Source organism: Ictidomys tridecemlineatus, chromosome 6 (assembly GCF_052094955.1).
Source record: "Ictidomys tridecemlineatus isolate mIctTri1 chromosome 6, mIctTri1.hap1, whole genome shotgun sequence".
Taxonomy (NCBI): Eukaryota; Metazoa; Chordata; class Mammalia; order Rodentia; family Sciuridae; genus Ictidomys; species Ictidomys tridecemlineatus.
In genome coordinates this window covers 9,138,631-9,252,671 of record NC_135482.1, presented here as the reverse complement: position 1 = coordinate 9,252,671, position 114,041 = coordinate 9,138,631, and the positions used below count along the sequence as shown (strand labels likewise).

The following is a 114,041-nucleotide window of genomic DNA, read 5'->3' as shown; positions in this document are numbered from 1 at the left end:
GGCGGCGGCGGGTCGCCCCGGGGCTCCGGGAGCGGGAGCGGGGCTCGCGGGCCGGGGCGATGGGGCGAGGCCGGGCCGAGGAGGGGGCCGCGGCGGGGGCGGGGCCGCGGCGGGGTGGGGCGCCGGCCGCCTCCCGCTCCCCGGCGGCGCGGGCGGGGACGCAGGCGACGGGCGCCGCGGCCGGCCCACAATGAGGGCAGCGGGCCGCGGTGAGTAAGCCGCGGCCGGCCGGGCCGGGCCACGCGGGCGGCGGCTCTCGGGCAGGTCGGGGCAGGCCGGCGGGCGGGGCGGCGGGGAGCCGAGCCGGGGCCGCGCCGCAGCCAGGAGGACGCCGAGGCCGCCCGCCCGCCCGCCCGCCCGCCCGTCGCGCCCGAGCCCGAGCCGCAGCCGGAGCCGGAGCCGCAGCCGGAGCCGGAGCCCGAGCCGCAGCCCGAGCCGGAGCCCGAGCCGCAGCCCGCCGGCCATGGCGGGGCCGCGGGGCGCGCTGCTGGCCTGGTGCCGCCGCCAGTGCGAGGGCTACGGCGGCGTGGAGATCCGCGACCTGAGCAGCTCCTTCCGGGACGGCCTGGCCTTCTGCGCCATCCTGCACCGGCACCGGCCCGATCTGCTGTGAGTGGCGGGGCGCGCGGGGCGGCGGGCGGGGCGGGGACCGTCACCCCCTTCAGTGACGCGGTGGCAGGCGCCGCCCTGGGACGCAGACCCCGGCCGGGCCAACGGCTCTGGACGCCGGAGACCCCCGACCCGGCACCCCTCCCCCACCGAGCCGCGACCCCGCCCGCTGGGACGCCAGCCCCGGCCAGCCCCGGCCAGCCCAGGGACGCTGACCCGCGCCACCCGGGGAGGTTTCCGCGAAAGGACGCCGAGCCTCGCAGGCCCTGACCCTGCGAAGGAGCGCTGAGCCCCACCTTGGGGACCTGGGCGTCTTTTACGCTAAACTCCTTTCTGGGGACACACAGAGTCCGCCTTTTCCCTACTGGTGCCCAGGACGCACCACCCCAGAGTCTGACTGTAGGAGATCAGACTCTGTCACCCCAAGATAGACTTCTTCCCCAGGTTTGAGCTGATCTGAGAAATGGCAGACTCTGGGGTCGCCCGGTCGGTCCTTTTGTAAAAGAAATTCACACATTAGGGAAATCTACGTCTCTAAGGGGATCCGCCAGAGTAAAGTGTCTCCCTGGGAGGAAGGCTGCTGGGGACTGCTGGCTGCTGGAGAGACCTTCCCTGCTCGACCTTCGCTCGCCACACAATTCGTCCCCTCCCCCAGCCCCAGAAACCCCAGCCCTAGTTCCTTGCTGTCTCTGGATGCTATAGAAGCTTCAATCCCACTCTTAAGTTCTTAGAGCCCCATATTTTATGGGACTCAAGGCTGACATATGTCACTAAGTATAGTTTCTCTTTTGTTTTGTTCAACTATTTTATGTCAATTTAATTTGTAGGCCAGCCAAGAATCTAGAAGGGTGGAGGGAAGCCATCCTCTTCCCCCACACTTCCATAAGGCACTGAGGGCTGATCACCCTGTGGGGCCACTTGCTCTGGAAAGACCAGTGAACTCTCACTTCTGACGCCCCAATGCACCCTTCAGGCACAGAGGAGCCCCTAGATTAATGAATGATTGCTGGATAACAGGAGGCACACCATGCCCCCAAACACCTCCCCAGTTAGGGATCAGGCCTGCCTTCCCAGTGTGTGCCCTGCACCCCTATTGTCCTCAGCAGGGCATGAGGTGGGCTAGAGAAGAGTCAGGCATGTGCCTTGGGAAGACTCAGGTGCACAAGTTCCCATTGAGAACCGTCAATCAGCTTTTCGAGGTTTTGAAGTGACCCCTTCCTGCCTGGAGCTGCCCAGTGAGGTTCTAGTTGGAAAATGTATTCAGTCCCCCTGAGCAATTGGCTTGGGCTGCTGCCTCAACCCTCTCTGCTGGCCCGAACCCTGGAATCTCTTCCTTCCTTTCACTTATTCATTCATAAAACAATAAGTGAAAGTTTATCTGGTGCTCACCATTTCTTTTGCTTTTGGTCTCAATTGCAAATTTTGAATTGAAGTCCTGGTTCTTAGTTCTCTGTGCTTACTGCCTGCTGGCAGGACCCCCTCCTGCTCCAGCCTGGCAGGGCCTGGAGTCTTTCTGTGCTCTTTCACCCCACATCTGCCCTGGCAGGGCTCTGAAAGGATCACCCCGAGAATCGGATGGTACATGCACCCAGTTTACTCTGTGCCTTGTGGCACCGTGTCTGTGGAGATGGGCTGGGCCCAGGAGGAGAGGGTTTTGGGGGTATCAGTATAGAAGGGAACAGATGAGGTGGTGACACAGGTGGCCTGCTGTCCTCCGTGGAGCATGTGACACTATACTTGTGGAGTTCAGGAGCAGGGGCTTGAGGTGGAGGAGAAGGGGCTGGGACTGGACCCTGTGTTGGAGCAGAGGCTGGTGGGGGTCATCTCTTTTGGCTGGGGACCAGTGGCATAGGACAGGGACCAAGCCTAGAGCAAGAATGGACTTGGGTGTCAAACTAACCTGTTTGGTGGCCCTGAGCCTGTTGGCATCCAAGTGAAGGCTCCCTGGTTCTTAGGTTTAGGAAGTCTTTGGGTTCCCCCAGGCATCTGTAAGGTGGGATTGATTCATAAGAATAATGGGGATTGTTTTGAGGATTAAATGAGATAATAAGCATGCAATTAACATTAGTTATTATAAGTGGTGTTATTAGGCAGCAGGGGAGGATGACGGTGTTTTTACTCCTTCATCCAACAAGTACTTCTAGAGTTGTCTTTGCTGGACACTGTACAGGTAGTAGAGACACCAAGCAACAAACCTCAAAACAACTGGATGTGGCAGCACACACATGTAATCCCAGCGGCTTGGGAGGCTGAGACAGGAGGATGGCAAGTTTGAGGCCAGCCTCAGCAACCTAATGAGGCCTTGTCTCAAAAGAAAAGTAAAAAGGCTGAGGATGTGGCTAAATAGTTAAGCACCCCTGGGTTCAATCCCCAGTAGCGGGGGGGGGGGGGGGGGGGAGAGATTGTGTGGAGGAGAGAGGGACTTCTCTCCCAAGAAGAAATCCAGAACCAAACCCAGCCATTAGTTTGCTAGGGAAGCCAGGCCTTAGTGAACAGCCAGTTGCACAGGAGAAGAACTGAGGCCCAGGTCCCACGGGGGGGGGGGGGGGGGGGAGAATGATGGGTAGGGATGGGTCTCTGTGAGCCCAAGGTGTGGGGCTGGGCGTGAGGCCAGAACCGCCTTGTCCAGTGGCTCAGGGCAAGGCCGGTATTGTCCAGTGGTTTCAGCTCCTGGCACTGTGAGCCCTGCCAGGGTGGACCAGTGCTGGCCCAGGCTTCTGTGGGGGAGAAGGTGCTGGCCCTCCCCTCCCCATGCACACATTGCTGAGCTCCCTTGAAGCCAGGGACCATGTGGATTTCATTTTTGTTTCTTTGTCTCCCCTAGAGTCTAGAACTTTCCAGGTGTCACAGATAAGGAGACTGAGTGAAGGGCGTTAAATGACTTGCCTAAAGTCACCCACAGGAGACTTAGTGAAGCAGCTGAGGGTCGAGGCCAGAGTTGGCCAAGGGGATCAGAGCTGGTGCCTGGCCCCCGCCCATGAGCCCCGCCAGGGTTCGCCCGCAGCCTTTCCTTGCCTCCCTCCCCCCACCCGTCCGTGGTCCCTGGACACTGCCTCGGAAAGTGTGGGGTGAGGAGCCGTGGGCTGCTTGCCTGCTCCCTTGTGTCTGGGGGGCCTGCCCCTCACCAAGCCCAGGCTCTGCCAGCCCTCGTACCAGCCTGGGAGCTGGGTGTAGGCTTCCCCAGTTGGGGAAATGAAGGCCGGAAGGACGACAGGCCTGCCCACGGTCACACGGCCTGGCCTGCAGGAGCAGGGACTGAGGTCCAGGACATGGGCCACTTATCTCAGCAGCAGCTTCCAGCCATAGAAGGAAGCAGAAGGCCCCCGTGGGTGGACCCAGGAGAGCTCCCGCAGCCGGAGCAGGGGGGTGGGGTAGGCAAAGGCAGCAGGGGCCTCTCACCTGGCCCACTGAGAAAACCTGGGACCCCCTCACTGTTCCACATCAAAGGAAGTTGTCCCCTGGAGTGACGAGCCAGCTGATGAGGGCCAGGAGCCCTGGAGTGTGTCCCACTTCCACTCTTGTCCAAACTTGTTCTATTTCTGGCCCAGTTAATAAAAGCATTCATCCCTGGGCTGGGCAGGGTTCAGATTCAGTGAGTTGGTGGGACTTGTGTGACTCTGTGACATGACAAGCAGAAGGCCAGAGATCCGTACCAGGGCTGGGTGGTGTCCTCTCTCGAGGCCGCAGTGCCCTCGTTTGTGGAATGGGACAAGTGCCTGCCATAGGGCTGCCTCTCGGATCATGTAAATGAGATGAAGGAGCTCAGCACGGCTCGCACCGAGGCCCTGTCATTGAGGGTGCTTGCCCTGACTCCAGATGGCTTCTAGGAAGAGTCTGGACCTGAAAGCTAGGTCTTGTGTTTTTTTTTTTTTTTTTTTTTTGTAATAGGGATTGAACTCAGGGGTACTGGACCACTGAGCCACATCCCCAGCCCTATTTTATATTTTATTTAGACAACAGGTCTCACTGAGTTGCTTAGCACCTGGCTGGCTGAATTGCTGGGGCTGACTTTGAACTCTCGATCCTCCACCTCCACTTCCACCTCCCTGGGATTATAGGGAAAGCCGGGTCTTAAACCCTCCTTTCCCAGCCATTCCCCAGCCTCTGCCTGCAGGGCGCCGTGGGATGCCCTGGCTCCCTCCTGGCAGGTGCTGGCTGCCTCGGTTTCCTCCTCAGGAGCCCCAGCACACTCCCGAGCTGTCCCCTCCTCTCTGACCAGTGCTCTTCCTTCCTTTGCCTCTTGCAGAGATTTTGATTCACTTTCCAAGGACAATGTCTTTGAGAATAACCGTTTGGTGAGTCCCCGGATGGACGGAAGCCTGGGGGGCGGGCTGGGGGTGAGGGCAGGGGTCTTGCCGGGCGGCTGCCTTAGCATGTGGGGCACAGGTCCTAGAAAAGGCCATGCCTGGCATCAGCCCCCCAGGCCATCCCGTGGGGTTGGGGTGGTCCTAGAGCCACATTGCCCTATCCTACTGCGAGGAGTTAGGCCTGGGTGAGGCATGTCCACTAACTGCCTCTTCGTTGCCTCCTCTGCCGTGACTCGACCTGCCCCCACCCCAGGCCTTCGAAGTGGCTGAAAAGGAGCTGGGCATCCCTGCTCTCCTGGACCCGAATGACATGGTCTCCATGAGTGTCCCTGATTGTCTCAGCATCATGACCTATGTGTCTCAGTACTACAACTACTTTGCCAGTCCTGGCCAAGGTGAGAGGGGACCTGCCTTTGGGAGGCTGGCCCTGCGAGGGCCTGTTCCTGTTTCCTGGTGTAAGCAGGCGACTGGGAGATGGCCACGGCTGTTCACTTAGTCATCAGTTCACACATTTGAATACTTATTGGGGGAAACATCGCTGTGCCAGGCCCGCTGCAGCTGTTGGGCGATTCCTGCTTCTAGTTTGCACAGCCCCACGGGGAGGTGATAACAAGCACAGAAACCAAAACCTGAACCTTTTGTCAGGAGTGCGAGCTCATCCGCTCTGAGAGTTCACCTCCCAGCCCTGACTTCCTGTCTGCAGATGCTTCCCGGTCTTTCTCCTCTAGCAAGACAGTGGCCCTGTCCTGTCGGGCTGTGTGCCATGTCCTCCACGGAGATGACTTCTAAGGCCTGAGAACTGAGAACCTGGGAACTGGGCTGGGGGTGATGAGGCTGCCTCTCTGCTCCAAGCCAGGTGGCTGGGTGTCCTGTGCAGAAACCCCTCCTGGGACAGCTGGGCCTCCCCATCTGCAGAGAGGAAGTGGCCCAGAGAGGGGGAGCAGTGCTCAGGAACACAGCAGAAAAGCTGATCAGCTGGGAGGAGAATCCAGGAGCCCCAAATCCTACTTGGGGTCACTGCTGCCCATGGGTCCTCAGGGCCCCCACTTGGGTCCTGCCTCCTGCCTCTGTTCTCCATTATGGACAGACCCAGCCCATCTGTTAAAAAAGAAAAAAAAAAAAAAGGAGTCAGTGGTTTTATTTTTTTACTAAAAGTAAACATGTTTACTACAGAAAATTTAGAACAAAGAAAAAGCATAAAAATTAAAAGAATTTGTTATTTGCTTCCCCCATGAACAGTAGGGTTGATGTCATAGTGCACAAACTGCATTGTGCATTTTAATAGAAGTCAGAGTGAAAAGACATAGTTCTGGGCGTCCTTAGGTTCTGCACCTGCAGGGTCAACAAACCTCCCGCCAAAATTATTCAAGGGGCTGGGGATGCACTCAGTGGTAGACCATTTGCCTAGCATGCTGGAGGCCCTGGGTTCCATCCCTAGCACTGTAAAGAAAAACAGAACAAAACAAAAAGTTTCGTCTGTATTGAGCAACTACAGACTTTTTTCAGATCATCTTTCCTAAAAAATACTATAGGCCAAGCAGGTGAGGTGGTGCAGTCCTGTAGTCCCATTTACTTTGGGAGCTGAGGCGGAAGGATAGCAAGTTCAAGGCCAGCCTCAGCAATTTAGCAAGGCCCTAAGCAATTTAAGGAGACTATCGGGGATAGAGTGCCCTTGAGTTCAATCCTAGTACCACAAACAAACAGAGGGAAAAAAAAACACAAAAAACAGTAGGACAGCTTTTTACATGACATTTACATTGTGTTACATATTAAAAATAATCTGTAGATGATTTAAAGTCTGCAGTATGATATTTAAAAAATGTACATGCATGGGCTGGGGTTGTGACTCACTAGTAGAGCACTTGCCTAGCACGTGTGGGGCACTGGGTTCGATCCTCAGCACCACATAAAAATAAAATGAAGATATTATGTCCATGTACAACTAAAAAATAAATATTAAAAAATGTACACAGGAGGATGTGCATAGGTTATATGTAAATCATCATTTTATTTAATTTGTTTATTTAAAAAATACTTGTTGGTATCGGGGATTGAACCCAGGGGTGCCTTACCACTGAGCTACATCCCTAGTAGCCAGGGTCTCCCTCAGTTAATTGCTTAGGGCCTCGATAAGTTGTTGAGGCTGATCTTGAACTTGAGATCCTCCTGCTTGGATTACAGGTGTGAGAACCCCTGCACCCACTCCGTCACCATTTTAGATAAGGGGCTTGTGCCGGTGGGAATTTTGGCATCTGCACCCAAAACTACTGCACTTCTAGGCACCGCCGTCTTGGTGAGGCAGTCTAGCTGGAGTGGAGATTCAGAGCGTGGACTCAGGAGTTCCCCTCTGGGTGACAGCGATTTCACCTCCCTTTCTCAGCCTCTCCTCTTTTTTAATGCTACAGGGATTGAACCTGGGGTGCTCAACCACTGAGCCACGTCCCCAGTCCTTTTTTAGTTTTTTTATTTAGAGACAGGGTCCTGCTAAGTTGCTTAGGAACTCACTAAATTGCTGAGGCTGGTTTTGAACTTGTTCTCTTCCTGTCCCAGCCCCCCTGAGTTGCTGGGATTACCGGTGTGTGCCACTGTGCCCCGTATCAGTTTCCCCTTGGCAATGGGATAATAGTGCCCATCTAGCCAGGCACAGTGGTGCTCATCTGTGATCCCAGTTACTCCGGAAGCTGAGGCAGGAGAATGGTGAGATTAAGGTCAGCCTCAGCAACTTGTTGAGACCCTGTCTCAAAATATAAAATAAAAAGGGCTGAGGATGCAGCTTAGTGGTTGGCTATTTAGCCCTGGGTTCAACCCCCCAATACTACCAAAAACAAAACAAAACAAAACAAAACAAAAAACCCTAAAAACTAGATTATTGATGGTCCTTGATTTAGGATGATTCAACTTGATTTTTCAATTTTTCTGTGGTATGAAAGCAATATGCATTCTGTAGAAACTGTTTTCCTAGTTTTGAATTTTGCCCTTTTTCTGAGCCAGGAACAGCTGGTACTCTACAGTGTGTTGTGTTGCTAAGCTGTGATGTCCCGGAGGTTGGGGTAATAAATGAATTTCTGACTTAGGAAATTTCCAAGGTGTGATGTGTTTATCGGGGCACAAGCCCCATTTTAAGCGTGGGAGAACTTGTGTCCCTTTATTCTGCTGATCCCTGTTTCTCTTGCTTAATGATCAGGATTTATGAATGGACTGTGACCTGAATCTCAACTTACCTCCCAGTTTCCTTGTACCAAGTCCTTCCTGCAGACCCCTCCTGGGGGACCTGCAGGGTGGGTGTGCCCTGGTGGGCTCTCTGCTTCCCTGCGGGGGTTCTCATTGAGAAGGGTACAACTGGTACCTCTAAGTAAGACCATTTTTCTCCCATCTGTTGCTCCAGCAGAGGAAACAGCGATGCGTTCCAACCCCGGAGGCAAAGCTGGCTGGTGGCTCCCCAGCTCCTGTACTGAGCTTTCTGGGCCAGGGAAGGGGTTTCAGGGGTGATTTTTGACCAGACTGACTTTCAGTGAACTTGGTAACTTTGGATCCCACTGTGTTTAGCTTGTGTGGGGGGCTTGAGGGTGCCAGTGACCGTGGGCACATCAGGTGACCCCTGCCTGGCCAGGGAGTCGGGGCTTGAGTGTAGGAAGCCCCGCAGTCATGGGAATCCGCAGGGGGGCACCTGTCCACAGGGTGCAGGGCAAGTGTCCTCAGGAGGAGGCCCAGAAGCCCCGTGTGGCTTCCTGGGCCTCTGTCCGTGGGCTTGACTGCTCCCTGCCCCAGCTGCAGTCCTGTTGGGTTTCTTGCGCGTCTTTGAGCGTCACGTCCCGTCCCTGCTGAGCGGCTCCTTGCTGGTCTGCCCCTGCCTCCCTCCTGGTGGGCTCCCTCCTGCCCAAGCTCCTGTCTCCAGTTTTGCCTTCTCCAGGTGGACATTCCTGCTGCCCACCTCATGCTAGTGTACAGATTCTTCAGAGCTGGAGTGGGGCCAGGGCCTCGTGCACACTAAGTGCAGGCTCCACCACTGAGCCCCGCCCCGGTCCCCAAGAGCTGCCTTACCCGCTTCTTTCTCCTGTGGACCATCTTTGTCTTGTTCATGGCTGTGCAGCCCCAGCACCTGGCACTTTCCCACACATTTAAGCAAATATTTGTTGAGTCCCTACTATGTGCCAGGCCTGTGACAGCTGCTGGGGAGACCACTAAGAGGGTTCAGGCTCAGGACTTACATTATAATGAGGAGGGCGAAAGGGAGAATAGATCAGTAAGTCGTATCATTTCAAGGATTAAATAAGGAGCAGGATGAAGAGCAATGGGGGAAACGGGGTGCAGGGGCGCATGCTTGTAATTCCAGATACTGGAGAGGCTGAGGCTGGAGGATCAAAATTTAAGGCCAGCCTGGACAAGTAAGCGAGTCCCTATCTCAAAACAACAACAAAACAAAACAGAATAAAAAAAAGTGGGGGACTGGGGCTGTAGCTCAGTGGTCAAGCACTTGCCTAGCATCTGTGAGGCACTGGGTTTGATCCTCAGCACCACATGAAAGTAAAATAAAGGTATTGTGTCCATGTACAATTAAAAAAAGTATTTTAAAAAAGGGGGTGGCTGAGGATGTGGCTCAGTGGCTCAGTGACCCCTGGATTCAGTCCCTAGTACTGAAAAACAAGCAAACTAACCAAAAAACAGTTTTGGGAGGCTGAGGCAGGAGGATTAATTGGAGCCTGGGAGAAGGCCAGCTGGGTAATACAGCAAGACCTCATCTCAAAAGAAGGAAAGAAAAAAAAAAGCTGCGTGTGGTGGCTCATGTCTGTGATCCCAGTGGCTCCGGAGGCTGAGGCAGGAGGATCACAAGTTCAAAGTCAGCCTCAGTAACTAAGAAGGTCCTAAGCACCTTAATGAGACCCTGTCTCAAAATAGAAAATAAAAAGGGCTAGGGATGTGGCTCGGTGGTTAAAACCCCCTGGGTTCAATCCCAAAAGTAATAAGGGGAGGGAGTGGCATCTCAGATGGGCGGTCAGGGAGGGCCTGATCTCTTAAAGGAGGAGGAGGCCCAGGTGGCCCTGTGAAAATCCTGGTGGGGGGAATGTTGCTGGCCGGGGTAGCAGGGGGCATGTGCTGCTGTGAGTGATGCGGAGGAGGCGGGCAGGATGCAGAGCAGGTCTTGGAGGGACTGGCTGAGGCTGCTGGGCTTCCAAACCTTTGAGGGTGACTCACAGTAAGGACGTTTCCTGGCACGCTCCCAGGCCACGCACACGTATGTAACTGAAACGAGTTTTAGGAAACAGTTCTTCCCCTTAGAACATGTGATGCACTTTACAACATGCAGATATTTTCTGTTCTGTTCCGTCTTGTGAACGTGCTGGTGGACATCTCCTTAGTGCTTTGAGATGTGTTCAGGGGCCTGACGTTTGGTCAGTGCATTGTAGATGATAAGGCCGTTGTGGTTAGATTTTTAAAATATCATCAGTGGCCTTTTCTTGGGTACACAGTTCTGTGGACTTGGGGTTTGTTTTAATCCTGGGGTCCAGAGCAGGTGTTCATTTAACATGTGCTGTAGCAGGAAGGAGCTGGGTCCCAGGGAGCCTTGGGTGGGGGTTGTCCTCTCTGAGGGGCAGTGGGCAGGGTTCTGAGCTGCATCTGCTCACCTGTGAGGTGAGCAGTGGCCACAGGAGAGGCAGCATCCCCAGCCACCAGGCTGGCACCAGAGGCATTTTGCTTTCCCCTCTCCAACCCCTCGCTGGCCTGGGAAGGAAACTGCCCTCCTGCCGGCAGCGTCCCTCGATGATTCTCTGATCGTCCTGTTGTCCTATGGGCTGTGCGCAGTAGTCACTACTGTCCCCCTTTTACGGGGCTCAGTGAGGTTAGGTGGCCTGTCCTTAGCACATGACTTGCAAGTGAAGGTGCTCCTGGCCTGTGATGGGGGAGCCTCCTTTGGTCCTGTGGTGCCTCAGGGTTGAAGGCTTCGAGCTGACCTCTTTGGGCAGGGCGGGGCCTCCAGCGGCTGCAGGATCCCCACCTGCCTCAGGCACCTTTCCTGTCTCTTGGCAGGTGGCATCTCACCCCCCAGGAAGGACCTGGCACCCTCCCCCCCACCCTCTGCAACACCCACTGTGGCGGAACCAGGAGACAAGGGCCAGGTATGCAGATGCCTGGGTGCAGAGTGGGGACAACTGGGGGACAACTGCAGTGACACATGCTCCAGAGAGAGCCAGGCCCAAGTGGGTCCCCAGGGAGGCTACGTGGGACTGAGACTAGCAAGGGTCATTCTATAGGTGGACCCAAGTCTCAGGCATGCTCAAGGTCACAGTGCTGGGCAGGAGAGACGTTGGGACTTAAACCTGCAGCTCTAGGAGGGAAGACGGGCAGATGAGGCGAATTAAGAGACAGCCTTCAAGGAGGGCCTCCGAGGGAAGGGGAGGCCTTCACAGGGCACTGCTTTTCCTGGGGGCAGGAATCCTCAGAAACCAGAAGTCAGGTTTTCTGTTTCACCCTAGCTCCATGACCTTGACAAATCTTCCCCCTTTCCGGGCTTTGGCTTCCTCATCTGGGGCACAGTGACAGGATCCCCTCACTGCCCTCTTGGGTTCTGATCCTTCCCTGTTACCACCATGAAGCTCGGTGCACACTTTAGGGACAGTGGCCATGACAGGGAAGGAGAAGGGGCGTGTTCTGTTCTGAACGGCATGGCTGGTGACTGTACCCATTCCCTGCAGGGCAAGGAGCTCCCCCCAGGCAGCCTGTCGGAGCAGGCCCCCCAGCGGGCCCCCAGCAGCACCTGTGCGGCCTGCCAGCAGCACGTGCATCTGGTGCAGCGGTACCTGGCAGAGGGCAGGCTGTACCATCGGCATTGCTTTCGGTGAGTGTAGGGGTCATGCACGTCCCTTGTCACCCTGGATTTATTTTGAGTTAGGTCTCACTAAGTTGCCCAGGCTGGCCTTGAACTTGGGTCCTTCTGCCTCAGCTTCCTGAATCACTGGGATTACAGGTGCACGTCACTGTGTCCGGCTGTGCCAGGCATCTTGATGGGCTCTGGGCTAGAGCGTCTGACTTATTCCCATTTTACTGAGGAGCAAACTAAGGCTTAGTAATGGGAAAGACCTGCTCAGTCACATAATTAGATCAAAATCTCGTGACCAACATGGTTGGAGCTCAGGGTTTCTGCTGCAGTGCCCTAGCTCTTGAGGACAACCACTTGACTAACGAAAAGCATAGACTTGAAAGCCATTGGGAAAAGAAAAAAGTTTTATTTTATTTTTTAATATTTATTTTTTTAGTTCTTGGTGGACACAACATCTTTGTTTGTATGTGGTGCTGAGGATCGAACCCGGGCCGCACGCATGCCAGGCGAGCGCGCTACCGCTTGAGCCACATCCCCAGACCCAGAAAAAAGTTTTTAAAAAAACCCCAATAACAACTTGCTTTAAGTTGGCTCTCTGGTGCAAGCCAGTTTTAAGGAAGTAGAATATAACAAGCAAGGAAAATGCAAAAACTTAGTGAAAACCTTTTTTTTTTTTTAGTGCTGTCTTGGGGATGTACCCCAGGGCTTTGTACATGCTAGGCAAATGCTCCACCACTGAGCTGCACCCCCAGCCCCCAAACATTTTATGTTAGAAAAAAGAAACCGGAGGGGCTGGGGATATGGCTCAAGCGGTAGCGTGCTCGCCTAACGTGCAGCCCGGGTTCCATCCCCAGCACCACATACAAACAAAGATGTTGTGTCCGCCGAAAACAAAACAAAAAAATATTAAAAAAAGAAAAAAAAGAACGGAAAGGAAAATTGAAAATATGTAGTCAAGGGCAGCCATGCTTGGAATTCCAGCACGTACTGGATCTGGTTTGGTGCCTGTACATATGAGTACAGCCCCAGGCCCAGGGAAACAGGCTACATCAATACAGTCACATCTGGTCACCTAGGCAGCATTTGAGAAACTCTTTACAGTGACTCTTAGTAAAACATGCTTTTGACATTGGTGACTTGGTGTAAATACCTGAAATGAAACTCTTGTCAATAGTCGCACACACAGAATAAGAGGCTCATAAAGCAGTGTTTATCCTTGCTTGCATTATTTACTGATATATTTTATTCTGATTTATTAAAAACAAATAAACCTGAGACTGGGGGGTATAGCTTGGTGGCTGCACAATTATGAGGCCTTGGCTTTGATCCCCAGTACTGTGAGGGAAAAAGAAGGGAAAAAACCAACCAACCCACAATAAACAAACCTGGCTGGTTTCGAACCACCCAGTTGATTCCCTGGGCCTAGTGGGTGGCAGCCCCCGGAGGTACTTCTGGGGCAAACCTTTGCTTCTTCCTCTTGCAGCACAAACTGAAAGTGTGTTTCACAAGTGCTTTGCTGATTGTGTTGTTCCCATGTGTCTCCGACAGTTACCGTTTTCTTTTTGATCTGGGAACACCCAAGTCCTGGGCTGGATGCACGGGGCAGTTGGTGAAGGGAGGAGGGAGCAGCCTGGGCCTCTGCAGTGCCTGGCGAAACCTGTCCTGTCCCCCTTGCAGGTGTCGGCGGTGCTCCAGCACCCTGCTGCCCGGGGCTTACCAGAGCGGACCTGAGGAGGGCACCTTTGTGTGTGCAGAGCGCTGTACCAGGCTAGGCCCAGGGGGGTGGCCAGGGACCAGGCCTGGACCCCCCTCACAGCCAAAGCAGCAGCAGCTCCCAGAAGAAGCCAAGCATGGCGGCGAGGGAGGCTGCCCCAGCCCGAGTGTGGCTGCAGGGCCTGAGGCCGAGGGACCCAAGGCCAGCCCTGAGGCCCGGCCGCAGATCCCCACCAAGCCCCCAGTTCCCGGCAAACCCCAGGAACTGGCCAGCCCCCCAGCCAGCCGGCCCACGCCTGCGCCCAGGAAGTCCTCTGAGAGCACAGCCTTGACGCCCCCGACGCCCCGGCCCCGGTCCAGCCTGCAGCAGGACAGCCCGGTGGAGCAGGGCGACAGCGGCCTCGTGAATGGTGAGCGGGGTGCAGCGGGCAGGGTGGCCCTGTGTCTGGGCCTTGAGTGTCTGTGTGCACCTGGGCGCATCCGGGAGCCACTTTCTCCACTTGGGCCTGCATACACTGTGAGTGTGTCCTGAGCTTGGTATTCCCACAGCCAGCAGCCACCGCAAGCCCCTGAGCCAAGCTGTTCCCGGAGCCAGTGCAGCTCTCACGGGCAGAGTGAGGCCCGCCTCTCCCCTGCCCCGTCCTGCGTGTTGGTTGTGTCAGTCTTGTGTTCCAGGGTGTGTAGGAGTGTTTGCTGTGTGCGCCTGTGTGTCCTGAGTGTCCTGGGGACTTTGAGCTGGCGTCATTCCCGTGCCCTGGGTAGTCCCGAGGCACGCTCCCCGGTGACCTCACGTGCCCAGCCTCTGCGTGTGGCCAAGCCTGGCCTGGGAGAACTGAGGGACTGGGAGAAGGTGGGGGTCAGGCAGCTCTGAGTTAGTCTGAACTGCAGTGGAAACCCCTGCCCACCCTCCGGGTCCTCCCCTCACCCCGTGTTGCACACATTCCCAAAGGATCTCCCGGGGTTTCCAGGAGCACATGGAAAGAAAGGAGGCTCCTATAACCCGGATGCACTGGCCTCCCTGGGACTCACCAGAAGTTCTGCTTGTTCATTCCGCTTGTTCGTTCCGCTCTGTGCTCCCGAGGGCTGGCTTAGGGGCTGGGCACTAGGGACAGATACTGTTCAGACCTCCTTGTGCCCTCCAGTGTTGAGGAGGAGAGAGGCAGACTCAGGTGCCTAGGAGAGTGCAGGATCTTGTTGAGAGGGGTGACCCTGGGAGTCAGGGGAGGCTTCCAGGAGGAGGTGGCACCTGGGCTAAAGTGACATGCTGTTTCTGGCCCACACTGGGAATCGATCTGAAGGGACTTGGGTTCTCTTCTCAACTGAAATATAGACGGAGTCTCGGGAGGCCTGGCCTTGTCCACCGGACCATTCTCCTGGTCACCTTCAGTGCTTATCTAATCTCTCTGAGGGCTGGGCAGGGGAGGTACCTGGGTGCAGGGGAGGTTGTCATGGCCACCTGGGGTCTATGACCTCCCAGGTGGGAAGGAAGGGCACTCCTCAGCAAGGCCAGCTCTCTGGCTGGCTCTGGGGGCCCCTCTCTGCTGCCCATGAAGGTCTGGCTCACGGTCCTTTCCCATCTAGGAAGACTGCAGGACCCTCCTGTCCCCAAGCCGAGAGGGACACCCAAACTGATAGACAGGTAAGCTGGCCCACGAGAGGCTTTCTGCCATGGAGGTCTTGGTGGGAACGGGGCCCCTGGGGCCTGGGTGGGGCTGGGTTCCTGGGGTGGGCAGGTGGGCTTGTCTGGTGGGCAGGAGAGCTGGGCCCCCTGCCCCTTCCCCCATGGCTGCCTGGGGATTCCCACTGCCACTGCCTGACCTGCTCCCGTGGGGACAGCTGCCTCTGGAATCCCTTCCCCTTCCCCAACCTCCAGATCCTCCCTAATACGGAGACCAGGCCTTGGAGACCGAGGCCTTGTTCATAGAGTAGAAAGGCCTGGAGCAGTCAGCTTGGTGCTCGGCTCTCCGTTCCCCGACCCTGCAGGGGGGACCTGTTTCCGACTCTTCTTCAGGAGCCGGGCTTTGGTGGTGGGTTGGGAGGGAGGTGGCCCAGCTGTCCTAGTGGTCAATGTTTATGGAGCTCCTGGGCATGAGCCTCATTGGATTCTTACAACAGCCCAAGAGGTGTCATCGCCCCATTTAGCAAATGAGGAGATTGACACCTAGAGGGGCCAGGTGACTGTGTTCCCGTGTTCCCCAGACCCCTGGTTTCTTCTTTTCCTGGCTGTGTGACTTGAGGGTCGGCTCTTTCTGCGCCTCAGGGTGCCTAGCTGGGATGTGACTGTAAGAGTTCCTTTCATCCTTGGGCCCAGACTGGCCCCTGGGCTGGGAAGCTCCTCATTGCTCTCCTTTAACATGGACTTGAAACTGTGCCAGGAAGACAGAAGACTGACCACTGCCTTCACCTCTGCTTCCTGGCCTCTCTCCAGGACGCCAGCCCCCAGGAAGGACCCCCCATGGATCACACTGGTTCAGGCAGAGACAAAGAAGAAGCCAGCCCCGCTGCCTCCCAGCAGCAGCCCTGGGCCACCAAGCCTGGCTCTGGCCAGCAGGCAGGCGGAGAATGGGGCCATGGTGGAGGGCCCCGAGCCCAGGCCCTACAACCCCTTTGAGGAGGATGAAGAAGAGGAGGAGTCACTCCCTGCAGCGCCCAGCCCGGTGCCCGGCCCTGCCCTGGCCCACCCAGAGTCCACACCCAAGTCCCTGCACCCTTGGTATGGCATCACCCCCACCAGCAGCCCCAAGACGAAGAAGCGCCCCGCCCCCCGAGTGCCCAGCTCATCTCCACTCAGTGAGTACCCCCCTGCCCCGCAGCTGCCTGACCCTTGCATAGGCCCGGGCTGGGCGGTGTGGTCAGGGCGGCTCTCCAGGCCAGGGACCCTGTGTGGTTCGCAGTCTCCTTCTGTTGAACCCTAGAGGAGCCTGTGAGGCCGTGTCACGATTGCCTCTTTGCAGGTGAGGACACGGGCACAGAGAGGATTAGTGATTTTCCCCGGGCCTCGCAGTATTGAAGCGAGGAAGGCAGGATTTGAAGATGTGAGGGCAGCTGGCTCTAGGGGTCTTTTTTTGTGTGTGTGGTACAGGGGATGACGCCCAAGGCCTTGCCCATGATGGGCAAGTGTTCTACCACTGAGCTACAGCCGCAGCCCTTTTTGACTTTGAGACAACACCTTGAGTTGCCCAGGCTGGCCTTGAAGGTGCCCTTGGTGCCTTGGTCTCTTGGATTCCAGGTGTACACCGCCGCTCCAGATCCTGAGTCCATACTCTTGATGAGGGCCCAAGGGAGTACCTGGCGCAGGCCAGGCCAGGCCCCTCAGGGCACATGGTAGGGGTCGGCTCTCACCCCAACTTGCTCAGACACTGTCACTGTGTCGTTGAGACTGGGAGCTGTTCCTTCCCTACATCTGTCTTCAGTCTTCCCCTCTGGGACGTGGGCAGGGCTGGCTCCAGGGTGCTGGGCCTCTGCCCTCCCTGAGCCTCCTTCCTGGGCACGCTGCATCCTGGGCTCTCCGGTCTCCCAGGTTTCCTGTGCTCTTGGCCACCTGCTTTCTCTGCTGGCGTCTGGGCCTCTGAGAACTCAGGGGACCACTCAGATGGTGGGGCTAAGAGCGTTAGAGATGCTCACAGGCAGGTGCCCAGGGGTCTCAACCCTGGGAGGCACCAGTGGTGCTTGGGCTGCCCAGGGGGAGACGGTGGGCAGGCTCTGGGTGAGCTGAGGGGCATGAACTTGGATTGGCCACAGCTGTGTTCAAGGCCAGCCCTTATGGGGACAAGTGCCCTCTCCTCTGAGTCTGTTGCTTCTTTTGGAAAGTGGGGATGAGGGACTTGGAGACTTGGTCTCTGTCGTCGGTAGGAGGATGCCCAGCAGTGGTGCCTACCAGTGCTTGGGCCAGAGCTGGCCATAGCCAGGGCTGCTGCCCCTGCCTCTCTGCTGTGTCCCTCCCACAGAGCAGGTTGGAGACGGGGAGGCTAGCCTCACTTTTCTGGCCTTCCCCTGCAGCAGTCTCCCCTCCCCTTCCCAGTAGCTTGCCTGGGGGTGGCTCGGGCATGCTGGGAGGCGGTGGGGGGTGGCGGCGGCAGTGCTACTGCAGGAGAGGAAGGGTCTCAGATGTGTCACGAGGCAGTGCACCCCAGCACAAGGTCTGACGATGGGAAACCTGTGACTTGGTCCTGCCGTAGGTTTGTGTCTTGTGGGCCCGCGCCCATGCGTTTGGGGAGGGGCTGGGTGTCCTGGGTTGCTGGCAGCTCTGGGGCAGGGATCCTGTCGGGTGAGGCTGAAGGCCTGCCCAGCGGGTCACACGAGGTCACGTGGCATTCATTCACAGCTCTCCACGCCTCCCGCCTCTCCCGCTCGGAGCCCCCCTCGGCCACGCCGTCGCCGGCCCTCAGTGTGGAGAGCCTGTCCTCCCAGAGCTCAGGCCAGGCTGCCAGCGCCGAGCTCCTGGAGCCGCCCGCCGTGCCCAAGAGCTCCTCGGAGCCTGCTGTCCACGCCCCCGACACCCCCGGCACCCCTGGGAGCTCTGCCAGCCTCTCCGCCGACTCCTCCCTGTCTTCTTCTGGGGAGACGGTGCAGCCCAGCACGGAGCGGACACCACAGGCCAGGACCAGGGGCAGCCCAAGTCCCCTGCCAGCCAAGCCCTGCAGTGGGGCCACCCCCACCCCTCTCTTGCTGGTTGGAGACAGGAGCCCTGCACCTTCCCCGGGAAGCGCGTCCCCACAGCTGCAGGTGAAGGTGAGTGTCCACCCCCACTCTCCCTCCACCAGCTGCGTCCTCTCTCATGGACATGGGTCTGGTCTCCAGGCAAGAATGTCCAGGGCCTGCCGTTTATGCTGGCTCCTGACTTCTCGAGTGGCCTTGGCTATGTCCAGCAAGCCACTCCCACCCTATGCAGTGAGGCACGAATCCCTCTGTCCATCCCCTGTCCATTTGTTCATCTGTCCACTCATTTGGCCATCTGTGTACTGAATGTCCAGCGCCCGTGTACCTGTGTCCTAGGCCTGGGTGCTGAACCCCTGGGACCATCCACCCCAGACTTCGTGCACACGGCCCGTCCACCCCTCCTCCGCTCCCGCTTGGCGGCTGTCGGGCTGGGGTCGAAATGGCGTTCAGACCCTGACTTGCCCTGGGGGGCTCATGGGCTGCTCAGGGAGACATGACTCGGATTGTTCTAGAAGGTGATCTGGGGTAGAACAGAGGGAAGGGACCCACCTGCCGGCCGCGGAGGTGATGTGGGCGAGGGCGGTCCCCAGCCAGGTTGGGGAGGCGCTCAGATGACCGCGGTGCTGTGGGTAGGGTTGGCAGTGGCAGGGTCAGCCCCTGACAGGCTGCAGGGCTCAGGACCCAGTTCCTGAGTGCCTTGGCTGTGTGGCCTGGAAGAGTTTGGAGAGGGCAGAGAGGTGTGTTTTCGGGCCCCCGTAGGCCTGCTGGGTGGAGTCTTCCCTCAGGCGCGGTGCCAAGGAGGATTGGTTTCCAGAAGCTTGGTCAGCCATAGGCGCACCAACTTCCCGCCCTGTGCCAACAACCTGGGGTGGCGGGGATCGGGACATGCTCCAGGCACCTAGCTCATGCCCTCCTGTGTCCACAGTGCATGCTCCGCGGCCTCTCGGCACCCAGGGCTTGTCCAGGCCCCAGGAGGGGAAGGCAGGGATGCTTACGGGGGCAGCTGTTGTCATGGCCTGACTGCGGTCGGTCTTTCAGACACCATTGGACCTTGCTTGGCTTGGGCCACAGTCTCAGGTGCAGTGATCCTAGCTGTGCCACCTGCAATGACCTTGAGAAGACCCTGTCCTTCCCTGGGCTCGGGCTCCCCTTGAGAGAGAGGGGCTGGGCGTGCCAGGCTCCAGACTGGTGGTCAGAGGTGGGTGGCTGGGTCAGGATCTCGGCTCCAGGCATCTGCCCCCATCCATCGCTGTGGAGGGTGGGTGTGAGGGTGGCCTGTGGCTGACAAGGGCTGAAGCCCCTGAGGGGTCGAGGCTTCAGGCTCCTGGACTCTGGGTCTTCTGGGTGTTTATGGAGGCAGGAGGCAGAAGCCCAAGTGATCCTCCTTCTGGAGAGCCCACCCACACTCCTTCCAGGATTGGGAGACAGTGGGGACAGGAGACCAGGTCTTGGGTGGCCGAGCTGACCCTGGTCTGGGCTCACTGGTGAGGACCTCCCTGTGTGGCTGCACTCTGGCCCTGGCGCATTTTCCTGCCTCAGTGTCCCAGAGAGACTCCTGGCCTCAGAGGTGGCTCCCTGAGCTGGCATAGGGGACGGGCAGGGCCCTCCCTTCCCAGCTGTGGGAGAAGGCTGCAGGCCTCAGTGTGCCTCAGGAAGGCCTGCGAGGGCTCCTGTGTTTCCTCCCGGGAGCTGCAGGGAGCCGTGACAGTGTGCATGGGGCGGGCGGGGCCTGCCGGGCCTGGTGTGGCTGCCTGGCTGGGCGGCCTCTGAGGGGACAGCGGTCTCCCCAGAGGGGCAGAAAGAGAGCCTGAACTCTGGGTGTGGCTGGCTGGGCAGCAGAGGGTGGGCCTTTCCCAGTCCAGAAGGGAGCTGTCCTTCACCATCTGCTGCAGGAGAGAGGGTCAGGGTCCTCTTTTTGGACTTGCTGGCTGGGCGACCCTGTGTGAGAGGCTGCATTTCTCTTGGGAAGGGCATCTGTCTGCAAGGCCTGGGTGAGCTCTCCACGGTCTGCCCACAGCTCCTCAGTGCTGAGGGCTGCTGGGCCTAGACTTCCTTGCTTGGCTGTAAAATGTACTTTATAATACCTGCTTCGTAGGTGTTGGGAGACGAAACTTTTTGTGTGGGGGTGAGGGTGGGGGTCGTGCTGGGAATGGAGCCCAGGGCTTGAGTATGCTGGGCAGGTCTCTTCCCCTGAGCCACGCCCAGCCCTGATCTGAGATCCGAGCAGGAATGCATGTATCCAGAGCATCGGGTGCCGTAGTAACTGGCACACTGCAGGTTCTCTGGGAATGGAAGTGCCTGGTGGGGGCAGCCCTGTGGTAGGGCATTGCCTTGCATGTACGAGGCCCCAGACTCTTCCCAGCACTTAAAAAAATAAGTAAGAGCTTTAAGAAAAAAGACAAGAAAAAAATGCGTGCTGGGGGTGGCGGTGCACACTGTAATCCCAGACGTTTGGGAGGCTGAGGCAGGAGGACCTAAAGTTTGAGACCAGCCTCAGCAAAGAGGAAGACCCTGTCTCATAATAAAAATCGTAAAAGGCTGCGATGTAGCTCAGTGGTAAAGTGCCTGGGTTCGATCTCTAGGAAAGAAAGAAAGGGAGAGAAGGAAGATGGGAGGGAGGGAAAGATGAAAGAAAGGAAAAGGAAAAGAAGAGAAGAAAGGAAGGAAGGAAGGAGAGAGAGAACTGGAATGCTGTCGGGTGAGTGGCATTTGCCGCAGCCTCCCGAGTAGCTGGGATTGCAGGAGTGTGCCACCAAGCTGGTCCACTTTCTGTGCCCCTCATGTGACCATGCTGCCCATTGTCATGTCCCTGCCTTTAGTCTTCCTGCAAGGAGAATCCTTTTAATCGGAAGCCGTCACCAGCAGCATCTCCAACAGCAAGGAAGGCCACCAAGGGATCCAAGCCAGTGAGGCCACCTGCGCCCGGACATGGCTTCCCGCTCATCAAACGCAAGGTGCCAGCTGGGAGCCCCGGGACGCAGGCAGCGGGACCACCGCCTCCCTGTCACCTCGGGCCGAGTGTCTGGGTCGCTGCCCTGATGTTCAGGGGGTTATTAGGTGACCTCTGGAAGCCCGGGCTTCAGCCAGGGGGACACAGCAGGGGCCCTGGCAGCCCAGAGCCCCCTCTGCATTTCTTGGTGGCTAACGATAGTGCAGCGTCAGGCGCTCCTGTGAGAGGCTTGTTCTCCAGGTCATCTCGACATCGGCTGCTGTCACTCCTGCCGTGAGGTCCTTCGGAGTGGCAGGGGGAGGAGTTTCCACAAAGCTGGAAATGGGGGTGTCTTGGTGCCAGGACTCACAGCGCGTAGGGGTCAGGGTGACCCCACACCAGCCTCTTCCCTCGCCCATCCTGCTTCCTGCTGCGCTGGCATGTGCCGCAGGACCTGGGTCCCTGGAGCCTATGGTGGCCAGGAAAAGGGGTGGAGCTCCTGGCATCAGCCTGAGCAGGGGAGGGCACGCGGGAGAGCGTTGCTGGCCTTTAGGTGACCAGGGTGTTTGGGGGCAGGTCCAGGCTGACCAGTACATCCCGGAGGAGGACATCTATGGAGAGATGGACACCATTGAGCGCCAGCTGGATGCTCTGGAACACCGCGGGGTCCTGCTAGAGGAGAAGCTTCGTGGCGGAGTGAATGGTGCGGGAGCCGGGAGGGTCTGGGTGGTGCCCCTCTTCCTGGGCCAGCGAGCAGGGGAGCCGGGTGGCCCGCCCTGGCCTCAGGGGGTGTCTGGCTTTAGAGGGCCGAGAGGACGACATGCTGGTGGACTGGTTCAAGCTCATCCACGAGAAGCACCTGCTGGTGCGGCGGGAGTCGGAGCTCATCTACGTGTGAGTCCTGCACGGCCGCCCGCCCTCCTGTCCTGGGGCTGGTGGCAGCACAGGGTGGGGCAGCCAGGTAGGGGGCAGAGTCGCCCATTGTCCCCCGGTTCTCACCCTCTAGCTTCAAGCAGCAGAACCTGGAGCAGCGCCAGGCGGACGTGGAGTACGAGCTCCGATGCCTTCTCAACAAGCCGGGTGAGGGGGCCACACGTCTTCCACCCTGAGCCGCCACGGGCAGTGCGTGGGTGGGCTGGACATGGGCCACAGGAAGGGCCACAGGCGCCCTGGGTCATCTGAGGCCGGGAGCAGTTAGGGTGGGCATAAATGGTGAGTGCCATGGGGGAGACGGACCACGCGACAGGTGAGGGGGGATGTCCATGGTGTCAGGTGACCAGCTCTCGGTGAACAACAGGACCAGGACAGCATGGGATCAGACTTGCTGTGTGATATTAGGCGAGTTGCTTAGCCTCTCTGGGCCTCAGTGGCTTCATGTGTGAGGTGAGAATGAAGGAACACATCCCATGGGGCGTTCTCAGGACAGAAGACAGTGACGCGGAAGCTCCCTGGGCTCCGCGGACTGAGTGCCAAGCTGGAGTCTGGTGAGGGAGGCTCTTCAAGGGCCCTTTGGCCACAGTATGAAGTGAACTGTAGCCGGGGGCAGAGACCTCGGGACTGTGGAAGCCACAGCTCTGACCTCTCCTCATGGCTGGGCATGGTGCCAGCCCTGCGTGGCAGGCCACCGTCACCCTTTAACACACAGGGGAACGGAGGGCCAGAAGGGCCAAGGGGCTTGCCCCGGGGTGTTGCAGGTGCCCTTCCCTCCACATCTCCCACCTGCACCTGTCCCTGCACCCCGGCTCTCCTGTCGCTGTGACTGGTCCTGCCTCTCCATTGGCTGGGAACCTGGGAGGCAGGTGGCCCTGGGAAAGTCACAGGATGGCCCAGGTCCACTACCAGCTGTGAGTCATTCCCACCCAGACCTCCAGGAGGCTGGGGTGTGGCCACTCAGGGGGCCACAGCGACACCCTGTGGCCGAGTGAGCTCAGGACCTCCGTCTCCCCGGCCAGCCTGGCCCTGGGTCTCCCGTGGTCGCTCCAGCCTCTCTTCTGTGGGCAGCACCTTCTGGGCTTGACCCCGATGTTGTTTAGGAGGATGAGCCCCAGGTGGACTGGAGAGCCTCAGGGCACTGCGACAGCCGTCTTCCGCCCCACTTCAAATCCTGGGCCACCTTTGCTGGGTGGTGCTGGCCAAGGACTTAGCTTCCCTAAGCCTGCTCCCTACATGTAGACTAGGGACATAAGTCACCCAGGTTCCAGATTTGGGAAGTCATAGAGTGGGCTATGAACTTGGATGGTGACACTGAGCCCATATTCTGTCTCTAGAAGTAGGTTGGGCACCTGCCCCTGAACTTTGGCAAGGTGAGGCAGTAGGCCAGCGGGGCAGTGGCTCAGGGGCCCAGCTGTCATTCCAGATAGGTGGGGAAATGCTGGGGAGGTAATGCCAAGGGCACAGGTGGGGAGATGCTGGGGAGGTAATGCCAAGGGCACAGGTGGGGAGATGCTGGGGAGGTAATGCCAAGGGCACAGGTGGGGAGATGCTGGGGAGGTAATGCCAAGGGCACAGGTGGGCCCTGAGGGTGGAGCTGTGGGAAGCTCTGTGCCTGGAGGGGAGAGGAGCTCAAAGGGCAGCAGGTAGACGCAGCAGCAGGGGAACCTCCCAGCTGGGTTCCTGCCCCAGTTCTCCTTCATCTTCCCTCCTGCTTGGTGACTGCCCCAGTGTGCCCCTTGGTCATAGTGCGTCTGCAGGAGGAGCCCCGGGAGTCCCTGCTGTCTCCCCGCAGGGTCCTGCCTGCTGCAAGAGGCCATCTTGCCCATCTACTGCCACATGCGTGAGCTGAGCGGGGGCCCATAAGTGTGCCTGCCTCTGTTCTTAGAGGGTCTCACGCTGGCCTCCCGGGGCCCCTTGAAGGGTGCTTTTTTTAAGCATCCTTGATCTCTTCCAGAACAACCTTCGTTTCCCCTCTGGGCCTCCTTCCTGTGCATGCTGTAGTGGCTCCTGGTGTGCTGGGGAGGAGGAGGCTCTACCACCACTCATACCTTGGCCCTTCTCCCCTGGCAGAGAAGGACTGGACCGAGGAAGATCGGGGCCGGGAGAAGGTGCTGATGCAGGAGCTCGTGACCCTCATCGAGCAGCGCAATGCCATTGTCAACTGCTTGGACGAGGACCGGCAGAGGTGACACGGCTAGGGGAGGGGCCCAGAGTGGGCTATACCTTTGGCCCCATGGGTGAGACAACTCCCTGGCAGAGCCCAAGACAGGCCACACCCCAGGGCCAGGCCAGCCCTGCCCTGACCACCAGTGATCCAGGCACACTCTTGCTCAGCCAGGGGGGACTCGGAGGCTGGAAAGGACTTGAAGAGATACCGTGATAGTCAGTTTTTTGTCACTGTGACCAAAAAACCTGATAAGAACAATCTAGAGGAGGGAAGGTTTACTTTGGTTCATGGCTTCAGAGAATTCAGTTCAGCAGATTCCACTGCCCCAGCCTCGGATGAGGCAGAACATCCTGGCAGAAGGGCTGGCGTTGGGGAGCAGGGAGGGCAAGAGGTGGGAAGAGGATGAGTCCTGCCCGACGCCCTATGCCCCAGGGCCTGCTTCCTCCAACCACTTCCTCCTGCCTCCGAGCATCCGTGGATTAATCCATGATGGTGAGGTCAGAGCCTTTGTGACCCAGTCACTGCCTAAGAGGCCCAGCCTGAACCTTGCTGCCAGGGACCATGCTTCCAACTCAAGGCTTTGGGGACACACTGTGGACCCAAACCATGACATGGTCCTTCCTCCTGTGGGTGCTCAGCTTCCTTTACTCATTTCAGAGAAGAAGAGGAAGACAAGATGTTGGAAGCCATGATCAAGAAGAAAGGTGAGGCTGGGCCTGTTGGGCACACCTGTAGCCCTCAGCTCCTTGGGAAGCTGAAACAGGAGGATCTCAAGTTCAAGGCCAGCCTGGGCAACTTAGACCCCATCTCAAAATAAAATTAAGCCATGCATGGGGGTGCACACCTGTAATCCCAGGTGCTTGGGAGGTTTGAGGCCAGCCTTAGCAACTTCACAAGGCCCTAAGCAACTTAGCGAGACCCTGTCTCAAAATAAAAAATAGAAGGCTGTGGGTGTGGCTCAGTGGTTAAGCGCCTCTGGGTTCAATCCCTGGTACCAAACATTTTTTAAAAACTTAAATGAAAAGGGGTGGGGTGTAGCCGTGGTAGAGCTGCTTGCCTCGCATGCACAGGCCCCGGATTTGACCCCAGTGCTGCAAGAATGAGTCAAATAGTAAAGGAGTAAGGTGAAGCCTGTCCCCAGGGGAGGACAGTTCTGGTTCTGGGCCTCTTCCCTCTTCAACTCCTGCTTTCAGCCTGTGGGTGGAAGGAGAGGGGCGGGGGGGAGCTGGTGCAGTCCAGCAGGAGTGGGTGTGCAGACTCAGTCTCTGTTGAGAGGCCGCTGGAGCAAGGTAGGCCAGCCGACAGCCAGAAGCCACGTGGAGGGCTGGTGTGTGGGGGACAGTTCCAGCCCCAGGATGGGTTGCCCTTGGGTGTCTCCTTCCTGGTCTGCAAGCTGGTGTGTGTGGGGTGTGTGGGCCCAAACAGCATCAGACAGTGCCTGGAACGGCAGGAAGCCTGGGCCTGCAAGCTGGTCTGGTTTGGTCTTAGCTCCACCAGCCGCTCACTGTCCCCACTTGGGCTGGAGTCAGGCTGCTTGGATGCAGTCCAAGCTCTGACATTCTGAATCTGCAGAACGGGGTACCAAGCGCTGCCTCCCTGGCACTGCTGAGGATCACAGGGGGAGCAGGTGGGGAGCCCTTAGCCTGGGGCCTGGCACCCACAAAAGCTCAGCTGGGATTGGCTCATCTCAGAGACTAAAACTCTTGAGCTGGGAGAGATCATTTCCGGAGTTTCCTCTTGCTCTGAGGGTTGGTGCTGGTGTTACAGCTCACAGAGTCGTGAGCCCGTGTAGCTGAAGTGACAGGGCACCCAGATTGTCCTCGTGGTCCTTGCCAAGACACCGGGCAAGGAGGATCCCTAACCTCTAGGGAATGAGGGAGGCCTGGGATGGTGAAGTGACTGCCCGGTTTCACACAGGCTGGTGTGGGGCCGTCCTGCTGGCCACACACCTGGTCAGTGACACAAGTCACTCACCCCAGCCTGCCCCTGCCCCGGATGGACTCCCCCGAGTCAAATCTTTCCCTTTCTCTGCTCAGAGTTCCAGAGGGAGGCTGAACCCGAGGGCAAGAAAAAGGGGAAGTTCAAGACCATGAAGATGCTGAAGCTGCTGGGAAATAAGCGTGACACAAAGAGCAAGTCCCCTGGGGACAAGAGCTGACAGTGAGGGAAGCTGCTGGGACTGTCTCCTCCTGGATCCTCATGGGCTGGAGGGAGCCCCCTGCTGCCGTGGATCAGTCAAGGGGGAAGGTGACTCAAGGGGAGGGTGTCTCTGGGTGAGCCTCCCTCACTGAGGTCTCCGTCTGTCTGGGCCAAAGAGTTTCCCTCCCTCTTCTCTGCACTCCAGACAGCTGTGACCCAGCCCTGCCCAGTCAGATCTGAGGATTCCAGATGCTGAGACAGACCCAAAGGCAAGCAGGGCCTCCAGGTGCAGGGAGGGGCAGTGGCCACGCACACCCACCCGCTCGCTCCATGGTCCCTGCCATGGCGGGGCAGCTCCTCGGCCTCCCCTCCCTTCTCTGTAGGCGCTGGCCTAGCTCTGCCCCACTAACGGGCCGGAGCGGGACGGGCTGTGCTGGCCGCCTCCTGCCCAGCCTGAGTCTGTCTTTCTGTCCAGTGCAGGTGCCCAGAATCTCATGTCACCTTGCTCAGGAGCTCTATTTATCAAGTCTGCAGTTAAGTTCAAATGAGTTCCTGAGTGGTCTGTGCTGGGCAGATCCCAGCTCCCCTGCCTCCGAGCTGGAGGAGGTTCTCCCTCCCCTCCCCTGTTCTGTGGGAAGACTTACTTCCCAGACGCCACAGTGCCCTGGTGGCCATGCTGGGGCAGGTGGGTGCTCCTGTTAGCTGCCCCAGTGCCGAGTCCCCTGGGCATGGCCTCTGGAGGCCACCCAGTCAGAGCTCTGTCCCCGTGCATCAGCCTAGGGAGGGTGCTCAGGTAGGTGCTGACCTGACCGAGGCTTCCTCCCCACCCAGGGCCTGGGGCCTGCTCCCCTCTGTGGTCATCACCCATCCGTCTCCTTTGTTGTCTGTCCTCTCCCCAACTCATTTCCACTTGAGGACTGATGGCCACCGGTCCCCTGTGGGTGGGGACAAGTGATGGGGATGTCACTTTTGCCCAGGGAATGTGCCTGGCAGCTCTTGGTCAAAACACTGTGTCATAAGCTCTGGGGGCCTCCAGGCCCCCTCCTCCATGCACTTGGGGGACAAGATCGCACTGTATTAACTTGGGGACATTCCTCAACAACATTCAATGGGGACAGCCTCAGGCCATGGCCACATTTGCCTTCTTGTCTGCCTCTGCCCCACTTCCATGGCCAGGTATCTCTGCCTGCCTTGGAGGGTCTGGGACCATGCTGAGGTTGTCCACTGAGTGGGACCTTGGCCCTCATCGCCTGTCCCTGGGCAGGATTCCCTTCCTCTCCACACCTGGGCAGCCTCTGGCAGTCTCTTGCTGAATGTGCCTGTTGACCTTGGGCCGAGGTCACCACCTTAAGGCCTTTCAGGAACCAGGCAGGTAACACACTTGACCTGGGTCGGGTGTAGACTAGGAGACTCTGCCAGCGTTAGGGCCCCCCACTGTAGTCCACTGTAGCCTGTGGGAATGAACGTGGACCCAGGGTTGCCAAGTCTTTTCCATTTTTCAAAAGAAACTGGGGATACAGATTTCGTATGTGTGTGATTTGTGAACGCCCGGTCTGAACTTGTTGGGCTGGCCTGAATTTGCCCTGGTTCTCTGTTTTGCTGCCTCTGGGTCATGTGACGGTGGCCTGTGAGTGGAGGTACTGTCCTACTGCAGCTTCTGCTCTGGGCTCTTGTGGGTGTGGACACAGGCTTCCCAGGAGGGTTCCTGAGCCTGCTCTTGTTGGTTGCTGCACAGCCAAGGTTTATTGTGCACACAAAACATGGGTTGTGTGACCTGATAGGATTATGATTCCTTCGAGGTGTGGGGGACAGCAGGCAGGGTTTTTTTGCGGGGGGGTTAGGAAAAGACAGAACACTAGAGGAGGAGACCTGTGAGTGTCAGGAGCCCAAGGTGTGGGACTAATATGCTGTGTTGCCAGGCCAGGGTGTGCTTTCCTGTCAAGTGACTGTTCAGCCACCCTTCAGCCCAGGACCAGCCACATACAGGAACAGAGCTGAGGCCGTGGGCGCACAAGGAGACATGGCGTGTGCCAGAGCTGGAACTCCAAAGCCAGGTGCACTGTCAGCGTGGGTCCCTCTCACCCCTGTGTGCTGCTGCTCTGGTCTGTATTTAGACCTAAAGTAACTTTTAATCCTGAGAAGGCTGTTCACTAGTTAAAAACGCCCTTGAACCTTAGTTTTCCCAAGGGGTGATGAAGCCTCACGCCGTCTGTTGAGATCATTTACTGAAGTTCACCTGCCATGGCTACTGGCCATGGGGTACTCAAGAGTGTCAGTCCCATTTCCTCTTGAAATGTGCAAACAGGCAACTAGAAACCGTCCATGTTGGACAAAGTCTAACTCTGTGCAAATAAGCGTTATCCCTGTGAAAACAAGGTGGTACGTGTAATGACCCACGTTAAATGTGTTTTATTGGCCAATTAATCACTGTTGTTAAATATTTGCCAAGGCTTTAAGTCATCAAATAAGTAGATCCTAAGACAGGCGGGAGGGAAGGCTCGTCTTCATCCCCAAGTCTAGAAACCACCTGAGCAGGAACAGGAGCTGGAGGTGGTGGGAAGAGAGCCACAGATGCCCTCAGACGCACTTCCAAGGTGGTGAGACTTGGGCCTTCACTGTTGCTGTGTCTGTCCCCAGAAGACTTGAAGCCCTGTCATTGGGTGGCTCTGAGACCCCACCCGTGGTCCCCAGCATCCCTGAGCAGCATCTGCAGTCTATGACAGTGCCATGCTGGGCAGCCATCTGACATGAGTGGCTGGCCTGGATGACATGGTTGGCACAGGGGCGGGCTGCGGCGTTAGTGAGCTGCACTGCCGCTCTGACTAAGTGGTGGCAAGAGCCTTCCTAAGTTCCTCACTCCTTCTGCGGTCGATGTCTTCCATTTCCCGTAGTTTCTGCAAAGGGCAGCAGGGGAAGTTGGTATCAGGTTAAGAACTTGAGGAGCATCAGGATGAGTTGTGGCTCAACTCCTGAGACTGGGGTTTCTCCTCACTCTGACTCCGCCCTCTGGGCCCGCCCCTGCCCGCTTTCCTGGCTCCTCCTACCTGGGAGATTTCAGCCAGGATGATCCCTTGGTACTTCTTGCCCTGCCCCAGGGCCTCCATGGCATCCAGGAATTCCTTCCTCTCCTGGATTTCCTTCACAACTAGACAGAGGAGAAGGGGTGTCAGGGCAGGGGGCTCTATGAAGGGGGTGTAGTGGCAGAGGAGTGGTTCTGCCCCTGCCCCAGTGGCTCACGTTCTTCAAAGCGGTCAGGCTCAGGAGCTGGGTCCTGCTGCGGCACAGGGGCTGCCTTTCTTTTCCATTCTGCCAGGTCCTTCCCGGTGGCAAAGATAGTTTGGAGTCTTTGCTTCTCCTTTTCCAGATCTCCTGTAGGGCCCCCAAATGGCCAAGTTGAGGCGTAAAGCTCTCTCCGGTTGCATGTTCAGGTGGGCACGCATCGAGCTGCAGCCTGTCTGGCAAGGGACAGGTGTGCAGACCCAGCAGCCTCCCTCCTGGGTGCTCCTGAGCTTGTCAAGTTGAGATAGTCTCCAGATACGCCCCCACCCCGTCCCCAGAGGAAAGTCCCCAACCAAGGTGGGTGGCTTCAACTCACTGGTGGCTCGAGGCTTGAACTGCTCACGGCTGTAGGCCCCGTTGGCTTGGCACATGCTGGCAGGCCGGAGGCGAGACCGGGCTGCCAGGGCAGGAGGCAGGTGGGTGGCTGGTGGCAGCTGTTTGGAAGGTGAGCCTTGCTGGCTGGATGTCGGACTGCACTGTAGGGGCAAAGGGTCTCCTCCTGGGGGTGGAAGGGTCTTGTGGCTTTTTTTTTTCCTTCGTCTTACTAGTCAAATGGTGCAGCAGAATCTTCTTATCCCCACTAAGCCCACCCCTCTACAGTGAGCGGTGGGAACAATTTGGTGGTCTCTTTGCTTTTTGACGCTTATGTAAACATGCTCAAAGATGTGTGCATATATTTTTCATGTGCACATAAGATTCTTTTTTCAAACACTGGATCATATTGTATAATAGTCAATAACAGTCCCTTTTCACATAACCATTTATTGTGGACATCTTTCCAGAAAAATCTGTTTATATATAACTTATTTTTTATAGCTATATACTAGTCGTTAGAATGGTTACCTTATTTATTCAGTTAGTCTCCTACTTTTGGAAGTTCAACTTGTTTCCAGGTTTTCTGTTGGTTGGTTTTTTACTACTACAAACGATGCTGCAATAAACACTCTGTACACTGCGTCTTTGTCCTGGTGTTTTTATTTCTGTTTTCTCTTTGCTTGGTCCACGTACTAGTGGGAACAGTTTGGATGGTAATAGACACAAATGCCACCTGCTATACATCCCCCCTGTTGCCCCATGCCTGGGCTCCTCCCCCAGGCCATCCAAGTGTCTCTCCTATCTGGTCACTGGGCCCCTTCTCTCCTCCACCCCATTTTTTTTTTTTAGTTGTAGATGGACAGCATGCCTTTATTTATTTTCCTGTGGTGCTGAGGATTGAACCCAGTGCCTCACACGTGCTAGACAAGTGCTCTACTGCTGAGCCCCAGCCCCAGCCCAGTGGAGGGTTCTGAGAAAAAGACATGCCCTCTGTGGCTGCTGTTGAAAATCTGAAGCCCAGGGCTGAGGGCGGGGAGGAAGGGCAGCTGGGAGCCACTCAGGTAGTGTGCAGCCATGGCGGCCAGCGAGGAGGTGGGAGGGGTGGTCAGGACATGGTTTGAAGGTCCTGTAGAAAGGGCGGATGTGGGGTTTGGGAGAAAGGGGAGTCGAGGATAACTCCCAAAAGTGCAAGGACAGACCTTCCCTTCCCAGGCCCTCTACCCAGGGCTCTAGCCTCTACACGTCTTTTTCTTTTTCCTGAAGAAACGCTGATTCCCAGTGTGTCCTTCACACCTCCCACTCTCCAGTTCAACCTCTTCCTTTGGCCCCTTCTCAACAAAAATTTATGGCCTAAGGAATTCTGGCCTTCCAGTGAGGGGAGGGATTTGTGGCTTGCAGCAGTATTTGAACTAAGGCCCAAAGCAACTGGTAGGATTTGGTTAGGAGAAGAAAAGTCGGGGAGGAACTCTAAGAGAAGCCAGGCTCAACACCCAGACTTGAAGGCAAATTTTTAAAAATAAAACATCTAAGGAGAACGAGGCTGCTAGGCAAAGCAGTCACTTGTGTTGGCCAACCACTGATGTAACCAGCAGTTCAGTACGAATCATGCTCCTGCCCTAGGTGCTGGGTTACCGTGCTGAACAAAGGAGACAGTCTTTGGTCTGCCAGTATTGACTTTCAGTGGGACTTCTAGCACATTCTCTATGGTTATGCTAACAGGAGACACCATACTATCAGACTGCTGCATGTGGAGGTTATGTGACTGAAACATGTGATGGCACTAGCCTTTGGCAGTCTCAGTTGTCCTTGTCCACAGTGAGGAAGGAGATCTTACCCCTGACTTGGTGAACAGAGCTTCCCTGTCCATATTTGCCTCTGAAATTCCTCTTTGCTTGTGAGGGGGATTGGGTGCCCTCGTCATCTTTAGAGAAGGCGACAATTTTGGTAGATCAAGCAAAATTCTGCAAGCTTGGACCTTCTGGCATGTCCCCCCACCTCTCTCTCCCCAGGAGAGCTGTACCCATCAGCTATATCCCCAGCCCTTTTTATTTTGAGAGGGTCTTGCTAAATTGTTCAGGCTGGCCTTGAATTTGATCCTCCTGCCTCAGACATGCAGACTGCAGACACCCCAGGGCTGAGGCTGTTGTGGATGGGAAGGGAGTCTTGCTTAGGCCACAGTTTCTTAGGAAGGTCAGTGACAGCCTGCCTGTAAGGGGCTTAGTGTGCCTGACTCATGTCAAAAGTAGCAAAGGCCACACAAAAGGTCAATTCCCAAGGACTAGGGGTCAGGAATACTATGTATTCATTTTTTTTTTCCTTTTAAAATGAGATTCTGTCCCCCTTAACATGGAGGAGCTTTAAAAATGTGGCCCCAAGCCAGGTGTGGTGGTGCATGGAATCCCAGCAACTCAGGAGGCTGAGGCAGGAGAATCACAAATCTGAAGCCAGCCTCAGTAACTTTGTGAGACTCTGGTTTCAGTCCCCAATACTGGGGGTGAGGAGGAAGGGGGAGTGTCCCCAATCCCTCCACCCAGGAAGCTTCTGTGGACTGAACACCTCTTACTTCTCATAGTGTCCGTGAGGTAGCGCTGCTGGAAGCTGGTTAGTTTGGATTCCTTCATCATCTCTGCAAAATAAAGCACTTGCATGAGGCTGAGCTGCAGCAGATGATTTCACTGTATACTGCAACTGTATCTTCTCCTACTCCATTCTGCACTGCACTCTCCCTCTTTTTATGTTCATTTAATTTTTCTTTTAGTTGTAGCTGGACACAACACCATTATTTTATTTATCTTTATGTGGTGCTGGGGATCGAACCCAGGGCCTGGCATGTGCTAGGCAGATGCTCTACTGCTGAGCCCCAGCCCCAGCCCCTGCCCCCCTCCCTTTCTTGCTCCATTTTCTTCTCTTGTGGTACTGGGGATTGAACCCTGGGCTCTTCTACCACTGAGCTGCATCCCTGTTTTTACTTTTATTTTTTTTCACATTTATTTTTTAGTTACAGGTGGACACGATGTCTTTATTTTACTTTTTGTGGTGCTGAGAATTGAACCCAGTGCCTCACACATGCTAGGTAAGCACTCCACCTCTGAGCCACAACCCCAGCCCCTGTTTTTATTTTTGAGACAGGGTCTTATTAAGTTGTCCAAGGCTGCCTCAACCTACAATCCTCCTGCCTCAGCCACTTGAGGGCTGGGATTACAGGTGTGTGGTACCATGCTTGGCTCTGGCTGTTTTTTTTTTTAATTTGTTTCAGTACTGGAGATTGAACCCAGGGCTTGTGTATTCCAGACAAGGGCTCTACTACTGAGCTACATCTCCAGGCAATGGCTAGGTTTTGTGTGTGTGGTATGCACACCTGTGTGTACATGCTAGGGATCAAAACCAGGGCCTTGTACATACTAAGCACATGCCCTACCACTGAACTACACCCTAGTCCTAAATTTTATTATTTATTATGCTACTAAACTCTTAGCTCTATAAGAGCAAGAATTTTTTTACAGCTTTTTTTTTTTTTTTTTTTTTTTTTTTACTGCTATATCCCCATCTAGAACAGTGCCCAAAGTACAGAGTAGGCTTAAACATTTTGTTGTTGTGGAGTGAATGAATACTTGTTCGATCATGTGTCAGGGGCTAGAGCTACAACTGTGAGCAGAAACTGACACACTCCCTGCCTGATGGAATCCACTATCTAGAGGTATACATGGGACACTAAATATCTAGCTATAGGTTGTGTAGGGAGATTGGGTTCTTTGAGGGCACTTAACCACTGGTCCCACTGTGGTGCTATGGGGAGGAGATAAGGATTCCTGGGGAACACTGAGAGTGGGAGGTAAAGAATGCATAGAAATAAACTACTCCAAAATTCTTATTTCTTTGACTTTTAGCTCCTGGTCAGCAATAGCACACTGAACCTTTCTGAACCCCAGGATCCTTGTTCGTAAGAGAATAGCCACTGTGTCCCCCAGCCACAGGTCATGTAGAGTAGAGGAGAACAGAGTTACACAGGGTAACTGCTACTGCTGCTCCCCGACCTGTGTCCTCTTAACACACTCACCTTTGAGCAGCTTGCAGGTCTCTGGGGTATAAGCAGCCGACTTGGGGCAGCGCCGGAACGCTGGTTCTTTGGTCACTGCCTCCATTCTGTTCTGTGAGGCCACGGCAGGGCCTAGAAGAGAAAGACACACGCGCACACCCCCTGTTTCCCAGTCCCAATCTCTGCTCCTTCACCCCCACCCACTGGGAGTGGGGTCAACTGGGACACCCAAGTTAATACTGCGACAGGGCCAATCCCCTAACCTCCACCCAAGCTAGATAACAGAGCCCTTATCCTGACCGCCGGTGCCTGCGGCAGGTGAATCCCCTCGGGAGGACACATCTTTAAGATAGCCGAGGTCCCCATTGGGTGACAGGATAAAACTGAAACCTCACCCTACTGTTAGGCCCCCGCTGGTGTCCCCTCCTCAGGCAGAGCGGCTGGCGGGCTCCGAGTGACCACTGCGGGCGCCGGGCACAAAAGCTGCGGAATTCCAGGCACGAGTGCCGCAGCCAGCGGCTCTGGTTACTATGGTAACCAGCAGCCCACGCGGCGCGTGCGCATTTCTGCCGCGCCTCCGGCTTCCCGGAAGTGGTTTCCTCGGGGTCACGGCGCAGGCGCAGGCGCAGGCGCAGGCGCAGGATACGCGGGTAACACGCTGGGCGGAGGGTCGCCACTTGTGGCTCTGCGCGCGGGTCAGGACAGGGGCCTGGGTCACTGAACAAAGGGCGTCATGTCAGACAACGAGGACAAGTGAGTGCGGGAGTGGAACGGCCTTCGCTGGAACCTCGGGAGGGACGGGTGAGGCGGGGCCTGGACGAAGGCGGGTGGGGAACCTGGCGTCGCGCGGTGTGTCCAGGGGCCGGCACTGGAGCGTGCACCGGCCCGAAGCTGGGCAGCGACAGAGTGGAGCAGCGGGAAAGCTGAGTTCCAGCAGACTGCACCGAGCAGTGCACCACTGTGTCGAGGGTGGGATTAATATATTGAGATGAATTAAGTGGACCCCCGCTCTCCAGGCGCTCCTTTTCTGGAAGAGGGACAGACCCATAGGCAGACCCTGCGGGGGTCGTAGCAGTGGAAATAGCAAGTGAGAGGCCTCCAGAGGATGGTGTGTGCGCCGGGACCGGGTGATGTAGCAGAGGTAGTGAGAAGTGGGTTTAAATTCTGGATTTTTTCTTTTTTTGTACCGGGGATTGAACTCAGGGGCACTTGACCACCGACCCACATCCCCAGCCCTATTTTGTATTTTATTTAGAGACAGGGTCTCATCGAGTTGCTTATAGCACCTCGCCGTTGCTGAGGCTGGCTTTGAACTCACGATCCTCCTGCCCCAGCCTCCCAAGCCCCTGGGATGATAGGCGTGCGCCACCGCACCCTGCGGGTGGGGGCGGGGGAGGAATTGATACTGAGGATGGAACCCAGGGGCTCTACTGCTAAGCCACATCCCCACTCCTTTTTTTTTTTTTTAAATATTTTTTAGTTATAGGTGGACGCAATATATTTATTTTATGTGGTGCTGAGGATTTGAACCCACTGCCTCCCGCATGCTAAGCGAGCACTCTACCTCTGAGCCACAACCCCAGCCCCCAACTCCTTTTTAAATTTGAGACAGAACCTCACTAAATTACCAAGGTTCTTCTGAGTTGTTGAGCCTGGCCTCAAGTCTGTGATCCTCCTGTTTCAGTCTCTAGGATCATAGGCATGTACCACTACACCCAGCTTGTAGTAAGATTATGATAGAAGGGAGAGAGAGAGAAATTGGGGACAGTGAAGTTGAACAGCTTTGTCACAGATTTTGCACCAAGAGAGCACTTGGGATTAGGATTATGGAAGGGAGGAAAAAGAAAAGAAAGGTGGGTTTTATTGTTGGGTTTGTTGTGGGGTTTGGGGGGTTTTGTTTGTTTGTTTGTTTTTGGTATTGGGGGTGGAACCCCAGGGCTTCATGCATGCTGTACACACTACCACTGAACTGTATTCCCCAGTTTCAAATAAGTTTTTTGTTTTGTTTTGTTTTTTTAAGATGGGGATATAGCTGGCTGCAGTGGTGCATACCTATAATCCCAGTGACTTGGGAGGCTGTAACAGGAGGATCACAAAATCAAAAACAGCCTCAGCAACTTAGCAAGACCCTGTCTCTAAATAAGATATTTTTTAAAAACGGCTGGGAATGTGGCCCAGGGGTTGCACCTAGGTTCATTTCCCAGTTAAAAAAAAAAAAAAAAAAAAAAAAAGATGAGGAAATAACTATGTTTAAATGTAATTCAGTAGAGGGGCTGGGGATGTGGCTCAAGCGGTAGCGGTGCTCGCCTGGCATGCGTGCGGCCCGGGTTCGATCCTCAGCACCACATACAAACAAAGATGTTGTGTCCGCCGAGAACTATTAAAAATTCTCTCTTAAAAAAAAAATGTAATTCAGTAGAGAAGGAAACAGTGACGATGAATGAGTCTTAGCAAAATTTGGGGGACCGATGGGGTAAGATTGAAGGAGTAAAATGAGACAAAAGTTTGATTTGATCATCAAGTAGATAGTTATCAAGTGCCACCTACAGATCAGCTGAGATATTCAGATCTCTGACTCTGACTTTTTTTTTTTTATGGTACCAGGGATTGAACACAGTGGTGCTTAACCACTGAGCCCCATCCCCATCATCCCCAGCCGCCTTCTTCTTCTTCTTTTTTTTTTTTTTTTTTTTTTTTTTTGAGACAGGGTCTTACTAGGTTGCTTGCAGTCTTAAGTTGCTGAGGTTTGCTTCAAACCTGTGATTCTCCTGCCTCAGCTTCCCAAGCCACTGGGATTACAGATGTGCACCTCAGTCCCTGGCTCTACTTCTTTGATTCTGATAAGGTTCTAAGTGACTGATCTCTTTTCCTGAACAGTTTTGATGGTGATGACTTTGATGATGTGGAGGAGGATGAAGGGCTAGATGACTTGGAGAATGCTGAGGAGGTGAGTATTCAGCCTTAGGCTCCTACCTCTCTACAGCTCAGCTGCCAGATGGCAAGGCAGGTGATAATTGTCTAATTGTTCTGACTCTTCTTTGTGGTCCAGGATACTGCCATAGTCATTCCCAGTTGAAGCGTTTCAGTCCTGGGTAGCAGAGCGATCCTGTGGGGCCCATTTGGTCTATAGCCCCAAACTAATAGTTGAAACATCGCTGTCATTTATTCAGCAAATGTGCTGAATATTTATTATCTGACAGGTGCTCTGCAAGTTGGGGCTCTATAGGGAGCATGAGGGCAAGTGGCCTGGGATAAGGCTGCATAGGTAAGCAGGGCCAAGATCAGGCAGGATTTTGGAGCCTAATGCCAGTAGGAAGCCAAGTTTTGAGCTAGGACTGGCACAATCCAGTTTTCATTTTAGAATGCAACATTCTGGGCTGGGTGTGGTAGCTCACACATGTAATCCCAGCTGCTCAGAAGGTTGAGGCAGGAGGATCATGAATTCAAAAGCGAGGTGCTAAGTAACTCAGTGAGACCCTGTCTCTAAATATTTAAAAATACAAAATAGGGCTGGGGATGTGGCTCAGTGGTCAAATGCCTCTGAGTTCAATCCCTAGTACCAAAAAAAAAAAAAAAAAGGAATGCAACATTCTGACTTCAAGAAGAGTGAGAAGTGGGGCTGGGGATGTGGCTCAATGGTAGAGTGCTTGCCTGGCACACATAAGGCCCTGGGTTCAATCCCTACACCCAGATAAATAAACAAAAAACAAAACAAAAATTCCAAGAGTAAGGAGTGGGTTAAGGACAAGAGAGAAAGACCAATCAGGGACTTCCAGGTGAGTGGCCCAGGGATTAGATGTGGGTGCTGGTAGAGTAAGTGATGAGAAGACAGAAGAGAGATTTTAGTGGGTTGGATATGAAGCTGAGAAAGTCAGATGCCTCCCAGTTGTTTTCCGACTGGAGCAGCTAGATGGATGGATTGCCAGTTTTGAGGATAAAAAATTTCTTTCCTGTAAGATTGAGGGAGAGAGAAGAGCTGCATGTCTCCTGGAGAGAGATCCCTCAATTTTTTTCAGGCTGGAAGCTGAAGCTCTTCTGTTTTTATTTTCTTTCTCTGCCCGACACTCTTAGGTACCCATCTGTTCACTTGAGTCAGAAGCTTTCTCTACCCTTTGGTCCCCTTTCTGTCCCTGTTCTTTTGATTGTGTCTCCTAGATGTGCTCTGTCCTGCCTGTCTCTCCACTCCTGGTGCCTTAGCCTGGCTGAAATGTCACTCTTCATTTGCTTCCTGGCAGGAGACTGTGGCCAGCCACCCTGCCCGTGTCTCGCCTAGTGCTGCTCTGCTTGCTGTCCTGTTACCATCATGTTTTTATCTCCCTGTGGGATTGATCACTACTGGGCCCCTCAGTGGTCTCTCTGCTTCTGCTCTTGGCCCTATATCATGTTCTCAACAGAGTACACAGAGCTTTCCTTTTATCTATTCATTTCCCCAACCAACTCGAACTCTCCAGGAATCTCTTGGCCCTATATCATGTTCTCAACAGAGTACCAGAAATCCTTCCTCCCGCACTTCCAGCACTTCCCCAACCAACTCTCCAGGAATCCCCCGGAGAACTCCAAAGTAGTGGGTGCCCAGGCGGACAGCAGGGGTCTAATATACAATTGAATACACCGCCTGACATAACCATCATCATCTCAATGGCTTGCTGGCATCACCTCTCAACCACTGAGTCACCTCTCAACCACTCCATTCTGGCAAAAATGCCATGCGTCACTTGACTGTGGCTCTCAGCACTGGGGATTGAACCCAGGGGTGCTTTGCCACTCACTACATCCCCAGCCATTTTTCTCTTATTTTGGTATAGGGTCTCACTGAGTTGCTTAGGGCTTCACTAAATGGATGAGGCTGGCCTCAGATCCTGTTGTCTCCGCCTCCCGAGTTGCTGGGATTATGGGCAAGCACCACCTTGCCCAATCATCAGTAGCTCTTCAGTGTGTGAATATGTATGACTCTTCCTGCGCCACCCTGACTTGACCCACTGGCTCAGTGTCCCTATCTGAAAGAGGGGTGTTTTTGCCTTGCTTTCTGCTTAGGGTGTGCTTATGGACTTCTTATAGGGCAACCAATCTGGGACCAGCCCATCTGGTCCTAGAAGTTTTTGTTTCACTCCCTTTTGGTTGAGGAACTGGGCTTTGGAATACCACTTATAATTCCTCTTCTGTATTATTGGGTCTGAGATTTTGGCAATGTTAGCTGACTCTCCAGACCTCTGGAATGGGGACTGTAATTCCTACCTCATAAGGTTGGTATGGAGATTAACGAGGTACTAGCAGTAGCATGGCTCTTGGCATCCAGTAAGCATTAATGGTGTTGGTCATCGTTCACCCTCCCTCCACTCAAGGAAGGTACCCTGAAGTTTTCCTTTTTTGTCTTGGTGTCCAGGAGGGCCAGGAGAACGTTGAGATCCTTCCTTCTGGGGAGCGACCGCAGGCCAACCAGAAGCGAATCACCACCCCATACATGACCAAGTATGAGCGAGCCCGAGTGCTGGGCACCCGAGCTCTTCAGATTGCGTAAGTGTGGCCCCTTCACTATCTTCTCCATCCGGTGGGCCACAGTGAGTGCTCTGCTATCGATCCTGCTCAGCCTGGCACTCGGAAACAAACCCTCCCTGCTCTCAGATCTGAACACAGTGCATGCCAGGCATCGTGCTGGACTCATCCCTCAGAAGCCTGTAATCCAATAGGAGAGCATGAGAAGTAACTGAGAAGTCAAATAACATTGTAGGAGGAAAATAATGAACAACAGCTAGAGGATGTCTGTTAGGTTGTGAAGCAAAACAAGAGTGTGAATTCAGAGCCCTAGACGATTGATTGTGTGCCAGTAGTCAGGAGGGCTGCCCCAGCACCCTTGGGACTTAGCAGGTCCTTTTTTTTCCCTGCCTGGTGTTGGGGTTCAAACCCAGGGCCTGTGCATTTAACTGGTTCTTTATTCAAGGGAGATCACAGCCCAGAATAGTGACGGGCTTTAGGGACTTGACAGTTAGCCGCCTTTCCTTCTTTGCCAAGTTTAGAAGAACAAGATCCAAGGAGAGTCAGTAGCTGGGTGGAGAGCAGGTTGTGACCTAATGAGCACAGCGGTGCAGGCCTCCCTGTGCCTCTGATGTCTCAGCCACATGGAGAACAGACCAGTGGCATCTTCTGCTGGCAGGCGTCTTTGAGCAAGCTGGCCTCTGGAAGAGGCTGGGCACAGGCCTTTTTCCCCAGGCTTACCTGGGCATGAGTAAGGGAGGGGACAGTGTGAGCTCAGTGGTGTTAGTGGTACTCTAATGTCATGCACTGGGATATGTGAGACAAGGAAAGGAATCCCTACGCCAAGCTTGTGACAGGCTAGTGCAGGGGGCTGTGAGAGTCTGGAGGAGAGGGGCTCAAGGAAGGAATCAGGCCAGGAGGCAAAGCAGGGCCTGTGTGCTGAGGAGTGGCGATGCTGTCTAGCACTAGACATTTTTTTTTAAGCAATATCTTTATCTTTATGTGGTGCTGAGGATTGAACCCTGTGCCTCATGCATGCTAGACGAGCACTCTACCACTGAGCCACAACCCCAGCCCCTAGCACTGGACTTTTCTTTCCTCCAGTCCAGTGACCACCTGTGATCTCCCTGTCTACCTTGATAAAGGTTTTTAGGAGAAGGCAATATTCTTACCTGTTTCTCAGCAAAATCCCCCCTACCATGCTGGTCGCACTGCTTGATTTTCTAAGTGAGATGAGAAACGTACATTCAGTGCAATATCTTTTGGTTCCATTGGGATCAGATCCTCCAGGCCTGCACTATCAATTATGGTAGCCTCTAGTTCCATGTGGCCATTTAAGTTTAGTAAAATCAAATAAGATAAGAAGTTTGGTTTCTGTCTCACTGGCCACATCACCAGGTAGTTAGCAGCCCTGGGTGGCTGGTGGCCACCCCAAGGGAAGCACGGATCTATTTCCCTTGTGGAAGCTGCTCTGCAGGGCATACTCCTCCAGGCTAAAATGAACTAGCAGGAAGAATATTTCCTAAATCATTTTTCAAACAAATAGACTATAGATGTGCAGTCAGTCAGCTCTTTGACACTGAGAAACTGCCGGTGCCTGTCAGGGAGATGAAGGTAGTAAGGATGTGACTTCCAGCCTGCTGGGTGTTTCTGCAGGAGAGCTGGACCTGTGCGAGGACCTAGGCAGAACCCAGGGAAGAAATGGGTGGTACTTTTGAAGGGGTACAGAAAAGGGGGGGGCCCTTGAAGGGTTTAGGGTGCATGCCCATTTCTGCAGGGATGGGTAAAGGGAGGTGGGTTTGTGGGTACCCCAGGTGCAGGAAGTGGCACAAGTAAAGGTCTAGTTAGAGGCAGATGCTATGGGTTGTGGCGGTGGGTAGCCTGGGCACAACACTGTAAAAGATGCCCTAGAGCCCAAGTGACACTGGCATTCATCCATTCATCTGGTGGGCAGTGTGGAGCACTTCAAAGTGTTGAAGCCAACGTCTAGATCACTCCCAAGTCCAAGTGTCTTGGTTTTCTTCGGGAGCAAGGCATGGTCCAGCATGGAGCATTCTGTGTTGCTCCTTGCAGTTAAGGGATAAGACACCATCTGGTGCCCTTGGACAGACAGGCTTGTGACCTTGCACTCAAGTGCTGAAGTTTCCATTTGGTTCATTAGCACCACCTGGTGGCTGGTGAAGTTGCTCATACTCTCTTCCTAAACAGGGGACGTGTGTATGCGGAGGCTACAGTGAGATATAGATTACTTATGGGTCCACCCTAGTTTGCAAATTGTGGGCTTGTGGTGGGCGCTGGATGATGAATGGCCTTGAGTTATTCATATCTTGAAAGGGAGACGGTACAGGAAGGTCAGGACAAGCATTTTGCTACATTCTTTAAAGCTTTATGTTTTGGGGACATTTGTTGAATTTTTTTTCTTGGTATTAGGGATTGAACCCAGAGCCTCACTCATGCTAAGCACATGCTCCTACTGAGCCACATATTTTATTTTTTATTTTGAAGAGTGTCTTGGTAAGTTTCCCAGGGTGTCCTGGAACTTGCGATCTTCCTGCTTTGGCCTCTCCAGTAGCTGGGGTTTTAGGCTCGCTTCCTGCCCCTGGCTAAATACTTATTGAGAGAGGATATAGGGAAAGTTAAGCTTGGTTTCTGTCCTTGAGAAATATTCAAGCTTTTGAAAGTAACAGAAATGAGAATGCTTAATGATAAAATTAGTAATTGGTGGGCTGATTATCAGAGTAATTTGGGTATCTTTGTGAATGCAGATTTTCAGACCCCTTTATGAGAGATTCTGTTCAGAGGGTCTGGAGAAGGACCCTGGAGCCTGTGTTTTTAGCATGCTCTCCTAGTAATTCTGGATCCATTAGTGTCAATTCAAGCTGGAATAATTAAGATGGACTTCCTGGAAGAGGCAGTAGCCTAGACTCAGTTTTCCCCTGTTGTTTGGAGCCTGTGCGCTGGGCCAGGCAGTAACTGGGGCCTGCCCCGTCCCCCCTTGGGGAATCACGAGTCCTGGGCCACCAGCCGCTCATGGTCTGTTGTGGACAGTGCTCCAGCGAGAAGAGAGAAGCACGTGTGCACTGAGTGGGGTGCTGGAGGTGCAGTGGGCATTTCCAGGAGGTGTTCTGGCTCCCATGTTGGCATGCAGAGAAGGGGCTTGAGGAGGACTCAGAACAGAAACAGTGTGAATGTCCAGGGGCCTTAACTGTAGTCTACTGGTCATTTGGCTCGCAGCTGTGGCGGCAGGGAGGTCCCAGAGCATGGCTCCACGGGCGGGCCTTGTGCTGCATCCTCATCTGGCGGAGGGCGTCCTGTGGTGGGACAGCTAGTGTGCTGGCTACCTCGGGGCTCTTCCTCTTACTTATTTCATCTTTTTTGGTGCTTGGGGACTGAACCCAGGGCCTTGTGCATGCGAGTCAAGCACTATAACAGCTGAGCCAGAGCCCCAGCCCTCTTTTCTCTTGTAAAGTCACTAATGCCATCCATCATGGGGCCCACCCTTATGACTTCATCTAATACTAACTACCTTCCAAAGGTTCCACCTCTAGATACCATTGACATGAATTTGGGGGACACTTTCAAGCCATAGCACCAGGGAACTGTAGTAGTTGGTATGGCTTGAACGTGGGGTAAACTTGGGGAAGTGGCCTAAGAAGGGCTTGAAAGGTTAACAGGGAGCAGACTGACTTCTGGCCTAGTGGCCATGGGGAGTCCAGACAGGCTGGGAGCCGATGAGTGTCTGTGGAGGCTGGGAGGAGCCAGGCTGAAGAGCGGGGAATGCTAGAGCGGGAAAACGGGGCTAGGCACAGAGGCAGGGCCGTGGTGCTGGCTGGGTGGTCAGGGTAGAGTGCACTTGTGGGTGGCATTTCTGCCATGGCCGCAGAACTGGGGTCTGCAGTAGGAGCAGGCACGTTTCTTGGTGGGGGAGCTGACATGATGATTGTCATGTGGCCTAGTAATAAAGGCTTACACTTGTCATATTTATAACACCTTAAGTTTATAGGTCTTGAGCTTATTACATGGAGAGCATGTGGGGCTCAAATGTTGGCTCTACCACTTCCTGGCTGTGTGAACTTGGGCAAGTTACTGACCTCTCTGTGCCTCGGTTTTATTGTCAGTAAAATGAAAATCAAAATAGTGCTCACCTCCCATAGATAGTATGTGAAAGGAGCGGGCAGCAGCAGCTGGTGCGTAGTGAGCCCTCACCCCGGCGGAGGTCGTTTCCTTCATCTTGCAGTGGGGATGCTGAGATCTGGAGGGAAGTTAAGTGACTTGTCTGGACCATTTACATGTGCACGTTGGAGTCCATCTGCTGAGTCCGTTCTCTTCCCTCAGTGGCCACTCCCCACTGCACCTGCCTACCTAGAAGGTGACCTTGCTAGGTGAGGGCTGGGATGCTGGTCCCGCCCTTGCTGCCCGCTGGGCCCTTCCCCCTGTGCCTGCCATCTCTCCTGACACCTGTCCTGTGCCTGCAGGATGTGTGCCCCCGTGATGGTGGAGCTGGAGGGGGAGACAGACCCCTTGCTCATCGCCATGAAGGAGCTCAAGTAAGTCGCCCAGGCAGGCCCCTCTCGGCTTCCCTGGCGGGGCAGCTGGTGCTTGTTCCCAGGATCCGGGGTCCATTCAAGAGTCAGCCTACCAGGAGGGAGGAGGGAGAGGAACGAGGGGACCAGCTGAGAGGAGGGCGTCACTGAGACATGGACCTCGACACTGTTCCTTCTGATGCAGCGCTGGAGTCACCATCTCTCATGTACTGTGACTTCTCCCCTGCCACAGGGCCCGAAAGATCCCCATCATCATTCGCCGCTACCTGCCCGATGGGAGCTATGAAGACTGGGGGGTGGACGAGCTCATCATCACCGACTGAGCTGGAGCCTCCTGACCTGGCCACACCCAGTTTCTGTCCCCATTTTATACCTGTAAATAATAAACTATTCCACCTTCCGCCCCGCTCCTCTAGCTGTGTGATGCCACCTCGTGCTTCTTCCCCATTCCCACCCTGCTACCCGGAGCGCACAGTCAGCACTTACCAGTGGCCCTGGGGCTGTCAGCCCTTGGCCCCTGTGGCTCCCCCACATCCCTCCCTCCATCTCCCCGTTCACCAGAGCAAAGGCGGCTGCAGGGGAGATACCTCAGCTGCCTTCCCAGAGACAGACGAGTCTTTGTGCCCAGGGAGCTGGTTGCCAGGGAAACCCCCAATTTCCTTTCCAGTGGGGACTGGCTGCAGGGGCTTCTCCCTTCTCAGGAGTATCACAGAGCAGGTCTCATCAAGCCACCCATTGTTTCCTAAGGACCTGCCTGGAGCTCTTATCGAGGTTGGATCCCCTTTCAGGAGAGCGCCCCAGCAGGAAGCTTGGGGTTGCGTGGCTCTCCACCCGCCCCGCGCAGCCCCGCTGGGCAAGTCAGCAGCTGGAGCAAGGGCCGAGCACCTGCTCATCCTCCCCACTCTGTCCTACTTCTCAGGCCACTGCCTCACACTGCCCTTCATGGTGCATCTCTGACCTGCCACACCTGTGCCCTGCCCTTCCCGCTGCTGTAAGATACCCTTTCCCTCTCGGGGGCTCCTGGTCCTCGGGCCTTCCCAGGGATGGCTTCAGCTGGAGCTGGGGCATCCCTTCCTTGGCCTAGTACCAGTGGGGCTGCTGCTCTTCTCCACAGTGCTCACCCTGGCCCGGAGGCCCTGTTACACGGCTCCCCGCTTCTGAGAGTAAGGAGAAAGGGTACAGCACACCCACATAGACAGGAGTAGGCAGGAGGGGAGATCGGTCCCTTCTACTGCCAGCTGCCTTCCAGGAAGAGGAGGAGCCCGGCTCTCCCACCTCTGTAAAGAGGCAGGGCTCCCACTGTTGCGCCCAGGTTGGAAGGATGAGTGACCGCAAGTGTGGGCGGGGTGTTTTCTGCTCTGGAGAAGGGTTAACTCAGGGAGGGTGGACTTCGCACCCCTGCCACCCTCCTCCAAGCCCATGGAATCCTTTAATCAAGTTGGGTGCTGAAATTTCAGCTCTGAAATGCCGCCTTTGTGCCGGCATCCAGGCGGCCGCCCCAGAGTGCGGGGGTCACTTTCTTGGCCCCATTTCTCTAAATGGTCTCTTTGTTCCCTGCTGGGCTGCTCAGTATCAGATGTGATTAAAGGGAGATGAGGTTTGGGCCGGAGAGGAGGAGAGTTAACCCTTCAGGGAAAGGGCTAAAGGAAGTGGGAGGAAAGGGTGTTTTCTCTTTCCTCCCCCTCCCCCTTCCCATTCTCTTCTTTGAGGAGACCCTTGTTATTCCGCTGGCCGGGCCAAGGTTTGACTTCTGGAGTATGAAGTCACCTGCCGCCACTATTGGCTCTATACTTTCTTGCCTGAAACACCTGGATCCTGCTCTCCTTACAGAGAGCTCCTGCCATTCCAAGGCCCAAACATGCCCAGAGCCTTTGGTCTATGGGCTGTGTACAGTCAGGTCTTCTGGCTTTTGTGGGTCATTACCCTCCCACAACTGGTCATTTCCCAGCCAGCCTCCCAAGCCTCTCCATGTGCTCCTCCAGCTCCATATCCACAACCCCCCACCAAGAGCAGGAGCCGTGAAGACTGGAAATGGACAAGTGTCCTATCTTTGAATAAAGGGGAAGGGTTGAGTTTTAAAATGAGCACCTAAGGTTAGTCCTGAAGGGTACCTGACAGAATTCTAGAATGGATGGTTACACACCTGAGCCCTCAGATCACGCTGCAGGAATCCGGGGGCTGGCATAGGGTTCTTTTCCTTTTTTTTTTTTTTTTTTTCCCAGAACCAGGATGGACCCGGGGCCTTGCGTACGTAGGCAAGTGTTCTACCACTGAACTACAGGATAGTATCTAAGGTCAATCCTGTCACATCAGTTTCTTTTTTCCAGTGGTTTCTGGTCTCACGGGTCTAGGGAATGCTACCCATCAGTGAATCTTGATTTTAGCGCATCGCTGGGCAGTCTCCAGGCCCTGTGGTGGATGAAGGCCGGGCACCATGGGAGCAGAGATGTGAGGAGGTATTTCAGAGCTGACTAGACAGTCCTTCCCTGAGAGTGTGGAGAGCAGAAGGAATGGGCAGCGGTACTTAGTGCTGTACGCAGGGCCCTGTCTCTTCATTTTGACCTTTATTAGTGACTTAAAGGAGGATATTCAAGTTTGCAGATACATAATGCTCTGAAGGAGAGCCGCATTCCAAGACTTAACATAGGGGGGAAAGGGTCAGATCCAACAGGATGAAGTCTGTTAAAGATCAGCATAAAATCCTGCATTTATCTACGACAAAATGAAATGCCAAAAACAACTTTATATCCAATTTGGGTGGTGTGACTTTGCAACAGATACTGTTGGAGAGAGCAGGGGTTTCAGTTACCAAACTTCATGAGGCCAACATTTTGGGGAAGGTGGCCTGAAGAGCCTGGTGCAGCTTCCAGATGGGGTCTGCCCACCTGGGAAGACTGGGTTAGTTCCTGGAGCCCACCTTCCCCCAGGTCCTGACCAAGAGAAGGGTGCAGGGGTGCAGAGACCACAAATGGAAGGGAGGGTCAGTCTGGAGCAGTGGAAGAAGACTTAAAGTGCCACTTAAAGTGGAAGCAGAGCCTGCTAGCCCTGGGCAGGTGGAGGGGATGATGGGGAAGAGCACAAGCTTTGGAGTCAGCGCTGGGTTCAGATTCTGGCGCCAGCTCTCCTGAGCTTCAACCTCCCAAAGCTTCAGTCTCATCTAGAAATCAGGGATGAGGACAGGACTCACTGTCATCTAGGTCCAAATGACGTAAGCACTCAGCACAGGGAGCACGCAGTAGGTGGTAGAGAACTTACAAGCCTCAGAGCTGCCATCAGTAGAGCAGGAAGGTGAAGAGAGTCCCCCTCCCTGGGGTCTCGGACCAGAGTGGTTCCTGGCCTGCAGAGGACAGGGCTCCGAGGGAGTGAGCATGGGAGGAGACTGCACATCTGATGCCCTTGGTTTAGACTTGGGCACAGGTTGCTGCTCTGAAGGCTCAGCTGGACCTGGCATGGTCCCTGGGGCTTGCATGATCTCTGCCAGAGGTGACAGGTATAGGGGTGTGGCAACAGAAGGCCATCCAGGCATCCTAAGGGACAGGCCTGACTGCAGTCAGACTCAACCCACCTCTTTCCAAACAGCTGTCCCTGGAATTTTTTGCAAACTCTTCCCTGCTGAGTGGGCAGTGAGGCTGCTGCTGCCCTCGTGAGCTCTAGCTGGGCCTGGTCAGTGAGTGGCCCCTGCAGGGTGGGGTCGAGCTGACCTGGGGAAAGGCTTCTCTCGGAAGTCTTAGCCCCTGTGCCCAGTCCCATCCATTGGGGGCCAGCTGTCCTCACCCACTCCACCTACTCAGGGGAGAGCCAGACTCTTGGGTTATCTCCCCCTCACACCCTCCTCCTAGCTACTTTCAGAGTCTTTGAGGAAGCCCAGGTAAAGGGACAAGAGACCAAGAAACAGGCCAGGTCAGACCCACTAAGCAGGTAACCGGAACCTTTAATTTTATTACTTGGAATGCTTAATGCAGAGTTAATAGGGGCTGGAGTAGCTAGGAGAGGGGAGCAGACAGGGGACTATGAGATAAATAAGGGGGTAGCAAACGTGTTACATGTGGACTGGGGGCTGCGGAACAAACGGGGCAGGCATAGCTACGTACTTTATTCAGATACCACTGGAGGCCAGGGGCAAAAGGCAAGGGCAAAATGTATAGGGCAGGATTTTGGGGTCTTAGACCTGCTGCCGGCCTCCTGGTGCTGGCCCCACGGCTCCTTCTGGAGCCAGGGTTTGAGCCTGTGCAGCTCTAACCCCAGACACCAGGGAAGCCATGGACAGCTGAGAGGACCAGGGGCTGGCCAGGAGCCAGGGAGGAGGACTGGGGGACTGTCTGAACCCTTCCCCGCCCTGCCTCCTCACCTGGGGTGGGCGTCAAGGCCTGGGAGCTCATGGCAGGGAGACCAGGGGCTGTCCCCAGTTAGACAAAGACCAGGTTATTGGCACAGAATTGGATCTGGGGGGCCTCTGTGCCGGTTCCTTCCTGTTTTCAGGAGGGAAGGGGTGTTGAAGGGATAAGAATTTCCACTGAGCTCCACCCCACCCCACAAAGCGGTTCAAAGCTGTCCTCGGCCCCTGAGTGACACAGCCAGGGTCTCTAAGCCCTGATGCAGTCCCTGGTGGCCTAGCTTAGGCACCATGGCACAGGGGCCTGTAGGCCCTCGCTGTCCATGAGAAGGAAACCGGAGTGGCCCAGCCTCCCGCGCTGTCCCACCCTGCATGCTTCCTCCCTTCCCAGGGGGTGGTGGCCCTCCTCAGGTCCTGGGATAGAGGGTTTCTGGGGGAGGTGCAGCCTCATCCTTCAGTCTAGGGGCATCGGCCAGCCTCCTCCTCCTCTGCCCAGGCTGTCAGCCAGGGCCATGCCTCTGGGGCCTGGATGGGGCGGCAGGTCATCAGGGCGGGAGCAGGCAGACAGCCTTCCCTCCACTGTCAGCCCCTGAGCACCCTCCGCCGCCACCACCAGGCCCGAGACTGGTGAGGAACAGGACGCACAGCGGAAGGAAGGGGCTCGGGGCCCAGCAGGGACTGGGCAGGGGCTGGTGGTGACAGGGCCCTCTTCAAGGCCGGGACAGCGTCGTATATACTGGCTGCTCCCAGTGTGTGGGGCTGTGGGACTGGGGCCCTGAGGGGCTGGGGTCAGAGATGGCCGTGTAGAGGGGCCGCTGAGAGGGCCCCATGTAGGAGAAGGCCGAATAGAGGCCCGAGGCCTGGCCCGAATGGCCATAATAGGGTCCTGAGGGCTGATGGTCAGAGTAGTCAAACTGGGGGCGGGAAATGGAGGGGAAGGCGGAGCCGTAGTGTGGCAGGCTGAGGGAGGTGTAGGCGATCTGCGAGGTGGACGGCTGGTCGGCGTAGTGGGGGGGCCCCTGAGGGCCTGCGGTCTCTGTCTTCACCTGGGCTTTGGCATCCACACCAGGTGGTGAGACCGTGGGCAGGGCCACACCCGGTGGCTTGGAGATCCAGGCGGAGTGTCCACTGGCCACGGCCAGGGCGCTGCCCAACCCGTAGCCAGCTGCTGAGTAGCTACCCACGTGGCCTGGGTGCCCATTGGGTGGCAGATATTGGTCCAACTCAGCCACGTCAAAGGTCTCCATGTTGGACATTACCTCGTGGCTGATCTCGCCGATGTCCACATTGCCGAAGTCGATGTGAGGTTTCCCGCCCTCCCCCATCGAGCGCCCATCCCGCTTGGGGTCTGCCTTGCCGGACTGCAGCTCTGTCTTTGGGGTGGTTGGCGGGGTTGGTGGGCCGTGGCTCTGGCCTGGGATGAAGGGAGACACAGAAGGGCAAGGAGAAAATATGTCAGAGGCAGGTGGTGCAGTGGCTGGACGGCCCACTCTCAGGCAGCTGAACCTCCTGGAAGCTCAGGCCTGCCCTCCACGACCCAGTGGGCTTACATGTTTCATCAGCAAGTTGGCCTCCGTTTACCTCCTGGTCTTAACTGTTGATTACATCCTCAAGTCTTCTGCTGGGTCCTGCCTCCACCCTCCTACCCACCTGGTAGGAAGCCCTCTCTGTCGGCAAGTTCTTCCCACGTGGCTGAAGACGGCTCCCTTCCTGCTCCTGTTGCTCCTTGGTGGTGACCGGTGCTTCCCTTTGCTCTGTACCATCTCGCTATCAGACTCACCTGTGCCTCTCGCCACCCAGGACCCCAAATGGCACTGTGTCCCCTCCAACTCCACTTCTCGCCCAGAACCTGCCTGCTGACCATGCCCAGCTCCATCACACACAGGTCTGTACTGCCCCCCTGGCTCCGGAGCTGCCTTCCCTCCTGTGCAGAAGGGGACCAAGATCACTGGTCCCTGTTCCTGGTTCACTTCCTCGTCCACCAGGCTCTTGCCAGGTGTGGGGGTACCAACAGAACTGAGACAGGGCCCGCTCTCCAAGGGCTTATAATTTGGGGGAGATCAGAGACCTGCGTGTGCCTAGAGCAGGAAGTGCTTTGATGAGGGGGTGTCCCAAGGACTTGGGAGACCAGAGGAGGAAGCCGCTCACCCCCCTGGCAACTGGGGGAGGTCTCACTGAGGAAGTGTCTGGATGGGGCCTTGAAGGGTGAGAAAAAGTCCACAGCAAGCTTCATTCTGGGAGGTGGTTCTGTATGTTCTTGTGCGTGTGTGTGTGCGCGCGCACATGCGCGCGCACGTGTGTCCCTGAATCTCAGAAGGTGAGGAGTAGGGTACTCGTGAGAGATGGTGGCGCTGGGCTTCCATCACAGAGATGTGTTTGTGGTCTTATGAGAGCAGGACCTCCCCCATCAGACCACAGGCAGTGCCGAGTGCTGCCAAGGGTTCTGGCCTTCAAGACGCCTGCCTGGGTTTGGGTCCTGGCTGTCCTCCTGTGGGATGGGGGAAGACCCACTGTTTCTCTTAAGCAGCCTCCTTATCCTTACACAGTGGTAAGAGCAAGCGGCTCCTGCCTCCTCTGCCTCTGCCTCCTCTGCTGCAGTCCAGTGGGTAGTTGGATATTTTTGGAGACCTGGCTACGTGGATGGATGCTGCCACCCTGGTCTCAGGGGGCTTCTTGTGTACCTGTTTCATCCTGAGCATAATTCACTTGCTTTCACCCCTGCTCCTCCCTCTAAACTGTGGGCTCCTTAAGCCAGGGACTGTGGCCTTCTCTTGGTGGTACCTCTGGAGTCCCCTTCAGTGCCTGACACAAAGTAGGACTCAGCAGGCAGAGCTTTGCTTACTGAGTACTTCCTGTGGGCCAGACTCAAGTGTGGCACTTTCTGGACATCCTGAAGGAAGTGAGGTAGCCGTAGTGCCAAGCAGAGCCCAGGGCGCTCCACTGCTGGGTGCAGATCTCAGCTGTGCGGCAAGTGCCTCCTCTGTTTCCTCATGTGTCTGTTGACAGTAACCTGCCGCACAGCTGAGCCCGAGCCCCGGCAGGTAGTGCTCATCTTGCTGTTCAGGGCCAACCTGATCATTGAATGAGTTAGGCAATTAGCATGGTGCCTGGCACACAGTAGGTGCTCAATTAATGTCCCTCTTATGATCACTGAGAAGAACTGAACAAGGTATCATATGTGTGGCCTGTGCTCAAATCACGTGCACGTCCCTCCGTCAGAGCAGGAGGGCCAGAGGCTGCGACTCCTCCATCTCGCATCTCCCCACATGACCCTGTGCGCCCTTCTCCTTTGGTCACTGCTGCAGCCCTTCTCGCCCGCGGCTTTCAGGTTCTCCCTGACTGGCTCTGTGCCCAGCAGTGAGGTTCTCCTATCAGCCCCGGCCAGCGCCATCTTGCTCCCCCTGCCCCAGACGCCCCTGAGCTCCCTCTGGCCCCTACATCCAGAGCCCAGGGCTGCTGGGGAGTTTCAGGGTCTCATGCCCCCGACTCTGCCCTGCCCGCCTCCCTGAGCCAGCCCAGCCCTGCCATCAGCACCTGGTTCCCAGCCCTGCGCTCACCTGAGGGGTGCTCAGGGTTCCCGTCAGACATGGGAGAGCCCTCTTCCGGGTGCCGGTGGTCCAGGTGGGCGCTCTTGTAGTGGGCCTGGATGGCCGTGGCCCCTCCTTGCTCGGCCTCCCCGCCCGGGCACTCGGCCTCCCCTTGGGCCGCCTTGCCGTTCTTCCGCCGCCGGGGCTGGTACTTGTAGTCGGGGTGGTCCTTCTTGTGCTGCATGCGCAGCCGCTCAGCCTCCTCAATGAAGGGGCGCTTGTCACTCTCGTTCAGCAGCCTGGGTGGGGCAGTGAGGGGGACAGCAGAGCCACACTGAATGTCAGCGCCCGGCTGCCTTCCCTCGGAGGCCCGAAGCCCAGGGCCCTGAGGGGAGGCCCAGGGGCAAGACCCTTGTGGGGACTAGAAGATGAGAGGCCCAGGAACTAAGAGAGCTGTCATCTCTGTCCCCAGAGCTCTGAGGAGCTGAAGGAGAGGGGCCAGCCCCGAGGGCCGGTTAGAGGTAGGCCCAGAGCCAGCGCAGATGTCAGCTCAAGGAGGGGAAAACATTGTCGTCACCAAAGCCGTCCGCAGGTGGAACGGGCTCCCTGGGACTGGAGGTGCTGAACACAGAGCCCCGTCCCTGCTGCTCACTAGTTGGGTGTGACCTCGGGCAGCTGAGCCTGAGTTTCCGCACCTATGAAACTAGGATGCAGTGACTGCTTTGCTGGGGTGTGTGGTCACCAGAGTAACAGATGTGAAGGGCCTTGTCCCAGGGCTGGGCAGGGAGGCACTTGAGAAACAGGCGCTGTTCTAACGCTGCCTGGGGGAGCCAGGGATGGGCCCCTCAATTCTGGAATACTGATTTGGTGGATTCCAGGATGGTGGGACTGAGGGGGACTGGGTGAGTCCTCTTCATTATGGGGCATGGTCTCCTTGGGGAGATCCAGGGGTGACAAAGTGTAGAGGAAGCTCAGGTTTCTCCGGACCCTACTACAGCTCCCAGGATCTGCCAATGGAGGGAAGGAGCCCTGGAGGCGGTGCCCAGCCTCAAGCCAGGAGTGGAAGGGCTTAGCTGCCCCAGGGTGAGAAGGGCACAATGGGGTACCTGCAGAGGGGGTTGAGGTGAAGGTACGGGATTTATAGAACCCAGACATAGGGGACTGACCATCTAGCAGTCTTTGTGGGAGGCAGCCTGTGTCTGAGGGCCCTTCTCTCCAGCCGCCCCGCCCCCTTGCCCAGTAGGTGCCCCCCCTTAGCGCCCACCCCCCTGCCTCAGCCCCAGGCAGCAGAAGGCTGAGCCGCTCCTGAGGCTGGGAGGGGGTGGTCATACCAGGCACCTCCTAGCTGGCCGCAGCATTCCTCGGCAGCTTAGCCCGTTGTTGGCCCCCGCCCCTGCCCCAACTGTCTCCAAGGGACCCTCTAGCCAAGCAGGACTATCAGGGTCAGAGACACCTTCAGGATGGGAGGAGGAGAGCCCGGGAACCAGAGGGTGGATGCAGGCACCTGCCCGGGAAGAACGATTCTGCCGGCGAGCAGCTTGGCCAGCAGGGGCCATAGCAGTGGCCCCGGGGGGCTGGCAACACTGAGCTCACTCTGACACCCCAAACTTTACCTGGGCTCCTGCCCAGCTGGCAAGCAGCAATCAGCAGAAAAATGGCAAGGGGCGTAGCGGGGGCCGCACAAGCCAGAAAGGAGAAAGATTCCAACCCTGGAGCCTGCTGTCGCCAGTTCTCAGCAGCACCATATGTAACCCTGACAGAAACTAACCCGGGGCCACAGCCAGCCCTGACCCCAGCCCTGAGCCCAGCCCACCTCCACCAGTTGCTACTTCCAACCCCAGCCAGGCTCTGCCCAGGCTGCGGCCCAAGCCCACCTGCCAGGTAGAGCCAGCCTCCCAGCTAATCACCACGCCAGCACCAGCCCTCACTGGCATTGCCACCCGTGTCGCCCTCAGCCCAATGCTCATTTGCACCTTCACCAGCCCTTTTCCTCCTGGTTACCAAGATCTGGAATGAAGCCGAGGGAGAAGGAAGGCTGGTTTCCCAATCAAACTAGAAACCCCAAGTCGGGGCACTGGCTGCTGCTGCATCTGTTTCCCCGTCAGCCAGGGGACGGGGCCTGTGGAACCGGGGACAGGACAGGCTCCAGCCTGCGACTGCTTCCCCAGGTTCTTGGTGCTGGTTGTTCTTTCCAGACAGGTCAAGCAGTGCACAGCCACCCAGGGATCTGGCTGGTCCTCCCCCAGTGGTCCCCAACGGTAGCGAGCCTGGTGGGGCTCACACAGCCACTAGGACCTGTCCTCCTGTGCATCTGACCCAAAACCCAAGGACAGTACCCCCAGTCTCTGTTCAGTTTTAGGACCCCAACTGTCCCCTTTTCTGATGTCCTGGGAGTGGCGAGCTTGGGAGGGAGTGTTCAGAAGCCCCTAGAATGACTGGCCAACCCAGCCCACATCCCAGCGTCTCTCAGGACCCCTTCCTGGGACCTAGGTAGCCACCACCTGTTAGCACAGACTCAGGTCCTTGCCATTGTCATGACATCTCCCACCCCTGGGACTGAGCTCTTAGCCAGCGGGCCTGCTGTCCTGACTGCCCTGCCCCAGGTTGGCCCCTGTCGGCGCAGCCTGAGTGGTGGACAGGAGGAAGTCCTGCTGAAGGGGGCCCAGCTCCTGGGTTCTGGGTGGGGGAACTACGACAAAGAAAATGGAGGGCCCTCTTAACCCTTGGCAACGGGGTGGGGAAGCAGCAGTCCATTCTGGCTTTGCTTCTCAGTGGTCTCCTCACATGCCCAGGTCCCCGGGGCCTGCTCTGTCTGCCTGTCCACCTCCCTCCTGGCCGTCGTCTCACTTCCTCTTCTTTGTCCCATAGCCCCAAAGGCGCTAGCTTAGTCTGAGCCCCACTGGGGTCTAGAGGAACCTTGGGTGGGGGAGCTGGCTGTGACCTCTGCTCTTGGCAGAGCTGGACTCTCTAGGTCCACATAGTAGCCAGCCGCCCGGCCAGGGCCTGCCCAGGGTAGGCCTGGGCTGAAGGCTGAGAGGCTGGAGGAGGGACCAGGCCATCAGCAAGCACATGGCAAGGACAGGCCAGGGTGATGGAGGCAGATCTCCTGGACTCTAGGGGAGCTTCCTGCATAGGCAACCATTCTATGCCTTTGGCCTCATAGACCCAATCTCCACTGACCAATCTAGTGTTCTGAGCCAGCAAAGGGGAGGGAGCAGACTCCTCTGACAGACCCCAGACTTCCTCAAATCCAGATATGCCTCGCTCCTGCTGTCCTTTCCCTGCCCCCACCCCCTGACCACTCTTTAGAGCGAAGGGTGACCCACTACTGTCATCAGGGACTAAAAGGGAAGATCCCTGATGAAGAGTTGGGAGACCTGAAGTCTGGCCCTGACTTTGCCACCAACTGCTCTGTGACCTTTGCAGTCCCTTTCCGGGCCTGTCTCTTGGGCATCAGGTGGGGATCAGGTAACTTCTGCAAATTGGCATCCCCTGGAGCCTCTGTTCTCTTTGGGATCTGCCCTGAGACTCCTGGGTGGGATGGAGGCTGCCCTGCTCCACACACGCCCAAGGGGCTAGGCTGGGCCCCAGAGCCAAGGGTTGGAGACTTCCCGCTGGGGGAATGTTTCCCTAGAAGTCAGAGCTGGTCCCTGAGGGACCCTCAGCAGGGAGGGGGCCAAGGTTTCCTCCTGGCTAGGGCACTCAGCTCTAGCTCCCAAAGCTGCGGTGAAGAGTTGCTCAACCTTGGGTGGGGCCCTGAGAGGAAAGATGGCGCCGACTCAGAGGGGCAGGAAAGGAGCCAGAGACTAGCTCTGGTTCTGGGACGGGGTGGGAGGGGGAGCCCCCTTTCTGTGTACCCCTCCCCCTGGGGAATAAAGAGGCCGCTAGCCCAAAGGAGAGGGGGTCCTGAAGGCCCAGGAAGACAGCTGGGGCAGGAGGAGGCTCTGGGTGGCAGGGAGCATAGTTCGTAGCCCTCACTTTTCAAGACTTTCCTCTGAATTCCTTCTTTCCCTTGATCCTCCCCCATTCTGACCCGGCTGCCTCAGTTTCCCGGCTCATCAGCCATGCCTTCAGTTCTTTCCCAAGCATTTCCGTGATATCCGCCGGACTAGTGGTACTGGTGACAGTGGCACCCTCGAGTGTGGGGACGTAGGAAGAGCCAGTGGAGCCTCCACTGGCCCTCCTTCCCTGCTCAGGAGGCAGCCCCAGAGGCCCTGCGCTCCGCCATAGACAGAATTCCAGCCGCGAGGGGGCGCCTTCCCACCCGCCACCCCAGGGGGCGAGACCCGGCCTGGCCCCTGGAGTTCGGAGTTCCAGGGTGCGCAGTGGCCGAACCCTGGACGTGTACCTGTGGCAGACGGGCTGGCATGGTCCCCACACCAGGTCTTCCAAAGAGTTGGGTTCCCTCTGGAGGGCCCAGGCGGTGCCCACCGAGTGGGGCAGGAGGCTGGGGCGCCCCCGTCTAGCCGAGTCCTCCCGCAGCTGGGGGCCGGCAGAGCTCCCGGGGGGGTTCGGGGGTGCTCACCTCCAGAGCTTGCCCAGCGTCTTGCTGAGCTCGGCGTTGTGCAGGTGCGGGTACTGGTCGGCGAGTTTCCTGCGCGCCGCCTGCGCCCACACCATGAAGGCGTTCATGGGCCGCTTGACGTGCGGCTTGCTCTTGCTGGCACCGTTGACGCGCACCGGCATGGGCACCAGCGTCCAGTCGTAGCCGCTGAGCACCTGGCTGACGGCCTCGCGGATGCAGACGGGAAACTTGTCGTCGTCCGCCTCGCCATCCTGCTGCTCCTTCTTGACCTTTCCCAGCTCGCCCGGCCCGGGGCTGGCTCTCAGGCCGGAGCCGCCGCCGCCGCCGCCGCCGCCGTCGGGCCCCAGCGAAGGCGCGCTCCCCGGGGACAGGCAGCGGGGCTCCTCCGAGCCCACGGGGCTCAGCTCCACCTCTGACAGGTCCTGCTCCTCGGCCATGTCGGCCCCGGTCGCCGCCGCCTCGGCCGCCTCCCCCGGGCCCGCCGCCGGGGTCCTCGCGAAGAGCCCAACGCCCACCTGGACGGGAACAAGGGCGCGATGGAGAGGCGGCGGGCGCAGCCCCGAGGGCGGCCCAGGGCGGAACACGGTGCAGCCCAGAGGTGGCGCAGCCCCCGAGGTGGCGGCCCTCCTGCTCGCGCTATGCCCGTTTGGGCCTCTGGGCCCCAGCACATGCCAGACCCCAGGTGGGTGCGTCCCACCTCCGCGTTTTCCCACCACCTGGTCCCAACCGTCTCTGGCTGTGGGTGAGGTTTTTCTTTTTAACCTCCTTTCGGGTGGAGGTTTGTTGATGGAAAGGAAGAAAAACGGACCCTTTATTCTACTCTAATCCCGGCCCCTGGAATTTCCCACCTTTTCTCTCACCTCTCCGCCTTCCCCTCCGCCCACTCCGGCGGATCTTGAGGAGTTGGGGGGAGCTGCTGCGAGTGTCAGCCTCTCCCCCCACGGGGGGCCTGGCGGCCTGGGAGGAGCAGGCTTGCACTCACCTCCTCCGACCTCTCCTCCAGTCTGGGGCTCGTCCTTAGGAAGTGGAAAACCGTGTCCCAAGGTGTGCGGTCCAGCTCGGGGCTGGGGGGTGACGCTGATGGACTGGGAGGGAGGGGCTGGGGGGCCCTGAGCCTCAGGCCACCTCCTGGTTAGGACGGAGCCTGAATCCTCACCACCAACCACCCTGGCCGGACAGCCTGAGACTGACTGAGCGACTGAGCTGCTGCGGAGGGCTGGGGAAGGAAGGAGGGGGAGGGGGAGAGGAGGGAGGGAAGGGCAGAAGGTGGAGCCTCCAGCTCGGGGCCTTCATCCCCAGCACCCAGGGCTCCACCCCGCCCAGACCCCCCCAGCCCGGCTCCTGCCCTGCTGCCCAGGCCCGACTCCTTAGGCTTAGCCTGGGTTTGGGCAGGCAGGCGTGCGAGGGAGGTGTTAGGCCAGGGAAGGGACAAGTGCTGGTGGCAGGGTCAGAACCTGTTGCTTGGAGGAAAATCAGACCCAACCAGGACCCCGGACCTCTGCCTCAGGTGGTGGGATGCAAACTTGGCAAAGGACTGGGGAGAGAAGTGGAAGAGGCCGGGCAGGCCCCACAGACCTGTGAGGGGGCAGGCCTGGTTGCTTCACTTGATAAATCATATTGGGTGCCCACTTCGTGCCAGGCACTGTGGCCAGCCAGTTTTGCTCTGTCCCCCTCCCCTGCTCTTGCTGCCTCAACTTAGGGAACATTTAGGTCCCAGCCTGGCAAGGCACTGGGCAGCCGGACACCTCTGTCCAGCACAGAACCCACCCAGCCCCCGGCCCTTCTCTTCCATCACCCCCCCCCCCCGCGCGCCCCCCCCCACAGGCTAATGGGGCTGCCTGGCCCAAGGTAAAGACCCGGGAGGCTGAGGTGGGGTGCAGTGAGTCCTCTTCAAGTAGGTCTCAGAGACCTTCTAGGTGCCACTTCCTGAGACCCAACCCCTACACACTGGGCTCAGCCTGTCTTGGGAGAGGGTGGGGAAGTCCTAGTCCTGGATGTCACAAAGTCCCCCAATCTGAGGAGGGGTGGCACTGCCCTGTTCTGCTTCCCTCCTCTCTGCCCCCTCCCCTTGCTTGTTCTTCCTTCCCACCACTCCCATGACTCGATTCCTTTTCTTCTCCTCTCTCCTAGGTGTCCCCTCCATAGGTCACAGGCAGCCCCACTCTGGTGGCTAGGCAGAGGTGGGGGTGTGAGTAGGGACAGATGGAAGAGCCTGGCTGCGCTGGTGACCATGTGTGGTTCCCAGTTCCTTTACAGGTGGGCGAGGCCCCAGGCCCACCCCAAGAGGGCCCTGTTTGGAGTGGGCTGGAACAGGGGTCTGGGGAGGCAAGGCCTCATGCTTCAGAAGGCCCAGGGGGCGGAGGGGGGTGGGTAACAGGACACAATGAGGTAGTCACACGAGGCAAAGGCATGTTGGGGGGGTGGCGGACATTGGAACACACACACACACATGCTCGCGCACACACAACCAGCCAGACAATCGGGCCAGTGTGTCTGGGGCCGCGGAGCCCAGTGAATTAGGAGTTTGATAAGGGTTTTCTCTTTCTCTCGCTTGCTGGCCTTGGACAATCTCCCCCCAGTTTTCCTCGACGCCACCCCCGGCGCTGCCAACCCTCCTCCCCCCGCCTCCCTTCTCTTCCCTGTGCCCAGACTCTTGTTCGGGGCCTTGAAACAGTGAGCTGTCTTTGTTCGAAATACAGGTGAACGGCAATCATGTGATTAACACACACACACATAAAAAGCTTTTTAACAGCGCCCGCCCGGCCTCAGAACTGCCCGGAGAGGAGCCGCCCTGGATGGACAGAGGGACGGAGGGACGAGCATCCAGCCAGTCGTGTCCCAGCTGCCCTGCAGCGGTCTCCAACGCCCGCTGCTGCCCGCCCGCCTGCCCGCCTGCCCGCCTGCCTGGCATCTCACTCCCGGTGGGTCCCTGCTCATCCTCCCACCCCTTGGTCCCTCCTCTTGTAGGGAAGGACCTCCCTGCTCCCTGCTGTGTCTGTGACTGGGCCTGAGACCCTGGGGCAGGGAGGGGTGCTGTGGAGGGAGAGGGCCGAGGGCTAGTGAGCGGGACATGGGGTCTCACAGCCGCTCCCCTCTCTAACTCCCTGCCCCCTTCACTCTCCTTGGCCCTGCTGCCAGGAAGGGGTGGGGAGAGCAGTGGGCACATTGGTCCCCAGAGAAGTCCTGCCAGGCCAGGGCCAGCTCCCTCTTTCTCTCTTTCCTCCTCTGTTCTCCGAGCGTGGAGTCTGGGCTCCCGGTGGAGAGGTACCGGGGAGGCAGGTGGGCCTGCAGAGGAGCCCAGAGGCTCCCAGACAACCAGGGCAGTGCCTGCGGGGTCCCCACTGGAGCACACCCCTGCCCACCAGGCTGGGGACTGGGTCCCTTCTTCCCACCCCAGGCCCTGGGAACCCAGTTTTCTCTGGCAGAGGAAGGCAGAGCTCCCTCCCACCATTCATCCCTGCAGAACAGGGAGTTTGAAGAGTGGGGAGGGGTCCTGGGCAAAGACTTTGGGCCTTGTCCCTGGAAAGATGGCCAGGAAAGCCAATGCCACCTTCTGCTCCTTTCCCTGCTGGGGGTGTGGGGAGTCTCTTTACCCCTCATTCCTGACCCTCCCCCAGGAATGGCTGTGACCTCACCCCCCACCAAATCTGCCCTGAAAGGAGGGCTTGTCCTCATCAAGGCGAGGCCCTGGTGGGCTCGAAGGCCACCTGACTCCTGGTGTGCAGGGAGCAGAGAGGGGCTGAGGCCTCCTTCCTCCCACCCACCGGAGGCCTCTCGGGGCCACAGGTTCCCCGGAACCCAGTCTGGGTTCTGTTCAGCCTGCTCCCAGATTTCCCCAGAAGATGGCCCTGAGAGGAGGCAAGAAATGAGGTGCTGTCAGTCAGGGCGGAGCCGCCCAGGTCAGCAGTGGCCCTTAACCCTGCACTCCCAGCCCTCTCTCTCACCGGTGCTGCCTTGTGGAAGGCCCTGGGCCCCAAGTCCTCATCTGTCACGTGGGTGAGGATCCCTCCTTCCCATCCAGCCCCCGCCCTGCCTTGCACACATGGAGGTGAAGGTCAGGAAATCTGCTCTATAGCCAAACCAGGGGCCAAGACGTGGTGAGGGCGGAGAGCCTCTGCCCGGCCTCCGTTTCCCTGCGTGATCTGCCCTGGGCCCCTCGCAGGACAAGGGAGATCAGAGGAGGGGCGCAGGGAAGCCTTCACCACCTCTAGGCACGTGTGGATGTGACCTGGGGTCCCGCTGCCCTCTTGCTTGGCGCCTCAGGCCTGCGGCCCTGCCTACCTCCCTGGGCACAGGGCTGGCTCAGTGCTTCCCACCAGGCCCAGGCTCCGCCCGGAGGGATTCCATCCCTGCCGCCCTGCCCTTTAGAATCATTCCCTTTCTTCCTCCTCCCTTCTCCTTCCCCCTTTCCTTCTTTCCTTTCTTCTTCTTTTCTTTCTTTTTTTTAGACAGGCTCTCACTAAGTCACCCAGGCCAGCCTCAAACTCTCAATCCTCCTGCTTCAGCTTCCCAAGTCGCTGGGATTTCAGATGAACCACCATGGCCCACGCTTGTGGCGTTAGACCCCCTAAAGTCTGGATCCCTCCTCAGACTGGTTAATTCTGAATTTCTGGGGACAAGGGCAGATGTGGGTTTTTGAGACTCCCCAGTAGGACTTGCTCTCCCTCAGAGGTGGGTCTCTGAACCTGGAGGCTGGGAGGGGCCCCCTGCTGGAGCCAGAATCCCAGGGAGAGGGGAGGGCTGAGGCTATGGGCCCAGGACTGAAGGCCAGACCTACAGGGCACCCTGAAGCATCCAGGGGGTTGGGGGCATGGCCGGGAAGGGCTGTGCATTGTGGAGGTGGAGGACTGAGGGGCAGGTTAGGGGTCAAGGGTGGAGTGTGACAGAGACAGAAGCCACCCAGGAGAGCCTCAGCCTGGCCCGCGGGAGATCCTGGAGGCGAGGCCCTCCCCTGAACACTTCCTAGGCCACCTCCCTCTCTGGGCAGGGCTGTATCTGCCTGGGTCTGGGAGGTAATGGAAAGGAGATTCCACCACTAGTATCCAAGTGGCCCTGGGCAAATTGTGGTATGAACCTCAGGACTTGGCTTAGTACGTGTAAAGTGTATTCACTGTCTCCCCAAGTGGGCGAGAGAAATAAGGACACACACACACACACACACACACACCCAGCACCTAGCTTACGAACTGCTCGATAGATGTTAATTAGAGAAAGTAACTAGTGTTAGGCCTGTCAGGGGGCGTGGAGGGTGCCACTTGGTCCAGTGCTCAGATCCTGTGAGCAGCCCCCGTGCACCTCCGTCAGCAGCTCAGACCAGATGTGCTACGCTCCTCCCTCACAGGTGGGCCTCCCTGCCTGCACCTGCGCAGTAGCAGAGGTGTCACTTCCAGGGCTTCCTGTGGGCCAGAGGGTTCCTGCCATTTCTCTCCATCTTCTACCATCCCATGAGCAGGTGACCCCATTATTTTCGTTTGGGAAGGAAGCTGAGGCGTGAGGAGGTTCCATGTGGCCCTGCGCTCACCTGGATAATGATGGAAGGACACAGACTGGGGCCTGGCATCAGCCCCTGGCCACTCTGTCTGCTGCCTCTTGACCTGTCCCCTCCTCCTCCTCTCCTGCTGGCCCTGGCACATGCTCTCTTTCCTTGGGGTCAGGAGTCTTGAGCCTCTTGTGCCTGCCGGAGGCCTGAATTGCTGGCCTAGATCACGCTGCTCTTTGGAGTGGTTCCTGGGCACCTCGGTTGGAATTCTTCCCTGCAGCCTTGCCCAGCATGGTGCCTAGGCCAGATTCTACTTCCTGTTGGAGCCCCCGAGGACAGGGCCATTCTCTCTCCTCAGGTCTTGGCCTCTCCAGGGCCGAGCATGACCTTGGGGTCATCTTCCCTGAGTGGACGTCCAACGAGGAAAGGGCAAGGGAGGTCAGAGTAGGTAGAAGTGGCTTCCTGGAGGCCGAGAGGGCCTGAAGGAGGTGTTCTGGGGCCTGGCCCAGAGGGCTCTCCGCCCCTCCTGTTGCTGGTCTCCACTGGAGGCCACTCCAGGGGCCTGGATCTTCCTTCTCTCTCAGCCCCACCCTCTCCGGGAAGAAGGAAGCTGGGGCCAGTGCCCGAGGCTGCCTGGGGCAGCCTGGCCTCTCTCTTCTTAGAAGCCTTCAGAGGAGGCTACTGGTTCCTGTCATCCAAACCCAGCTGCAGGAAGCCCTTCCTGTGCTCTGAGCCTCTCCCGCTGCTGTGGACGTTTGTGACTGCCCTGCAGGGCACCGGGCCAGGTGATGCAGACCAGGCCCTGTGGTGACAACCTCAGGGTTCCACGGGTAAGACTGGCGTGGAGACCCAGAGGCGCGATCAGCCGCGTGGGAGGCTGGGGCTGGGCCCCTGGAGCCCAAGGGATGGGGTCAGGTCCTGATGGCTGCAGACGCCCTGGGTTGCCTGGCCTCAGTTTCTCCATCTGTAAAGTGAGGAGCGGTTGGATGTTCTCTCAGGGTGTTCTCAGAGTTGATAGCCCATGACTTAGATTTCAAAACAGGAGGCCATGCCTGACCCGGCCTTGCCGCAGGGGACACTCAGACCCTTGGTGTTCCTCAGGACATCGAGCGGCCTCTCTTGGGAGGCGTTTCCGGGGCGGCTTTGCTTGGGAAGGCTGCTTTGTACTAGGGATGCAGGGCTTATTAATGTGGCCAAAGTCTCAAGTTTTGCAGTTAAGAAATTGCCCTTTGTTTAACTATGAATCCCAACTTATTACTATTTTTTAACACTTACTAATATCTGGTAGCTTTATGGCGAACAGGGACACCCTATTCCAGACAGGAAGAGTCATGGAAGTGACCTCAGAAGCACCTTGGTGCCTGAGTAAGGTGTGGCTGTCCCTCATCTGGGGGTCACCTTGCCCTGGCTTCTCATTCTCTTCCACTGGGTTGGACATTTGCTGGGTGACTGCTTGGTGCCAGGCCTGGGCAGGGGTGGGCGAGGGAGAATGGGCTCTTGTTCCACAGGGCCCCACGTCCATGCCACCCGAGACCTCACCTCCCTGCCTGGGATTTTCCATCTCTTCCCTCAAGCCCCTGTCCTCCGACTTGGGGGTCCTCCTGCTTCCTGTCCTCTCCTGTGTCCTCCCTCCCTAGGGCACTGTCCTCCCTCTCTCAGCACCTCTAATTCCAGCTCAGCTCACAACTCCACGTGGCCCCAACCTGCCCCGGCCTTGACCTTAGCTGCAGCCCTGTGGCTCCCTGTCATGGCCCTAAACCCTCGCAGGTCCAGTGCTGAGGCCCCTGCCTGCTGCCAAGGCCTGCCTCGCTTACCTTCTCTGTAGGCCCTCCTCCCTGCCCGCTTCTCCCGAGGCCTGGCACCGGGAAGGCCCAAGTGAGGAACAATGAACGTCTGGGTAGGGAGGGGGAGGCTGCATGTGGGGCGTGAAAGGCGCTCAGGTCACACAGCTTTGAGTCCTTGGCAAATGGCTGCAGGTCTCTGGGTCTCAGTTTCCTTCCAGGCTGTGGCGAGGATTACACCAGAGTGTCTGTAAACACCAGGACGCACCTGGCACTGATGGAGCCCAGGAAATGGCAGTGATTGTCACGAGCCTCCCAGGGCTCTGTCTGCCAAGGGGGGTTGTCAGCCGACCTTGAGTTTTGTAGCAGTCATGGGTTCTTGTCCTGCCGAGGTGCTGCCATCGAGTGTTGCCCCCAGCTAGTCCTGCTAACCCTGGAGGCTGGCAGGGCAAGGGCAAGGTCACCAGTTCACTGAACCAAACGAAAGGGAAGCAGGTGACAGAGGCCCAGTGACATTTGGTCCTGGACCTGTTGCAAGACTCTTGCCTCCAGCAGTCTGGTCACACCCTGGGCCATCCTGGGGCCGCATGGTGGAGGGGGAAAGGGCCACCGTCAGGCGGGGCCCTTGGTGTCACCCCTCAGAGGTAGGTAGCCTGGGGCAGGGGCTGGTCAAGGTCGCCCAGCTTGCAGGAGACCACTGGACATTTGAGTTCCCACTCCAGGTTTTTTGTCACACTGTATTCTGCTGTCCTTGGCATTACACAGGACTGGCCGGCCAGGCAGATCCCGGGATGCTGTCTCCTTGCTCGGGCTGGGCCTACCTCTGTCCCCTAGGACTGAAACCGGGACGGTCTGGCAGGGTTTCTCTGTCCGCGTGAGCTTGCAGGCCCTTACTCTTGCTGAGAGTTGAGTGACGTGGAGCCTGGAGTCTGAAGCCAGAGGCCAGAGTTCAAGGCTGGCCCTGGCCCCACTTACTGCCAGGGATGGGCCACGTTATCTAATCTTCCTGCTCCTCTGTCTCCTTGTGGGTAAAATGAAGGTGACAATAGCTGCCTCGTGGGGTGTCCCAAAGAGGATCAAGGCATGGCCAGTGCTCAGCTCAATGCGGGGGACAAAGCAGTGTGAGGCGGTCACCTTCCCAGCTCGTGAGCTGTGGCTCAGTGCTCAGCGTCCACCTGGCAGGGGGCTGGGATTCGCAGCCCAGGGCGGTCCTCCCTTCCCGGGGTGAAGAGCTGAGCTTCCTGAGATGAGAGCAGGGGCCCTGGCGACTCCAGCTCCACCAGGAACAGGGGCAGGGTCCTGGGGCCTTGCGCAAGCCAGGGAGCTGTGGTTCACAGAGTGGCACTGGGCTGCCGGCTAGGCCTCCACATACCCGCCGGCCACCTTCAGGCCCGTCTGCCTCGTGATGTCTGGTATTTTGTCCCACCTTCCTCCCAAGCGGCAGGTTGAGAAATCAGAGTTTGGATGCTGCTGTTCCAGACTTAGACTCTGGAGTTAAAATCTTGGAGACTAAGCTTTGGCAGGTGCTTGTCCTTGCTGCGTGTCCTTGGGAAAATCAGCTGCCCTCTCTGGATGCATGCCTTCATCTGTCAGTGAGGGAACTGGCCCCTGACATTTCCAGGGACTCTGTCAGATCTACTCTCAAGGGGCTTAGGGTTCCGCAGGGAAAGACCCACGGCTGGTTTGCTCTCCCGCCCAACCTTCTGCTGAGGGTTGAACACAGAGCAAACTGCAGGTGCTCAGTAAGTGCTTACTGAACTCATGGACGGTGGAGTAACACACGGAAACCTCTGCTCCCTTCTCTCCCCACCAGGCCTGGGTCAGGTCGCCCCTGCCAGTGTGGGTCCACACCCCTCCCTGCCGGCTCCTCCTTTGGGCTCAGCCTCTAGGTCACATGTGCAGAGGAGACACCTCCTCTGTCCTCCAGAACCCGTAATCCTCTCTGCCGGCCTGGGGACTTTCCCTTGATAGCATTCTGTGCACTTTATGAAGCATACATGCTGCCCCAGGGTTCATGGTCTCCCCACAAGGATGTCAGGGGTCACCTGAGTGCGGTGGGGTGTGTGGGAGGGGCCCAGTGATGAATGAGTGAACAGATTAATGAAGCCTCCTGGGGAGGCTGGCGGGAGGGGCAGTGGGAGGCCAGAGAGGCACAGAGAGCCCAGAGGAGGCTGAGGGCGAGGGGAGGCTTGTCCAGGCCCCGTGCAAGGGAGGGAGGCGTGTGATTCCCTGTCCATTTCCTAGTCCAATGTGCTTCCTGCCTCTGGAGCTGGGCCCCTGGGGGTCTGGCTGGGTTTAGTGGGGAGCCCAGCCCCTGAGAACCTAGAGAAGGGGAGGAGGGGGTGGGGATCCAAGCCCTCTCCACCCCTTTCCCCAGCAGGCAGGAAGGACAGGGCAGATCTGTCAGCTTCAGACACACTGCCCCAGGGGACCCGGCCCGAGCCTGGGAGCCTGGGGAGGCAGGGCAAAGTGGGGACAGGAAGCATGGTGTCCTCCCTCCTCCCTCTGCCCCACCCTCCACCCCCTTCTCTGGCGAGAGCTTGCAGCCCCAGGCCTTGGCACTCAGCACTCAGGGGAGCGGGCGGGACAGAAAATCCACCCTGGCCCAGTGCCTTCCTCTCTCCCATTTGATCTCTGGGTCTTAGGAGGGTAACTGCCCTGGCAGCCCTGGAGAGCTGGACCTGGGCCTTGAGGTTAGAGGGACGGAGGGAAGCAGAGAGGACACTACCTCTTAAGCCCTTCCTGTGCACTGTGCGACGCCCACTGGGCAGCCTGCCTGGCAGGAGGAAGAGCCCCAGGCTGGGCGGCCAGCTCTTCTGGGAACTGCTGTTGACCTCAAGTGGGGCATGGTCCTCTCTGGCCACCGTTGTTCTCTTTAGCTGCCAAAGTGGCCCAAACCTGGCGTCATAGGCGGATCGCTGGGGAACTTATAAATACTGACTCCTAGACCCCATTCAGGCTGCAGCTTAGGGTGGGACTCGGAGTTTTCAGGGCTCAGCAGTGATTCTGTCGCACCTGGTAGGGCACTATGGGAAGAGATTTTCTTTTTAATATTTAGGTTTTAGATGTAGTTGGACACAAGACCTTTATTTATTTATGTTTACGTGGTGCTGAGGATCGAAGTCAGGGCCTCGCGCGTGCTAGGCGAGCGCCCTACCGCTGAGCCCCAGCCCAGCCCCAGGAGATGGTTTTTAAGGTCCCCAGCCTGAAAACTGCCCGACTTGGGCAGGCCACCGAGGGATCTCCCTTGGTGACTCCTCACTTGAAGGCCTGGTGGGAAGGTGAGGGCTGGGGGCACGGAGCCTAGGTGCAGGCTGCTGTGCCCAGGGACTCCACAGAGCCCAGGGGCCGCGCCTTCCACCCGTCCCCACTCCCCTCAGGGGCCCCTGCTCCTGCCTTTCTTTCTGCCTCTCTCCCACCCCTGTCTGTCCACATTCCTTCTCTCTCCTCCTCCTCTTTCTGTCTCTCCCCTCGCTCTGGGCGCTTCTCAACTCTGACCCCAGGTGGTTACTTCTGTGTTCTTCCCCTTGGGGCCCTCACTAGCCCTGGCCGGAAATGATCTCTCTGTCCTTGCTCCTCTCCTTCTCCATTCCTGTCCCTGCCCTTGAGGTCCCCATCCATCTGTCTCTCCCGGCCACATTCTCTCTGTCTCTCTCTCTCCTTGCATTTCTCTGTCCATGGAGATGGAGGGAGCCTGCCTGGGGGTCAGAAGTCCTGGGTAGAAGGGAGATGGAGAGTGAAGACGAGGTAGAACCCCACGCTTTGTGCAAATGCCTGGCTGCTCTGGGCCGCGAGCGGTCCTCCTGGCCTGACTTCAGGACCTTCCCTCCCCAGGCTACCAGCCCAGTCCACCTGCATAACCTGGGTCACCCTGCCCTTTCCTTGGGCCTGCGCCCAGAACCCTGGGCCCCTCTTTGCCTTCCCAGCTCTGCTGCCCCTGCCTCTGGGCCCTGACCACTGGCAGCCCTGCTCCCCAACCCCCGTGCTCCCACAGCTCCGTCTGCAGGCAGGATGCAGGCGGGGAGGGGGCGGTGGAGGGGCTGCGCCTTCAGGGACATGACCCTCAGGACCCTCACGGAGTCTCAGCTTCACCCTCACAACAGGGTGGGAGGCAGGGATGACAGGGCAGGTGCCCTCAGGCACAGCCCAAGATGGTTTGCTGGGGTCTCCCAGCCAGGCCTGCAGAATGGGCTGAGGCAGGAGAAGGTCAGGTTCAGGGGCCTGGGAACTGGGCTGTGCCTCAGGCCTGTGGGGGAGGGCGGCTGTGTTCTGCCCCTTCCTGGGCCTTAGTTTCCCCATGGCACAGTGACAGGCACTCGGCCTCTGGCGGCCTCCCCGCTCTCACTGTCGCAGCTGGCTTTTCCTTTCCGGCCTCTGGTGGGAGCAAGGGCGGGGCGGGGCCCAAGGGCCATTGGGCCTCCACTCAACCTTCTCCATCCTCCTGGCTCAGAGGATCAAAGGAGGCCAGGGGCACCCATCTCTTCTCAGCTGCAGGCCCTGACAGGGCCTGTCCTGCCTCCAGTTCTTGTTAACCCCCTCGGGGCTGGTGCAAGGAGGGCTTGCGTCCCACCTGCCCCCCAGAAGGCCTCCCTGGGCCTCCCGTGACTGGCGGCAGAGGCCTGGCTGGCAGGGCCTGCCCAGAACCAAGGCACAGCGTGGGGTCAGGCTCTGTTCCCTCCCTGGGACTTTGTTCCAGGGTCTCCCGGAGGAGCCCCTGTCCTCCCAGACTCCCGTCTGTGCCCCACCCCCTGCTGGCCCGGTGGCCGGGAGAAGGGTTAAGTGAGGAGCTCTGGGATGGCTTTGGCCATTCCTCTGGGAGAGAACAAGGGGCCCATTCTCTGTGTGGGAATTAATAGCAAGAGTCATCTGGGGTGTCATTCAAGCCCTGATCGACTCCCAGAGGAATGCGAGTGACAGAGAGGGAGAGCGGGAGAGAGAGAGAGGAGAGGTGTGTGGGAGGCCTCAGGCTGATGTCAAAGGAAGGGCACTGAGGCCCGGCTGGTAGCACAGCCGCCCTGGCAGGGGGCACACCTACCACCCTCCACCCCGAGGTGGGGCCTGCTCTTCTTCCAGATGTGCAGGAGGGGACCCCCTCTCATTGCTCCCACACCAAGTCTCTTCTCTCCGTCCTTGTTCCCAAATGGCTGCACCCTCCACCCCCATGTTGCCGTCGCCCCTGGGGCCTGGAGCCCAGCCCAGGCTGTGGGCCTGTCAGGGCTGGCCACCAGGCCTGCCTTCCTGGGCATCCCAGATGTCCCGCATCTTTGCTTAGGGGTCCTTGGTGCACCCTGGGGGGAGTGGCTGTGGGGTGCTGTGGAGTGCCACCTGGTCCCTGAGCTGTGCCCTCGTCTCAGACCTGCTGGCCTGGCTCCAGGTCCAGCTTAGACACATCCCGCGGTGGCTGCGGACACCTTGAGCTGCTGTGTGTGGGGGCGTGGGGCACTCGGCCACCAGGGACTCAGCCTCCCAGCTTCTCAGCCGAGACCCCTGTGTCAACCACCGCCTCTGGAGACATCTGGAATGTCACAGCTCCAGGTCACACTCCTGGCTTTGTGGACCTGCAGGCAGAGGCCCAGAAGGCTCCTGGCCTGCCCTAGGTTGGGGTGCTGAGTCGGGTCAGCCCGGGTCATCTGCCTGTCAGCATGGTGTCCTGACTGCCCGCTCCCAGGGCCTCAGCCTGGGACCAGGTGGCAACATGCCTCTACCGCGTGGGGCACAGAGAACGGAGCCTTCAGAGGGGTGCAGAGGGCAAGGGCTCGGGACAGTCAGAGGAGGCACCCCACTCCCCGACCTGTGGCCTGGGCCTCCTGTCCTCATGGGTCCTCAGCAGGCAGCGTGGCTCCGGAGTGGAAGCCGTAACAGGTGGAGAGCGCAGGACACAGATGCGAGGGCCTGCTGTCCTTGTTGTTATTGTGACTATTATTGTCACTGGAGGGCTGGGTGGCTTCCATTGCCCTGGGCTGGAGGGCCTGCCATGACACCGTTGGGCTCCTGAGCCCTGCTGCGGCACTCACAGGGATCCTTCTGGGGCCTCCTCAGCGGAGGTTTTGGGGGGTGGATCCTGGCTCCCAGAGCTCCCTCCTGCCAGCTTCATTTCCATACCTGGTGACATCCTGTTGGTCCTGTTGGCGTGCACTGCCTCCCCAGGGGCCTGTGCGGGGACAGGGGCGCAGCCACAGTGGCAACTCTGGAGAGCTGGTAAGATGACCAGCCTCCCGGTCGTGGTAGCCCCTGGGCACGCTGTGGCTGGCAGGCCTTAGAGGCTGTCCCTCCAGATGTCTTACTGGGCAGACTGGGGAGTGGGTGAGGGGGTGTTGGAAAAGGGAGCGCCCCTTCTCAGGCCCTGGGGCAGAGCTGAGTGTCAGTCTTTCTGCACTGAGCTGGGAGGCTGGACTCCAGGTCCTGGCCCAATGCTCCCTCTTGAAGCCTGTGGATCTAGATAGTTCCTTATCCACAGTGGGAGAGGGGGAGGATGCGGAAAGGCGGTCGGGCCCGTTGCAGACTGTGAACTACAAATATGGGGGGTTGTGGGAGGTTCTCTTTGGGACCCTTTGAGAAGGTGCCGATCCTGTGGCCTAGAAGGGTGTCTGAAGGTGGACAGCAGGTGTCCCGGCCTGCCCGAGCTCTTCTACCAACCCTGGGCGGGGGCCCGGGGGAGACCCAGGCGGAGGCCTTTACAGAGGGACATGTCCAACAGGAGTGAGGGCCAGGGTATCCCGGGGTCCCCCTCAGCTAGGGGAGTGGTAGGTGTTTGAAGGTGACGTTATCCGGCGTCAGGTTGGGGACTCTTGAGGACATACAGTCGATGGGGTACCCTTGGTGGGCCAATGGGGTCCCGCCACCCGCTGCTCTGATAGGTCCCTGCCTCTGAGGGGCCCATACCCTGAGCCCTCGCGTTCATTGATTCAGCTTCAGCTCCCAGCGCAGGGCTTGGCGTGTGGTGGCAGCGCAACCTCCCTCGTTGCCCGTTGGTTCCCTCCACTGAGCCTCGGTTCCTTTATCTGGATAACAGAGTCTGTCATGAGGCTCCAGAGAGGGGACACACGGGGCCTGGCAGGCTCTCATCTGTACACCTGCTGGACACAGTGTTTCTAACACAGAGCTTCAGAGAGAACTGACGAAGACCTCAAGGGGACTTTATAGAGACACGGTTGACAGATACAGAAATAAATGAGTTGCAAGGAGATTAGGTCCAGAGAGACAGAAGGCAGATTTCTAGGGGAGTTTGTGAATTCATTCATTCCAAGGGCACAGGGAGGAGTTAGGTGCCGCCTTGCCCTTGAGGCCCCCAGTCCCATGGGGGAGGCAGGGGGTCAGACCACTCACCAGTGGTCAGCGCTGGGATGCAGAATGTGCCTGGGACCTTCTAAACGCTTCACGCTCGAACCTTGGGGGTCGGGTCTGGAGGCTTTTTATTGGCCCATAGAAATGTTTGCCATCAAAAGAAAACAAACAATAACAACAAAAACAGCCAGCTGCAAAGTGCACAAAGGGAACGGCAAAGGTTGGGGATGTGGCTCAGGGGGGAACGTTTGCCTGGCCTGTGTGAGGCCTTGGGCTCCGTCCCCTGTGCGCGCGTGCATACACACACACACACACACACACACACACACACACACACACATACACACACACACACACACCAAAATAGAAACATTCAAACTTTACAATTTAACCTGCAAAAGTTTGTTTGTAGCCTAACAATTCCATTCATTATGCGAGGCAGGCACATTCTAGTGTATCGAGGTGTCGGGCAAGAGAGGGCCCCCAAGAATCTACAAGATGCAGTCCCTGTGCACCAGAGCCCGGTGCTCAGCGAACACAGCTGCATTTGGGGCCAATCAAGAAGGGGTCCCAGTGGAGGTGGTATTTGGGTCAAACCTTGAAGAGGGAGAAGGGCTGGACAGAAGGAAAACTGGCCTAGTGATGGTTGAGGTAGGGGACGCATAAACAGAGGCACAGAGAAAGAAGCACGCAGGGAAGGGTAGGTGACAACAGGAAGAGTGGCAGGGGCTTGTGCACCAGGCCTGGGTTCCATCCTCAGGACAATGGGGAGCCAAGGAGGCGTTTTAAGAACCAGAGGGTGGCAACGTGGTCGGCTTCTCCTTTCCCTTTCCTTCCTTCCTTCCTTCCTTCCTTGGGATGGAACCCAGGACCCTACACATGCTGGGCACGCTCAAGTGCTCTACCACTGAACTACAGCCCAGCACCAGCTGTAAAAAAATAATTCTCAAAGTATCACTAGAGCTTCACCGTTGGAAGGGAGGAGGGGGAGGGAGGTGCTGGAACACCTGGAGGCCAGCAGCCTGTTAGGAGGCTGGAGTGTCAACCCTGTGACAAATGATGGAGCCTATGGGAGGGAGCCAAGGCAGGGAGAGAAGAGGAGAGATTGGAGAATTGACCAAGCAATGGCTGAAGTGAAAGACTTTGGTAATCATGGCACCTGCCACTCGCCGAGTGCTCACTGTGGGCCTGGCACTTTCTATGTACCTACGTATGTATGGCAAGTGTGTCCCCTCACTGGACCCCCATAACTCCTACGTGGAGGGAGAGGTGGGGGCAGGCCTGATATAACTGGAATCTGCCTCACGTGAACCTTCAACTAACCAGGATTCTCATGTGCTTTCATTTAAAAACAATGTAAAAACATGCGATGGACATTCCCATGGACAAACTAGAAAATATAGAGAAACAAAAAGTAAAACTCACCTCCAATTGCAATGTCCAGAGAATATGACTGTTTGATTTAAACATTTCCAAACTTTTATCCCCGTGTGTGTGGCTGTGTGCATCTGGATGCGTCTGTGTCTACCCGAACAGTGAAATAAATGCACAGTGGATGAACTGGTTCTGATTTGGGGAGGGGCAGACGTCTGTGTGTCTGCCTACATGAGCATATATATCTTGGGGTTTACATCAACTTCTTGGTCAGCAAACTGTTCTAGATTCTCCCTTTTGTTCACTCTGTTAGGGACTGAGAAACATAGATTACAATCTACCTAATGTAATTCATTTTCTCCTCAAATCTCCTGTATCAGCTTTATGGATTTTGATGCCATGTTGTTTGGTATTATATCTTTACATTTTTCTATCTGTATTATGTTTAGCTTATTAGCTTTATCGAGTTCATGTTTCTCATTATTTTTAAATGCTTTTTGTCCTAAATCTAACCTTGTCATATCACAAGGTTATAACCCTGATTTTTGTTTGGTTAGTATGCCTTTATTATCAACAAATATTTATTATGCATGTAGATATTTATGCTAAGGATTGTTCCCAGGGGAGCTCTACCATTGAACTACATCCCCAGTACCACCCCTCCCTGCCTTTTAAATTTGAGATAGGATCTCTATAAATTACCAAGGCTGGCCTCAAACTGGCCTCAACCTCTTGAGTCACTGGGATTACAGGTGTGCACCACCAGGTCTGGTACACGTAGATATTTAAAAGTTTGAACTTCAGAGGCCAAAAAAACAGAGTTGGAATCCTATTTTGGGGAGAGGGGCTACTGGGAATTGAACTCTTTATCACTGAGCTACATCCCAAGTCCTTTTTCTATTTGTCTTGAGACACTATCTCACTAAGTTGCTGAAAGCTGGCCTGGAACTTATCACCCTCCTCCTTACAGGTGGGTACTACCACACCCAGCGTGGCATACTGTTGTGACACTCACTGGGTGCATGACCTTCACGGGGTTGTTGTGACTGATGAGAAAATTCTTGCATTAAAACTGAAACATCCCTCTGCGTGAGTGCTCTGTCTGCTGGGCCTTGTGCAGTGGAGGGCTCGGGGTTGTTGGAGCAGCTGCCACAGGGTCCACGGGTGAGAGCAGATTCACCTGCCGCACTGGTGACAATGTCGGGTGGGACACCAGGCTTTGCAGCTGGGTTGGGCAGAGGGCCTGCTGGAGCCAGAGGGAGGGTGGAGACAGAAAGCTCAGGGTCTTCAGGGGAGGCTTCTGGGGTGGGGAGGAGGGACCTAAGCTGGGACAGAGAGCAGGGCAGGACCTGCTTGGCTAAAGAGGGGCTGAGGTCAGATGTGCCCTGCGGGAGGCAGTCCTGATGCAGAGTGCTCCTGTAGATGGGAGAATACTGCAGCCGACGGACCTGGGGCTCATGGGAGCAGCAGGAAGGCCGGGCTACGCAGAGCCTGTGGCCGAGCTCCAGCTTGCAGCTTAACGGGAGCCATTACAGGTTTCAGCTCAGGGGTGACCGGGGCAGGCAGGAGAGGAGAGTCCAGCAACCAGACCTTACAACAGAAGGAAGTTGGTGGCTGATTGTTCCACGCAGGAGGAAGAGCAAGGGGCTGTCAGGCAGAGCAGGGGCGGAGGGATGATACTGTCCCTCGAGAGGGACCTCACCGAAGTCTATAGATGGGGCCGTTCCTGAATTGTCGCCAGGAAGGTAACCGATAAGTACAGTTTAGAAACCCTGGAGCGATTTAACATAGCTGCAGTTTCCAAGGCGGCAATCAGTTTCTAGTCATTCAGTTTCATTGTCTGTTCTTTAAGTATTGATCCACAAAAGATTCTTTTTTTTTAAATGTCCCTCACCCCAGTGAGCTGGAGAAGCTCCAGTCTAGATGGATGCTGGTGTCCAGGGAGGGCAGTGAGTCAGAGAGGCAGTAGGTGGGCCTGCAGGTGGCTACGTATATACTGGAGGGACCTGGGACTGGTCAGGGGATCAGAGTGATCATGGGTACTGGCCCCGGCCACCCATCCCCTGGCAATTCATCCAGCAACTACGCACCAAGTGCGTCCTCGATGCCAGGCCAGGCACCACGCACACGTTGGGAAGATAGAAGAGAGTGGGCCAGACCTGTCCCTGTCCCTCGAGCTGCCACCTTCTTGCTCTGCTCCCAAGGGATCTGGCCAGAAGGGAAATGTGAACTTGGCTCCTGGAGGAGCAGAGAGAGGGGCCCGGGAGCAGCTCTTCCGAGCGGCCCACCCCTCCCCCAAGCCCTCAGGAAGGGCCTGGCTCAGGCAGAGGGGAGGCAGGGCTCAGGACTAGGCCAGCAGCTGTGGGCCCAGCTCTGCCACTCTGCCTGTTCTGTGACCCTGGGCAAGTTGGTCACCTCTCAGCTCCAGCTTCCTCCGCTGTGCCACAGGTGACCTTAGAACCGAAAGGAACGAGACCCTGGTTACAGGAAGCTCCGCCGGCCGCCTGGGGGTCTGCTCTAGCTTCTTCTGGGCTTCTGGAAGGAACCTGGTCTTCCTGGTTCAGCGCTCCATTTTACAGTGAATAAACTGACCCTAAAAAGGGGAGGGGAGGCCGGGCACAGGGGCACACGCCTGTAGTCCCAGCGGCTCAGGAGGCTGAGGCAGGAGGATTTTAAGTTTGAGGCCAGCCTCGGCAGCTTAGCAAGACCCTAAGTAACTTAAGGCCCTAAGACCCTGTCTCCAAGTGAAAAATAAGAGGGATGTGGCTCCGTGGTTAGCGCCCCCGGGTTCCTTCCCTGGTACCAAAAGTAAATAAATAAATAAGGGAGGCGATGTGGTTGAGGTGGGCAACGTGAGCAGCGAGTGGGCTGTGAGGTCCCAGGGGAGGGACAGTCCCAGAGCTGCTGGGTGGGACGTGTCTCCAGCAAGCCCCCAGCCCAGCCTTGCTAAGTCTGATGGCACCAGCTCAGGCCCCAGGCCTGCACTTCTCACCTGACAAGGCAGAGACAGAGTAGGCTTGGGACAGGCAGAGCCCTGGGGACAGAAGGTAGTCCAGGCAGCAGGGTCCCCCTGCAGGGACTGGTGTTCAGGGACAAGACCCTGGCCTGTGAGGATGAGCTGGAAGAAGGCAGGCCCTGGCGGCCAGGATCTGGGAAGAGGGCAAGCCCTGTGGGAGGAGGGGGCCATGGGTGCTGAGCCGGAGGAGGGAGGAGGCGGGGACCGGAGGGTGGGCCAGGCTCTCCGTCTCCAACACCTGCCTCCACAGCTGCAGAGCCAGAAGGAGCAGTGCCACCCAGGGTTGGGCACAGGGCGAATGCACAGTAGGTGCCCCCGGCAGAGGTCCAGAGGCTCTGTACCCACAGGGTCCCAGAGCTGCGGGGCAGGCACAGCCCTCCTCATGGCTCAACGCCGAGGGAGGAAGAGGGCAGTTAAAACTAGTTATGATGGCCACATTGGTCCTGAGGACGCTGTCCAGCACGGCCCCTTTGCCTGGTCAGGGGGATCGGAGGTCTCAACAGAGTGCACCCCGCTTCCCTGCGAGCTCTGCGGGTTCCCTCCTGGCTTCCTCCTGGCACAGCGGCCCGGCCCCGCCTCCTTTAGGGTGGAGCCACCTGCGGCTGGGCCCCTCAGACCCAAGCAGGAAGCACTCTTGGTCCCCAAGGGTTGTCATCCCTGGAGTTGGGCACGGATGGGGCTTGGACTCCAGATGCTGGGAGGAGTCTAGTTGTAGACTCCGGTGTGACCAGAAGCTGTGACCAGGTCCCCAACTTGGCCTTGGTGAGAGGTGGCAGAGAGTGCTGATTAAGGGCACAGGCTGTAGAGCCAGGTCACCACCAGGCTGAATGACCTTGGGGACGCTTCACTGCCCCGTGTCTGTTTCCTCATCTATAAAAATGGGGGTGACGATAGTGCCACTTCAGGGGGGTTACTGTGATCTGTGGAAAGCGCTTAGACTAGAACATTCCTTGGATGAGTGTTCATTGAACACCTGCTGCGCCCGCACCCTGCGCTCAGGCCCTCAGGCCAGTCCGTGAGCCGCTGCAGCTGAGGGGAGCCCACGGGGACCAGCATCAAGCCGCTTCTTATTGTATGATACAGGGGAGGGTCAAGAGGGACCGAGTGTCAGGAGCCAAGAGAAGAGTGGCAGGGGTCTGAGGCAGGCCCCTCCGAGACCTCAAGCTGCTGGGCAGTTGGGCACAGGGGTACCTGGGAAGAACATTCCAGAAAGAGGGAACAGTTAGTACAGAGAATCCAGGGGGCAATGTGGCCAGGGCACACAGGGACAGCAGGAGGCCAGGGTGACTGGAATGGAGGGAGCCAGGGGGGTGTGGTGGGAGAAGAGATCAGAGAGGCCACCAGGTGGTCACTGTGTGACTTGAGCTTTTACTGTGAGGGCAGAGTGGCCACCGAGGCTGGGAGCAGGGCCAGCCGGGATCTGACCAACATGCTCCAAGGACCCCTGCTCTGCTCCCCAGTGGAGAGTGGCTGGAGGGTCAGGACAGGAGGGGCCAGGCCAGTGAGGAGGCTCCGGCCACTCAGAAGGGAGGTGGCTGCAGAGGCGGGGTGAGAAGTCGGCAGATCCCCGGTTGGGTTTGTTTGTGCTGGGATCCAACCTGGGTGCTCTACCCCAGCTACCTTCCCGGACATTCCTGTTTTTTCTTTTGAGACAGGGTCTCCCTGAAGTGCCCAGGCTGGCCTCCAACTTGCAATCCCCCTGCCTCCGCCTCACAAGTAGCTGGGATTAGGGGTGGGTCTGGCTTTAAAAAGGACTTTTTGAACAGCTTCATGGAGGCACGGTTGACACAGACAGAGGAGTTTCACACGTGGACACACATGCGACACCATCGCCTCGATAAAATGATGGACATTCCATCGCCCCCAATTTTCTTTGCCCCTTGGTAATCCCTTCCTCCGTCCCTCCCTCCACCCCATTCCCAGGCAACCACTGAACTGCTTTGTCACTGTGGGTTAATTTGCATTTACGAGAATTTATCTAAATGGAATCATACCGTGTGCACCTGGGGGCGGGGATCTGGCTTCTCTCCTGCAACGTAATTGTTTTGAGACTCATCAGTGTGTGTAGCCGTGGCTTTTCTTTTTATTACACAAGAATATCTCACTGTGTGGAGAGACCCAGGTTTGTTTATCTTGTTGATGGACGTCTGGGTTGTTTCCAGGTCTGGCTGTTACGAAGAAAACTGCCGTGAACTTTCCTGCACAAGTCGCGTGGACACACGATTTCATTTCTCCTGGGTAAACACCTAGGAGTGGGACAGGGGAGGGTCAGAGGGGAAGTATAATTGACTTCTTAGGAAACTCAAGCTGTTTTCCAAAGTGACTGAGCACTTTCACATTCCCACCCGCAGGGTGTAAGGTGTTCCCCTTCCTCCACGTGCAGGATGAGCCCGGGGTGGACAGTCTGGTAAACAGCAGCCATTCTAATAAGTCCCGTGTGGCTTCTCACGTGTGTTTTTTTTTTATTTTAAATATTTATTTATTTAAGTACCTTTACTTTTAGGTGAATACATTAGTTTGTTTTTATGTGGTGCCAAGGATGGAACCCAGTGCCTCATGCATGCTAGGTGAGCACTCTACCACTGAGCCACCACCCCAGCCCCTCGTGGTTTTAATTTGCATTTCACCAGTAGCGGATCATTCTGAGCCTCTTCTCAGGAGCTTATTTGCCGTCTATATGTCTTCTTTGGTGACACATCTCTGCAAATCTTTTGCCCATTTTAGAAACTGGGTTTGTCTTTGGTTTGTCTTTTCACTTTTTGGATGGTGTCTTTTGAAGAGCAAATGTTTTTAAAATTGATGAAGTCCAGTTTATCAATTTTTGTCTCTTTTGTACATTGTGCATTTAATGTTGTAAATAGGAAATCTTTGTCTATAAGATTCCAAATGTTTTCTCCTATATTTTCTTCTAAAAGTCTTACAGTCTTAGATTTTCCATTTATGTGTGTGATGCATTTAGAGTTAATTTTTTTCTTGTATTTGTATTTCTTGTATTTTTTTTTTTTTTTTTTTTTGTCGAAAAGCAGTTGACTATCTGTGCAATTCTCTTCTTGGGTTCTCTATTTTTCCATTGATCTTTCTTCATGCCAATACTACACCATCTTGATTATTGTAGCTTTGTAAGTCTTGGGATCAGGTAGTGTAAGTCCTCCAATTTTGTGATTCTTCTTCAAAACTGTTTAGACTATTCTAGATGTTTGTGTTCCCAGACAAACTTCAGAAACCAGCTTGTCATTTTCTATAAAAATTTTTTTGCTTTTTTTTTAAAAACAGATATCGAATTTAATCTGTAGAACAATTTGGGGAAATTGATATTTTAAGACTATTTGACATATTCTTATTTTATAGATTTCATGGATAAGTCTTCAAATCTTTTATTAAATCTATCCCTAAGCATTTGATATTTTTATGTGACTTTAACTGATAAGTTTTCTTGTTTTAATTTTTGAAATAATTTCAAATTTTTAGAAGCATTCGTAAGGACAGTACAAAAAGTTCCCTATATCCTTTACCCAGCTTTTTCTAATGTTAATATCTTATATATAACTACAATGCAATTACCAAAGCTAAGAAATTAGCACTGGTTAATGTACTATCAAGTAACCCATAGACTTATTCAAATTTCCACTTATTTCAGTTTTTTTTTCCCCAGGATATAAGCCACAATCCCACCTGGCCTTCAGTTTTCATGTCTCCTAGTCTCCTCCAACCTGGTTGTTGTTATTTTGTTTATTTTATTTATTTCTCTCTCTCTCTGTCTCTCTCTCTCTCTCTCTCTCTCTCTCTCCTGCGCGTGCGCATGCTCCTGGGGTTAGAACCAGGGCCTGGTGCATGCTAGGCAAGTGCTGTACCCCTGAGCTACACCCCCGCCCTCCAATAATCTGCAGACAGTTTCCCAATAGCCTTTCCTTGTGTTTCAGGACCTTGTCAGTTTTGAAGAATTAGGCATTTTGTGGCATGTTCCTATTTTTTTTTTCCGGTTATTTTCTCCTTATTAGATTGAAGGTGTGGAATTGTTTTGTTCTTTTTCTTTCTGTTCCTCACCCCCAGGGGTACCCAGCATTTTTTATTTTTAGTCACAGGTCTCGATAAGTTGCTGAGGCTGGTCTCAAACTTTTGATCCTCTTGCCTCAGCCTCCTGGGATACTGGGATTACAGACATGTGCCGCTGCACCTGCCAGAAGGTATGGATTTGGGGGAAGAATGCCACAGCAGGGCATTGTCATTGCATTTTCTTAGGGGCATAGGTACTGCCGTATCTTATTAATGGTGATGGCAACCTTGGCTACTTAATTAAGGTGCTGTCTGCCTGGTGACTTCCCCATAAAGACAGTATTTTCATATTCTTTTTGTTAGAAGTGAGGGTCAAAGGCCAATTCATACTCAAGGAAATGGGAATGAAGCTCCACTTCTGGCCTGGCAGGGTTTATTCTAGGCTTCCTGTATCACTTACTTATACTGTCTTTCTCCAACAACAAGAAACCTGGCTCCCACTATTTATGATTTACCCATTTGTTCAATCTTAATATACATGTAAAATGGCATCATAGTTGCTATCCTGTAACCTCGTCAGAAATAAACCTACCAACTGGCATACAGCATTCGTGTATAGTTCTTTTTGCTATTAACCTCCAGAGTCTAGATAAAAACCACTGTCCAGTTATTTAGATCATCTCTTTGTTTCTCTACCTTCCTCGGTGTCATTATGACATACATCTATAATACAAATTTATCTCTCAATATTTCATATTTTGTTACGAATTTAAATATTTTTTAAAAATTGGGCTGGGGGCGCTGGGGATGTGGCTCAAGTGGTAGCGCGCTCACCTGGCATGCACAGGGCACTGGATTCGATCCTCAGCACCACATAAAAATAAAGATGTTGTGTCCACTGAAAACTAAAAAATAAATATTAAAAAATTCTTTCTCTTTCTCTCTCTAAAAAAAAAAAAAAAATTAGGCTGGGGATGTGGCTCAAACGGTAACGCACTAGCCTGGCATGCGCAGGGTGCTGGGTTCGATCCTCAGCACCACATAAAAATAAGATAAAGATGTTGTGTCCACCAAAAACTAAAAAATAAATATTAAAAAATTCTCTCTCTCTCTCCCTCTCCCTTTTTAAAAAATTATTTTGCTTGTTACTTGTGTATAGAAATGTAATTGGCTTTTGTATATTGACCTCATATCTTACAAGCCTGCTAAACTCACTTTTACTGATATATTAGTTATAGTTGTTTTTGTAGATTATTTCAATGTTCTAGGTAGATGATTATGTTTTCTGTGAATAAATGTAGTATTGCTCCTTTCTTTCCATTCTCGGGCTTTTTATTTCATTTTCTTGCCTTATTGCACTGTCTAGGACTTTTAGTACAATGTTGAATGGAAATGAAATTGGACATTCTAGATGTGCTTTGAAGGTTGATTGACAGGATTTTCTAAAGGACTGAAGGTTAGTGATTATTTGGAATACCAACCTCCTATTAGAGAAAGAGGCAGTGACTACAGTGGGCATGGTGGGGATGATTTATGGGGAGCAGAGAGGTGGCCAGGGTATTGTCAAGAGTCCCCCTGCTCAGCAGAGATGAGAGGTGGTTGAACAAGAAACTTTCCTGAGTCTTCCTTCTAACAGTATGGTCTTAAATATGAAGGGGCCAAGAGAATTTTATATTTAAGGAAAAGTGACATGTAGAAGCCTAATTTGGGATCAGCCCTTGAAAAGATTGCTATCATTCCCCTTTCTCTCAATCCCAAATTTCTAGTTTTAGGTTCCCCTTCCCAGAGCAATTGGATGGATAGGAGATTCCTGGATTTGAAGTTGGGCCTGGATTGGAATCCTGGCTCTGTAAATGTGAGCTACGGGACCTGAGGGAAGTCCCAGCCTCCGTTGCTCACCTGTGGGAGCCATGAATCAAAGGTAAGGTGGTTATGAGAATCCACAATAGCAGTAGCTACACCTGTCGAACCTGATCATCTGCCGGACTCTGTTCTCAGTACTTTGTGTCCATTCATTTAATTTTCCAAAGTACCCTGTGAGATAGGGATTTTGGCCTCCGTCTTACAGCGAGGGAGCTGCGGAGAGGTTCTCAGCCCCCAAGTGGGAGAGGAGGACGTCCGCTGGGAACTGCCTGTCATGCTTTTGCTCAAGCATCACCTCTTGTTGGAACTCTTCCCTGTGTCCTCTCCACTCCCCGTCCAGGGCCGGCAGTGCCCACTCTGCTTCCCTGGGCTGGCTCTCACTCGTCACCCACATTAGGGACTCCATATTGTCCTCCTCATACCCATCAGAGCATTGGCAGATCACTTTTGCGCTCAAATGCAGAACTGGGGCTACAGCCTGCGTCACCATCTTGCTGACCCAGCGTGGGCTGTGGCCATACCCTTATGGGTCACTAAGAAGACCCCCTCCAATGAGACCTCCCTCCATGGGGAAGAAGCCCAGCCTGAAGGAATCTGGGAGCCCACTCCTCCCTCCGCACGGTGGGCCCCAGGATGCTCCAGGAAGTGCTGTGCTTGACACCAGCCCCCAGGCGCCACCTCTCAGAGAAGGGACCATTGTGTCCGAAGGGTTAACGAGGGATGCAAGGAAGGGGCCCTTTAGCCATGATGCCCTCTGACCTTTCATAAATCAGAGGGGCTGGGGGCAAAGGGGCTGCTTGGCAGGACTTGGTGGGGTGGGGGCTTAGAAGCAGCTGCGCGCGACGTTGACATTGTTCCCACCATTCTAAGTGCAACAAATCCCTCTATTGTGTTCCTGGTTTATCTGGTTCCTCTTGTTTATGAGCAGGGCTCCTTTGGCAGCGGTTCCAGCCCTGGGCGGGTGGAAAGAGTGCTGGCACGCACCGCGGGGGGAGGGGGCGGGAGGGGGCTGCTGTCAATGCCCGCATTGTCCCCATGCTTTTTGTTTTACTGTAATGACATGTTGGAAGAGAGAGAGAGAGGGGTAAAAAAAAAAAAAAAAAAAAAGACAAGAGCTGGGGAGGGAAGAGAGGGCAGCAAAGAAAGAGCCGAGAGGGCCCTGGTGTGGATTGATGTCTGGGCCCGGGCGGATGTGCCGGCAGCTGGGCAGCCGGGCTGGATGGAACCAGGCCGGGGTGCCCGGGGGGTGGTGCGAGGGGCCAGCCAGCCCCCCACACCAGCCTCTGCCGCCTGGCACCAGGTCCCCCCGCCATCCTCCATCTCTCCTGAGGCAGCTGTGGTCTGCACCGAGGGGGCGGTGCCAGGGTCTGGGGTCCGCATCCTGACGTGGCCCTGCCTGGCCGTGCCACCCAAGGCAGCCTTTGCTTGTCTTGGTGTCCAAGGTCTGTGAGGCGGGTGCTGAGGGAGAGAGCTGTGCCGGCATTTTGGAAAGGCTGTGCAGCCTCCACAGTTTCGGGGCTGCACTTCTGAGCCTGGGTGGAGTAGGGGACGCAGCTGGGCTAGAGCCTGAACTGCCCCCAGTGTGATCGTGCCCGATGCCAGCTTGGCTCTGGGAGCCTTGTCTCCCATCTGGGCTGGGACGGGGGGGGGGGAGGAGGGGAGAGCCCTGGTTCTGCCTGGCTCTGCCCAGGGCTCCCAGGTGGCTCCCCGTCTCTGACTGGGGCTCTCCCTCCTCAGGTGACCGACTTGAGTGTCCCTCCAAATCTGACGCCCTGGACTGTATCCAGGTGGGGAAGAGCTCAGGGCCTCTGAAGTCACCAAGCCCCTTGACATCTCAGTGCTGGGGGCCCTCTGAGGTCAGAGGCCCCTCCCTGCCACTTCCTGCAGGTCTCTCCGTAGCACCAGCCAAGAAGTCATCCGCCTCTGCTGGCATGCCTCCAGGGACGCGAGCTCCTTGCTCCTCACGCGGCCCGCGCTGTCCTGCCCGGCCTGCACTTTGGGAAGTTCTTTCTGAACTTTGTTTCCCTGTGGCTTCTATTTGGGGTTGCGCTTGCATCCCGTGGAATCACATGACCCAATTGAGCCTCCCCGAGAATCAGTTTCCCCATCTGTGAAATGGGAACAGCGGTCTCCTGCTCCCCTGCCCCCAGCAGCCCATCTCGTGGTCTGTGGGGTTTCTCCAGAGGCCCCCAGGCCTCACTAGGAGTCTGCGGTCCTGGGAACAGGGGGTAGGACAGGGCAGGGTCCGGAAGCAGGTGATAGGCAGGGTGAGGGCTCAGGACTCAGGATGTGGTTACATCAGGGCTCATTCTAGGATCCAGGCTCCATTTGGGATCAAGATCTCGGTCCAGGTTTCCACCAGAACCAGGGCTGCTCAGTCTGTCGCTGGAGTAATGTTCATTCTGGGAGAGGGAAAGGGTTCAGCCTGGATTGAGGCTGAGGTTCGGCCACGTGAAGATCTAGGCTAGAGGAGGATCAGAGCTGCGTGGGGCCTGGAACGGGGTTCAGTTTAGAAACAGTGTCGGGGAGAGGGTCGGGTTCGTTCTGGATTTAGGCTAAGGGTCCAGTCTGGGCAGGGCTCAGGCTAGGACCAAGGTCAGTGTTCATTTTTGGAGTTAGGATTAGGGTCCAGTCTGTCACCAAGATTAAGGCTGAGAAGGATTTATTCTGGTTTAGGTCAGGGGTCAGGTGGGGGTCAGGGCCAGGGTTAGGCTTCAGGCTCAGGCTGGGGTCAAGTCCGCCGGCTCTCATCCAGCTTTGATGGACAGTATCTAACAGAGTCCACCCGCGGCTGGTGAGTCGGTACTGGTCCAAGGCTGAGTCTCTGACTACTGGGTCAGCCCCCAGGTCGGGCTGCACTCCTGAAGGTGCCTTTTTGCAGCCGGCCCTCCTGGCCCAGCCGACCAAAGGTTTCCACGGAGGACGCCAACTCCTGGCAGTCACCTCCAGAGCTGGCAGGTCCAGGGCACGCGGGGACAGACGAAGCTGGCGCACAGGAGGGTGTCACTCCTCCAGGTGACCCCTGAGGAGCTAGGTGTGGTGTGTGTGAGGGGACGCCGGGGAGAGGGGCCTCCGGGGGTCCAGGATTGTGTGGACAGGAGAAATCCACTGGCCTCAGGACTTGCAGAAGACCCTTGGGGTGCTTCGGGGTCGGATGGCTAATGTGAAAAAGAATGGGCCGGGAGAGGGAGGGGGTGAAAGAGGTGGGGCAGGAGAGGACAAGGTCTGGGGACATTGGCCCTGGCTCCTGGGGTGGCGTGGGGGGGCAGGGAAGATGTCCACTGCGGCCATTGCTGTGTCGGGGGTGATGGTGTCTGCCTGTGTGTTTGGGGTACTGTGTGGTTGTGGGCAGGTCAGGATGAGGGTCGGAGGACCTCGACATCCTCCACCCCGCAGCTGCTTTTCAGCCCCTGGGCTCTATCCCCCAGGGGTCTTGCCATCCCCACGTGACTGGCATCTGAACCCCGCACGACCCGTCAGCTGACAGCTGGGGACCGTGGCCTGGCAGCTGGAGATGCCCAGGGGCAGGACACCCTGCAGGAAACTGAGGCCTCGCTAGGACCTGCTCGGAGGCGGCTGGTGGGGCTGAGACTTTCAGGTTATAGATCAGGGTTGTGGCCCCTGGGGACCATCTAGCTTCCTCCCCGACTGCCCAGGCAGGTCCTAAACGTGGCTCTGGTAGCGAGAATCTGCCCAAGGTGAAGGGCCCAGCGGAAGGGCACTTTGGGGGGTGGCTGGGTCAGACCGCCATGGGGAAGAAGGGGCATCTCCTCCTCTCGGGGTGAAGCCCCACAACCCGCGACCTCAGTGGCCTGGTAAGAAGTTGGGGGGCCGGGTACAGGGGCGCACACCTGAGATCACCTGTACTCCCAGCCTCTGGGGAGGCAGAGGCAGGAGGATGGAGGCCTCGGCAGCTTGCCCTGTCACCGTGTCCTTTCTCCTCTCCTCCCTTCCCAGGAGACTGCGCACAGGTGCAGCTCCCAGCTGCGGACTCTGCGCTTTCCCGAGCTTGGGGTCCGAGTTCTCAGAGGGCGTCAGCACCAGAGGGACCTGAGGGGTGCCCCGGCCCACGCCCTCGAGTGTCACTTGCTGTGCACCTACTGGGTACCGGGCTGTTGGCTGAGCCTCAGGCCACAGGGGAGAGCCCACCTGGGCCTGTCCTTAGGAGCCACTGCGGCCGGGGGCTGGGGGAGCCAGCCAGGAGGAAGGCCGGGGCCCAGGGAGTGCGTGGAGGGGGAGACAACAGGGACGACTTCTGACCCTGAGGCGTGAGCTAGGGAGAGGCCTGGAGCTGGCTGATGGGCACTTGGCCACGAGAGAGCAGTGGGGCCAGACCCAGCTGGCCTTGGCTCCAGGGCTCTCTGCCTCGCGGTTCCCTTGGAGAAGCTCGTGGACCTCTCTGGGCCCCAGGTTCCTCCCCTGTCTCTGGGGGCCCTGCGAGGAGGCTGGAGCCTCACTCCTCCAGTCTGTAAAGTGGGGCCGTGGACTTCTCTCCCCGCGGTTGGGGCAGCTGTCTGTGGTCTGTCTGATGGCGTGTCCTCCTTGGTAAGCGTGTGGGGGCACCGAGGGCCGGGATGGGCACAGAAGCCTCATTAGCTTCTGAGTGTGGGGAACAAGAATCAGCTGCCGTTTTTGTTTGTGGCTTGGGTTTTTTGAGTGCTGGGGTTGGAGCGCAGGGCCTGGTTTCCAGTTTTGTCTTGGTGGCGTGGGGATGGAACCGAGGGGAGGGGGCGCACTAAGTGCTGTGCCGCTGGGTTACACCTCCAGCCCTTTCCTTTTTCTTTTACTTTGAAACAGGGTCCTGTTGGCCCACTCTGACCTTGAATTTGCGACCCTCCTGCCTTAGTCTCCCAACTGCTGGGATTACAGGTGTGCACCTCTGTGTCCAGCTTTCTTTGTGCCACATCTGGGTCCTGCATCTTGGACCGGGGAGGACATCTGCTCAGAGCAAGCCAGCCCCAGAGTCAGATCTCAAGTCAGAGCTGTGCACAACTCAGATGAGCTTCTGTTATATTGCACATGCTCAGAGGAGAGGCTTTTGAATAATGAGTCAAAGTAGAAAGAAAAGCACCAAGATTCTTTCTGTACCCCAGTGGGTCGTTCATGTCCTCTTGGGGTGGCCCAGCCTTCTCTGAAGCTGCCTGAGCTGCAGTGGGGGATGGGGGGGGCGGGGAGGAAGCCACCAGAGCAGCCATCTCAAGGGCAGAGGGACCTGCGCGCAGGAGCCATCTGTCTGCTCCACTGGGCACCATTCCACCTGTGCCTGGGCCGGGACCAGATGTCCAGGACAGTGAAATGTGACATGGCCTCTGCAGACGGGGACATCTGGTCTACTATCAACTCCAGATTACATTGCAAGAATGCTTTCTCAAAATCTATAAAAAGAACTTCCTCATGAACCTGTCTGGGCCTGGTGCCTTTTTAAAAAAGTTTTGGTGAGCCAGGTGGGTGGAGCACACTATGATCCCTGTGACGCGGGAGGCTGAGGCAGGAGGATTGCCAGTCCAAGGCCAGCTGGGCAACCCAATGAGACCCTGTCGCAAAATAAAGAATAAAGGGCTGGGGCTACAGCTCAGCTGGTAGAGAGCTTGCCCTGCAGGCACAAGGCCTGGGTTCCACCCCCCAAAAAGAGGTGTGTGTGTTGGGGGGTAAAATAACACAACATTTCCTATTTGAGCCATGAAGTGTACAGTTCAGTGGCGTCAACTACATGCACACTGCACAGCCATCAGCACCATCGTGATCTTTCCAGCCTCCTGGAAGCACTGACTCTGTTCCGGGCTCCCAGCCCCCGATGACACCTCTCTGCTTTCTGTCCTGGTGGAGTGGCCACCGCACGTCCTGAGAGTGGAGCCACCACACTTCTCCCTTGGTTTCTGGTTATTTCGCTCCATGTGACGTCCTCCAGGTCCACCCATGTCACAGCCCGTGTCAGAGTCCCTTCCTTTTTACGGCTGAATGAATGGTCCATCCCATGGGTGGACGGTTTGTCCCCTTGCCTGTCGATGGACATGTGTCCAGGAGCCTGGTGGGCAGATGCCCGCTCTCAACTCCAGGGGCCTTGCGTAGAGAGGAGCCTTGGACGCGTTTTCCCGGTCCTGGGTGAAGGATCGCGGTTCCCCGGGCTTCAGCACGCCTTGGGGGCCGTCTGCGGAGGTCCAGGCAAGGCTGGGGTACGGGGCAGGCAGATGGGCACACAGGGTCGCCCCAGAGCCCAGCAGGGACAGAGGGAGGGAGAGCCGGGGGCTGCCTGCCTGGCTTTCTGCTGGGGGGAGAGGAGGCCACGAAGATTCCCGAACACGGCGAGCGTCAGGCTCAGCTGCGGGGACAGTCAAGAGATCCGAATCTGCCCCTCCAGCCACAGCAGGCCCTTCTCGGAGTCTCCAGGCCTCTTAGGCGTCACTTCTATTCCCTGGGTCCTTTCAGGTCCCTCCTGTCACCCCAAAGGACATTCCCCAGGCAGCGTGGCCTCTTCACATATTTCACATTGTCAGGCTTAGCTCAGTCCCTTCCAGAGAAGCACCCGAGCACCAGCCCTCATGTCAACGCAGGTGCACAATTGCACACTGCTCACTCACACCACCAGAACACGCACGCCCACACACACTCACCCCAGCACTCGCACATGTGCATGCACAGTCTCACACACACACTCACGTACATGGGCATACACTCGCTCTGCACACACAGGTCCTCCTCCCACACGATCACACACGGGCACACACATTCATACCCAATCACAACACACAAACACAGACACAATCACAAAACCCACACACACTCACACACTTGTAGGCAACCACGACCACTCATGCACGTGCACACCCTCTCTCACACGCACACACCTATGCACGGTCACAAATCACAGCCTGCATTCCTACACTTGCACACGCACACACACTCAGGCACTTCACACAACCACAGCACCCACACTCCCTCTCGCCTCCCCTTTCTCCTGACACACATTTCCACACCCCTGCTCTGCATGTTGGCTGAGCACCGACACCAGGCGGGGCTCCCTCCGTGTCTTCTCTTGACACCTCGGGACACTTCTGCTGGGTACGTGGTCACCTCATGACCCAGGTGCACACACTGAGCCAGGGTTGCCTCACAGGAGGCCCAGGCAGGGTCCCAGGGCACCAAATCTGCACCTTTTCTGGTGCCTTTTATAGTCAGTTTGCTACTTTTTTTTTATACTGGGGATTGAACCCAGGGCCCCTTAATCCCTGAGCCACATCCCCATACTCCCCCAGTTCTTTTTATTTATTATTTATTTATTTATTTTTGAGCCGGTCTCACTAAGTTGCCCAGGGCCTCTCTAAGTCACTGAGGCTGGCCTCAGACTTGCAATCCTCCTGCCTCAGCCTCCCAAGTCGCTGAGGTCACAGATGCGGCCTGTATGCTAGGCTTTGTGCCATTTCTTACCCATGAAACTCACTTGGTCAAGTCAGCGGACAGGATCCCCAGGTCGGGACCTGTTTCCTCCCTGGCATCTAGGATGTGACTGGATCAGGAATGGTCACCAGATCCTCAGAAATCAACAGGTCTGAGCGGGGCGTCAGAGGGGTGGCTCTCTGCTGTGTCCTTGTGCTGTACCCTCTGCTTGGCCTGCCCTCCTCTGTATCTGCCTCCTCCGCAGCTGGGTTGCGGGGTTAGGGCGAGTCTTGGTGCCTTTCTGGCACCAAGAGGATTTGTTTACTTATGCGTCTCCCCCAGAGCCCCGGGAGCTCTTTGGGGACAGGGACGGTCTGATTGTCTCTGGGAGTCTAATGGCACTCCAAGGCCCTCAGGGCTGGCTTCCAGAGAAGGTGCGCCCTGGGGACCCTGGAACCTCCTCCTCTGCATCTGCCTGTCACCTGACGGAGTCCGTTCCCCCGCTGGCTCCTGGAGACGTCCTAGTGTCCCCACCGACTCTCCATCACCACAGGCCTCCGGGTTGGGAGGATGGCCTTGGCAGGTGGCCTTGCCCATCTTCCTGGCCCAAAAGCCCTGAGTGGGCTGCTTTTGAGCAGAGCCACCTGACCCCTGCTCCCTCTCTATGCCTGGGACAGCTGGCTTGGTTGACCCTGGGGACACAGAGCCCTGTCCCTCCCGGCATGGACCAGGTAGTGGGGAGAGTTGAGAGTCCAGGAGAACTTTCCCTCGCAGCCAGCGCTCGCCCTGTGAGGTCACCTGAGGCTGGTCACCCACCCGGGCCTCAGTTTCCCTTGCTGTGACTCCCGGTGTCGGTCGCCCTGGCCCTGGGGCCCTCCCAGCTGTGCCCTCTGTGACAGTGAGATTCTGAGAGAAGCTGGAAGGCAAGATGGCCCCTCTCTCCCCACCTCCTCTCCCTGTCCCCCAGGGTCACCCCAAAGCCACCCCTCCCTGGCTCCCTGGGACTTGCCTGCAGCTGCAGGCTGGGGAGACAATTGGGTGCTTTAGAGAAATACATTTTTGGGCTAATTTGCCATGCGTAAGTGTTTCTCTTACCCTTTAAAGGCAGAGAACAAAGAGGCCTTTCTGTGCCCGGCAGGCTGCTGGGGAGGGGACCGCAGCTGTACAGGGCTGGCGACCCCCTCCTCCATCCCTGTGAGCGCCCGCCACCGCCCCCACCCAGGGGGGACAGCCTGGACTTTCCCAGCCTCCCCAGCCCCTGCCCTGGCCCAGCCCCCTCCCACCAGCTGCCCCAGGCGACAGGGACAGTGCGTGGGTGGTGGCGGCTGGGGGGGGCGCAGGACTGGGGGGTGCAGGCGGCTCTGCTTCCACGTGGCTGTGGAGGCGAGGCTCTGGGAGGCCGCTGGCCCAGCCGGGGGTGTCAGCGTCCCATGGGTTGTGTGGCATGGTCACGGATGCCTGGTGGTGCCAGTCGTCAGGTGACCCGCGGGAAGCAGGGTGTGGCAGTCACTCAGCCCCTTGTCTGTCTGGGGTCTCAGAGGGCCCGTCCAGACGGAGGTGGACACGCCCACCAATGTGGAGGCGCCTTTGGGAGGGGCTGAGTGACCCCTGGGGGGTGGCGTGTCATTCTGTGGGGGGGTGTCCTTGGAGGGTGGGGTCAAGCCAGCTCTGAAGGGGTGGTGTGAGGTGGGGGTCCTGGGGACACCCTCCAGCTGTCCCTTCCCCCTGGAGCTCCCTCCTCTCCTCCCCTCTTCTGGGAACTCCTCCACTCTTCGGGGAGCCCTTATGGCTTCTGATCCTCCGCCAGGGCTTGGCCCCTCTGCTGACCTCGGGGGTGTCCCCCCGACATCCAGAGGCAGAGGCAGTGTGTCCACATGTTCAGTGGGGCCTGGAGCGGCTCTGCTGTCCCCTCCTGCCTCCATCTTTGTCACCTAGTGTGGAGTTCACTGGCAGGGATGTCGGATGCCTCCCCTCCGCCCGCCCTACAGCAGCAACTGGTGTTTATTGAGCACGTACTGCATGCAAGACACCGCAGACGTCTGTGGACTCATTTAATCCCAACTGCTGTGTCAGGTGGCATCATTACTGCCACTGTGTTACAGGAGGGACCCTGAGATGGGGAGAGGTTAGGATTTGGCACAGGTCTTCCCGCTCCAGGGGAAGGAGGCAGGAGTCCAGGCTCTGAACCCTTGTATCTGCACCACTGAGGGCCTCCGAGCGCTACCGGCTCCCCAGGTCTCCTGGCCCAGAGCGGCTTCTCCTCTGGACATTGTGAAACTTGCTTCGTGTGTTCTACCCTGGGCACCTGAGAAACAGAGAGATAAGGTAGAGATGTAGGAGGTCGGCCAGGTGCAGTGGCGCACGCCTGTAATCCCAGTGGCTCGGGAGGCTGAGGAAGGAGGATTGAAAGTTCAAAGCCAGCCTCAGCCACTGTTGAGGCCCTAAGCAACTCAGCGAGATCCTGCCTCAAAAACAAAAACCAAAAATTTAATAAAGGGCTGAGGATGTGGCTAATGGCAAGTGCCCCTGACTCAATCCCTGTACCCCCTCCGCCACCCCCAGAAAACCTAGATGTAGGAGGTCGCTGCAGGAGCCACAAAGCAGAGCCAGGGCGGCTTCCTCCTGCTGCAGGTTGCTGCCTGGGGGGGTGGGGTGGAGGGTGGGGGTGGGGTGGGGGTCCTGGGTCTGGGATCCGAGACCCCCCAGGGATCAGAGACCTCTAACAGCACACCTGGACAGCACGCTGACACCCGCCCGCGCTCCTGGTGCCGCGCAGGGTGATGTGGGGGGCAGGGGTGTGCGTGATTGTGCGCACGTGTGACTGTGTGTCCGTGTGTCTGTGTGTGCACGTCTCCCTGCTCAAGCACATGCACATGTCTGTCCCCGGGTGACGAGGAAGGCAGAGGGACTGGAGAGGACAGTGGCCTCCTGGCCTCCACAGCCTCTCTGTGGGCTGGGGAGAGGGCTGCTGTCTCCCCACGCAGGGTCCCCAGAAGGTGCGTGGCGTCTGCCCTGGGCTCCAGGAAGCCACCCCCGACTGACGGGCAGGCGGCTCCGGCCTGTCTGAACCTGGACTCTGCCAGCTCACCCGAGGCCCCGCGAGCACCGCCACTGATGGGCACTCAGGCGCGCCGCGTCCCTGACGGGGAGCAAGGGAGGCCAGGGCGTGCGGGCGGGGCCTGGGCGGCCCTTTCAGCAGAACCTAAGAGCACCCTGAAAAGTGGAATTCAGGGCTTGAGGGGTGACGATGGCCTGTAGGTGGGTGGGGTGAAGGCTGCCAAGAAAGGGGAGTCTTGGAACTGGGGTGGTGGCTCAGTGGTCGAGCGCTCGCCTAGCACACGTGAGGCCCTGGTTCCATCCTCAGCACCACATGAATATGAATAAAGGTATCGTGTCAACTACAACTAAAAAATATTAATAAAAAAAGAAAGAAAAAGAAAGAGGAGTCTCCCATTGGAGGCTGGGGACTTCGGAGGGACGCTCAGGGATTGGTGACTAACGGGAGAGGGTGGGGGAAATGCAGAAGCCTGGAAAGTCCTCAGAGATGACCGAGTCTAAGTCCAGCTCATGGGGAGGGGGAAACCGAGTCCCAGGGGGCAGGTGTGTCTTGCCCAAAACAGTGACCAAGTCAATTCAGGTCAGTTCGGCAAACAGCTCCTGCGGGGTGCAGTGGGGACTGTGATCCCATCACTCAGGAGGCTGAGGCCAGAGGATCACAAGTTGGAGGCCAGCCTTCTCAACTTAGCGAGACTCTGTCTCAAGATGAAAACATTTATTAAAGGGCTGGGGATGTAACTCGGGGGGAGAGGGTCCTGAAGTTCAGTCCTCAGTAGCCCATGCGGAAAAGGCGTGCAGTTCCTGAACCTGGGGGGCACCAGGCGGAGGACTCAGGTCAGGTTCCTGCCAGGTGGCTGTGCTTAGCCTGGCCACAGGCAGATGGACCCACAAGTGTCACTGGCGCCATGAGTGTGGCGACCAGAGGGTGAACAGGCCCGGGTGGGACTCTCCCGGAGGCAGCCTGGGGCTGGGTTTGGAAGGCTGCAGAGGATGGAGAGGAGGATGGGGAGCAGGGTCTGGCTGCAGAGGCCCTGGGTGGTGTGAGCTGCCTCCTGATTTGGCCGCTCCTGAAGTCAGGGGCCAGTCTGTCCTCATGTCCATTTCCTGCAGCCTGCCAGCAAGGGGAAGGGGGCCGCTCCCCTATGTCTCCGTCCCATGCAGGGGTTGGGGTTCAGTCTCCGGGGGTCCGGCCTCCCACAGCACCAGGACCCCTCTACCACGGGGGGGTCCCCCAGGTTCCCTTCCATCCTGTTGAGAAAGGTCAACCGAGCTCCAGCTGGAAGCTGGCCTCACGGGGTGGGAGGACTCAGGTGGAGCAGGGAAGGGCGTGTGGCAGAGGTGGGAGAGCCCGGGCCCCCGCCGCCCGCATCCTCCCTCCTGGCGGGGCTCGGCCTGGAGCCTGCAGCGGGCGGCCGAGGGCCCAGCTGGAGACACTCAGGCCTGGAAGACCCGGGGCAGTAGCTGGGGCCTTCGCTGGTGTCACGTGGGAGACACTGAGTGACAGCAACCCCCCAAGAGCTTTAGGGCTAGGCAGCGAGCTTGAGCGGCCAGGAGAGGGGACTCGGGGCACGGTACACGCTGGCCAGGCCTGAGGACCAGCTCTGCCGTGGGCGCCGGAGGGTCAGACGCCTCTTCATCATGTAAGAACTCCCGTGGGGACGGTTCAGGCTTCCGAGGTAAAATCACGGGCTTGAAGGTCACAGAAAATCAAACGGTTGCCTCTCAGGAGCTGTGACGAGCGGTCAGCTGCCCAAGTCGCCCGCCCGGGCTCAGCCCCGCTCCCCCTGGGCTGGGCAAGAGGCAGGGAGGTGGGCCACAGGGCACGGTGTCTGCCATCGGGGAGATGGGGCTCCTGACTCGGGACACTCGGCTCCAGAGGCCACGGCTCCAGCACAGCTCTTCCACGGAGAGGGTTAAGGGCTGCTCGGGCACCCCAGCCCCGGGGCCCCACAGTCTGTTACCCCAAGCTCGTCTGTACACTGGGGACAGGGACACCTCGGATCTTGTCAGGATGGCTGACACCAGGCAGCTCTTCTTGATACTGGTGACAGTATTGTCCCTTGGCTGCCTGCCCGTTCCCCCTAGGTGGGCCTGGCCCTCTGAGCCCCAGCCGTGCCCGGGAGGCCCGCAGACTGAGCTGGAATGATGACCATGTGCGTCTCCCCCCAGAACAGCAAACCCCCGAGGCGGGGGGTCTGAGTCACCTCCAGGTCCCCCAGCCCAGTGCAGGACCCAGACCAGCACAGGCTCCATACCCTGGGACACAGGCGGGTCCCCAGCCTCCGCCCTGACACCAACACCAACCCTGTCCCAGGCGTCTCATGTCACACGTGTCCCAGTCCGGGGCTGCTCCTCTCCAAGCCCCTCCCCCTCTGTGTGACCCGGGCCATCTCGTAGGTTTCTTCCAGCCTGAAACTGTCCACGTCCCAAGGCCACGTCACCATTCTGCCCCCAGGCAGCCCCCACACTACTTCCTGGCCCCATCAAGGGCCCCACTGTCTTCCCGTGACCCAGGCATGAAACTTCAGAGACATTTGACTCATTGGTCCCTGTCACCCCCTGTGGCTGGTCATAGGCCATGGCAGGGTTCACATTTATTGTCCCACCCCCACCCCCACCCCTGGGATTCTAGCCCCTTCTTTCTTGGTCTATTTTGATCCGAAGTCTGGATGGTTCTGTGCGCTAACGGCCAGCGCCCCCCACCTCCCACCCACAGCGCCCAGGCGGACCCTGGGGAAGGAGACTTGCCCCCGCTGCCCCTTGGAGTCCCCTGAGGCTGGGAGTGGCCAGATGTGCCTGGACCTGGGGGAGGGGGAAGGGACCCTGTTTGGAGGATGGGATACCATTTGGGTGGGATCCTGGGCCAGCTCATGGTCAGGTGCCCTCCACTGTGGCAAGGGCAGGGAACCAGGATGATCGTGACACCCACCTGCCCACCCAGAGCCCACGCCCTTGGAGGGGACATGGTGGATAATGTCACCCACACTGCAGATACCTCCCAGGGGCTGTGGGTGCCATTCCTGGGGTCCAGAGCTTCACAGAGGACAGACTGTAGAGATGGAGGAGGGCTCTGTCTGAGAGCCACATTGTGGTCAGGGGAAGTGACTGTGCTTGGGGTAATAAGGGGCAGGAGGCCAGGGTAGGAGGCTGTGGCTTGGCTGGGAAGGGCTGAGACTGGGGGCCGCAGACCGGAGGTGAGCAGCCTCTGGGACCCCTCTTGCCATCCATAATTTGGGCTTCCCCTATGCAGCCGGCCTCCCAGGTTGGAGGCCGGTAAACATCACAGCTGGGGACAGCACTTCACAGTTTACACAGCACAGCTGCTCCCTCTCCCTCTCCTCTCGCCGCCCTCTGAGCGGGCAGTGCATGTCCCCCATGTCGCATGAGCTGAGGGCCGTGAGGAGAGGGTGGCCAGCGAGTCTTGGGGGAGCCAGGCCTAGAGGTTCCCTGGCCCTAGGTCCCAGAGTCCTCAGGCTTTACCCCAGGTAAAGGGGCCCCAGGTCTAGATGGGCGACAGGCCCAGCTGCTGGGAACCCTGGGACGAGCACGGTGCCCTCGGGGCCTCGCCAAGGCAAGCTGTGCCGGCTGGCAGAGCCCCGGTGCCGTGGGGGCTGGCCTCGGGAGCGGGCGGCAGGGTGGCGGATTTGGGTGGCCACTTGATTTCCGCGGTTGTTTTCCAGACGTGGTGGCAGGATCCTGAGGGGCGTGGCGGAGGCGGGGAAGCCACCGGAAGGCGCCACAGCCCCACTGTCTGCCCCCCATGTGACTCAGCCGACTGTCACCGTGCCACGTGGAAGTGCCTGGAGGCTTCCGTCCCGGGCTGCCGGGCTAGTGGGTGAGCCGGGTGAGGCTCTGGGCCCACATGGCTGACCACCCGCGTGACCGTCGTCTCCCAGCATGCACTTGGGCCCTGACCCCTTTGATCTTGTGAGTTAAGAGTGGCCCTGACCGCAGCTGACCCCCACTCTCAGCCACATAGGGGGCAGTACCTGGACAGCAGGGGTGCCCCGAAACCTGAGGTTGGCACAGTCACCTTCTGAACTCCCAGCTCCCCCTGCCTCTCCGGCTGCCCAGCCTCTGAGGCCACCTGCCCCCTGTCCCCAGACTTCCTCAGGCCTGTCCCCCAGGGGCTCCTGTTCTCCCACCAGCCCCTGCATCCGCAGACCCGTGGGCCTACTCGGACTTGCTTGGCCACCTCTGGCTGGGTGGCAGCTGGCAGTCCCAGCCCGTGTCTGGGTTCCAGCTTCCTCCTCTGAGAAGGAAGGAGGCCACCGGTGACCTCTGGGCATTGGATCCATGCGACAGAGGCACCTGGCCCAGGGCGGGGCTGGGAGGCGGGCGAGGCCTGGCCTCTCACCCCAAATCCAGCTCTGACGCCAGCGCGCAGCCCCGCGGCTCTCTGAGCTTCAGTGTTCCCAGCTGTAAAATGGGGGGATGATAGTCCCTTCCCCTCGGGGTGGAATGGACAACTGCCGAGATCCTCGGCCAGGCTTCCTGGAGGGGTCCCTGGCACTGAGCTGGGGCAGCGAGTCGAGCCTCACGGGGAGCCAGGAGGGAGTGCAGGGCGGGCAGCACCCACTGGTGAGAACAGTTGGGAACTTTTCTTTTGTTTGGTACCAGGGATTGAACCCAGGGGCACGTAACACGGAGCCACATCCCCAGCCCCTTTTTGTATTTTATTTATAGACAGGGTCTCACTGAGTTGCTCAGGGCCTTGCTGAGGCTGGCTTTGAACTGGCCGTCCTCCTGTCTTAGTCCCCCGAGCTGCTGGGATTACAGGTGTGTGCCACTGCGCCCGGCTGGTTGGGAACTTTTTAAAAAATGAACTGATTTTTCAAAAACAGAAACTAGTATTTATTGTATATCACCTCAGGCACCACAGCTACACTGAAGTTTATTGCTATTGCTGTGTGTGTGCCCGTTGGGGACAGAGCCATTGCACATGCTGACTATGGAGCCACCTCCCCTCCCTGAAGCTTATTTTACCAGACAGTTCTATGAGGTGGGTGCCAACACCTTCTCATTTTTCAGATAAAAAGATAACTTAACAGGGTCAGTGCTTGCTCAAGGTCACACTAACCAGGCAGGAGCCTTAAGCCGAGTCTGGGTGGCAGGAGGTGAGACTGGCAGCTGTGGCCTGCGGGTGGAGCTCCCCAGCAGCCACATGCCACCTCCTGCTCACCTGCCAGCTGGGGCTGACTTCCCGGTCCTCTGAGCAGATGTGCCTGTCCCCGCTCGGGTCCTGCCTCACGCCCTCCCTGTGCCTCCCAGTCAGGTTGAGTCCTCCCTCTGGCCTCCTCCAGGACTCCTGGGGCCTCCACCCAGCCATCTCTGCCCCTGAGGTCCCTGTCTCTCTCTGCCTGCGCATGAGGATTCTTTTGTAAATGGTGCCTGGCCCCCTCCAGTGTCGCCACCAACAGCCCCTCCCAGGGGTTCGCACACTCAGCACACGCACAACTGACTCCCGCCACCATCCTGTGGGGCCCCTCGGGTGGGTGACGATGTCAAATGGCGAGAAAGGGGCGGCCGGGAGCCGGGGTGGCTCTCCTGCGGGCTAGGGTGGGTGCTCAGTCCTGGCACGCTCCTTTCCGCTCAGGCGGAGTCGCCCAGCCTGCCACGCTCCCGTCCCCAGGGCTGTGCACCTGCTCTCTGCCGTCCAGAGGCCCCCACACTGTCAGTACTTTCCGCAGTGACAGTCCCACGCTCCAGGTGCTGCTGACACAGCAGGCACTTGGCCCCTGTCTGCCCAGGACTGAATGGAGGCCCGGCAGGTGCACTGGCGAGACCTGGCACAAGGGCTCCTTGGGAGACGCTGTCTCTTCCCAGCCAGGTGACTGAGGGTTGTGGCCTCACCTGGCAGCGTGTCCCTTTCTGCCGGTCTTCTTTTCGCGTACTGGCAAACCTCCTGCTGGCTGCGATTTTACAGATGAGGAAACTGAGGCTCTGGGAGTCTGGGGACCCACCCGAGGTTGGAGGCGGGGGCTCTGGGCCTCTGCTTTACTGGGAAATTTGCTGACGTTGCAAGGTAGGGCTGGGGGTGGGGGTGGGGTGTGCTCAAGGCCCTTTGAAGTTTAATAACACCCAGAGAGGCGGCTTCATTACGCGCAGCCAGGGCGTCGTTGTTGAGGCCCACCTTCCTGTGGACCCACAGACCAGGGCTGCTCTCTTTGGGCACCTGTCCTGCAGGAACAAGGCCCACTCTGGGCACAGAGTAGGTGCTGGGTGAACTTGCATTGCAGGAGCTGCATTGTATTTAGGAGAAGTGGGCGACCCAGGGCACTGCGGCCTTGAGGTCAGGGGTGTGCACAGTGTAGGGGCTGCAGCAATGTCCTGCTAGGTCCCCGGCTTCTTCTCTGGACCCCCTCCCTCAGGGTAGTCCACATAGGGCAGCCAGAGAGTCCGCGACCACAGCGTTCCTGCTCAAAGTCCCTGAGGGCCCAGGCTCTCTTTCCCTCGTCTGCCCCCACCACACCGTCTCCAGCTCTTGCTGCCTGTTCCCCCAGGGCCTTCGCTTGCTGTTCCCTGTCTGGAACACCCTTCCCCCATATTCTTCCTCTCTTCATGCAGCTCTTTATCCAGGTCACACCCTTGCAGGGGTCCTCCCTGACCACCGTTTCTAATGCAGCTCCCCTGGGTCCCTCTACCTGCTTGGTTTTTCAACATGGAGCTTATGGCCAGCAGACTCCCACGTGAAGGTTCATTGTCCACCTTCCTGATGAGGCTGTCTGCTCCCTGTGGGCAAGGGTGGTCTGTCTTGTCCACAGCCATGGCCCCAGGGCTGGAACAGGGCTGGGTGCATGGCCAGAGCTGCAGGGGAAGGCAGGCTCCCTCAGTATCCCCCCCCCCCCAGGAAGGGGAGAAAGCTGGACCGAGAATGAGGATGAGGACATTTGATTCAATTTTAGGGAAAACTTTCTACAGGACAAAACTGCAAAGATGGACGGGGGTTTCCCAGGAAGAGGCAACTCCTTTCGGCAGCAGGAGGAAGGGCGCTTGGGCAGCAGGAGGAAGGGCGCTTGGGCAGCAGGAGGAAGGGCGCTTGGGCAGCAGGAGGAAGGGCACTTGGGCAGCCCCGGAACTGGGACCCGTCCTGGAACCCGAGGCCAGAAGGTGCAAGGGCCCCCCAGAGGCTGGGGTGGGCCAGGCCTGGGGCCCGGAGGGTGCTGCCCAGGCCCAGGCAGGTAGAGGCCCCCCATGTCCACGGCTCCCGTCCCTGGTCCAAAGGCTGCTGGGGTCTGGCCAAGCGGCCATGTTGGGCCTCTGGCCGCAGCCCCTGCAGACCAGGCCCGGGAGACAGGAAATGGCCCGCTCGGTGGAAGGCCCCAAGCGGGCCCTCGCTCCCCCACCCAACGGTGGCCTCGGGCCCCTGCGCCCGCGCCCATGGGGTTAAATCTCTCCCTGTCTCTCTCTGCTCCAAGTTGTTTTCCAAGCGAGGCAGAGAATGGTTCTCTTGTTACCAACATGGCTTCTGGGCATTGGGTAATGCGCTCGCTCGTCTCCTGCCCTGCGCCACAAAGGGACCTTTTGTTCCCTCCCGGCCCCTCTCCCTGGCTCTTCCCGGCCCCCCACCCACCCAACTCCCTCCTCCCCACGCCTCCCGCCCCACTCGGCACCCCTGGGCTGCGGGGAGTGACCATGGCCTGGCCCCGGCGCCCTCCCTCTCCCAAGGCGCCTGGGAGGAGCGCGGGCCTTGGCGGCCCGGCGGCCATCTTGAGAGCTCCCTTCTGGGCGTCCCTGGCTTCTCTGAGGCCGCGGGGTCAGGGTGGCCACACTAGGGGTGGCTGGGGCCCAGGGTGGTGTTCTGTGGCCCCTTCTTGTCTTCCAGGGAGACGTGGGACCCTCCTGTCCCCAGGCCCCAGCCCAGGCCGCCTCCCAGATTTGTGAGGTGAGACGCCTTCTGTGGCCACCTCCCCTGGTCCACACAGCGGCCTCCAGAGGCCAGCGAGTGGCCAGTGCTGGGAGGTGGGGACAGGTGGAGGTGAGGTCCAGCCCAGTCCTCAGGGGGCAGGAGGATGGCATGCTCCCCCCGGGACATCTCTACAACAGACCCCAACCCAGGGGACACCCACACTGGCCTGGGCCTCCAGAGAAAGCCAAGTTTTACAGTATGAGACAGAGTGTGTCCACGATGGGACTGTCAGGAAGCCAGCAGACAACGAGCGTCTGCCCTCGGAAAAGGCGGCTTCTGACACCGTCTCCTCCCACAGCCCTCGCCGCCACCCGAGACGGGCAAGGACGCGCAGATGAGGTCATTTTTCAGATGAGGAAACTGAGGCCCAGGACGCTGCCCGGTCGGATCCTGAGCTCATGGTCGGACTCTAGCTCTGGTCATCTCTCCCCGGGACGCTGCCTGCCCTGGAGAGGGCCTGGGGTGAGGGAAGGGAGTGGACACTTAGGGGGTTCACAGCCCCTGGTGCCCTGGTCTGGAGTCTCAGAAGCCAGAGCCCAGGGGTGTCCAGTCCCCCAACGTCCAGCACTCCCTCTTTGTCCCTCCATTCCTGTGTTTACAGAGAGGAGACAGCCCAGTGGCCGGTCACTCAGCATGCTGGCCGTGTGGAGCTGCTCCCTTGATACCACCACACCGGGCCCGGGGTCCCAGGGAGGCGGAGACCTGGTGGTGGAAGGGATGTGGGGCACAGGCAGAGGGTGGCCATTCAGAATGACGAAGGCCCAGGGTTGGCCCTCCAAGAGAAGACACAAATCTCATGTGCAAGACAGGGGGCCGGAGGTGCCAGTGCTCCCACCCCTCCCCAGAAACAAGAAGGAAGCCTTCCTGGAGGAGGTGACCAAGGATGAAGTTCCCGAAGGTCTTGCAGGCAAAGACCTGGAGAGAGGGTGGGAGAGCTGGCACCGCGGGAGAGGCTGGAGGGAGATGGGAAGGAGCAGGCGGGGCTCAGGGCCCCGAGTCGCCCATGTGCTGGAGTAGAGCAGGGCAGGGACAGTGCGGGAGTGGGCAGAGGGAAGGAGCCATGTGGGCAGAGTGAGGCACATCTGGAAGCACATCTGGAGGCCCAGGGTGTCCCAGAAGGTTGTCTGGATCCTGGGGGCAGAAGTGATGGTCACTGACTTTAGAGAGGTCTGGTTTGTGTTCTGGAAGGATCACTGCCCTGTGGCTGGGTCGGTGCTGGTCTAGCTCCGTGCCGGGCACACACGGTAAATGTTTGAATCCATGAACCGAGGCCTGGCAGGCGCCCGGGCAATGGTCAGCTCCCCCGTGGGACTCCGAGCCTCGTTTGGGAAAAGAGGGCCACGGCATGCGTGGAAGTGTCACGATGCTTAAAGGAACCTGGTGGGGCTCCCTGTCCTGCTGGGGGTCAGCACCCCGCAGCTGGTGCCCTTAGGCCACGCAGGGAGGGTGCGGGGACCCTGAGGCAGGGACTTGGGCAGGAGGACCGGTCATCCAGGAGTGGGAGGTGGAAACAGCAGTGATGTTAGCGTGTGCTCCGTTCAGGCGACCCTCCCACACCGGGGAGAAGGCTCTATTGTCACCCCGTTTTGTCATCCAGGAAGCTAAGGCTCAGAGAGGAGCACCAGGCCAGCAGGGGGATGGAAGACCCTAGAGCCCGGCTGGTGGCCGCTGGGGGAGGAGCCTGCTGAGACCTGCCTCAGGCTGACAGGTCGGTGGGGGGTAGGGGGAGGCACAGGGGTGGTGACCAGGTGGAAGGTCACTCCATTTACTGAGCCGGGGACTCAGCAGGCAGACAAGCTTGGAGAGGGCTTGCCAGGATGTCTGAGAGGAGATGCCGGGAGGTCTGGGGTCTTGAGAGAGGCTTGGGCTGCCGGGGGTGGCGAGGGGGTGAAATGAGCTCACAGGCAAGGGCCAGGGGAGCGTGGGTGGAGCCGCAACCCGGGTCGGTGGGTCAGCAGATGGGCATGTGGCCTCGGCCAGACGCAGCCCTCGGCGCTCAGGGACTCATCTGAACTCTCCCAGCAAACTGGTGGCACTGTTAGCACCCCATTTGATAAGAAGCCTGGTGTTGGGCGGGGAGGTGCCCAGGTGCCCGGGAAGTGGCCCAGGTGCCCAGCAAGAGAAGTAAATTTGGGGGTGCCTGGGACAGGCAAGCCTATGGGGCAGAGCAGGTGAGCGGTTGCTACCGGCTGGCAGTGGCCAAAGGGCGCGGGCTTCTCTTTCTTGGTGGAGAGTGTACTGCGGTGACTGTGGAGTCACACAGGTCCCCAGGGCACCAACCCACACCTGTGCTCTCACGTGGGGATTCAATGGCGCGTGAGTCACATCTTGATAAAGCTGCTTCCCAAAGCAGAGAGCGGGCTGTGAGGGCCCAGCCAGGAGCCTGGTAACAGGCGAGGGGGGGTGGCCCCGGTGCCCGGGAGGTGGCCCGGGTGCCCGGAGCCTCCACAGCGCAGCCTCTCTGGCTGGTCCGAGGGTGAGGCCTGGGTGTTCCCAGGGGTTTGTCACTCTGGGTTCCATGGTGACCTGGTCCACATGGGTGGAGGGCCCAGGTCCTGCAGGTGGGAGGGCACATCTGGAAGTGGAAGTCTCCCAGGAGGACATTGTCATTTTGTACCTGGACATCTTTGCCCCGGACTGTAGTTTCTCCAACTCAGGAAACGGTAACCCCCGCCATCTGTGTTATTCTATCTGATGATTTTTTGCGGTGGGTTTTCCCTGGTGCCCAGGCTGCCTGGGAACTCCTGGGCTCAGGTGAGCCTCCTGCCTCTGCCTCCTGAGTAGCTGGGACGACAGGGGTCCCCTGTGCCTGGCTTCCAACCCTCGATTTCTAAATAATGATTTGGGGGAGTGTTGGGGGGTTGCGGGCAGTTGACCTCAGTTGCTCTTTCTGGAAGGACAATTCCCCAGCCCAGTGTCTGCGGGGCCCCAGGCACCGGGGGCGGCCTCCCTCCCAGCACTCCTGGTCCCGCAGAGGCCCCGGAAACATGGTGACACCCAGCTCCTCAATCAGCATCCCACTGAGTGTGAAAGGCCCCAACTGCCCTGCACCCAGGGACTGTGACTGGCCATGGCCAAGGTCAGAGATGGGGCTGTGTGGGGCTACTACCGTGGCCCCAGGGCGAGCCCGGGCAAGGCAGAAAGGGGAGGAGGAGGAGGCTGCTGACCTGCCCCCCCACAAGGGCAGGTCACAGAAGCCAGGGAGCCAGCGAAGTGGCCTGTAGAGACGAGGGGACAGGGCAGAGGGGGAGGCTTCCCGTGCCCTGGAGCCTTCCCCAGGGCAGAGGCGGCAGCATCTGGGAGCCAGGAGGTGCAGGCAGCGGCGGCCATGGTTCTGATTCTGGGTGGCTTGCGGGGAGGAGGAGGGAGACAGAGGTGTTTTCGTCAGCCTTTTCACTCCTGTGACTAAAGCACCCAACCAGAACCACGGGAGAGGAGGAAAAGTTCACTTCAGGGCCCACAGTTTCAGAGGTCTCAGTCCACATACAGCCAGCTCTGTCATGGCGGAAGAGAATGGCAGAGGGAGCAGCTCACAGGGTGACCAGAGAGGGGGAGAGGGGGAGAGAGAGAGAGAGAGAGAGACAGAGAGAGAGAGAGCGCGAGCCTCCACTTGCCAAATACAAATATATCCCCAAAGCTACGCCCCAAGGCCCACCTCCTCCAGCCACACCCCACCCCTTAAGTTACCACTCAGTTAATCCCAATCAGGGGATTGATTCACTGATTGGGTTAAGATACTTACAACCCAATCATTTAAACCTTCTCTGTTGTCTCGCACAGAGCTTTTAGGGGACACGCCACACTCAAACCATAACAGACTAGGTGTGGGTGGTTCAAGTGGGTGCCAAGGGATGTTAGAGAGTTTTAGGTAACAATCCTGTGGTCAGAGCAGTCTCTGAGTGTCTTAGTGGCTGAGCACATTGAAAAAACTTCCTAGGTCCCTTGTGCAAGAAAGGTGCCCCAACGGTCTCTTCTCAAGAGAATTTTCACTTTTGCTCCCTCAAGCCTGAGATGGGTGTGGTCTTGCCAGCTCCTCAAATGACCTCAAGTCATCTTTCTTTTGGTCTTAGGAAAAGTCTTTAGAATTTGTTTAGTGACAATAATGTCTTTTTAACAACTGCAACTTCCTTAAGGACCAATTTTACCCCTGCCTTTCAAGTCCAAGTTTTTCAAATATTTCTGCTCTGCCTTCTGCTTCTGAATATCACAATAAACGTGGCCAAAAGCCACCAGAAATACCGTGACACTTCCTGAATGCTATGCTGCCTAGACATTTCTTCTGACAGACTATGAAGTCCATTATGAGGCTGGGATTGTGGCTTAGAGGGAGAGCACTCACCTCGCATGCATGAGGCACTGGGTTCGATCCTCAGCACCACATAAAAATAAAACAAAGATAGTGTGTCCACCTAAAAATAACTATTTTTTTAAAAAAAGAAGTCCATCACTTTTAAAATCAGCTTCATAGGAAGTCTCAGGACATGGGCAAAATGCAGACAACTTCTCAGCCAGAATATAACAGTGACCTCTACTCCAAGTTCCAATAGATTCCTCCTTTTCTGAACTCTGTTGAGCCCTGTCTTCACTGTCCACAGTCCTAATGACATTCTGGTCTTCTGAGTTCCCACCAGAATTGGCAATTAAGTTCCACTTAAAAAAACTTAAAGCATTTTCAGCTTGCACTGCTAAACATCTCAAAATTCCACCCACCAATTCCAAAAAGCTCAAAAAGCTTCTGAAACACATGGTCGGGCTAGGGACAGCAACAGTCCCACTTCTTGGTACCAATCTCTGTTTTAGGCAGCTTTTTGGTGCTGAGACTAAAAGACCCAACCAGAACAACTATAGAGGAGTAAAAGTTTATTTAAGTTCTCATGGTTTCAAAGAGCTTAGTCCACAGAAGGTCGGCGCCATTCCTCAGGGCTTGATGTGAAGCAGCACATTGTGGCGGAAAAGTGTGGCGGAGGGAAGCCGCTCACATCATGATCAGAAAACAGAAAAAAAGAGAATCTACGTGCCAGACACAAATATATGCACACCCCGAAGCCACGCCCCAACGCCCAGCTCCCCCCCCTCCCCCCCACCACTTCAGCAACCACTCAGTTAGTCCCTAAGGGGATTGATTCACTGGGTTAAGACTGTCACCCCAGTCCTTTCTCCTCTGAACCTTCTTGTGCTGTCTCACGTGTGAGCTGTCGGGGAACACCTCACATCCAAACCGTACCACAGGGCGAGAGTCCAAGGGAACTGGGGTCTTTCTTTTATGGGTGGCAGAAAGGAGGGGAGGAGTGCTATTGGTACAGAGGAGGAGAGCCAAGAGGGGGCCTCCTGGGGACAGGCAGGGTGGCCTGGAGGTATGTGAGGGGTCCCCATGGGGTGGGAGGGCTGAGAGCTGAGAGCTGTCCAGGTTCCAGGAGGGGAGGCTGAGGGCCTCCTGTTCCACGTCCTCTCTGCAATGGAGGTGTGGGGAGGGTAGGGCCTGGGAGGTCCCCCAAGGGCTGGTGTCTCCACTGAACGCTGGAAGAAAGCCTTGGGGTTCAGAGAGGGTGGGGAGCTCTAGACCCGCTGCCCTCAGGGCTCTGCCGCGGGGACTGCTTGTTACACACAGACGGCACTGCTGGCCACTGGAGACTGACTTAGTGACACTTTGTTAGAGGAAATGAGGTATAAGGAGCTGCCACGCGTCCAGCTGGGAACAGTGGCCAGACCTCCCTGGGCAGCGGGGGGCCAGATGTGACCTGCTTTGTTCTGCCACAGAACGTGATGCTGCAGCCACTAAATTGACGCCCAGGAGGGATCTGAATGGCCTGGGAACGTCTTCGGTTACAGCCCTGTGAAAAGCCAGGATATAAGGTGCTACAGGCACAAGTCACCTCAATAAAACCAGAAAGAAAAACGCAGCTCGCTGGAGTCAAAGTTCATTGAAAATACACGGGAAAGTAAGGCTCCCCGCAAAACCGTGCACCCTGATTACTTTGGGGAGGTAGCACTTTGAGTGGCTTTTAAATTGGGGGATTGAACCCAGGGGCACTTAATCACTGAGCCACATCCCCAACCCTTTTTTATTTTATTCTGAGACAGGGTCTCGCTAAGTTGCTGAGGCTGGCTTTGAACACATGATCCTCCTGCCTCAGCCTCCCCAGCGGCTGGGATTGCAGGTGTGTGTGCTACTGCACCATCTGACTTTAAAATTTTTAATGCTTTATTTTCATTTCCAAATTTCTACAATCCTTCCTTCCTTCCTTCCTTCCTTCCTTCCTTCCTTCCCCTCCCCTCTCTCTTTCTTTCTTTCTTTTGTGCAGTGTTGGGAAGGAACCAGGGCCTGGGGTGTGCAAAGTACACCCTCCCGCTCTGAGCTGCACCCACAACCCTGCTCACACATTTTAAAGTTCCTGGAAGTGAAGGCGAGGAGCAGGACCCGTGTCCATATTTATGTCCTGTGTCTCTGCAAAAATCTCTTTGTGGACAGGCCGTTCTTGAAGTGTACTCAGGTTTTCAGCTTGGACCAGGGAGGGAGGCCTTTTACTACAAATGCCAGAAAGCCCGACTCACATGCAGTTCCCCTGACGAGACGTCCCCATGGGGCCTGATGCAGCTCCATGACCGAGGTGGGCCAGCCCCCTGGGTCCAGGGGCAACTTCCTGTGGTTCACCCCAAGCCATCCCTCCCCTCCTGTCTGCTTTGTTCTTCATGCTTTCCAGGGCCATCGTGAGATCACTTTTTTGGTGCCTGGGATTGAACCCAGGACCTTGCCTACCCCCCGGCAAGGCTCCAGCCGAGCTGCACCCTGGTCCCCTCCCCACTTTCAACATTGCGAGCCCTCACGCTCTCTGTGTGCCCGCCGGGCCCTGGTCTGCTGAGGTGAGGTGCCAGGTGAGGTCCTGCTGAGCTCACCCAGCCCTGTCTCCAGGTTTTCGTGGGGACCAGGAACCAGGACCAGGCAGTGCAGGGTTGGGCCCACGGGCGGCCATTGGCCAGGAAGTGACCTGCTGTGTTAGCCAGCGTTTTCACTGTGACCAAAAGGACTTGACAAAAACAACTTCAGAGGAGGAAAAGTTTATGGAAGGGCTCATGGTTTCAGGGGTCTTGGTGCATAATGGCAGCTCCATTGCTGAGGGCCCCAGTGAGGCAGAGAGATGGCGGAAGGGTGTGGCAGAGGTAGCAGCTAGACATGGCACCAGGATGCACAGAGAGAAAAGTCCCCTCACCAGGGACAAAATATAAACCCCAAAGGCACATCCCCATCGGCCCACCTCCTCCAGCCACACCCACCTGCCTACAGTCACCACCAGTTAATTCCTATCCGGGGACCCCTGCACTGTCAGGTGAAGACTCTCATAACCCAATCACTTCACCTCTGAACCTTTGGCTTTCTTTGGTCCTGGAGACTGAACCTGGGGGTGCTTGGCCACTGAGCCACGTCCCCAGTTCTTTATATATTTTATTTAGAGACAGGGCCTCACCAAATTGCCCAGGATGGCTTTGAACTCATGATCCTCCTGCCTCGGCCTCCTGAGCGGCTGGGATGACAGGCGTGCACACAGTGCCCAGCTCATCCCTGAACTTTTGTCTCACACAGGAACTTTGGGGGACACATCACATCTAAACCACAACACCTGCCCACGGTCACATTGCCACTCTGTGAGCCGAATATGTGGATGAACAGAGGCAGGGGTAGAGCCCAGATCCTGACTCTTTCCCCTATCCAAATGACAAATTCCCAAATGTGAACATCTAAACAGTGTGCCGGGCCCTGAAGACCTTGTCCTGCTGGCCTACTTGCCTCCCCTCTCACCACAGAACTGCTGTGGTTCACACACACCATGGGGTTTTACTCTGTGCCTTTGCTTATGCCGTTCCCTCTGTCTGGAATGATTTTCCCTGCTGCCCCATCCACTTTGGTTTAACTCCTACTCATTCCCCAAGAGCATCAGCTCCCCTCGCAGCCTCCCTGACTGCTTGGCTGGGCGGGGCTCCCGTTGTGACCCCCGCGCTGTCCTCCCTGACCTTGCCCACTGAGTGAGATTCTCAGTGCACGCACAGACCCCTCCCGACCCCGCCAGACATCAAGGCCCTGGGGGGCGGCCGTGTGCCCGGCTCGTGCGGCCAATCCGGCCTGTTGAGCAGGAAGTCGGGGGCCAGCTCCACTGCTGCTCATGTCCCTGGCCAAGTCACGACCCATTTCCCAGTGATCGAGGCGTCACCAGACGCTCACAAGGACCTGGCTGTACAGAAGAGAGGCCTGGCTAGCCCGGGACGGCCCCTCAGGTCCCCGCGAGCAGACAGGGTCCCGCCATCTCCCTGTGGTTAGGGGTGGGGCAGGGGCAGCGGAGGGCTACGTGTGGGGCTGGCCTGGCTCCCCCCAGCAGGATGGCACCCTAGTGGCCGTGGAAGGCCAGCGGGAGCCCTTCCCTCCAGTGACTGTGGAGGAGTGGGGAATCTCCCTGGGGCTGCGGAGGCTCTGCCACTGTCTCTGACAAGCCCGCCATCCATCAGGCCTGAGCACAATGGGGTCATAACCCCTGACCCGGCCCCTTTCAGCCACTTCCTCTGGAGGCTCCTGGGGGCTGAGCCAGCGCTGGGAGGGGAGGGCTGCTGTCAGGCCAGGAGAGGCCTCCCCTGAGCGGGTTTGGGGACCACAGCTCTGCAGGCCTTTCTGAAGCTCGGGCCCCAGTGCCCAGCTCACTCCCCCGTGGCTGCCTGGCAGTGGGTGGGGGAGCGTCCAGCAGGTGACTTCCATCTGTGCCACTCTTGGGAGCACCCGCTGGGCTGACTCTTTCGTGCCAAAGCAGAGTACAGGGGGAAGGAAAGAGACAGGGGACAGAGACCCTGAGAGACAGCAGAGAGACTCGGGTGGTCCTTTTCTCTCTACAGAGGAACAGAGAGACCAACCTGCTGCGAGATAGAATCTTAACAAGTCCAGCCAACAGTGTGAGAAGGCGCACACACCAGGCCCATCGCTTCATCCTCAAACGCAAGGGTGGTTTGACATTTGGAAACCTGTCAATGAACTCTGTGTGGACAGATTCAGGCAGAGAAGTCATGTGACCAACTCAACCCTGAGCAGAAACCTCCGCATCTGCACATGATGAAAATGGCCTGGCACATGAATGGGAAGGCTCAGCACGAAGCCCGAACCGAGAGCTCTTAAAGGCTCCGTGGACACGCGCATGTGCACACACACATACACACACACACACACACACACACACAAGACCTAGTGACCCTGATTCTGCTCTGAGCTGGGAACGACACTACTGCCTGGGTTGTGACCAAGTTCTCTAGCTACATGAGATACATGCCTGTGGGAAACTTGGAAAAGGCCCTGGGTCCTATCTACCAGTTTTGTGACTTCCTGTGACTCTGTAATGATGTGAGAATAAAGACCTAGACAGAAAATATTATTGAGGAGCGGGAAGATAGCTCAGGGGTAAAGCACCTGCCTAGCATGCATGCGGCCCTGGGTTCAATCCCCATCACCATAAAAAATAAACAACAGCAGCTAAAAATGTTGTTGGAAAACATTAAAGAAGACCCCACATGAGGAGTGCTGGGATGGAGAAGGGGTGCAGCACGGACAGGTTGTGGCTGAAGACAGATGATCACAGGGGACGCTGGTGAAGCTGGATGTGGGTCAAAGAGCCTTGGTGTTCTCTAATTATGTGCATTGAAAATTTTCTAGTATTGCTCTTCTTTTCTTTCTTTCTTCTTCTTCCTTCTTCTTCTTCTTCTTCTTCTTCTTCTTCTTCTTCTTCTTCTTCTTCTTCTTCTTCTTCTTCTTCTCCTTCTCCTCCTCCTCCTCCTCCTCCTCCTCCTCTTCCTCCTCCTCCTCTTCCTCTTGCTCCTTCTTCTTCTTCTTTTTTTTTTTTTTTTCTGTACTACAGGGATCGAACCTAGGGGCACTTTACCAATGAGCCATATCCCCAGCCCTTTTTATTTTTAATTTTGAGAAATGGTCTCAGTAAGATGCTTAGGGCCTTGCTAAGTTGCTGAGGCTGGCCTCAAACTTGCAATCCTCCTGCCTCAACCTCCTAAATCGCTGGGATTGCAGTGTGAGCCACCACGCTTGGCTGAAAATTTCCTTAAGGTTAAGAATTTTTTAAAAGGACTTCCCTTGATGCAGAGAATCAGTCGATGTGCACAGACTCAACGTGAAGATGTCAGTTCTTCCCAAATTAATGTCTACATTCAATTCAATTCTGATGGAAACCACCACAGGGTTTTTGGTGGAGTTTATCAAGCAGATTCAGAAAAACAGAGAAAGAGCTAAGTGTGAAGACTGGCTGAGATGCCCCCGCAGGGGCAGAGGGACCCTTGCCCTGCCACCTGGAGGCTTAGGATGGACTCCAGCCAGCGTGATACCTGCTGCCCTGCAGGACACCAGGTACAGAGCCTGGCCAGGCTTGCTCCCAAGTGGATACGGCAGGTGGGCGTGGAGGAAGGAGGGCAGGCCCTTGTGTCCATCTTCAGGGATCAGAGCCTTTTTGCGGGGATTCCTCTTCTGGCTCTTAGAGTCCAGCATCCCAAGCTCCTATTTCACAGTCGATGTCACCAAGGCTCAGAGAGGGCCAGTGACACCCAAGTTCTTCTGGCCCTGATCCGACCAGCCTCCCCAGCCTGTGCCTGAGTCTCTGGCCCCAAGCCACACTGCCTTCACAGTCTCGGGTGGGGTGGGGGCAGGGAGTCTGAGCGCCCCTGGCAGAGAGATGGGGTGGGCGGTGGGGGGAGTAGGAGCACAGACCCGCCGCTGCTGACGAGGAGGGTGGGAACAATCGGGCACTGTCCCTCGCCCCCTCAGCCCCTGGGCTCCCAGCAGCTTTCATCACTGACCTAACCCAGAGGGCAGGGTGCGGGGGGCAGGTCAGAGGTCAGCCCACAGGCCAAGCTGAGCTAGGAATGGAGCCTCCTGGGGGTGGCCGGGGGGACTTTGGGCCCCGTGGAGGCCCGTGTCCACCTCTAGTGAGGGCAGCCGACCAGAGGCAGCCAGTGAGGAGAGAGGAGAGGGCAGCGCTGTGACCAAGGGCCATGAGACCCCGGCTCCCCGGGAAGCTAGGGACGGCTTCGGGAAAGAAGCAAGCAGCCCTCGTCCCCTCCCAGCTGGCCCCCGGGGGGACACCTTCCTGCCCCTAGGAAATCTGGCCTGCAGACCCACTGTCCCCAGACTGGCCCACCTGGAGGTTCCCTTCTTCCTCTCCTGCCCAGCTGCCCTGTCATGCTGTCCCCTCACCCACACTGTCAAGCTGGGGGATGGAGACGGTGCCCCACCTCTATCAGTGGGCCCCTCTGGACCCCTCAATCTGCCCAAGTAGCCAATGGGCTTTGAGCTGTTCTGACAGCTCTCTCCCTCCCCCGCTAGGGTCCCCAGCGCAAGGCGCATGCCTCCGGGGTCTGGTTCTGGTTGGAGGCCAGTGGCAGCCCAAATTGGCCCATTTCCTTGTTTAACGGGCCCTTGCCTGCCCGTCCTGTGAGCTCGTCTCCCTCCCGGAGGTGTCCTCATGCCCTGGACATGGTGGGTGCTCAATACGTGTCCACTGGGCAGTGCGTGGAGGAGTGGAGGAGTCAGACCCCAGGTGGATGGGAGGCTGTAGCCGAGGCCGGCGCTCCAAGGCCTGGCTGCTGGTTCTGCTGTTATTCCCCCTGGGCTTGGAAACCACACTCTCACCTCCGGGCAGCTGGTGAACTGAATCCTCATGGTCCACCCTTGGTTTCTTTTTTTTTGTGGGGGGTACCAGGGATTGAACTCAGGGGCACTCGACCACTGAGCCATATCCCCAGCCCTATTTTGAGTTTATTAGAGACAAAGTCTCACAGAGTTGCTTAGTGCCTCGCCATTGCTGAGGCTGGCTTTGAACTCTCAATCCTCCTGCCCCGTTCAGCCTCTCGAGCTGCTAGGATTACAGGCATGGGCCACCGCACCCGGCTCACCCTGGGTTTCTTGACCTTTATTTACAGAAGACTTCGATGCTGGGTGGCAGGTCAGACAGTGAGGATTGCAGACCTTGTTCTGGGGAACAGTGATGACCTAGGGGCTGGTAGTTAGGCACAGCCCAGCTGTTGACACCAGCCTCATCCATCATCCTCAAACTACAGTCTCCAGGCTCAGCACCAGAGAGGATGGTGGCGGTTCTGGTTTCCCAGGAGCTATTTCTCCTAACAGCCACCAGGTGGCAGCACTTCCTCAGGGAAAGAGTTGGCGGGCCACCTCTTGCCATTGAGTCTGACGCTGGTGGTCACCGGGATGGAGTCCTGGTGGAAACCCAGGCCCAGAGAGGGGTTGCAACTTGACCTCCTTCTCACAGCTTTCAGTGGCAGGGCTGGGCTGGGTGAAAGATCACCCGCCTTCCTGGAGAGACAGGAGCAGCAATGGGGAGAAGGAAGAGACGCTGGGAGAGAGGCTCGGAGCTCCAGCCCCGCTCAGCTCCCTGCAGTGGTAGCTGTCCTCCCCCTGGGTCAACTCCCAGAACCCCTCGCTTCCTCGAGGAAGGAACTGCAGCAGCACTGCCTTCCGAGGCCCTGGCTGACCTTCCTCACCACCATGCTGACAGAGGTGGGCTCACCCTGAGCCTCCCAAAGGACTGGCAGAGCAGCCGCCTCCTGTCAGTCAAGGTCACCACAGACTGTGACTCCCTGATGGCAGGGACTGTGCCTTGTACCTGCACATCTGCCTCCGAAGCCTGTGCACCCGCCCTCCCTCCCTCTGGGCAGCACCAGCACCTCCTTCAGGACTGCAGATGCCCTTCCTCCAGGGAGCCTGGCCTGCGGCCCTGGCAGCTGCTCCGCTTCTAGGACCACACAACAACCTGGCCCCACAGGGACGGCTGGTGCCCTAAACAGCCCGACCCCAGGTGTGGAAACGCTGTGCGCCCTGGGCCTCCGACACAGTGGTTGCAGACCGCTCTTGGCAGGATGTCACCCCTAGAGCTTTGAGAAAATGCAGACTCCGGGGTCTCCCTCTCCCCAGAGATTCAGGTCCACAGGTCTGAGATGGAGCCCAGGAAAGTACATTTAGGACGGTTCCTGAAAGGGTCTGATGCCAAGACCCGGGCACCAGTGGCCCTGCCTTCTGAAGTGGTTGGCAAAACAGTTACCCTTCAGAGCGACAGGGCAAACCTCTGACACGTGCCATTCACCGCTCACAGAGCAGCATTTCCCCTTTATCTTCTTCTTTGTAGCTGCTCTCTGGGGAGGACTATCGCTCCACAGGAACCGGAGGCTCAAGGGTGACCTTGCCCACTATCCCGACCTGAAACCCGACCCCTGGGGAGGGTGGGCGATGGTCTGCATGCAGGTCTCCAGATCTGGAAACTGTTTCTCAAAATCCAAAATTCAGGGCCTTTCCTTAGTCTGGTGATTCCAGCTTCACAGAGAAAATCTGGAACACTGCCAGGGTCTCTGTCCAGTTGGGAAGACAAGAAGCATTTACTTTGCTGATGAAGCAAGGTACTTGAAAGCTCTTACCCCTCAGATAAATTGTGGTCCCAATCAGGCCTCCTCAATTGGCCAGAACGTGTTCCTGTGCTGGGTGGGCTGACCCGGGAAAGCCAGTCACCAAAAATAAATAAAGTGGGTCATGGTATTAATTACAAAGAAATCTGGTTTCCTTTTTCTTGTTTGTCTGTGGATGGATTCCTAGCATCTATGGAAGAGAGGAATCCCGGGATGGTAAAGTCAGTAGAGAAGGAAGCCCAGGAAGGAGAAAGTTGGGAGAAGTATTTTACAATTTCTCAGGATATGAACCCTAAGTCTGAATTTTAATTATTCTCATTTTTTCAACACTGAGGGATTGAAGCCTGGGCCTCACATGTGTTCTATTACTGAGCCACATCCTCAGCCCGATAAGCCCCAGTTTTAAAGGGGAAAAATCCTCCCCCCCACAAAATATAGCATGTAATAAGTCAATCCCCTCAGAAGAGGTTCAGGGAAACCATCAAAAGATTTCACAAGACAAAGTTGCCAAAAGAATGATCCAAATTATAACTTCTTCAGGAGCTCAGGGAAAGGAACCAGATTTGAGGCTGCTGAGAGAGAGGGATGGCAGCTGAGCCTGGGGGACCGTGGGAGACAAGGCAGAAATGAGGGGAGGTGGGAGGGAACAGAATAGGGTGGGGGTTTGGAGATTCTGGAAACATCTGTGTCATGTGAATTGTTTACAAAGCACTTCAAACCTGTTTCTCCTTTTAATCTTGACTTTCACAAATACCTGTGGGAGGGACCATTTTCCCATTCAAGGCTCAGAGTTAGCTGTGACTTGCCCAAATCTGCTACAAAATGGCAGGGCTTGGGCTTGAGCTGGGGCTGAGTGGGTGGAAGAGCCACGATCCACATTAAAGCACCTGGGCTTGGAGGCAGCCATCCTTCAAGACTGAAACCGTGGCCTGAAAACAGGTGATCCCAGCTCTGCCCAGAGCATGTGAAAAAGGCGGAGCTGCTTCTGAGCCTAGGCCTCCCTGCTTGCTCTCCTCTCAGGGTGGTGGTGAACTTTAAAATCCTGTGAAAGTGATCTCAACTCCAGAGCAGTGGGCGCAGGGAGAGCTGTTGCCACGGCAGCCCTCTGCATACCTGCCCAAACTCAGGTCAGCTCTCTACGGAAGGGGTGGGAGGGCTTCC

The 114,041-nt window shown here is 57.1% G+C and overlaps 4 protein-coding genes and 2 long non-coding RNA genes across 8 annotated transcripts; 3 read left to right on the top strand and 3 right to left on the bottom strand.

Annotated features, from left to right (window-relative positions):
* The first annotated feature begins 396 nt into the window (after positions 1-396).
* Micall1 (MICAL like 1) lies at positions 397-30,507 on the top strand. Its single transcript, XM_078052758.1, has 16 exons — positions 397-609; positions 4,856-4,904; positions 5,170-5,311; positions 10,944-11,032; positions 11,609-11,751; positions 13,411-13,856; positions 15,028-15,085; positions 15,875-16,236; positions 17,771-18,177; positions 20,925-21,059; positions 21,611-21,737; positions 21,838-21,928; positions 22,041-22,114; positions 24,038-24,152; positions 24,792-24,838; positions 26,171-30,507. Exons 1-16 carry the CDS (start codon positions 464-466, stop codon positions 26,290-26,292), a joined length of 2,553 nt encoding a protein of 850 aa, XP_077908884.1. The 5' UTR covers positions 397-463; the 3' UTR covers positions 26,293-30,507.
* C6H22orf23 (chromosome 6 C22orf23 homolog) lies at positions 28,654-34,033 on the bottom strand. Its single transcript, XM_013357276.4, has 6 exons — positions 33,925-34,033; positions 32,431-32,493; positions 29,869-30,051; positions 29,511-29,642; positions 29,318-29,418; positions 28,654-29,167 (listed from the first exon to the last, which is right to left on the bottom strand). Exons 1-6 carry the CDS (start codon positions 34,007-34,009, stop codon positions 29,096-29,098), a joined length of 636 nt encoding a protein of 211 aa, XP_013212730.1. The 5' UTR covers positions 34,010-34,033; the 3' UTR covers positions 28,654-29,095.
* A 464-nt stretch (positions 34,034-34,497) lies between these two features.
* Positions 34,498-44,319, top strand: Polr2f (RNA polymerase II, I and III subunit F). 2 transcript variants are annotated; one of them, XM_005322262.5, is made up of 5 exons: positions 34,498-34,656; positions 36,781-36,850; positions 39,287-39,417; positions 43,851-43,922; positions 44,152-44,319. In XM_005322262.5, exons 1-5 carry the CDS (start codon positions 34,637-34,639, stop codon positions 44,240-44,242), a joined length of 384 nt encoding a protein of 127 aa, XP_005322319.1. In that variant the 5' UTR covers positions 34,498-34,636; the 3' UTR covers positions 44,243-44,319. The 2 variants fall into 2 exon arrangements, with proteins under 2 accessions (XP_005322319.1, XP_077908886.1); XM_078052760.1 differs by having other exon boundaries at positions 44,104-44,319.
* LOC144378520 (uncharacterized) lies at positions 43,354-45,271 on the bottom strand. The gene is made up of 2 exons (XR_013440267.1): positions 45,041-45,271; positions 43,354-43,627 (listed from the first exon to the last, which is right to left on the bottom strand). It is a non-coding gene; the product is annotated as an uncharacterized LOC144378520 (long non-coding RNA).
* Positions 45,272-47,830: 2,559 nt separating this feature from the next.
* On the bottom strand, positions 47,831-57,508 carry Sox10 (SRY-box transcription factor 10). Of its 2 annotated transcripts, none has more exons than XM_005322261.5 (4): positions 57,287-57,508; positions 56,305-56,819; positions 51,810-52,078; positions 47,831-49,666 (listed from the first exon to the last, which is right to left on the bottom strand). In XM_005322261.5, the coding sequence occupies exons 2-4, from the start codon at positions 56,739-56,741 to the stop codon at positions 48,963-48,965; spliced, it is 1,410 nt and encodes a 469-aa protein (XP_005322318.2). In that variant the 5' UTR covers positions 56,742-56,819; positions 57,287-57,508; the 3' UTR covers positions 47,831-48,962. The 2 variants fall into 2 exon arrangements, with proteins under 2 accessions (XP_005322318.2, XP_077908885.1); XM_078052759.1 differs by lacking the exon at positions 57,287-57,508 and adding an exon at positions 57,165-57,243.
* A 26,820-nt stretch (positions 57,509-84,328) lies between these two features.
* On the top strand, positions 84,329-86,493 carry LOC144378519 (uncharacterized). The gene is made up of 2 exons (XR_013440266.1): positions 84,329-85,639; positions 85,892-86,493. It is a non-coding gene; the product is annotated as an uncharacterized LOC144378519 (long non-coding RNA).
* The last annotated feature ends 27,548 nt before the right edge of the window (positions 86,494-114,041 follow it).

Excerpts from the sequence above, each read along its gene's own strand:
- Micall1 (XM_078052758.1), top strand. The coding sequence starts at position 464 with ATGGCGGGGCCGCGGGGCGCGCTGCTGGCCTGGTGCCGCCGCCAGTGC. Across the intron at positions 16,237-17,770 it reads GCCCAGCTCATCTCCACTCA|CTCTCCACGCCTCCCGCCTC; the intron begins GTGAGTACCCCC and ends ATTCATTCACAG. Across the intron at positions 18,178-20,924 it reads CCCCACAGCTGCAGGTGAAG|TCTTCCTGCAAGGAGAATCC; the intron begins GTGAGTGTCCAC and ends CCCTGCCTTTAG.
- C6H22orf23 (XM_013357276.4), bottom strand. The coding sequence starts at position 34,009 with ATGGAGGCAGTGACCAAAGAACCAGCGTTCCGGCGCTGCCCCAAGTCG. Across the intron at positions 29,419-29,510 it reads GCCTGACCGCTTTGAAGAAC|TTGTGAAGGAAATCCAGGAG; the intron begins GTGAGCCACTGG and ends TCCTCTGTCTAG. Across the intron at positions 29,168-29,317 it reads TCCTGGCTGAAATCTCCCAG|AAACTACGGGAAATGGAAGA; the intron begins GTAGGAGGAGCC and ends TGCCCTTTGCAG.
- Polr2f (XM_005322262.5), top strand. The coding sequence starts at position 34,637 with ATGTCAGACAACGAGGACAA. Across the intron at positions 34,657-36,780 it reads ATGTCAGACAACGAGGACAA|TTTTGATGGTGATGACTTTG; the intron begins GTGAGTGCGGGA and ends TTTCCTGAACAG. Across the intron at positions 39,418-43,850 it reads ACCCGAGCTCTTCAGATTGC|GATGTGTGCCCCCGTGATGG; the intron begins GTAAGTGTGGCC and ends CTGTGCCTGCAG.
- Sox10 (XM_005322261.5), bottom strand. The coding sequence starts at position 56,741 with ATGGCCGAGGAGCAGGACCTGTCAGAGGTGGAGCTGAGCCCCGTGGGC. Across the intron at positions 52,079-56,304 it reads ACGCTGGGCAAGCTCTGGAG|GCTGCTGAACGAGAGTGACA; the intron begins GTGAGCACCCCC and ends TGCCCCACCCAG. Across the intron at positions 49,667-51,809 it reads GAACCCTGAGCACCCCTCAG|GCCAGAGCCACGGCCCACCA; the intron begins GTGAGCGCAGGG and ends CCTTCATCCCAG.